The sequence below is a fragment of the Phaseolus vulgaris genome, chromosome 6, assembly GCF_051622355.1.
Source record: "Phaseolus vulgaris cultivar YP4 chromosome 6, ASM5162235v1, whole genome shotgun sequence".
Classification (NCBI taxonomy): Eukaryota; Viridiplantae; Streptophyta; class Magnoliopsida; order Fabales; family Fabaceae; genus Phaseolus; species Phaseolus vulgaris.
The window spans coordinates 4,690,701-4,834,879 of record NC_143503.1 but is presented as its reverse complement, the minus strand read 5'-3'; the positions used below and the strand labels follow the sequence as shown (position 1 = coordinate 4,834,879).

At 38.9% G+C, this 144,179-nt stretch overlaps 5 protein-coding genes and 1 pseudogene across 11 annotated transcripts; 5 read left to right on the top strand and 1 right to left on the bottom strand.

Moving 5' to 3' along the window:
• Window positions 1–64,291: 64,291 nt before the first annotated feature.
• Window positions 64,292–75,104, top strand: LOC137830937 (Endoplasmic reticulum vesicle transporter protein). 2 transcript variants are annotated; one of them, XM_090303200.1, is made up of 12 exons: window positions 64,292–64,439; window positions 64,528–64,649; window positions 64,762–64,844; window positions 64,935–65,010; window positions 65,126–65,193; window positions 66,224–66,308; window positions 69,605–69,726; window positions 69,824–69,907; window positions 71,142–71,288; window positions 74,004–74,112; window positions 74,196–74,315; window positions 74,731–75,104. In XM_090303200.1, exons 2-12 carry the CDS (start codon window positions 64,562–64,564, stop codon window positions 74,793–74,795), a joined length of 1,047 nt encoding a protein of 348 aa, XP_090159326.1. In that variant the 5' UTR covers window positions 64,292–64,439; window positions 64,528–64,561; the 3' UTR covers window positions 74,796–75,104. The 2 variants fall into 2 exon arrangements, with proteins under 2 accessions (XP_090159326.1, XP_068494451.1); XM_068638350.2 differs by having other exon boundaries at window positions 64,325–64,450.
• Window positions 75,105–76,847: 1,743 nt separating this feature from the next.
• On the bottom strand, window positions 76,848–84,244 carry LOC137830938 (uncharacterized). Of its 6 annotated transcripts, none has more exons than XR_016521536.1 (9): window positions 83,896–84,146; window positions 83,121–83,618; window positions 82,791–82,962; window positions 81,600–81,710; window positions 81,413–81,453; window positions 80,594–80,666; window positions 78,638–78,728; window positions 78,099–78,178; window positions 76,848–77,498 (listed from the first exon to the last, which is right to left on the bottom strand). XR_016521536.1 is itself a non-coding variant. In XM_068638354.2 (8 exons), the coding sequence occupies exons 1-8, from the start codon at window positions 83,962–83,964 to the stop codon at window positions 77,274–77,276; spliced, it is 1,506 nt and encodes a 501-aa protein (XP_068494455.2). In that variant the 5' UTR covers window positions 83,965–84,244; the 3' UTR covers window positions 76,848–77,273. The 6 variants fall into 6 exon arrangements, 4 of the variants coding, with proteins under 4 accessions (XP_068494455.2, XP_068494456.2, XP_068494454.2 ...); XR_016521535.1 differs by having other exon boundaries at window positions 83,741–84,127; XM_068638354.2 differs by having other exon boundaries at window positions 81,413–81,710; window positions 83,896–84,244.
• Window positions 84,245–87,475: 3,231 nt separating this feature from the next.
• Window positions 87,476–88,078, top strand: LOC150026278 (uncharacterized). Its single transcript, XM_090303789.1, has one exon. It carries the CDS (start codon window positions 87,476–87,478, stop codon window positions 88,076–88,078), a length of 603 nt encoding a protein of 200 aa, XP_090159915.1.
• Window positions 88,079–88,526: 448 nt separating this feature from the next.
• On the top strand, window positions 88,527–89,570 carry LOC150026277 (uncharacterized). Its single transcript, XM_090303788.1, has one exon. It carries the CDS (start codon window positions 88,527–88,529, stop codon window positions 89,568–89,570), a length of 1,044 nt encoding a protein of 347 aa, XP_090159914.1.
• Window positions 89,571–90,508: 938 nt separating this feature from the next.
• LOC137833217 (uncharacterized) lies at window positions 90,509–92,185 on the top strand (annotated as a pseudogene).
• Window positions 92,186–109,591: 17,406 nt separating this feature from the next.
• On the top strand, window positions 109,592–110,902 carry LOC137830939 (uncharacterized). The gene has a single exon (XM_068638356.2). The coding sequence runs from the start codon at window positions 109,610–109,612 to the stop codon at window positions 110,438–110,440; it is 831 nt and encodes a 276-aa protein (XP_068494457.1). The 5' UTR covers window positions 109,592–109,609; the 3' UTR covers window positions 110,441–110,902.
• The last annotated feature ends 33,277 nt before the right edge of the window (window positions 110,903–144,179 follow it).

The following is a 144,179-nucleotide window of genomic DNA, read 5'->3' as shown; positions in this document are numbered from 1 at the left end:
TCTTCTGCAAAATACAAGAATTATGGAAAGATGGAGACTTGGAAACTGTTTACAAAATCTAAACTGCAATATTTTCCCAAGATCCTTGGAGCAGAAAAGTCTATAAAAGGACACAAGCATCAAGGAGAGAAGAGAGAGCTTCATAGGGTTTTCTTAGTTTCTTTTCTTCTTTATAATTCTTTTGTTTTGCCTCCGCATGGAAGGCTAAACCTTTTTGGTTGATTCCTTTGTAATTTCCCATTGAGTTCTGAGGTTTTGTTCTATAAAAGTTTCGATTTTTAAGTCTCTATAGCAGTTGCTTTTATTGTCTAATCTCCTGGAAAACTAGTTTTTGTGAGAGGTTGTACTGGAACGCATGATTGAGAGTCTTCCTTGTCTTAAACTTTGGTTTCTTAGTTAGTTCGCATCGTTCTAATTAATTTCTTGGGCGCATGATTCAAGAGAGAGGAGGTAAGCATTCCCATGGAGTATACGCATGGAACAAAGTGGGTATTGATTAAACCAGTAGACGCATGTTTTACTGGTGAGTTTCAGTTGAATCAGATCGGCGCATGTTCAATCTGGTTTAGCTCTGTTGGAGGATTGAGAAAAGATTAATCTTTAGAGAACCTGTGAAGAATTCAATGGTGGAAGAACTTGGGGATCAACCACTTTTTATTTGTTATTTCAATCTCTTTTATATTTTCTGCACAACTATCTCAAACCCCCTTTTTATCTTTATTGTTATTGCTAACTTTTATTGCTTGCAGATAGATATTAAACCCTGATCAACTGATTTTACTATTGGATTCGTTGGGAGACGACTTGGGGTCATCTGGCCATAATTATACTATCATCTCTCTAGTGTTAGACAAGTCTACGCTAGAATCATATTAATTTGACTGCAAAACGACAACTATCAACGATGGCACAAGAAATCGGGGTCAATTCCCGGCATGTCAGAAGCAGACCATGCAAACGCATCCAGATGTCTACTTATAACCCTGGCGATTTGGTCTTGTGTCTCCCTGTCTAAGGTTTTCCCCAGTTTAAACGTCTTGCCGTTGATCTTCTTCTCAAGCCATTCCTCCACCGGCTGAGGCCTTCTCTCGCTGGCGATCAGTGCCCTTGCGATACCTGACTCCCTGGCGGTCTCGGGGCAGCTTCTCTCTTCCTCCACCCGAGCGGCGCTCTCGGACCTCGTCTCAATATCTTCCATTGGCACATCGGGCACATCGCCCTCGACGGCCACCTCCAACGCCACATCCACAACTCGCCGGTTCTTCGGCTCAGGCTCCACGCCCGGGGGCGGCGTTGTGGTTACGTGGCATACAGATCTCTTGTTCTTGAGGCTGTTTTCGTAGCACTTCTTCGCCTCCTTTTGGTCAAAACAGATGGTGATGATCATCCCTTCCATTGATGGTAGCTTGACTTTCTTGTGCCTTGTTGAAGGCACAGCTCCTGTCCTGTTGAGTGTTGGCCTCCCCAACAGGATGTTGTATGCCGACGGAGCATTCACAATGAGATACCTGATCTTCTCTGTGCGCGAGGCCAGGCCATCTGTGAACGTCGTCCTTAACTCAATATACCCCCTGACTTCCACCTGGTCGCCGGCGAAACCGTATAGGCAGCCCCCATAGGGCCTCTGCTGGTCAGGGGATAGTTGTAGCTTCTCAAAAGTCGGCCAGAACATCACATCTGCCGAACTTCCTTGATCGACCAGCACTCGGTGAACAGTCCTTCCTGCCGTGACGAGCGAGATCACGATAGGGTCATTGTCGTGAGGCACGACATCCCTAAGGTCGTCCCTCGTGAACGTGATGTCCACGTCGGGCGAGTGGTCTTCAAAAACTTCCACTGACATCACAGACCTTGCGTACTTCTTTCGCTGTGACGCGGTGCACCCGCCACCCGAGAATCCACCAGCTATGGTGTGGATCTCGCTGTGAACGGGTACCTCGTGCTGCTGTCCCTCGCCACCCGCCGTTTGGGAGCCTGATGACTGGCCCGCTTGCTTCTCCAACAAGTAATCCTTCAAGAACCCACATTTGACCAACTCGGCGAGCTGGTGCCCCAAAGCCAAACACGAGTTGAGAGAGTGGCCAAAGCTCTTGTGGAACTCACACCATGCGTCTGGTTTTGGTCCCAACACCTTGTCTATTGTTTTCTCAGGTACTTTGAGCCTGGCCGCGATATTTGGGATGGCGATCAGGTCCGCCAACCCCATCACGAATTCATACCTTGGCGGGCGATTAGCCTCTCTGGGCTTCCCTGGCCCCTTTCCCTTACCTTTCTTTGGGTCATAAGGATGGCGCGTCCTCTGATCCCTCTTTCCCGCCGCCGCTTCCATCACCCTCTGTGGCTGGATCCTTGTCTGAGCGCGTGGCTTAGCTGGGGCCATATTTCCTCTTTTGTCTGAGACTTCGCTCTCAGCGGCGATGTGAGCCACAACACGTCGCCGAATTTCAGCGAACGTGGCTGGGTGAGACCTAATAAGCGACTCACTAAAGGGCCCAAGCAAATCGCCCTTTTTGAAGGCATGTACACACATCTCTTCATCTTTACCTGGCATGCGGACTATTTGAGCTCTGAATCTGTTCAAGAAATCCTTCAGGGACTCCCCCTGGTACTGCCTTACGTCGAACAAATCATAAGACACCAACGACGGTGCCTTATTCACTATGTACTGCTCAACGAACATCATGGAAAACTGCTGAAACGTGGTAATGTGGCCAGTAGGCAAACTGAATAACCAGTCCAGCGCTGTTCCACTGAGTGTGCTCATGAACACCTTACAGTAGACTGCGTCCGACCCCCCCCCCCCCTCCGAGAGCATCATCTGGGTGTGGAACGCCGTGAGATGAGCCTCAGGGTCCTCCACTTCGGTGAAAGACGCCTTCACCTTCACCGTATTTGCCGGGACCACCGAGTCCATGATCTCTTGAGAAAATGGCATGGGAAAGCTATGCGGTGGAGATGAGGGTGCAAATCTATCCCCAACCGCGCGCTCCTCCCGTTCTTGAAGAGCTTTACGCAGCTCTTCCTTGATCCTGTTGAGCTCCTCATTCCTAGCTTGCGAGGCCACCAGCGCCTCGTGCATTCTTTCTTGTTCAGAACGTGATGCAGCTATGTTCTCCTGCAGCGTCTTCATCATATCCATCACCTGCGTCATAGACACAGTATCCTCATCTGTTGACGGCGCGACTGAACTAGACCGCGTTGTCCTCATCCTTTCCCAACAAGCTCAGCAACTCGAAGAAACTCCGAACGAACAGTAAAACTTCGAAATCCGACTGCGACAACAAGTAGTCGAACAGAAAACACCAACACTTCAACAAACTCGAACTGTGGTTGGGAATCACCTTTTATACGGCCCCACGGTGGGCGCCAGATGATCCTGCCGGTTGACCTAGCGCAAGAGCGTTGCCTCGTCACGATCTTCCTCACCAGCTTGACACCACGTGCCCTTCAAGTCCACACCACAGATAGTCTCTCTGAGAACCTGAAAACACAAGATGGCGCCTCTGCGGCCGGTGGCGCTCCGACGCTCAAGTCAGTAACAAGAACACCCAAAAACTGAGAGAAAACTATACTCTGTAGAACCGTACTAAAGTGCACACAACCCTAGCAATGAGCCGTAATGAAAAACATACCTCTGCAAATTCTGTTAAGTTTACCTTTATAGCTAGGTTTTTTCTCTCTCCAGGCAGTTACGCTTTGGACGCGTGGCTCGCATCCAACCCTGCACGTGTCGCCATCTGGGCCGGGGTAGCAGGTAGCACCCAACCCTACACGTGTCATCATCTGGGCTAAGGTAACTCGAGCGTCGTTTCTATACTGTATCCAACCCTACACGTGTCGTCATCTGGGTTGAGGTAACTTGAATATTATCTGTGCGTAGTGGCCAGTCGTGCGACCAAGTCCCCTATTCGAGGAGTAATCTAGCACGTACTACGCTGTGAAACACCACTTGACAAGGCGAGTATCGGATGCAACAAAGTGCATCATCTTTGTGATATCGCTTGTCGTGAGTGCCACCCTCCTTATTGCTACGCCGTACACGTTCTAGCTGGGGAAGCCTTGCCACCAACGAATGTCCACTCTGGGAGACCCGTCGCCGATGAGCAAGGTGTTCCCCCCAGCTTACTCGACCTTTGTTCCCCATGCTGGTGCAACAACCATCTTACTGGACTTACTCGCTGGAAACTACTCTTCTGAGCCTCCAACAGTTTTAACTAGGTTTCCTGGAAGATCCGGCGATGTGCCCCCATTGGCGATGTCTGACCACTCGATCTTCCATTGTCTAACACGTCGATGTCATACAAACCCGACGACAACCGGCTATGTTCATTGCAACACGCCACTTCCATGAGTTGGCGACTATGCTCACTCCCGAACCATTCATCTCTCTCTTGTCCACGTGTTCTGCTGAGCACGCCCCACACGGTCACGTGCCAGACACGTCATCACAGCCGATGACCTGGTCGGTACAATAACCTTGCATAGAGAGAAGATAAAAAGGTCCCCGAATATCCATATGTAACAATTCAAAAGCTTTTACAACACAAGAATTACTTAATGCAAAAGGAAGTTTCCTTTGTTTTGCACGACAACAAGTATCACAAACATGAGGTTTTTCAACATAAAATAAGGATATTGAGATCTCAAAACCCTTAATATTTCATAAGAAAGATGTCCCATTCTATGATGTCACAAATTTATGTTATCAATACAATTGAAAGAAGAAACAATAGTTTGTGCAACACTATTATGAAAAACAAAAAAAAAAACATACAAGCCAACATTGGTATTAACTATACCATTCTTCTTGTTGGTTTTGGTGTTCTGTACGACACAGTTAGTGGAAGAAAATATCAATTTGCAACCAAGATTGAAGGCAAGTTTTGAAATGGAAATAAAATTTAAAAAAAAAATGTGAAACATACAATACATCAATGAGATATAATTTATGATTAAAAAACAACAGTTCTGGAAAAATTGACATACACATGTTGTCCATTGGGTAGGTTTATGAGAATAGGTTTAATGAGATTATAATATATAAATTCAAATAAGGAAATGCAAACATGTTCAGTTGCTTATGAATCTAATATCCAACAATCTTCATCATGTTTTAAATTATTCAAAGTAGATTGATCTGTCACCTTGTGATAAGAATTATCAGAGAATAATTCTACCTGATTCACTTGTGGTTGACCCATGTCATTACTATTCACATTCTATTTTAAGAGATCCGAAATAATTTGATATTTTAATCGTGTGAGACAAATATCTCCATCTTCGTGCCCCTTTTGACATTTCTCAGAAAATATTTAATCAGAAGTAACAACATTATTTACTTGAGAGGGTTTACCAATATAGAATTTATGACCCGAGGGAAATCCATGCTTTTTGTAACAATAATCTATGGTATGGCAACTCAACTAATAGTGAGTGCAGATTTTTATATTATTGTTAGACTTTGTACCGACCAGTCCTCGGACGTTGTTGACTACTAGTAATGGTGGGCCACGTAAGTTGGGTCCAACAAGCGGCATGGGTCAGTGCCTCCCAAACGGCACGCCCAGGGTGCCGATGAATGGTCAGACGATGATCACAAGGATGTGTTGATGTGTCCTCGGCAACAGAGTGAGGGTGATGTGACATCGAACATCGGTGAGTCAAACAGCAGAGCTGGGACACGAGAAGTGGATCCCAGACAACAGACCAATTATCAATAGGGGGAAGCCTAGATCCCGAGGGGTCCATGCGTGTGGTGTGAATAGCGCATTCAGGCATAGCACAAGTAAAGAACCACTGGAAGCGTTAAGGCCCATGAGGGTTACGTTCCAGGGGTAGGCTGCATGCATGGCACGTGAACAGCTAGGGCACTCCCAGGACGGATGGCCCCAGAGATTAGGTGTACAAGTTGGTACCCATGTGGTCATCCCGTCAGAGGTTGCACTCCAGTAAGGGAGTCTTACGCGCTAGATTGCTCTAAGATTGGGTAATAGCGACACTAAGGCTGATGTGAATGCAATAACAAGAATACATGATTCTTTGACATTCTTAGGAGCAACTTGAGTTGGTCATGAAATGGCACTTTACTTAGAATTGGATCAATGTTCTAATTCAAGAACTCACCAAGACTTTGCACCAAACCAAAGCTCATATGGAAGTCCATATATTGTCAAATGGAATCAAACAACAAGGAATGAAGAACAAGAATTGAAAGCTGGACAGAATTGAAATATTAAGCTACTGTACCGAACAGAAACTGAAAACAAAGCTGGAAAACACAATTTTAAACGGTGAAAACGATGAAGAACCTAAAACAAACAAAATTACCGATTGAAATTGAAGAACAAGATGAAGGAAAATGACTTATGTGATTGAAGCAAGGATTGGGAATGGACACGCCACTTGGATGATGAATGTTCCAAGATAAGTGCAGATTTGCCGCCACTTGAATGCTCCCAATGCATCACAAGATAAGACAAGGAAAAGGAGAACTAGTCTCACAATCACTCACAAATGGAGCATAGTAACTTTACTCTATTTTTCCAATCTGAATTGTGAAGGACCTAAGCCCTCCTTTTATAGGAGCAAGGGCTGGTCATTTACATAGCTTATTCCCTAAGCTACCTAAAAAGCTCCTAAGATCACACCCCCCTTACTAAGCTCACTCCCCAAGCTTCTAGAATTTTCTAAACTAAAGCCTAAAGATGCTTTTACAAAAAAGGTGTCTAATGTTTCCCTCTAAGCACCTTTCTAAACACTATTCTATATTATTTACAATTTAAGAGAAACTATAAAGAGAGATATTTAATTGAAGCCCATTCTTGAAAGCTTGTAGACTTCTTTGGCGTTAAGCTTGATCCTCTCTTTATTTTATGTCTTCTTTTAATTTTGAGAAGACTAGAAGGAAGAACTTCAAATGTGAAGGTGAATGACCTCTTCCTTCATTAATAAAAGCCTCCTTTATTTGATTCTCATCAAAGGCATACCCTCAGAAACCCTAAATGCGGGTAGCGGAAATAGCGGAAACCCTAGACTATATAAAGGGTAGTAAGAAACCTAACAAGGTAAGCAACATTTTACGCGAAACACAATTTTACACAGAGCTTTACGGCTAAGAGTTTTGGTGTTTCCTAGCCCCAATATTGACTTGAGCGTCGGAGTGCAAACGACTTCTAGGGCGCTCTTTTGTCTTTGCAGGTTCAGGTGTTTGATTGAAGGAAATCACGAACGAAGGTAGAGAAAATTGGGCGTGTGATCGTCGTTAGAAGTATGAAGGCAATCGAGTCAATTGGTAGCAACATTTGGCGCCCACCGTGGGGCACGATTAAAAACTTTGTCCCATTCACAAGCATAGAGCGAAGATCCATCAAGATGAGAAAACACGAGGCAAGGATCTGTTGCACCAAATGGAGGCGAGAGCATCACCATGCAACAGATCATGGAAACGATGCGTGCCCTTCGGGAAACGGTGGCAGCATCAAGACAGGATCAAGAATGCATCCAGGTTGATCTAGTTGCGTTGCAAGCGAGTAACGAAGAACTATGCAAGACCAATGAGAAATTGCACAGGAATTTGCAGACCCAGGCAAGGGAACATGAGGTGGAAGAGCAAGAACCGGCTAGACCACCTAGGGCTTTCCCAATTCCGTGATACCAGCCACGTTCGTGGGTCCTAAAGCCACCTTCACAGGTGCGGAGGACCCAAAGGCTCATCTCACGGCCTTCCACACACATATGATGCTGGTTGGGAGCTCTGGCGCGGTGCATTGTAAGTTGTTCATGAGCACGCTGGTGGGAACAACGTTCAATTGGTTCATCAACCTCCCTGATGGGCACATGACATCGTTCGCACAGTTTTCTACGTTGTTCAGGGAGCAGTACATCGCCAATCGGGCTCCCCCAACGGTCTCTTACGATCTTTTCGACGTAAGACAATATCAGGGAGAGTTCCTGAAGGATTTCCTCAACTGTTTTGGGGCACAAGTGGTGAGACTGAACACCAAGGATGAGAACATAATGGTGCACGCTTTCAGGAAGGAGATCGTGTGGGACCCTTCAGTGAGTCGCTCATCAAGAGTCGCCCTAAGACTTTCGGCGAGATCAAGTGTCGAGCGGTGGCTTATATTGTCGTGGAAGGAGAAGTCAACGAGAAACGCACATGCGTTGTCTCTACACGCCTGCGAGAGCCAAGTCGACCTCAGCCCATGAGGGTACATGAGGCAACGACAAAGAAGAGGGCCCCAGTGAAGCAGCAGCCCTACGAGCCCAGGAAGCCCCAAACTAGTGGGTGCACGAGGGAGAATGTGCCACCAAGGCACAACTTCCTAGTGGAATTCAAGGAGCTGATCGTTGTCCCCAACATAGCGGAGAGATTGAAGATGCTCGCAAAGACTGACAAGAGGTTGGGGCCTAACAAGAACGCCTGGTGCGAGTTCCACCAAGCGTTTAGCCACCCCATACGCAACTGTTTAGCGCTTGGACACCAGTTAGACGAGCTAGTGAAGAATGGTTTCTTGAAGGACTACTTGATGGAGTCACAGGGAGCCCAGACCTTGACAGCACCAGGAGGAGATCAGGGCCACAAGACGCCCGTTCTTTGCGAGATCAACACCCTTTCGAGGGGTTTCTCAGGTGGAGGATGCACCGCTTATTAGCGAAAGAAGTACGCACGAGCGGTGATGATGATAGAGGCGCAAGAGGAAGATCAGGCCCTTGACGTCGACCTTGTCTTTACCAAGGCCGACCTCCGAGATGTCGTCCCCCACGACAATGACCTAGTGGTGATCTCAGTAGTGACCGCGGGGAGAAATGTACACCGTGTCCTGGTGGACCAGGGAAGCTCGGCCGACGTGATGTTCTGGCAAACTTTCAACAAGCTGCAGTTGTCTCCTGATCAACTAAGGCCTTACACTGGCTGTTTGTATGGTTTTGCGGGAGGCCAGGTGGAGGTGCGTAGGCACCTAGAGCTGAGAACCACCTTCACATATGGTGTTGCCTCCCGCACCGAGAACATCAGGTACCTTGTCATGAACGCCCCCTCAGCTTACAAAATATTGTTGGGTAGACCTGCACTGAACAGGCTGAGGGCGGTAGCATCGACAAGGCACGTGAAGATGAAGCTGCTTGACTTGGGGGGAACGATGATCACCATCAAGTCAGACCAGAAGGAGGCTAAAAGATGCTACGAGAATAGCCTCAAGACGAAGAGAGGAATGTTCACAGTCACCACCCGGGCACCAAGTGAAGAAGAGGTCGCCCGTGCAGAGATCGCCCTGGAGTGGGAGATCGGAGGCAAGATGTTCAAACTTGGCAAATCATTAGGCCAAGGGACGCAGGACCAGATTGCCAAGGTCATAGCACGGCACCTGGATGCCTTCGTGTGGTCCGCTTCGCACATGCCTGGCATAGACCCCGACTTCCTATGCCATCGCCTTACAATTGACCCCTAGGTCAGGCCTGCCCGCCAGAGAAGGAGAAAGTTTAACGAAGAGAGGCGGCAAGTCATCAAGGAAGAGACACAGAAGTTGCTAAACGCCGACCACATTAGGGAAATTCAGTACCCCAAGTGGCTGGCAAACGTGGTCCTGGTGAAGAAGGCCAACGGGAAGTGGAGGATGTGTGTGCACTTCACGGACCTCAATAAGGCCTGCCCAACGGACTCCTATCCCCTACCAAGCATAGACGCTTTGGTGGATAACGCCTCGAGTTGCAGATTGCTCAACTTCCTGGATGCTTTTTCTGGGTATAACCAGATTAAGATGCATCCCAGGGACGAATGCAAGACGGCGTTCATGACAGAGCTGTCTTACTATTGTTACACAGCGATGCCCTTTGGGCTAAAGAATGCAGGTGCCACCTACCAGAGGCTAATGGACAGAGTGCTCGCGCCCATGATAAGGCGAAATGTGCAGGCCTATGTGGATGACATGGTGGTGACCTCACAGGTGAAGGATCAGCATGTCGCCGATTTAGAAGAGCTATTTACAACAATCGCTAAGTATAGATTGAAGCTGAACCCAGATAAGTGTGTGTTCAGGGTGGAAGCGGGTAATTTCTTGAGTTTCCTACTCACGGAGCGTGGGATAGAGGTGACCCCCGAGAAGTGCGCTGCAATCCTCGCGATGAGGAGCACGATCTCAGTGAAGGAGGTACAGCAGTTGACAGGGCAGGTGGCCGCTCTGTCTAGATTTGTATCGGCTAGAGGAGACAAAGGTCACCCTTACTTCCAGTGTCTAAGGAGGATCAACAGGTTCATCTGGACCAGGGAGTGCGAGGAGGCGTTCCTCAAGTTGAAGGAGTACCTGGCTAGTCCCCCAGTGTTGTGCAAGCCACAGCTGGGTGCTTCGCTTCGTTTGTATTTCATAGTAACAGAACGGGCGATCAGTTCGGTCCTTGTGCAGGAACAGGACTAAGTGCAGAAGTCAATATACTTTGTGAGCAAAGTATTGCAGGGGCCTGAGGTAAGGTACCAGGCCCTAGAGAATGCAGCCCTGGCAGTGGTGTTCTCAGCAAGGAGACTTCGCCACTACTTCCAGAGCTTTACTGTAGTGGTGATGACAGATATGCCTATTCGCAAAGTCTTGCAGAAGCCGGACGTCGCAGAAAGAATGGTACGTTGGGCAGTAGAACTATCAGAGTTCGATATCCAGTACGAGCCCAGAGGCCCTATCAAAGGCCAAGTCTATGCAGATTTCATGGTAGAGCTCTCCTCAGGAGATGCACACCAAGAGGAAGCCAACTTCCGATGGGTGCTCTCTGTAGATGGGTCCTCTAACCTGCAAGGCAGCGGAGCTGGCGTCATCTTAGAGGAACCGAATGGGCTATTGATCGAGCAGGCCTACGATTCGCATTCAATGCCAACAACAATCAAGCGAAGTATGAAGCCCTGATCGCTGACATGCTACTAGCCAAGGAGATGGGTGCGCAGAGTTTGTTGGCGAAGAGTGACTCCCTACTGGTCACGGGTCAGGTAACAGGAGAATACCAGGCCAAAGATCCTCAGATGGACGCATACCTAGGGTACGTCCAAGTTCTGAAGGGGTCGTTCGCGGTGTTTGAGCTTGTACATGTCCCTAGAGAGCAGAATGCCCGAGTTGACTTGCTAGCTAAGCTCGCCAGTTCAGGCAAGGGGGGCAGACAAAGGACCTTCATACAGGAAACCTTGAAGACAGCTCGAACCTTCACCGTAGATAATCTGGTGGGGGTCCATCAGGTTAGCACGTCGAGAGGAGGGAAGAGGAGTCATCGATCACTATCCCAGAAGACATTGAGAACGTCTAGGATAAGAACATATCTAGTTCTTGGGGAGGAATCATTGCAGGTCTGCCTGGTCAAAGGAGGAGAAACCTGGATGACACCCTACAAGCGTTACCTGGCTGATGGGATACTCCCATTGGAACCCACAGAGGCCAGAAAAATAAAGAAAAATTTGGCCAAGTACACTCTCTGATGGAGGAGGGCCCAAGCTCACCACACGATGAAAGCCAAGCCTCCAAGACTAGACGGTCTAGCCTATGATGAGGAGCGTCTAGTCTCAAAAAGGAGCGTCTAGCCCATGAAGAGGAGCGTCTAGGCCATGATGAGGAGCGGCTACATAAGGAGCGTCTAGGCCATGATGAGGATTCCTTCTAGACCGTCTAGCTTCACATACACATGGGTCAAAGCTACGGTTTTGGGAAGAGAAGACCTTTGTAATTGTTAGATAAAGGCCCATTAGGGGTGCTTAGTAATTAGAGTAGTGTAGAAAGCATATTTGTGTGAACATTCTAGAAAGACCATGGAGGGGGTGAGCATAAAAACTAGACACACCCCTCCCCATGTGCGCATTTGTGCACCCATGTGCCATGTGCACCCATGTGCTTCACATTTACATTTCATTTGGCTAGCATTAGGGTTGCATTATGGTCCTCCTTAGCCTATAAAAGGAGGAGCCTACACCTTGTATTTTCAAGTTTATTGTGAGTAAAGTTATGCTGCCAATTTGTGCTCAACTTTGCTTCTCCCTAGAATCCTAGGCTCTAAACTTCAATTCCTTCATCTTTTCCCTTGGGCTGGCCGAACCACCCAATACCCACACTTATCATGCACCTACAAGATCAACACCACTCTTAGGAGGATCTTGCTCACTCTCATTCATTGCTTCCGCCCCATACTCTACATTGATTCAAGAAGAACTTCATGAAAATGCCATCACTCTCATCGGCGGAGAGTTATTCAGACACGGTTTCACCCACCCAATGCGCATGAATAATGGCAGAGCTCCACGAAGGGATATGCGGAAGTCATATCGGTGGTCGATCTCTAACATTGAAGGCCATTCGTGCAGCATACTATTGGCCAACCATAAGGGAAGACTGCATGAGGTATGCACAGCAGTGCAAGCAATGTCAGCAACACGCTGACTGGCACAAGGCGCCACCAGAAGAGCTCAGGTCGAATTACAGCCCCTGGTCGTTTCATACCTGGGGAATCGATATATTGGGACCTTTCCCTTTGGTGATATGACATATGAAGTACCTCGTGGTCGCCATAGAGTACTTCACGAAGTGGATAGAGGCTGAGCCAATGGCGCAGATCACGGCCCACAAGATCTAGCACTTTGTGTGGAAGAACATAGTTTGTCGCTTCGGGGTAATCGAAACGGTTGGTGTCCGACAATGGCACCCAATTCGCAAGCCAACAGTTGGGCAAGTTCTGCACAGAAGTTGGAATAAAGCAGGTGTTCGCATCAGTCGAGCACCCCCCGACAAATTGGCAGTTCGAGTCTGCCAATCGAGTCCTGCTCAGAGGTCTGAAGAGAAGGCTCGAGAAGGTCCCTAGAATCGTGTGGGCTTACCACACCACTCCCTAGTCCACCACCAGAGAAACACCTTTCAACTTGGTGTACAGGTCGGACGCGATGATTCCCGTAGAGATCCAGGAGAGCTCGCCACGCTTCCAGAACTTCGTGGCTGAAGAGTCCAACGAAGAGAGAAAGGTGAACCTGGATCTACTAGATGAAGTGAGGGATGAAGCAAGAATTAAAGCTGAAGCCTTGAAGAGAAGGGTGGAGTACAAGTACAGCTCCAAGCTGAGACCTCGCTAGTTCCAGGTCGCCGACCTGGTGATGCGAAAGGCCCACCCGTATCAGCTAGAGGACAAGTTGTCCCCCAAGTGGACTGGTCCTTTCAGAGTGACAGATGCCCTTGGGAATGGAGCATACAGGCTTGAGACGTTAGAGGGACGCACGATTCCTCGTACATGGAATGCGACCAACCTCATGTTTTACTTTAGTTAAACTTTAGCGTTGTACATAGTTTTTAGGGGACACTCTTTTTCCCTTCCAAGGGTTTTTCAACGAGGTCACCCAATAAATTTCGATTGAAGTATATTTTCGAATATTTTGTACAATGCAGTTACGAACCGTTCACTTGGGTTAGAAGTCTCAAGAGCGGGAAAGGTAGGTTCGCAGAGAACACCTCCCCCTCGAGTGAGAACTCCAAGGCTGAACGATATGGTTCGCCAGTAAAATCCTCTTTCGCCTTTGAGCGAAGATGAGGTCAGATACGAACCGTTCACTTGGGTTAGAAGTCTCAAGAGCGGGAAAGGTAGGTTCACAGAGAACACCCCCCCTCGAGTGAGAACGCCAAGGATGAACAAGTATGGTTCACCAGTGAAATCCTCCTTCGCCTTTGAGCGAAGACGAGGTCAGTTACGAGTTGTTTGCTTGAGTTAGAGGTCTTGAGAGCGGGAAAGGAAGGTTCGCAGAGAACACCTCCCCTCGAGTGAAAACGCTAAGGCTGAACAGTGCAATTTCCAAGTAAAACCTCCCTTGGACTTTATACAGCAAGGACGAGGTCAGTCCAAAACCTTCCCCGTGGGTTAGAAGCCTCAAGGGAAGGCAGAACGTTTGCAGAGAACACCTCCACCTTTGAGTGAGAATGCCAGGGCGGGGAAACACGGTTCACCAGTTAAACCCTCCTTTGAATTCATACAGCAAGGACGAGGTCAGTCATGAGTTTCTCCTTGGGCTAGAAGTCTTAAGACTGGGCAGAACGATTCGCATAGAACACCTCCCTCTCTTGAGTGAGAGCGTCGTAATGGAGACAGTGTGGTCCGGCAGGTGAACTCTCCCAAACCCATTGTGGTCAGACTGTGGACAGATATAAATTTCTCCTTGGGTTAGAAGACTCGAAGCGGGATAGCGCGGAGTGCACCTCCCTCTTGAGTGAGAACGCCAAGGCGAGGACAACATGGTTCACCAGCGGCATTAGCAAAGCATCACCTTATTCAGTGAAGTAGGAGCAAAGTCGGCTAGTGGGTCTCTCTCTTCCTTGTCTTATGAAGCAGGTTCAAAGAGTGACTGTAAAGATTTCTCTCTCCTTTGTGTTACGGAGGTGAGGTCAGTTAAAGGTTCATGTGCACCACATTGCTCCCTTAAGAAAAGGTGAGGTAGAGCGGGTGGTGGACAAGCACGCTACCTAGAGTATGGGTGATCGTTAGAAGCGTTGTTAGCAGAGGTTAGTGCGAGGCACAACAGTTAACGATAAAGACGAAGAAAGAAAACTAAAGCAAGATAAAAGCATGACAGTTAAGAAACCAAGACTAGGAAGGCATTAAAAGCAAAGAAGTTAAGATATGAATACATATTGTTCATCAACAGGCCAAAGTTTACGAATACAACAAGTTAAATCCTAGGCGCGAGCTGCCCATCTACAACACATTTTGATGTCGAGAAGGGTGAGGTGTCCATCTCAGGGTGCACACAGGCAACCTGAGCAAGGGCATCCTCGAACCCTGCTCCATAGGCGTCAGCGACGTCTTCGATGAGCTCCGCTTCGATTTTCTTGAAGGTTTCGGCTTGTTGGGCAAGTTCACCCTCCACTCAGCCTAGTTGTACTTCCTGGTTGGTGGCCCTCTCCTCCAGTTTGGCCATCTTGGCCTTAGCATCTTCCGCCTGCACCTCCAGCTCGATCACCCTGGTGCACAGAGGCAGGATCTTTGCCTCCAGTTGGACAACCTCCTGACCCTTGTCGAAGAGCTGCTTTTTGGTGTCTTTGTCCAACTGGCAGAGGTTGCTCAGTTCTTGGGTCAGGGCAGTTTCGCGAATGGCAAAGACCCGAGCCTGTTGGGCAAGCTCCTCTTTCATCCTTGCCTCCACCAGGGCAACCTCCTCCCTCATCCTCACCTTTCTTGGCTCACAAGGGCATTGGAGTGGATAAGAAACTCCCCGAGTCCATGGCCCGTGCGTTCCCTTATCATATCTTCATCCAAAGCCTCCGTTGCTCCTTTCGCTTGGAAGCTCTTGAGGGCATGCTGGAAAGCAGTGGGTAACTTAGGAGTGGGCGACACTTGGTCATTTCCGGGGGCACTCTCCCCACCACCTTCGAGCGCGAGGAGCACGCGGGGGAGGAGGCGCTGTGGGAATGATCCCTGAATGATGCAGGGCGGCTATCAGTGGCAGAATGTGAGGTCGCCACCACGACCACCCTTTGCCTTTTAAAAACGAGGCCCTCCCCGGTGTCCTCGTCATCAGATTCAATAGCCACAACCTCCTTGTCCTTTTTAGCGGGGGCTGGAATGGGCGAGGCTGGGGTAGTGGCAAGAGGGACCGTAGCAAGAAGAGCAGAGGGGGTTGAGCCACCCGCATCATCAAGTGCCCCTGCACGGCGGGCAATCACCTCAGCCAATCTTTTACTCTTCTCCTCATTGAGCACCATACCTGCACCAAGACAAACATGAGAAATGATCCTACAAGAGTCATAGTATGCAAGGAGAAGGCACAAGCATAAAAAACTAATAACACTTATTCCTAGTAAGGAGAAAGAAGGGAAACAGGTACCAATGTAGCCCTTGAGGTCGGAGGAGTTGATCTCGTGCTTAATCAGTTGGGCAGTGTTTAACACCGCTCCTAGGCTTGCAAAGACCTGACATAGTTCATGATCAAGAGGAGTCAGTTCCTCGAGGGTCTTGGGCTTCTTGAGCTTCAGCTGCCCCACCTAGTAAAGGGGAAACCCATCCAGTAGGGTGGGGTCGTGGTTGGTTCAGCACACCCTAAAGAACTTCCCTTTGAAGCCCTTATAGGATTACTGGAAGAGTGTGAGGAGGACTCTCCCCGCCACTCCACTGAAACTCACCCAGAGGTTCTTCCCGGGACTCTTAGCCTCGAAGAAGTGGAGGAAGACATCGACGGAAGGAGGGTACCCAAAGTGATTACACAAGATGGTGAATGCCCTCATGAAGGGCCAGCTGTTGGGATGCAACTGGGCAGGGGCCACGTTAACCTCTGTCAAGAGGGCCCTCTCGAAGCCTGTGAGTGGCAGGTGGAGCTTAATCCGTTTGAAAACGGTGGAGTAGAGGAAGAAGAAGGGCTCTCCGTCGTTGACATGATCGTCAGCACGTACGAGTTTGCCCTTTGCACAGGGACGAACCGAGACAAACGCGTCGCTCTCTCTCCCAAAGACACGCCCTACGCAGTCAGGCTCTTCGTCCTAATGCTTCCTTACATCCTCGTTGGAGGTCTCGGCGAGGAGTTCAACGGAGGCTTTGTAATCTACGTTGGGAGGAGGGTTGGAAGTGTTTTTTGTTAAAGCCATTTCAAGGAGAAAGCTAAAAAAGAGAAAAAAAAAAAAAAGGAAGAAACGAGGATTTAGTGGAAGACGATGGCGGGACTCGAGAAACCCAGTAAAAAAAGAGACTCGGAAGAAAAATAGAGAAAACCTAAAATGCAGAAATTTATACAGTCCCAGAGCAGTTTATCACATGTATGAGCAGCGAAATCGTAAGAGAAGGGCAATCAATGCATAAAGATCATACCTTTTGATCGAAGTGGGTTGGAAGTTATGAGCTTTGAAAAAGGAAAGGTGAGAGCTTTCAAAGAGAAGATGAAATGATCAAAATAAGTTTCAGAGAAGTGATGGAACAGTGACGAAGCGCACGTTTTTGAAAACTTAACGTAAACGAGGGAGCGCAAGTAACAAGGGCATAATTACGATTTAAACTAACAATGTTGACATTAGTGAACAACACATTACTATTCAATTGACGTTCTTGTTGAGTCACAAGGGAAAAATTCTTTGTTATAGGCGGTATGGGTTCCATAAGAAGCACATGAGATTTATATTGTGATACTAATCATTTAACCCCCAAAGAAACTACATAGCCTAATCCTCACATTTTCTCTAACTAATAGTAGACACAATAGAACAAGAGTTGAGCAGTCTCTGCCAATCGGAGAAAGATACCTAAAAGCAATTCTTCGACAAGAGTCAGGAGGCTGTTCAACTGGAGGTAAAGATCATGCCTCTGCGCACCAGGGTGGTTGAGCTGGAGGAACAGGCTGAGGAGACCAAAGCAAAGATGGCTAAGCTTGAAGAGAGGGCCACCAACCAAGAAGTGTAGCTTGGCCGGGTGGAGGGTGAACTTGCCCAACAAGCTGAAGCCTTCAAAAAGACCGAGGCGGAGCTCATCGAAGATGCCGCTAATGCCTATGCAACAGGGTTCGAGGATGCCCTTGCTCAGGTTGCCTGCGTGCATCCTGAGATGGACACCTCACCCTTCGCGACGTCAAACTGGGTCGTAGATGGGCAGCTTGTGCCTAGGGCCCCTTCTTCTTAACTTGTATTTGAGCTGTTGATGAACAATTTATTTTCATATTTATGAATGCCTGCCTCGAACTGATGTCTTCATCCTGGCCTATTAACTGCTATGTCTTTATCTTACTTTCGTTTGCCTCTTCGTCTTGACCGCTAACTGTCGTGCCTTGCATTAACCTCTACTAACAACACTTCTGACGACCTTCCATTCTCTAGGTAGCGCGCTTGTCCACCACCCTCTCCACCTTACCCTCTTCATTGTGGCTTAAGGTAGTGGTGGTGTGCACACAAACCTTTAACTGACCTCACCTTCGTAACGCAAAGGAGAGGGGACTCTTTTTAGTCACTCTTCAAAACTGCTTCATAAGATAAGGGAGAGGGAGACCCACTGACTTACTTTGCTCCTACTTCACTGAGCAAGGAGATGTTTCACTGATGATGCTGGTGAACCGTGTTGTCCTCGCCTTGGCGTTCTCGCCCGAAAGGGAGGAGCGCTCCGCGCTATCCCGCTTCGAGTCTTCTAGTACAAGGAGAAGTATGTGTTTGTCCCCTATCTGTCCACAATGGGTTTAGGGAGAGTTCACCCTCTAGATCACACTACCTCCATTACAGCGCTCTCACTCGAGAGAGGGAGGCGTTCTCTGCGAACTGTCCTGCTCGGTCTCGAGACTTCTAGCCCAAGGAGAAACTCATAATTGACGTCATCCTTGCTGTATAAAGTCGAGGGAGGATTTAACTGGCGTACTTTACTTCTTTCCCCTGGCGTTCTCACTCAAAGGGGGAGGCGTTCTTTATGAACCGTTCTGCCCACCCTTGAGACCTCTAACCCATGGGGAAGGTTTTGAACTGACCTCACCTTTGTTGTATAAAGTCAAGGGAGGATTCAACTGTGGACAGCACTGTTCAGCCTTGGCATTCTCACTCGAGAGGGAGGTGTTCTCTGCGACCCTTCCTTTCCCACTCTCGAAACCTTTAACCCAAGCGGACAACTCATAACTAACCTCGTCCTCGCTCAAAGGCGAAGGAGGATTTCACTGGTGAACCATACTTGTTCAGTCTCGATGTTCTCACTCGAGGGGGAGGTGTTCTCTACGAACCTACCTCTCCCACTCTCGAGACTTCTAACCCAAGTGAACGGTTCGTATCTGACCTCATCTCCGCTCAAAGGCAGAGAGGATTTTACTGGTGAACCATACTTGTTCATTCTTGGCGTTCTCACTCGAGGAGGAGGTGTTCTCTACGAACCTACCTCTCCCGCTCTCGAGACTTCTAACCCAAGTGAACAGTTCGTATCTGACCTCATCTCCGCTCAAAGGCGGAGAGGATTTTACTGGTGAACCATACTTGTTCATTCTTGGAGTTCTAACTCGAGGGGGAGGTGTTCTCTGCGAACCTACCCTACCCACTCTCAATACCTCTAACGCGAGTGAACGGTTCGTAACTGCACTATAAAAAATATTCGAGAATATACTTCAATCGAAATTTATTTGGTGACCTCGTTAAAAAACCCTTGGAAGGGAAAAAGAGTGTCCCTTAAAAACTATGTAAATGCTAAAGTTCAACTGAAGTAAAACTTGAGGTTGGTCGCATTCCATGTACGAGGAATCGCGCCTCCCTCCAACGTCTCAAGCCTGTATGCTCCATTCCCAAGGGCCTTTGTCACTCTGAAAGGACCAGTCCACTTGGGGGACAGCTTGTTTTCTAGTTGGTACGGGTGGGCCTTTCGCATCACCAGGTCAGCGACCCGGAACTGGCGAGGTCTCAGCTTAGAGTTGTACTTGTACTCCACCCTTCTCTTCAAGGCTTCAGCTTTGGTTCTTGCTTCCTCCCTTACTTCATCTAGTAGATCCAGGTTCACCTTTCTCTCTTCATTGGATTCTTCAGCCACGAAGTTCTGGAAGCATGGCGAGTTCTCCTGGATCTCTATGGGAATCATCGCATCCGACCCATACACCAAGCTAAAGGGTGTTTCTCTGGTGGTGGACTGGGGAGTGATATGGTAATCCCACACGATTCTAGGGACCTCCTCTGCCCAATTCCCTTTGGCCTTCTCGAGCCTTCTCTTCAAACCTCCTCTGAGCAGAACTCGATTGGCAGACTCGACCTACCCATTCGTCTGGGGGTGCTCAACTGATGCGAACACCTGCTTTATTCCAACTTCTGTGCACAACTTGCCCAGTTGTTGGCTTGCAAACTTTGTGCCATTATCAGACACCAAACACTTTGGTACTCCGAAGCGGCAGACTATGTTCTTCAACACGAAGTGCTGAATTTTGTGGGTCGTGATTTGTGCCACTGGCTCAGCCTCTATCCACTTCGTGAAGTACTCTATGGCGACCACGAGGTACTTCATTTGTCGTATCACCAAAGGGAAAGGTCCCAATATATCGATTGCCCAGGTATGAAATGGCCAGGGGCTGCAAATCGACATGAGCTCTTCTAGTGGCGCCTTGTGCCAGTCAGCATGTTGTTGACATTGCTTGCACTGTTGTGCGTACCTCGTGCAGTCTTCCCTTATGGTTTGCCAATAGTATCCCGCACGAATGGCCTTCGATGCTAGAGATTGCCCACTAATATGACTCCCGCATATCCCTTTGTGGAGCTCTGCCATTATTCGTGCGCATTGGTCACCACTTACACATACCAAGATTGGGTGGGTGAACCCGTGTCTGAACAACTCCCCGTCAATGAGAATGTACTTGGCTGAATTTTTCTTTATTTTTCTGGCCTCTGTGGGCTCCAGTGGGAGCATACCGTCAGCCAGATAGCGCTTGTAGGGTGTCATCCAGGTTTCTCCTCCTTTGACAAGGCAGATCTGCAATGATTCCTCCCCAAGAATTGGATATGTACTTATCCTATGCGTCCTTAGTGTCTCCTGGGACAGTGACCGATGACTCCTCTTTCCCCCTCTCGACGTGCTAACCTGATGGACCCCCACCAGATTATCTACGATGAAGGTTCGAGGCGTCTTCAGGGTTTCTTGTATGACGGTCCTCTGTCTGCCCCCTTGCCTGAACTGGCGAGCTTAGCTAGCAAGTCAGCTTGGGCATTCTACTCTCTAGGGACATGTACCAACTCGAACGCCGGAAATGACTCCTTCAAGACCTGGACATATTCCAGATAAGTCGCCATCTACGACTAGTAGGAAGTCACTCTTTGCCAACAAACTCTACGCACCCATCTCCTTGGATCGCAGTATGCCAGCGATCATGGCTTCAAACTCTGCTTGGTTGTTGCTGGCCTTGAACGCGAACCGTAGGGCCTGTTTTTTAGAATATATGGCCTTAAACGAGAGGGGGGTGAATTGTTTAAAGAGGGTTTTTGAAAACTTTTTCAGCTAGAACAAAATCCTTTGTATGAAACTCAATCAGAAATTCAGTTAGCCAAGATATAAAGCACAAAACAGCAAAGCACTAGAAAAACAATCGGTTGTTTATACCAGCAAAGCAATAACAACTAAATTTAAATGAGTTTAAGGGAAGAAAGAGATACACAAACAGTTTGTATTGGTTCACTCTTAAACCAAGAGCTACATCCAGTCCCCAGAAGCCACTAGGCAATCCACTAAGTAATCAAAACATATTACACACAAACCACCAAAGAAGTGACCTTGAACCCTTCAAGAAACACACTTCCTTTGGCACAACACACACCAAGAATGTTGATCCTCACAACCTCAAGAGCACACAACACTCCTTGGCAACAACACTAGAATATACAAAAATGTTCAGAACGAATTACACTTGTTTACAGAATAATCTGAAATCAATACAGATGTAATCCTATTCCACTCTCTCTTGAGAAAACCCAAAGCTTGATGTGAATGTTCAAAACTTGAAAGCAATCTTTTTCAACTGAAAAACTCAAATCTGTTTTTCTTGTTTGTTATAAAACATAAACAAACTATTTATAGTTTTTCAAAGATTGGTCAAAGCATTTAATAGAGAAGCGTATTCAGTTGAAAATCATTTAAAGCACACTCAACTAACAAAACAGAATTATGTTAGGATTTTCAAAGAAACAATCGATTGAAACCATGAAACAATCGATTGTTTTGGTTTGACAGCAAGTCAACAAACCAAAACAGTTTTGAACCTTTTCAAAAACACCTAAGAGCAAAACAATCGGTTGTTTTGGCAAAACAAAAGGTTGTTTTTCACTTAGTTTGAAAAACACTTTAAACACAAAAAGGTTTTAAAACACATTAGCTTTAGATTCAACAAAGAGTGGATTACACAAATAAACTACCCAGATCTTATCCTAAACACAGCAGCAACTCCAGCCTTGCATCAAACACTTGGATTTGGATTCTTCAAAGCCTTTGATCACTCTTGATCAACACTGTTCGATCAATAGCCCATTCAGTCCCTTCAAGATGACGTCAGCACCGCTGCCTTGCTGGTTAGAGGACCCATATACAGAGAGCACCCGTCGGAAGTTGGCTTCCTCTTGGTGTGCATCTGTCGAGGAGAGCTCTACCACAAAATCTGTGTAGACTTGGCCTTTGATAGGGCCTCTGGGCTCGTACTGGACATCGAACTCTGATAGTTCCATTGTCCAACGTACCATTCTTCAGTCGTCACCACTACGGTAAAACTATGGAAGTAGTGGCGAAGTCTCCTTGCTGAGAACACCACGGCTAGGGCTACCTTCTCTAGGGCCTAGTACCTTATCTCAGGCCCCTGCAATACTTTGCTCACAAAGTATATTGGCTTCTGTACTTGGTCTTGTTCTTGCTCAAGGACTGAACTGATCGTCCGTTCTGTTACTGCGAAGTACAGGCGAAACGGCATACCCAACTGGGGTTTGCATAACACTGGGGGACTGGTCAGGTATTTCTTCGATCTGAGGAACGCTTCTTCACACTCCTTGGTCCAGATGAACCTATTGTTCCTCCTCAAACACTGGAAGTAGGGGTGACCCTTGTCCCCCCTACTGATACAAATTTGGACAGAGCGGCCATCCGCCCTGTCAACTGTTGCACTTCCTTTACTGAGATCAGGCTCCTCATTGCGAGAATTGTAGCACACTTCTCAGGGTTCGCCTTTATCCCACGCTCAGTGAGTAGGAAGCCCAAGAACTTGCCCGCTTCCACCCCAAACACGCACTTCTCAGGGTTCAGCTTCAGCCTGTACTTAGCTATTGTGGTGAATAGCTCTTCTAGATCAGCAACATGCTAATCCTTCACTTGTGAGGTCACCACCATATCATCCACGTAGGCCTGTACATTTCGCCCTATCATGGGTGCGAGTACCTTATCCATCAGCCTCTGGTAGGTGGCGCGTGCATTCTTCAGCCCAAAGGGCATCACCGTGTAACAATAGCAAGACAGCTCTGTCATGAACATTGTCTTGCATTCGTCCCTGGGATGCATCTTAATCTGGTTATACCCCGAAAAAGCATCAAAGAAATTGAGCAACCTGCAACCCGAGGCACTGTCCACCAAGGTGTCTATGCTTGGTAGGGGATAGGAGTCCTTCGAGCAAGCCTTGTTGAGGTCCATGAAGTCCACGCACATTCTCCACTTTTCGTTGGCCTTCTTCATCAAGACCACGTTCGCTAGCCACTCCGGGTACTGGATCTCCCGTATGTGGTCGACGCTCAGTAGCTTCTTCGTCTCTTCCTTGATGACCTGTTGCCTCTCTTCGTTAAACTTTCTCCTTCTCTGGCGGACAGGCCTGACCTGGGGGTCCATTGTGAGGTGGTGGCATAGGAAGTCAGGGTCTATGTCAGGCATGTCCGAGGCGGACCATGCAAAGGCATCCAGGTGTTGTGCTATGACCTCGGCAATCTGGTCCTGGGCCGCTTGGCCCAAAGACTTGCCAAGCTTGAAAAATTTGCCACTGATCTCCCTCTCTAGGACGTCGCTAGCCGATTCAGGTCACCGCTCCTGAGCGATCTCTGCACAGGCGACCCCTTCTTTACTTGTTGCCCGGGTGGTGACTATGAACACCCCTCTCTTTGTCTTGAGGCTATTCTGATAACATCTTTTAGCCTCCTTCTGGTCTGACTTGATGGTGATCACCGTTCCCCCCAAGTAAGGAAACTTTATCTTCATATGCCTCGTCGACGCTACCGCCCTCAGCCTGTTCAGTGCGGGCCTGCCCAACAGTATGTTGTAAGCTGATGGGGCGTTCATGACGAGGTACCTGATGTTCTTTGTGCAGGAGGCAACACCGTCTGTGAAGGTAGTTCTCAGCTCTAGGTGCCCACACACCTCCACCTGGTCTCCCGCAAAACCATACAAACAGCCAGTGTAAGGCCTCAATTGATCAGGAGACAATTGTAGCTTGTTGAAAGTCAACCAGAACATCACGTCGGCCGAGCTTCCCTGGTCCACCAGGACACGGGGTACCTTTCTCCCTACGGTCACTACTGAGATCACCACTGGGTCATTGTTGTGGGGGACAACATCTCGGAGATCGACCTTGGTGAAGACAAGGTCGACGTCAAGGGTCTGATCTGCCTCCTACGCCTCTACCGTCATCATCGCTCGCGCGTACTTCTTCCACTGAGAAGCACCTGAGATGCGTTGTGAACGGGCATCTCGTGCCCCTGATCTCCTCCTGGCACTGTCAAGGTCTGGGCTCCCTGTGACTCCATCAAGTAGTCCTTCAGGAAACCATTCTTCACCAACTCGTCTAGCTGATGTCCAAGCGCCAAGCAATTACGTATGGGGTGGCCAAACGCCTGGTGGAACTCGCACCAGACGTTCTTGTTAGGCCCCAACCTCTTATCAGTCTTTGTGGGCATCTTCAATCTCTCCGCTATGTTGGGGACAGCAATCAGCTCCTTCAGTTCCACTAGGAAGTTGTGCCTTTGTGGCACATTCTCCCTCGTGCGCCCCCTAGTTTGGGGTTTCCTGGGCTCATAGGGTTGCTGCTTCGCTGGGGCCCTCTTCTCCGTCGTTGCCTCATGCACCCTCATGGGTTGAGGTCGACTTGGCCCTCGTGGGCGTGTGGGGACAACATAGGTGCATTTCTCGTTGACTTCTCCTTCCGTGACAATAAGAGTCACTGCTCGACGCCTGATGAGCGCCACTAAAGGGTCCTGACATGATCCCCTTCCTGAACGCGTGCACTATCATGTTCTCATCCTTGGTGTTGAGCCTATGGGTCCTCTACACCTGTGAAGGTGGCTTTAGGACCCACGAACGTGGCTGGTATCACGGCGTCCATGATCGGTTGTGAAAATGGCATTGGGAAAGCCCTGGTGGCCTGGCAAGTTCTTGCTCTTCCACCTCTCGTGCCCCTGCCTGATTCTGCAGATTCCTACGCAATTCCTTATTGGTTTTGCGCAGTTCTTAGTTTCTTGCTTGCGACGCAGCCAGATCAATTTGGATGCGTTCTTGATCCAGTCTTGATGTCGCCACCATTTCTTGGAGGGCGCGCATCGTTTCCATGATCTGTTGCAGGGTGAGGCTCTCGCCTCCATTTGGTGCAACGAATCCTTGCCTCGTGTTTCTCATCTTGATGGATCTTCATTTTGTTCTTGTGAATGGGACAAAGTTTTAGATCGTGCCCCACGGTGGGCGCCAAATGTTCTTGCTGGTTGACTCGATTGCCTCCGTACTTCTAACAACGATCACATGCCCAATTCTCTCTGCCTTCGTTCGTGCTTTCCTTGGATCAAACACCTGAACCTGCAAAGACAAAGGGGCGCCCTCAAGGTCGTTTGCACTCTGACGCTCAAGTCAATATTGGGGCTAGGAAACACCAAAACTCTTAGCCGTAAAAGCTCTATGGAAAATTGTGTGTGTATCGCGTAAATCTTACGTACCTTGTTAGGTTTATTACTTCCCTTTATATAGTCTAGGGTTTATGCCACCTGCATTTAGGGTTTCTGAGGGCATGCCTTAGCGCCGCTATCACCCACTCTTAGGGCAATCTAGCACGTAAGGCTCCCTTATTGGAGTGCAACCTCTGACGGGATGACCACCTAGGTATCAACTTGTGCACCTAATCTTTGGGGTCATCCGTCCTGGGAGTGCCCTAGTTGTTCACATGCCATGCATGCAGCCTACCCCTAGAATGTAACCCTCATGGGCCTTAGCGTTTCCAATGGTTCTTTACTTGTGTTGCGCCCGAATGCGCTATTCACCTCACACGCATGGACCCCTCGTGATATAAGCTTCTCCCTACTGATAACTGGTGTGTTGTCTGGGATCCACCTCTCGCAACCCAACTCTGCTATTTGAGTCACCAATGTCCGACGTCACATCGCCCTCACTCTATGGTCGAGGACACATCAACACATCCTGGTGATCAACGTCTGACCACTCTTTGGCACCCTGGGCGTGCCGTCTGCGAGGCACTGGCCCACACCACTTGTGGGACCCAACTTACGTGGCCCACCTCTACTAGCAGTCAACGACGTCCGAGGACTGGTCGGTACAACAATGTTGTCCAATAGTGTTTTAAGCAAAACTAGGTTCCCCCTGGAATGAATAGTAATGTGGTATCTCTTATTCCTAAGTTTCAGGGTGCTGAATCCATCAAAGATTACAGGCCAATAGTCATTGCTAATTTTAAGTTTAAGATTATTGCCAAGATTTGGGCAGATCGGCTTGCCCTTGTGGCTGCCAAAATAATTTCTACTAATCAGTATGGGTTTGTGCAGGGGAGACAGATTCAGGATTGTATTGGTATTACTTCAGAGGCTATTAACATGTTCTCTAAAAAAGGTTCGAGGAGGTAATGTGACATACAAAGTTGATATTCATAAAGCCTTTGATACTCTTAGTTGGAAGTTTTTATTATTAGTTTTGACATGCTTTGGTTTTCACCCCTCGTTTTTCGGTTGGATTAGTACTATTCTCCGATCTGCTATCCTTTCTATCAGAATAAATGACGGTCTGGTGGGTTTTTTTCCTTGTAGTAGAGGGGTTAGACAAGGTGATCCTTTGTCTCCTCTACTTTTCTGTCTTGCAGAGGAAGTTCTCGGTAGAGGTCTTTTTAAGCTTGTGAATGATAAGAAGATTCTACATATGGCTGGTCTGCACAGTTTTCTCACTCCCTCCCATGTTTTGTATGTTGATGACATTTTTGTTTTCTGTAGGGCGGATAAAAGTCTCTTAGAAATTTGAGTACTTTTCTTAAAACATATGGTGATTTATCGGGTCAATATGTTAACAATTCTAAGAGTAGTTTTTTCACCATGGATAATTCTGCGAGATTTGTCACCAAAATTCAACGTTTTCATTCTTGTAGCCATGGTTGTTTGCATTTCAAATATTTAGGAGTGCTTATCTTTGTTGGTGCTCCAAAGAGTCGTTTTCTGCAACCTTTGGCAATTAAATTCAAATTAAAGCTAGCATCTTGGAAAGGTAAATATCTTAGCATGATGGGTCGGATTCAGTTGGTTAATACGGTGATTACGGGAATTCTAGCATATAGCTTTAATTTGTATAAATGGCATGTTTCTATTCTTAAGCAAGTTTAGCAGTGGTGTCGAAATTTTATATGGACTGGAGATATTCTGAAGAAAGGCATAACTACTGCTAACTGGGCTACGATTTGTTCTCCCCTTGAGAATGGAGATTTGAAGATTATTAACCTTCACCATGAAAATAATGCATATCTTCTTAAGCTTGCTTGGAACTTTGCTTATAGCAACGGGTCTTAGTCTTTAATCTTGAAAGCCAAGGTTCTTAAATCAAAATACGAGTTTAAAATGGTTTATAGATCCTCATCTCTTTGGCCTGGAATTAAGCAGATTTATTCTACTATACTTGATTATACTTCTTGGACTGTTGATATCTTTTATTAATTTCTGGAATGATAAATGGTGTTCTACTACCCCTTTAGCATATATTCCAGGGTTATCTGATGGTATTAGCATTCCAGATATAGTTTCTCAGTTTTGGACAGGTCGTGATTGGAATATTCTATTGTCTTTATAGCAGATGCCTCATCTTTTTTGTCATATAATGGTTAGGGCAGATCAGGATGTTCCTAATTGGATTCTAGATGAGTCTGGTCGATTCACACTTAAATCGGCTAGGACTTTTTTCTTAGAACCAGAAGTTCCCTGTGGTTGGGGAATTTATTTAGTCTTCATATATCCCACCTTCCAAAACTCTTGTCCTTTGGAAAGTTTTTCATGGGCGGTTTCCTACAGACCATCATATTCAAAATAAAGGTCTCCATATTTGTTCTATGTGTACGCTTTGTGAAAAGCATGAGGAATCTATTCATCATTTATTTTTTGAATGCCCTAATGCTTTGTATATTTGGAGTTGGGTTCGACAGATTTTTCCTACTTCTAATTTCTCTAATAAGGATGATCTTCTTTCTTTTATTAAGAATGATGGTAGTTCTTTGGTTGAATTGATTAAGCTTGTTGTGATAACTTTTTCTATTTGGATGATATGGCGTGTGAGGAATTATGCTCGTTTTCAGGATAAGATTGAGGTTTCTAGGGCTATTTCAGTTATTAAAGATTTAACTTGTCTAGTGGGAAAGTATTCTAAAGCTTCAATGAAGAATGATATGATGGATTTCAGTGTGATTAAGTTTTTTGGTATTAATACTCGTACTGGTAAAGCTCTTCGTCCTCTTCCTGTTAGATGGGAGTTTCCTTCACCAGGTTGGGTTAAAATTAACATTGATGGGGCTGCTAGGGGTTATACAGGTCTTGCAACTTGTGGAGGTATTTTCCGTGGGAGTATGGGGGAGTTTATTGGAACTTTCTCTGCGTTTTTTGACGTTCAGACTACTTTGGTTGCTGAATTTTATGGAGTTATATATGCTTTGGAGGAAGCTCAAAAGTTGGAACTTACTAATGTCTGGCTGGAATGTGACTCTACCTTGGTTTGTGTTGCTTTTACTGTTAGGACAAATGTTCCTTTGATGTTTCATAATCAATGGAATACTTGTCTTAATTACGGTGGAAAAATCAGGTTTAGGGTTACTCATATTTTTCGTGAAGGGAATGTGTGTGCTGATAAGTTGGCTAATTTAGGATTTATTCATAGAGAATCATTTCATTGGTATAATAGGCTTCCATCTAATTTGTTCTTAGAATTATTTATTAATAGGTATAGTCTACCTATGTATCGTTTTTGTTAACATATGAGTTTTTGTCTAGTCCCCTCATATTTTTGTATTTTATTTTTTTTTCTTTTTTTAATAATATTTTTTTCATGTGATGGCAAATGAGTGTTGTTACTTGAGGTGTCAGCCTAGTTGAGATGTCAAGTAGCATAGTGATGCCTAACATGAAAACTTTTATAAAAAAAATACTTTTTATTATTAATAAAAAATTTTAAAATAGTTTCTAAATTTGTATCTAACCATTAATTACTTACTACTTTATATTCTAAGTTAGTCTATATTATTTTTTTACAGACTAATTTATACTCTAAAATACTAGTAGCTAAAATCTTGATAGCTAATTTAGATACCAATTTAGAAACCATTTTATAAATTTTTATTAATAATAGAAACCACTTTAGATACTAATAATTATTTAATTTCAAAAATAACATTTAATTTAATCAATATAGTGATTAATTATTTTTATTTATAAAATTTGATTTCTATTTAATAATTTTATTGTAGAATATACTCTAAAAATATCTCGTTGAAGTAGTGTAACATTGTTCAATACTAAAGGAAGCATATTCTCATTTAAGGGCAATAAGGTGACTCAAGTGAGAATAATACTTAAATTAAGATAATAGTGTGTGTAGGTATATCGATGAATGAATGTGTGTGGGTGTGTGGGATATTATTAGAAACATGAGTTAAATTCTTATATTAATGTCGAATCTTTGTAGATATGTGTAATCTACACTTTTTGAAATTTATAATTAAATTATATATATTTAATTCATTTAATATGTATTACATTTATTATTATTTTTAAAATATATATTATAATAAAAATTATGTAATTAAATATCTAAAATCATACCGTTTTGTAAATTTATAATTGAATTAGCATATTTTTAATTCATTAAATATGTCTTACATTATTTATTATTATTATTATTGAAATATGCATTACAGTAAAAACTATGTAATTTAAAAATCAAATAATATGTTTTTTTATGTATGAATTTAAATTGTTATATGAAAATCATGTTAAAGTATTTTTTTAAATTAATTAATGATGAGTTTCTACTTTAGCGCAATAAATTCGTTGTAGTAAAGATCATTATTTTTTATGCATTTAATAAAGACATTTACGAAATCATATTAACGTATTTTTTAAAATAATTAATCTGGAAGAAAGCAACAGCGCCGTCTATGAAGTTGTGTATACCTTGTACGTTTTCACTTATCTGACTTCAGTCTTTACATGCACCTCAACTTACGCAATAAGGCCTTGTATATTTCTATTATAGTACATAATCATTTTTTATTACCATTTATTCATATTTTAATTAATTTTAAAAAAAATGGTGGTATTTGATGCATCCTTTTTAAAAAAAATCAATTTAATACTCTTACGAAAATACTTCCACTATATATTAAAACTAAATGAATTTTTTGTTTGTGGTGTCAAATAAATATATTTTATTTTTAGTGGTCCGCTATTTTTTTTAGGTTGGTCATAAAATATATTGTGACTTGTTGTGATATTTTAACATCTCTAAAAAGTAAAATACATTCATTTCACATGACTGAAAGACAAAATATTTATTTATTTTTAATATAAAATCTTTGTTATATTATTATTACAGTTAGTTTTGGATTATTTTTTCTGGTCAAAGTAATCTTTTTGCTTTATAAATAGGTGTTGGGTATTGGTGGTCACTGTACACAAAAATTAACCAAATTTGAGAGCAAATTGGAGAAGTTCTTGTGGTTTCCAATGGATCACTGTTCTATCTTTTTGTTGTCCCACCTTCAAGTCTTGTGGTCACCTTTCATCATTTTAGTAATTTTTGCCATAACCTTTCTTAGAGGCTTTGTGATACTTGACTTACAACTAGTATTCTCACAGTTTAATAAATATATTTATGTATATATTTAACTAATAATTTTATATCAGCATATGATTAACTAGTTATTTTTTCTATTTAAATTATTCGGATTTATTAACAAAGTTGATCAAATTCATGATCATTCTGCGTTCAAAAGTTGAACTGATCATATCCACATGCTTAGACTGAGGTTCAGAAAACTCCAACACTCTTATCCGATACAAATAATATAAATGATATTAAATAAAAAATTATAAAAATAATGAACTTAATTTAATTAACTAACTCATAAATGTGACCATGACAGTTGTCATTGAAAAAAAAATATTTATATTATGTAGTCACCAATATTATGCATAGTTAAAAAAATTGAAATATTTTTTTATATAATATTATTATGTATAATATATATTAAATCTAATTAATAGTATGATAAATAGCTTGTTGGTTATAACAAGTATTTACGTATTTCACTTTTAGTACAACAAAAAGAAATACAGTCTTAACAAAAAAAACTTTAATTCCATTCATTTTATGTGAACTCTGTTACTAGCTAAAAAAAAACATGGATTTGATCTTAGTAATGATAGCATGTGTTTAAAAAAATTTTGTTTAAAGATTAATCCCTTATTAACATTAATTTCTCCTTAATAAACATTGTGGAGAAGATAAAATGGACGACGTGTCTGTTCACTTCTTAGAACAAATAGGAGCCACTTAATCCAAAACGTGAAAGAAAACGTGAAAGGCATGACATCACATGTTTAAAACGATACAAGTACCTGACACCTTATATTTATTTTAATGATTGAAAATATTTTAATTCTTTTAAAATTATGTTATAAATTTTAAAATATTCTAATTTTTAAAAAGTTTAAATATGTTTTTCAATTTTAAAAAATTAGTGAGCTTAATTTAATTTTTACTTTTTAAATTTTTAAATAACTATTTCTAGACAATAACATTTATTTTTAGATAAATAAATAACATTTATTTTAGAAATATAATATTTTTGTTAATGTGTCCTATACGGAAATTATATCACTGTATCAGAGTACATGTTAATTAGAATGATGATTTAATATTTTATTTAACATAAATAATTTTAGTAGGACAAAAATTGAGAAAAGAAAATACAATATGATTTTGATTTTAAATAGGTTATATTAGGTAACTAATATCCCATCAAATAATGTAACATGTGTGTTTGGATTGGGGAGTGGATATGTGAGGATTTGAGAGAGTGGATGTGGGAGGATGTGAGAAGAAAGTGTGGTTGTTTAGATTGGGATATGTTAGAATGAATGTATGAGGAAAGTTTATGGGAGTTTGTGAGTGAGGTTTTTTTTTTTAAATTGTTAAATATTACTTTACAAATTTATCCTTGCCTATTAACTTTTTTTAATAATGAAATGAGTTATTTTTGTTTAAAAATAAACAACTTTCACATATTTCGTAGATTTAAAAATTAAAATTAAAAAATAAATATGTATTAAATATAAATAGATATAATTTAAAAATTATAATTAGGAAAAAAAATGTATTCAATAAATTAAATAAAAATAAAACTTTAAATAATTTCCTAAAATATTAAACATGGATTATAAAATTAAAAAATAAATCAGATCTTATATAAATAAAAGATAATATTTATTATTATTGAAAACCTATAGTAATAAAAAATAAAAAATATAAAAAAAATATAACGTAATTAATAATAGAAAATAATTTAATAAAAACTATTATCAAATAAATTACAAACTCGTAAACATAATAATTATAAAAAACATATATTAATATAAACGCAGCAACAAATTAAATAGAAAGAGAACTTCAAATAATTTCTTAAAATATTAAATATATACTATAAAAATAGAAAATAAATCACATCTTATATAAATAAAAAAATACTGTTTTTTAATATTAAAAATCCTTGCAGATGAATGAGGGTAAATTCGGAAATAATACATGTTGATGTGGTTTTCCCTCTACATCTCTTCATTCTGAGGAGTGAGGATATTTACTGCTCACATGTATATCCTCTCCTCCTCTCCCTGCAAAACCACCCTGGATTCAAACCATTGATATTCTCTCACTTCTTTCCTTGTGAACAGTACATCCATGAAAGCAAACAGAGCCTAAGGTCAAAATAGACAAAATTGTGAGGACTCATTCAGGTGACTATTAAATAATGTAATAGATTCTTAATTCAGGTGTAATATATATATATATATATATATATATATATATATATATTTTATTTTTTTTATTTTTTTATTTTTTTTAAAATTAACATGATTCATGGCTACTAAATATGACAAAGAAAATCGTTTTTAGAAATATTTGTGGATAATATTTTAATGGATATTCAATACATACTTTTAAGGGTGATAAAAAAATCTAAAACTACTCCCTTTTTACATATCCACACACTTGCACATTCATTAAAAGTTCATTTATTTAAATCTAATTTTTATTTTTATTCATATCTTATAATTTTTTTATTATATTTCCATTTTATTTATATAAATTTTAAAAATTAAAAATTCTAAATTTCCATTTCTAAAGAGAAACAAAATAGTTCAGTTAAACTTCCCCAAATTTTCCTCATAAAAATTCAATCAATGAGATATAGAAGTAAGTGGAAAAGTGGGCAATAACAAAAAAACTACTCAAATGTTCAACAAAGAACATATATACTTACAAATTCAACATCCTTATAATTTTATTATATTTTCTTAATATTTATATAATATTTAATTTTTTTATTATGTTAATTTTTTTTTATAAAATATGGATTTGAATGTAAAACTCAAACCAAATATTTTGGAATAAAAATCAAAATTATGTTTATAAAAAATATGAATTTGAATCTAAAACTTCATCCAAATATTTAGATTTGAATACCCTTATATTTTTATAATATATATATATATATATATATATATTAGTAAAAATAAGTAAAAGCTACGTACTTATTTCTTTGTTAATGGAACACTTAAGTTTTGTAGTGATTTTTATTTTAATATTCTTTTTAGAATAAAATTACTAGAATATAGTTATTGATGAAGAAAATTTAACAATTTAAAAATTACTTATAAATTGAATTTAAGTAGAGAAAATAAAAATAAAAACTTTTTTTAATATCTAAAATTTATTTGAAATAAATTCAATTTTAATTTTCTAGATTAAGAAAATTGATGAAACTGTTGAGTGCATATTAACCACACTTACGTATTCCTGCGGTGATAAGGTGGGCCAATAAATCAGCCTAATAATTTCAGTACGGGAAGTTACTTCCCGCGCCCCAAATTTGAAACTGCACCCTCCAATGTTCAAAATGACTATTTTAAAGTGACTTTAGGATTATTTGTTTTTTTTTTAAAAAAAATGGAAAACACTTTAAGAAGTCATGAAATACATTTTAGAATATATTTTTCGGAATAATATTTTCAAAATAAAATTTTCAAAATGGATGAAATATATTTTAAAATAGTTTTTTTAGATCAAGATTTTGAGAATAAACAACCATACATTTTGGATATATGATTGTTTTGTTTTTATGTTTACCAATTTTAGTCATTAAAATTGTCGTAAGAATTTCCAAAAATGTTTAAAATATCAGAAATGTAGTAACTGATAAAATATTGAATTAAAAATTAATTTTATATTCACGATTTTTAATAATTTAAAACTTTTATAACTAATTTATTGGACTTTTATACTTTTAAAGGTATTTAAAATAATTATTTTGAAAGTGATGGAGAATAATTGAAATTAAATGAGTTATTATAGATACTTATTATTAATAATCAATTTCTTGCAAAGAATCGTGAATAAAAGGAGAGTGTGTGCCTGAAGCCAATACTTTCTTAAAAATAGATATAAAAATTAACATAAATTATGGAGTATAGAGAGAGATAGAAAAAAAATGCTCCACTTTGGATCATAATTCGTAGTAATTAGATATTACATATTAATAAAGAATGTTTTTTCATTTATTAACATTTTTACTATTTTAAGATTAATCTCAGCCTTTTTTCTATTTTAAGATTATATGATAATCTGTTTTCCTCACTCTTATTAATTGCTTTAATGCTACAAAAGGCGACATTCATCTATAACTTCTTCGCATATCCACAATTTCAATGTCACTTTCCATCAATCATAATGTGAAAGTCATTATTATGAATAATAATATACGTGAATGGAAAATATTGCCACATATATGTAAACACGTTTCATAGAAATTGAGAATAATTATAATTTTTTGGCTTAGTGGTTGGTGGTCCATTCAATATAAAAGAATTGCTACAGGTTGTAATTGATTGTACAATTATTTTGTGACGTAGGGCATGTGAGTCACAATTAGTTTGATTCTCATATATAAGCAGAAGATTTCTTGAAGAAGACAAGTTGGCTATAACAATTTTTTTTTAAGCAATCCTTGTGAGAAGAGTGAACTTTAATTGTATTAATCTTATTTTGTTCTTTACTTGTTCTTGAATTATATTTTGATTTTAATTTTTATTTTGTATCTATCATTCTCTCCATATTCATTCCATTCTTTAATCTATTTAGATAGTCATATTCTTCTCTTGGATGCAAACTTTCACCCTTATATAATTTAATTGGATTAAATTTTTGTCTAATGACAATCCTAATTAAGTGCATCTTCAATTTAAATCTTAAAAATATAAAACAAGAATTCTATCAAATACCTTTCAAGCTAAACATAACTTGAAGCTTATCTTTGTTTCCATCTTTTTCACAACATTTAGCTTAAACTTCTTTTGTAACTATTTGACATACTTCAACTGTCATATGAATATGTTCTACTTAATTAATTAATTTGTAGATTGAAAAAGAATCTCAACTTTCCCATCCGCTCATTTGAAATCCATTATGCTTTAGCTTAAAAAATCTTTACATAGATATTAATACCAAATATAATACATTTTCATAAATTTTACGAAATTAGAGGAGTAATCTTTACATAACAATGCAGTGTTTACATAAATAATTTTATTTAGTTTAGAAATAAGATTTGAAAATGTATCACTCTTAAAATCAAGGAATTATTGTACATAAACTTCTTTTATTATAGTTGAGGAATACGCGTTTTACGTCCATTTAACATAGTTTCCTTTTACTAAAGGTAACAAATGAAAAATGTTGTCGCCGGTTGACTTAAGTGGAAAGCTCCGCTTCTAACCTGTCTCTTTTAGATTCAATTTTGCATCTTCTCGTTGCATTGGAACGTGACTTTGTTGGGATAGAGGGGCCTCTACCTGTTGATCACACTCAAAAGATCAAGTCAGTGAGAGTTTACGAAAAATAAAAGAAGTATTCAGAAACATCGTACATTTACCGAGGTCTCAAACCCCTCTTATAGTTTACTCGTTTAACAACTTTCACTCACTCTCTACTGAAAGCATAAAATAATAACAGAAAACCACTACTCACGGGCACCATCTATCTTTAGGTGCTAACTGGGAGAACATTTTGTTTAACATGTGCATCATTATTCTTGGGTGCTTCTCTTTTATTCTCAACAATTATTAATTAATATATAACTAACTTGCATATTATCACAAGAGATATCTTTATCTTCGTAATAATATGATAACATATTTAAACAATAACAATTATATCTTTCTTCTTCAAAATAATATTAGAACAGATCTATTTTGTTAAGTTACACATGCACAGGCTTACATGTACCCATAAAAATATATTAAAAATAATTTTAATATACTTTAAACACTTTTAAGTGTTCTTTAAATTTTGTGAACAACACTATATTGGTGGATAAAAAAAAGAAAATGAGAAGACCTCATTGTTAGTTTAAGGAGTGAGGTTATTAATAATAAATACTTATTATTAATAATAAATTTCTTGAAAATGAATAATAAATAAAAGGAGAGTGTGTGCTTGAAGCCAATACTTTCACAAAATTAGATATAAAAATTAACATAAATTGTGGAGTATAGAGAGAAATAGGAAAACAAAGGCTCCACTTCAAAACAGAATTAGTAGTAATTAAATATTGCATATTAATAAGGATGTTTTGATACCTAACATGATTATTTTTTTTTTAAAAGAAAGAAGATGTTTTTCATTTATTAAAATGATCATGTGTCTTGATAAGTTAATAGTCGATTTAGTAAGATAGATCAGTTTTCCTAACCCTAATAATTGTTTTAATGCTACAATGACATTCATCCATAACTGCACATATCTTTCACAATTCCAATCTCACTTTCCATCAATCTACTCTGGCGATGTACTTTTTGAACAATTTAATGCAAAGTCATTATTATGAGTAATATGGAATTGGAGGTGGATAAGAGTGCTTGAATGGAAAATCTTGTCACATATTTAAATTGAGAAAGTTAACAACAAATATATAAATTAGAACAATCTACAACTTTAAGGTTGCTTACTCCTAATATCAATTTCATATGTTAATATATATTTGATTAATATTTCTTTCTCTCGTATTTCTCAAAAGAAACAATATATTTTAAATGATAAAATTAATGTAAGAAATTTAATTAATTAAAATAAAGCATAGATGATGGATGAATACGAAAATTACATGAATCCGTTATTTTTATATAGAATATATAGAGTTAACCTTGGCGGCGGACATAAATAAATTTTATATATTATGTACCGGTATGCTCGACCGAGATGACGTGTCTCGGTCTTCCTGTCCGAGATGATCGAGATACACGCTAACGTGTCTTTGTCTATCTGGCCGATCGACCGACACAGGACGCATGGCTAGACCGACCAACACGTATAACCATTAACGCTCAAACTAAGATTAGTGAAGTTAAACCATCATTAAGGATTAGGTAATGCAACCCTAAGTGTGGTCTATTTCACTAATCAGACCCAATAAGGTAAGTCCATTAAAATAATATAAATAACACACATTCTAAGGAAAAAGGTACGTCATTTATTACTGTGCACATACCCGAATACCGATCACCCGCTTTACTGACTTGAGCGTCTGAGTGCCTTCCGCAGGTACCCCATTCGGTGTTTACAAATTTATCCTTGTTGTTAAAAAATATTTAAATAATGAATTATGATTTTTTTTATGTAGATTTGAATTAATTAAATTTTTCTAATATATAATATCCATAATTACTTATGTTTTTTTAATAAAAAACTAAAAAATAGAATAGAAAATATTTTTTGTTAAATTTAAATAAATTTATTAAATATATTAAAATTTATGAAAATAATATTTATTATTATATTCATTTGTTATTTTATTTTATATAACTATATATGTTTTTTTGATATTATAATTTTATTTTTCTATTTTATTATTTTCATTATTTATAATTATATGTTATTATAATTAAAAGTATAATTAAATATTTTTAAAATTATTAAATAAATTTATGTAATATTTAATTTTGTATATTGTAATAAAATGCATGCACAAGGGTATTTGGGTAAAATACCATAATCCTACATGAATCATCACAAATCTCTTTATTTGTGTGAAGAATGAAAAAAGGCATTCACCCTCTCCCCCATCCACTCTCCCACCCTCAAAATCATTGAAACAAACACCAAAAATCATCCCTCCCTCCTCATACTTGGAAACAAACACCATTAGTAATTGAATGCAATGAATAAATAAATTTATAACACTTATGTAATTTTAATTATAAAATCTGATAATAAATTTTCTAATTTCAAATTCAATCCAATTGCATCTCTTCCAAACAAAGAAAAGCAAGATACCCAACAACTAAGATGACTTATATTTACGGTTTCAGCTCAACCTATAAAGTTTTTGTTCCTCATATCACCAACCTTTGTACACCTCCATGTTGAGTGTGAAGCCAGAACCAATTGGGTTGGGCTGACTAGACACCATGTTTTAGTGAGTGGGCTTAATTATTGTGCCCCATTTATAATCTCTATTTAAGAGATCTTTGTGCTTGTAATAAAATTGTAACAAACAGAATGAAAACCTAATTAGTTGCCCGTGGACGTAGGTTGCAGATTGGCGACCGAACCACGTTAAATCCTGTGTTGTTTATTTTCTGCAATGGATTCGTGATTGTGTGTGTTGCTTCCGTGTGCGTTTTTTCCATCAAGTGGCATCAGAGCTTGGTTCGTTTACACACTAGAGATCCGATCAACAGAAATTAATCGACGAGACGTCAAAATTGCGGCTGCAACGGTGTCCCAGAGTTAGGGTTTCATAGGGGCGACAACGATAGCCCAAAGCTAGGGTTTTACAGGGGCGGCATCGACGTCCCAAAGCTAGGGTTTCCCAGGGGCGATAGCAACATCCTAAAGTTAGGGTTTCGTAGGGGCGGCAGCGGCGTTTCAAAGCTAGGGTTGCGTGTACGTTCTGCATATGTGTTGGTCTGAGACGACACAGACTGCAGTGCGACGGCAGTGACCAGCGACGGTGGTGGTGCGGAGCGCGCCAAAGGTAGTGTGGAGCACAAACAGCGGCGATGCGCATCCTGGCAGCTGCGGTCCAGTGCGGCGGAGCGCCAGTGCAGTGGGGACTGCGACTAAGTCTGTTGGTGAGTGATTTTGGGTGGTGCAATTTTTTTGTTCTTGATTTAAAAAAAAAGATTGCCAAGATCTGAAATTAGTTGTATTAAGTATCTCGACTAGTCGTTTGAGGGTGCAGAAGATGGGAAGTTTCGAATTAAAAAATTCAATGGTACAAATTTCAGTTGATGGAAAATGCAAATTGAGGATTTGCTAATTCAGTTACTGAGCACATCAATAAAATTTCGATCTTAGCCAAACTTACGTCAGTGGGCATTAAGTTCGATGATGAAGTTCAAGCTTTACTACTGATATCGTCATTACCTAACGGTTGGTCCAAAATGGTTACAGCAGTTACTAGTTCAACGGGACTCAATGGATTCACTTTTGAGAAGATTTGTGATCTCATTCTTGGCGAGGACGTTAGAAGAAGGAGTTCTGGGGAATTATCTAGTGAATCGCTAAATGTCATCAAAGGTAAGAGAAATATCAGAGGTAGTGGGAGCAAGATCAGAAGAAGGAGTCAGACAAAGACTCAGGATTGCTCAAGTGTAACATGTTGGAACTGCAGGGAGGTGGAGCACTTAAGGAATCAATGCCCAAATGATAAAAAAGTCAACATTGCAGAAGACTCCGCGGACGAGGACCTCTTAGTCTGTTGCGTGGATAGCAGTGTGGATTCCTGGGTCATGGATTCTGGTGCTTCATTTCATGCTACCCACAACAATGAAGCATTGCAGAATCTATTTATTTGGGACTTTGAAAAGGTAAGACTAGCGGACAACAAAACTCTTGATGTTATGGGCATGGGTGACATAGTGTTCAAGACGCCAGTCGATTTCTGGACTTTGAAGGATGTCAGAGTTGTTCCAAGCTTAAATTTTTTTTTTATTTTTGTTAGGCAGTTGGAAGAACAGGGACATGATGTGAAGTTCAGAAATCAGTAGTGGAAGGTTGTCAAGGGAAATCCTGTCATGGCTCGCGGAAGAAAGAAAGGTTCACTGTATATGGTCAGATTACCGTCTAAGGGAGTGACCGTCCCAGTTTGGAAGATAAACAAAGTCCGGTTCATAGAATCTCATGGGTTGTCTTTACAAGAGAGAAACCCATAGCCACAAGTTAGATTCAGGATGAACGAGTATGGAAAGGTTCAGGTAGACCAGTCAGAGGTACTTATGGCAGGGGGAGCACGGGTCGTGCTTTAGCTGAGGTTCCTAGACGAAAGTGGGTTAGGAGAACCAATATTCCAGCTGTTGAAACATCTCCATAAAATTTCTTGTTGAGTATGGAGTACGTTTGTTCTCAGGCTATTCCAGGATCCGGCAGTTTGTGATGGAAACCAAGTAGAGGATGCTCAAGCACATGAAGCCCAAGCCCAACAAGGGGCCCAAGCCCATCAAGGGGTCCAAGACCAACAAGGGGCCCAAGCCCAACGAATTACTAGGAGCATGGCAAGAGCTTTGGGACAAGAGTATAATAAGATGACTCTTCTTATTTCTTTTGTAGAATAGGGGTGTGGATGTAATAAAAAGGTGTAAGTAGTAAGGGAGTCTACGGGGGAGTGTAGATAGGAGATTAGGAGGTGCCAAACTAGGAAGGAAAGTCACAGTTCCTTCATTGTCTAGATTGGCGCCGAATTTCATTGCATTTGTGTGTCATTTAGCTTGCATTTTCAGCACCTCATAGGCTATAAATAAGGTGCTTCTCTTTGTATTTTTCAGATTGGAATTTTATAGTAGAGAGACTATAATCAAATTTGGAGAGAAATTGTGAGTCTTGAGTCTTCTTCTTCTTTTTGCCTTATCTTGTGAGCTATGATGAGCTTCAAGTGGCGGCACTCCATCACTTATCTTGGATCAAGGAACCAAGTGGCGTGAAGTGTTCTTCCAATTCTCAAAATCCAGCAAACTCCTTCTATAAGTGTTCTTCCTTCATGTTCTTTCAATTCCATTCGGTAGATTAGCTTTGTTTGTTGTTTCTTTTCATTTGTACCGATTAGATTTCTGTTTCCAGCATTGTTTTATTGTTTCTGTTCGGTGCAGTTTCATTCATTTCCCTTTTCTGTTCAGTTTATCATTTGTGTTCTTCCATTCCTTGTGTTTTGATTCCATTTGACAATATATGAACTTCCATATGAGTCTTGGTTGGTGCTAAGTCTTGGTGAGTTCTTGAATTAGAACATTGATCCAATTCTAAAGTAAAGTGCCATTTATGACCAGCTCAAGTTGCTCCTAAGAATGTCAAAGAATCATGTATTCTTGTAGTTACATTCACATCATGTGGTATCTAGAGTCTAGGCTTGTTTCTTGCTTAAATTTTGAGTTGTATTGCACTTTACATTTCAAGAGCTCTTAAATTCAAGTTGTTTAACATTCTGTTTTAGGATTTATTTTGAGTTTTCTTGCTGTTTTTTTTTTCTTTTGTTACACCATGTGTTTGTGAAAAGGTTTCTAGCACTCATTGTTCATATGAGTATGACTGCTCTTGTGGAATGACATTCTCCTTCCTAGAGCTGACCTTAAGCTTCCTTTCACTTGTGGTTATCTCTTGTTATATGTCTTTTAATTTTGTAATCATGTCAAGTTTTGTCTTAGTCATGTTATTCCATAATTGTCATTACTTCTAGTAGTACTTTTATTGCTTTGATTGTTTCTTGCTTTGGTTTACTTTCTGTTTTTTGAGTTTATTGCTTGATCCTTTGTGCATTTTCATTTTTAGATTTGAGTTCATGCTTGTATTCTCATTTTATACAAGTTCCTTTACATACTTTCCATTATGTTTTTGTTAGTTCATCATACTGTTTTTCATTCCTAAATAGGCTCCTCTATTTTCTTACAAACATGCTACTGTTTTCAATTTACTGCAATTAATTGGCTCATAGGAAATTTGTGAAAATTTGGATTTACATTCTTTAGAGTGTTACAAAAGCATAGAAAAAAGAATTACTAAAAAATTCCAAGTACACAAAAAATGATAAATAAAATACGAACAGTGTACAATTCTACCGAAAAAAATACGGTAATCTGGCAGCGATTTTGAAAAATTTATTTCTCTCAATTGGCTTACTGTTTTTACCTCATTCCAGTGCCATTTTTGAGTTAAGACATTGAAGTTTCTGTGGTTAATTTTTCACATTCCAGTTCGCTTTCAATCGTTACAGTTAAATCTGTAAACATAGCACAGTTTGCATTTTAAAAAAAAATAAAAATAAATTCCAGTAGCTGTTTTCTGTTTTCTTCAATCTACTCTAGCACTTTTCTTTAGGAATCTTTTTGTGTGCCTTCTTTATTCATTGAGTTCCTTATTTTCTTGATTGTCTTTCATTCATATTCTTTCTAGTTTGTCATACATTGCTCTCTGTTTTTTTTGGTTTAGCTTTTATTGTTTACACCTTTTCTTGCTTGTCTTTTTGTTCTTCTTAAAGTTGTGTGGAGACTTGTTCTTAAGTAAGTTGGTTTGCTGTGACATATTTCACTTGAAGCTACTCCATTCCACAAGCAAGGCTTGGTTGAGGACAGAATATTTTCTTGGAGTGGTTTGAGTGCTTTCTTGGGCATTTTCCAGCAACCTATATCTCACTGTTTTTTTTAATTGTCTAACAAGTTTCTTTCACTGTTTTGTTTTCTGTTTTTGTGTATTTTCTGCTCATGGCTCATTTCTCTAGTGGAGAGTCCTCCAAACCGTGCTCACCACAAAAGGCAGCCCTTTATGAGGACTTAAAGAATGCCAAGCAATCCAATGCTCACTATCTTGAGGTGATAAGGAAGATGGAAGCACGGCTCCAAAGTTTGGAGTTAAACCGAGAAGAAATGCATCAAAACCGTGAGAGAAGAACTCCTCCTCCTAGTCGGCATTCTTCAAGGCACTCCCATGGTTATTATGAAGATAATCCAAGGCCAAGACATCATCACCATGAAGAGAGGCGCCAACATGTGGCTGGCCCTTCTTCTCCTAATGTAAAACTTCCTAGTTTTAGTGGTGAAAGTGATCCCAATGTATACTTAGGATGGGAGGCTAAGGTGGACCAAATTTTTGATGTAAATGGGGTTAGGGATGAGCATAGGGTTAAGTTAGCTTCTTTAGAATTTTTGGACTATGCCATGCAATGGTGGCATCAATACCTCATGGACATTGACCTACACAAGAGGCCGCCCGTAGTCTCTTGGAACGATTTGAAAGCATGTTTACGCGCTAGATTCGTACCCCCACACTTTAGGAAAGACCTTATGTTGAAACTCCAACGGTTTCATCAAGGCGCGCTAAGTGTGGATGATTACTTTAAACAACTAGACACGCTTTTAATTCGAGTTAATATGGATGAGAGTGATGAAGCTAAGATAGCTAGGTTTGTGAGTGGCCTTCGAAGGGACATTCAAGACGTGGTAGAGTTACAAGAATATTCTTCTTTGGAAAATGTGGTACACCTATCTAGCAAAATTGAAAATCAACTTGCAAGGAAAAATGCTTTCAAAAATTCTTCTAAGGATAACTACTACCACTCTTCTTGGAAAAATAAAAATAACTCTTTTTCGAATATCCCTTCTAAGGACTCTACTTTCAAACCTAGAGAGTCTAAGCCTTCCACTTCCAATTCTAGGTCTAAATCACCACCTAAAACGTCTAGTAAGAAGTGTTTTAAATGTTTAAGCTATGGAATATTGCTTCTAATTGCCCTTCTAAACGAGCTATGTATATGCATGATGGGGTAGATAGTAGTGAGCATGGGTCCGAATCTTCTAGACATTCCTCACCTTCTAGATCCCCAAGTGAGAGTGAAAGTGAAAGCCCACATGAGGGTGACCTATTAGTAATAAGACGCATGCTTGGACAAGTGTTAAAACCTTTTGATGAAACTCAAAGAGAAAATATATTTCATTCAAGGTGTCTTATTAGTGATAGAGTATGCTCTTTGATTGTGGATGGGGGGAGTTGTGCAAATGTGGCAAGCACAAGAGTGGTAGACAAACTTGGATTGCCTACCATCTCTCATGCCAAGCCCTACAAGTTACAATGGTTGAGTGAGGTGGGTGAGATAGTAGTGAACAAACAAGTCCTCATTACATTTTCCATTGGCAAATATAAAGATGAGGTCTAGTGTGATGTTGTTCCAATGGAAGCTACTCATATACTTTTAGGTAGGCCATGGCAATTTGATAGAAAAAATTTTCATGATGGCTTTACCAACAAAATTTCTTTTAACTTCCATGGACACAAAGTCCTTCTTAAGTCTCTCTCTCCAAAGGAAATACATGAGGACCAAATCAAAATGAGAGAAAAGAGAGAGAAAGAAAAAGATATAAAAAATTCCAAGAGAAGCCTTCTCATATCTTCCCAACAAGTTAAAAAGGTAATAGTTACTCACAAGCCTATCTTTTTAGCTATTCCTAGACCTAGTGAATATGAGTCGGCTATGGATAGTCCCACATGTTTGGACCATTTGGTAAAGGAATATGAAGATGTGTTTCAAGATCCTCCTAAAGGCTTACCACCTCTAAGAGGGATTGAACACCAAATAGACTTCATGCCTGGGGTTTCTTTACCAAATCGCCCTGCATATAGGACCAATCCCCAAGAGACCAAAGAAATTCAAAGACAAGTTGAGGATTTATTAGCTAAGGGGTGGGTACAAGATAGCATGAGCCCATGTGCTATGCCTGTCATACTTGTCCCTAAAAAGGATGGGACATGGAGGATGTGTACGGATTGTCGCGCCATAAATAACATCACCATCAAATATAGGCATCCCATTCCTAGGTTAGATGACTTGTTGGATGAATTACATGGGTCTAAAATATTTTCCAAAATTGATCTTAAGAGTGGTTACAATCAAATTCGAATTAAACATGGTGATGAATGGAAAACCGCTTTTAAGACCAAATTTGGTTTATATGAGTGGTTGGTCATGCCTTTTGGCTTGACTAATGCTCCTAGTACCTTCATGCGACTCATGCATCATGTTTTAAGAGCATTCATTGGCAAGTTTGTGGTGGTTTACTTTGATGATATTCTTATATATAGTTTGTCCTTAGAAGATCATGAGTCACATGTTAGACAAGTTCTAGAAACCCTTAGGAAGGAGAAATTGTATGCTAACCATGCTAAATGTTTCTTTGCATTAGATCATATAGACTTCCTAGGGTTTGTGGTTAGTCATAAAGGGGTGCTTGTAGATCAAACAAAAGTTGCAGCAATTCAACATTGGCCTACACCCACCAATGTCAATGAAGTACGAAGTTTTCATGGACTTGCTAGTTTTTATAGGCGGTTTGTGAAAGACTTTAGTACAATTGCCGCACCTTTAAATGCCATAGTAAAGAAGGATGTGATTTTTAAGTGGGGACAAGAGCAAGAAAACGCTTTTCAAACTTTGAAAGATAAATTAACTAAAGCCCCCATTCTAGCCCTTCCTAACTTTGCTAAGACATTTGAAATAGAGTGTGATGCCTCTAATATAGGCATTGGGGCCGTCCTCCTTCAAGAAGGACACCCCATAGCTTATTTTAGTGAGAAACTCAAAGGGAGTCATCTCAATTACTCCACTTATGATAAAGAACTTTATGCTCTTGTTAGAGCTTTGCAAAATTGGCAACATTATCTTTTTCCAAAGGAATTTGTGATCCATAGTGATCATGAGTCCCTTAAATATTTGAAAAGCCAAAGCAAGCTTAATAAGAGACATGCTAAGTGGGTGGAGTTTATTGAGCAATTTCCTTATGTGATCAAACATAAACAAGGTAAAATTAATGTGGTTGCCGATGCTCTTTCAAGAAGATATACCTTGTTAAATGTTTTGAATGTTCAATATTTAGGCTTTGATCACATAAAGGAACTTTATCATGATGACTTAGATTTCTCTCTAATCTATCAAGAGTGTTCCAAGGGAGGTGTCACAAAGACTTTTTCTTACATAATGGTTTTCTTTTCAAAGGAAAAAGACTTTGTGTTCCCCAAGGATCCATAAGACAATCTCTTGTTAGAGAGGCTCATAAGGGTGGGCTTATGGGACATTTTGGGGTAGCTAAGACCTTAGAAACATTGCATGAACATTTCTTTTGGCCTCACATGCGCAAATCCGTACATACCTTCTGTGATAAATGTATAGCATGTAGGAAGGCTAAATCTAAGGTCCAACCCCATGGTTTATATACCCCTCTTCCTATCCCTACAATGCCTTGGGTTGATATTTCTATGGATTTTATCTTAGGACTACCCAAGACATCGAAGGGTAAGGATTCCATCTTTGTGGTAGTGGACCGTTTTTCTAAAATGGCTCATTTTATTCCATGCCACAAAGTGGATGATGCATGCCATATTGCAAATCTCTTCTTCAAGGAAGTTGTTCGTTTGCATGGACTTCCTAGAAGTATAGTATCTGATAGGGATTCTAAGTTCTTAAGTCACTTTTGGAGGACCTTATGGGGGAAACTTGGCACCAAACTTCTATTTTCTACTACTTGCCACCCCCAAACTGATGGTCAAACCGAAGTGGTTAATAGAACTTTGGGTCAATTATTGAGATGCTTTATTTCCGGGAATCCAAGGGCTTGGGAGGATTTACTACCTCATGTTGAATTTGCCTATAATAGAGTAGTAAATTCCACCACTAACCATTCTCCTTTTGAGGTTGTTTATGGGTTTAATCCCCTCACACCTCTAGATCTTCTTCCCATTCCTGTACTTGATGAGGTTCTATGCAAAGACGGTTTTGAAAAGGCATCTTTTATTAAAGATTTGCATAACCGCATCAAGTTACAAATTGAGAAGAAAGTTGGTAAGTATGCTGACACTGCCAACCAAAGGAGAAAGGCATTAATTTTTGAGCCCGGTGATTGGGTTTGGCTTCATTTGAGAAAGGATAGATTTCCTTCTCTAAGGAAGTCCAAACTTATGCCTCGTGGTGATGGCCCTTTCCAAGTCATCAAGAGGATTAATGATAATGCCTATGAGTTAGATATGCCCTCTACTTATCTTGGTAGTAATTCTTTCAATGTTACTGATCTCACTCCTTTTGCTGCAGGTTTCCCAAATTCGTGGACGAATTCTCTCCAACCCGGGGAGTATGATGGAAACCAAGTAGAGGATGCTCAAGCCCATGAATCCCAAGCCCAACAAGGGGCCCAAGCCCATCAAGGGGTCCAAGACCAACAAGGAGCCCAAGCCCAACGAATTACTAGGAGCATGGCAAGAGCTTTGGGACAAGAGTATAATAAGATGGCTCTTCTTATTTCTTTTGTAGAATAGGGGTGTGGATGTAATAAAAAGGTGTAAGTAGTAAGGGAGTCTAGGGGGGAGTGTAGATAGGAGATTAGGAGGTGCCAAACTAGGAAGGAAAGTCACAGTTCCTTCATTGTCTAGATTGGCGCCGAATTTCATTGCATTTGTGTGTCATTTAGCTTGCATTTTCAGCACCTCATAGGCTATAAATAAGGTGCTTCTCTTTGTATTTTTCAGATTGGAATTTTATAGTAGAGACTCAAATTTGGAGAGAAATTGTGAGTCTTGAGTCTTCTTCTTCTTTTTGCCTTATCTTGTGAGCTATGGTGAGCTTCAAGTGGCGGCACTCCATCACTTATCTTGGATCAAGGAACCAAGTGGCGTGAAGTGTTCTTCCAATTCTCAAAATCCAGCAAACTCCTTCTATAAGTGTTCTTCTTTCATGTTCTTTCAATTCCATTCGGTAGATTAGCTTTGTTTGTTGTTTCTTTTCATTTGTACCGATTAGATTTCTGTTTCCAGCATTGTTTTATTGTTTCTGTTCGGTGCAGTTTCATTCATTTCCATTTTCTGTTCAGTTTATCATTTGTGTTCTTCCATTCCTTGTGTTTTGATTCCATTTGACAATATATGGACTTCCATATGAGTCTTGGTTGGTGCTAAGTCTTGGTGAGTTCTTGAATTAGAACATTGATCCAATTCTAAAGTAAAGTGCCATTTATGACCAGCTCAAGTTGCTCCTAAGAATGTCAAAGAATCATGTATTCTTGTAGTTACATTCACATCAGTTTGTGTAAGCGGGAGCCGGTAGGAACAGAGGACGGTTCAGTGACAGTTTCAGTCATGACGAACGTGTTGAAACTCAGGGGAGTTTCAACGAAGTCTTCAAGATGATTAAGAAGGTTGGTGACAACTAGAGGTGGAACATTGAGTTCCGTTGACAAATTATAGAAGTACATGTACACAATTGAAGTGCAGGTGAACATTATTTCGTGGCTTCAAGTGGGAGATTGTTGAGTGTGAAGCCAAGACCAATTGGGTTGGGCTGACTAGACACCATGTGCTTAGTGAGTGAGCTTAATTATTGTGTCCCCTCTATAATCTCTATTTAAGAGATCTTTGTGTTTGTAATAAATTTGTAACAAACAGAATGAAAACCTAATTAGTTGCCCGTGGACGTAGGTTTCAGATTGGCGACCGAACCACGTTAAATCTTGTGTTGTTTATTTTTTGCAGTTGATTCGTGATTGTGTGTATTGCTTTCACATGTGTTTTTCCCATCACTCTGCCTTAAGCTTTTGTCTTTGAACTACCACCAGATTGTAAATTCATCACCTACATGTTAGGGCTTGTCAATCTCTAGTAGAAATGGAGGTTTTGGGATTTTACTTACGAAGTAGGGTTTCTCAACTCGCCCCAGGGACATTGGCAATTTCGAGACCAAATTTAAGGATTTTGGGAGGAGCAACGCTTTGGGAAGGGGGTTTGGAAAGGGAATTTAGGATGCAAGAAATTTGGGGAGAAGGAAAGCACAAGCATGCTAGACCAATTTTAGGTATTAAATGAATTTCTTTAACTTATTAGACATATGGTAATTTTCTATTTTTTATTTCAATTAATACATCAAGCGTTGACTCAACCAAAATCGACGCTAAGACCAATAAAAGAAGTTATTTATCGACTAAGCTGACACATGCAAAATATTTTTTAATGATTATTTCTTTTGTGTCTGCTACACCATGTCAAACTTATTTTTTTAATCATTCCATATTTATAGTGTCCCTTCTTCGACACTACATATTTTTTTTCTTATAATTTTTGTGTGGGTTTAACGTGTGTTTGTCCAACACTAAATTCTATGTATTTCTTCTTATCCAAGTAGTGACTACTGGTCTGACGCTAATAACATTGTTTTTAGACCCACACTTATTTATAACATTTAATATAACCCATTCTTAGAGTGTACATCCTAGTGCAACTAAAATGTACTAAGATGTAATGTAAAGTAAATGTTTCGGTGCCCAAATATAAAGAAAGAATTAGTTGAGTTTGTAAGGAAACTCCTTGCATGTCAACAAGTTAAGATAGAACACCAAAAGTTATAAGGATTGTTCCATCCTCTTAAGATCCCTCCGTGGAAGTGATAGAACATTACAATGAATTTTGTTAGTTAACTTCACTATTAAAAAATTATTAAATAGAAATAAATTTTAGAAGAAAAAAGAATAGTTATAATATTGACTATATTAGATATTATTTTAGAGACTAAAAAATTATTATATCTATATTAGTTTCTATTATTGATAAATAGTTTTTAAATTAGTATCTAATTAGATACGAAGAATTTAACTATCAATTAATTATATTCTAAAGTTGAGAGTTAAAACCTTAGTAACTAACTAAATACTAAATTAAAAACTATTTATCAATAATAAAGCTAATTATTTTTATTTCTAATATTAGTTTTTATTTAATAATTTGTTTTAGTATCAATGCACCCAAACTGGTTTTGTGTATTGGATAGGAATGCTCGGGATATCAGTCTAGATATTTGGGAGAGATCAGCTTAGTGTTTAGGCCCAAAAGGTGGGTCGTGAGCTCGACCCAGATGTTGTTCAACCCAAAAAAGGTAATTAAGATAAAAGATAAAGAGATATTTTATTTGTTATCATATTATTTTGAAGATGAAAGATATAATTGTTATTGTTTAAATCTATTATCATATTATTCTGAAGATGAAAGATATAATTATTATTGTTGTTTAAATCTGTTATCATATTATTCTGAAGATGAAAGAGATATTTTATCTTTTGTGATAATATACAAGTTAGATATATATTAATTAATACATGTTAGTTACATATTAATTAATTAATAGTTGTTGAGAATAAAATAGGAGCACTCGAGATGAATGGTGCATAGGTTAAACAAAATGTTTTCCTGCTATTAGCACCTGAAGATAAGTGGTGCCCGTTAGCAGGTGGTTTTCTTTCAATAGAAATTATATTCTCGTGAGTGAAAGTTGTTAAACGAGTAAACTATAAAAGGGGCTTGAGATCTCAGGTAAATGTGCGTTGTTTTTTAATATTATACTGAACTAAATACTTATCTTATTTTAGTAAGCCCTCACTGACTTGATCGTTGGAGTGTGATCAACAGGTAGAGCTCCCTCTATCCCAACGAAGCCACGTTCTAGACCAACGAGAAGACGCAGAACAAAATTTAGAGGAAACATGTTAGAAGTGGATCTTTTCACTCAAGTCAACTGGTGAGTAAGTGAACCGGCGAGAACCAATTATAATGAATTGACTCACAAAATATATCCACATTTTATCCATTAAAATTAGCTACCGTGTAAAGGAGATCGTTTGTTTACACATGACCATGATGCCAATTAGCATAATAACATATAGAGAACCTATTCACTTCTAGATTTTTTTGTTATCAAATTGGATTTAGATGAGTGAATCCATATTTGTAAACATTATAAACACATTTTTTTTTGTCTAAACGTTCACTGGGAAAAGTTGGATAGCAGTGTTTTATTTGGGTACAACATATGAGTCAATTGTTTAACTATTGCTTAGTGTTTAGATGAAATCCAAGTGTTTTGCATATGTTTAGCATTTCACTTGTGTTGATTAATTAATTACTTTGATGTGTTTTTAGATTTGTTGAAAATTACCTGAAGACATTGAAATTTCTCATTTCGGAAAGTCTATATTTTAAAACGGATTCTAGACTGTTTCGCAAAACTTATGTAATAATAACTTTCATTACTGTTTCAGAATATCTTTTCATAAAACTAAAAAAAAATCCTAATAAAGTCTCCATAATTAGTTTTTAGATATTATCTATATGAAAGAGATAAATTGTTTGTGTAGAGACAATTGTCTTTTCACTTAGAAATAAAAAAGTGTACTGTGAAATGAATGTAAAGTAGTTGAAGATTCAGTAATCTGGAATATAAATTTGATGTAGAAATAAAAGTAGCTTTTAATTTTTAAAAAAATTGTAGACTGCACAATCTAAGTACAATATATATATATATATATATATATATATATATATATATATATATATATATATATATATATATATTCAAGAGAAAAAATAGGGGGTACACAAAGTAAAGAGAAAGTTAAAGTGTTTTTTCTTCCTATTTGCTGGGCTCAATTGAGTCCAATTTAGCTTTAACCATTTTTTTTTCTTTTTTGTGACTTATACTTTTTTTATTTAAAACGTAATATTACAAACGAATAAACATTAAACTAAAGAATAGTAGTGATAAATAGTGTAATAAACTATATAATCATAATAAGCATACAATATAATAAATTAAAAAATCTAATAATTTATTTTCCTCTTTATTTCCCTTAATCAAACATCATTTCGAAAAGTTACTCATCATTTTAATTACTTACATTTTTAATAAAAATCTAATAATTAAAATTAATTGTTCTTTAGAATCGTTAGATTTCAAAATAACACAAACTGCTCGTAAACAATATTAACGATAAAAAAATCAATGCAGTCTATTTCCATATTCGGTTTCTTCAATTCTTAAAATGATATTTTCAAGTTATATTATCACACATTTTCTATAGTATCTCTCAACAATTTTCATTAAAAAAAATTAGCGAAACAAAGTTCTCTTTTTAAAAACGCGACGATCTCAATCTTATTTGTCCACATTTTAAAAATATTTTTTATCTAATATTATTACATTATAAAACTTGTTTGTCCACATTTTTTAAATAATATTATTACATTATAAATGTTTAATAATTGTAATTTTTCAATTAGTGTATGATAAATTTAAAAATGTCATTATAAATTGTTCTATATATACTTAAAAAAGATTGCACAAATTTATAATGTCATAATTTTTAATAATAAATTTGATCAAGATTGATATTCGGAATGTGTTTCAGCTTCTCTCTTATTCATAAAAAGTGAAAGTGAAATATTTGTTAATGAATATATTGACTAAATTATAATAAAAATTAAATAAATTTATATTATTTAAGTAGGAAATATAATTTACCTTTGAGCGAGTCTTTCTTAATTCTTTGTAAAACACGTCCATGCTTTATTGAGTTTTAAAAAATTACAATAAAAAAATTAATGTAATGTATTTAGGATACATTAATAATATATAATTTATAATAAAAAATGAATAAATAATGTACTAGTATTGGACGACTCAGTGAGTCGGCCAACACTCAGACCAAGTAACTACCCAAACCATGGTGAGAAGGTTACGTGACGACACGTGACCGACCGACCCTTGGCGTTGAGTCAAGGGTTGACCAAGTTAGCAGGGTTAACCCATAATTAAGGGTTGTTTAGTGCAACGCTAAACACAAACCAACTCCCTAATCTGGCCCACCAATGAAGGTACATTAAGGTAATATAAATAGCACACATTTCAAGGAGAAAGGTACGTCATTATCTACAGTACTCTGACACTCGAGTGCTGACACCCCGACTGACTTGAGCGTTGGAGTGCCTTATGCAGGCACCATCCCCGCCTGTGGAGCCAGACAACCGAGAGGAGGAAGGCGTAGTAAAGAGATTGGAGAATCGTAGACCAATAGAAGGTGAAAGCAGGAGCAATCTTTCTCTACGTCCCAAACTCGTTAGAGATTAGAGCCTTTCATTGTATATAAGTGGGTGCAAACCTCAACTCTATGAGCCGGTTTTATGGGGTTGAGTTAGGCTTAAAGTCCACTTCGTAATATGGTATCAGAGCCATTTCGAGCCTATCCTAGCGAGTGTTTGTGTTGGGCCTATCGTGCCACCCGCTATCGGGCCGCTATCGGACCACCCAAAATATATAGTCCCACGCACGAGTTTGCAGTCTCGGCGTGAGGGGGGTGTGTTGGAGATCCCACATCGACTAGAGATTAGAGCCTTTCATTGTATATAAGTGGGTGCAAACCTCAACTCTATGAGCCGGTTTTATGGGGTTGAGTTAGGCTTAAAGTCCACTTCGTAATAAGAGAGAGAGAGAGAGAGATCCTTGCTCAGGCAAATATATGAATGTTTTCTATTTATATCTTAATTGAACGATAAAACTTCCTTCTATTTTACTTTATCCTTAACATAAATACTTAATGTCTTGTAAAATGATGTCTACTAAAGTTGAATATAAGATATACATATATTTACGTGTCACACATAAATAAAAAAGACAATAACTAATTTTGAGATTACTAAATTTCTTTATAAACAATATTTTTGGTAAAATTTTATCTTCTCTTTCAAGATGTCCTTCTTTAATAAGAATTTTTGTTCAAGTTTGAGAAACACCTCTTGAAAATGCAAAAATATAATTGACCATGACTAAAAACTTGTCGTGAAAGGTAAATTTCAATATTAGTATAGTTTGTCCCTATGATTTATTTATAGTAATGACAAAACTTAGTTTCACAAGAAATTGTTTCATAAGAAACCCAAATGAGCGACTTGCACTTTTTGTTGTTTTATGTTTAATTCTTAGTAAGAAAAATCTCTTTCCTGCATGATGACCTGTCAAGATTTCAACATCTAACATGTTCATGTAGAATCCACAACATAGTAATATTGTCCCGTTACATAACCCATATTTATGGTCTATGTTTCGCAACAACATTAATGATGCACCTTTTTTAAGCTTTAAAATATGGGGTGGCAAGCCACCTGGAGCAATGGAGTGCATGTACTTTTGTTGGTATCCTCCTGAGGAAATACAAAAGTCTGAATCATGAGAAACATTAGACAAGCGGACCACATTAGGGAGATCCAGTATCTGAAGTGGTTGTCAAACATGGTAATGGTAAAAAAGGTGAATGGGAAGTGGGGGATGTGTGTTGATTTCACCGTCATCAACATCGCATGCCCAAATGACTCCTATCCTTTACCCAACATCGACATCTTAGTAGACAAGACTTCGAGTCATGATTTCCTCAGCTTCATGGACGCTTTCTCCAGTTACAACCAAATCCGAATGAAGCCATCAAACAAGGACAAGTCTGCCTTCATGGTCGAAACAACCAAATATTGCTACAAGGTAATGTCTTTTGGTCTAAAAAACGCAGGTGCAACGTATTAGCGCTTGATGGAAAGAATCCTACAACTTATGATCGGTAGGAACGTTCATACCTACATAGATGACATAATGGTAACATCGGCGCAGGAAAAAGCTCATTTGACCGACCTAGAAGAGCTTTTTTGCACCATCGCCAAATACCAAATGAAGCTCAGTACATAAAAATGTGTATTCTGGGTACGAGGAGGGAAATTTCTAGGATTCTTGCTCACCAAAAGAGGGATAGAAGAAAATCTTGACAAATGCATAACCATCATCAATATGAAAAGCCCAAGCAACGTCAAGGAAGTTCAACACCTCACATAGCAGCACCATCCGCTAAAATTTGTCCCTTTTTGATGAATTTACCTCGGTGAACCTGGGGTTTTTGATGCATGCAAGTATTTTTGTTGGAACGTTGATATATTGTTAATGGAATACTTAGAGTATCTCCATTAACAAATAAAAAGATCCTGTCAGTATCAGTATAAACGATGTTTCCCTCGTAGTCGGCTATAGCGGAAACTTAATGGAGAAAAGGGTTACCCATATTTTGCATGTTTGTAGAAGAACGAACATTTTCAGTGGTCGGCGGAATGAGAATAAGATTTTCAACGTCTGAAATAATACCTTTCCAACCCCTAGTTCTCTTCAAACCTGTACCAGGCCGACTGATCTAACTTTACTTGTGCGTCATTGATCGAGCGATCAACTCGATTATTGTTCAAGATCACAAAATTGAGCAAAGGCCTATTTATTACGTCAACAAGGTATTACAAGGTGTCAAAACACGATACTAATCAATGAGAAAGAAGCCTTAATCGTCGTCTTCATTGCCTAAATGTCATGACACTATTTTCAGAACTACATGATCATGGTCATGACGGATCTTCCGCTTTGACAGGTTTTGAGCAAACCCGATATGGCTGGGAGGATGGTCAAATGGGTGATAGAATTATCTGAATTCGACATCTAATTCAAATCCCGAGGTCCGCTAAAAGGTCAGATACTAGCCGAGTTGATCCCCCAACAAGCAACACCAAAGGAAGACTTCACTTGGGACCTTTCAGTGGATGGAGCCTCTAACATGAAGCACAGTGGGGCAGGTATCATCTTAGAGGGATCAGGTGGGGTGTTACTAGAACAAGCCCTTTGATTCTCTTTCAAAGCAAGCAACAATTAGGGGAAGTTTGAAGTCGTGATTGTTGGAATGTTACTGGCCAAAGAAATGGGAGTCCAATGACTAATGGTGAAGAGTGATTCACAACTAATTATCGAACAAATAAAAGGAGGCTTTCGAGCTAAGGACCCTCACCTATCTCTTTATCTCAAGTACGTTAAAACTCTGGCCGAGAACTTTTCACTATTCGACCTCATACATGTACCTAGAGACCAAAACTACAAGGTCGACCTCTTATCTAAACTGGAAACATCAGGAAGAGGGGGAGCCCATCGAATAGTCATACATGAAACTTTGAGAGCACCCAAGGTGATAATGGGGATCAGGCGCAGGCCATTCAACGCGAGATGGTACACCCTAGTTGACGTGCATCTGTTCAGGTATGCCTATCTAACCCGCTATTGACTTGTGTTGATAACGAACAAGCTAATCGGATCTTGGTCGAACTACACGAGGGCGTCTGTGGAAATCACATAGGGGGTAGAGTCCTTTCCCTTAAAGTGACTCGAGTGGGATTTTTCTGGCCTACAGTAAAGGAGGACAACCACCTGTACACAAAGAAGTGCGACCAATGACAGAAACATGCTAATTGGCACCATGCACTAGCAGAAGAGTTACATTCCATATCTAGCCCCTAACCTTTCCATACCTGGGGCATAAACATACTGGGACCTTCCCTCAAGCGATTCGGCAACTTAAATATATGATTGTAGCTATAGAATACTTCACAAAATGGATAGAGGCAAAGCCTGTTGCGGTAATAAAAACAAAAAAGATACAAACTTTCCTTAGGAAGAATGTAGTGTGCCATTTCAGGATACCAAGACAACTAATCTCTGACAACGGAACGCAGTTAGCCAATTGAAAGTTAGGAGAGACGTGCAGAGAGCTCGACATTTATCAAATCTTTTCTTCGCTTGAGAATCCTTAGATGAATAGCCAGGCAAAAGCAACCAACAAGATGTTGTTACGAGGACAAATAAGAAGGTTGGAAAAAGCAAAAAGGGGGTTGGCCTGACAAAATACCAAGGGTACTATGGTCCTATCATACCGTAGAAATAGTGGCGGCCTCCCACCGAGCTCGGAACGTCACTGAACAGGGCTCGGACGAAGGACGTTGGGCCAACTTGGATACAATCGACGAGCTTCGAGAGAATGCCTGAATACACTCTGAGGCCTTCAAAAGAAGAATCAAAAGACAACACAAGACCAAAGTAATTCCCCGACAGGTCAAGGTCTCCGACCAAGTACTCTATAAGGCTCATCCCTACCAGGTGAAAAAAAAATTATCACCAAGGTGGTCGGGACCTTACATAATATGTAAAATAGTGGGAAATGGAGCCTATCAGCTGGAGACCCTTGACAGCGGTATTATCTCAAGAACGTGGAACGCTTCAAATCTTAAGTTTTATTTCAGTTAAGTATGTAATGTTTTCTTTTTCATACAGAACAATTAATTTAATATGGCAGAGAGACACTTCTTTCCCTTGAGTTTTTTAATTTTTTCTCAAGGGTTTTTAAAACTACTGATTTCATATATATTTTGACTAATGGTTACCAATCAATACTTGGACCCGAGCAGTCCGATCAAAACAACTCAAACTGAATCTGGTTGAATCCATACTCGAAACCGAGCAGTCCGATCAAAACAACCCAGATTGAATCTGGTTGAATGCAGACCCAAGCAGTCCGATCAAAACAACTTAGACTGAATTTGGTTGAATCTATACTCGGACCTAAGCAGTCTGAGCAAAATAACATAGAATTTACTCTGGTTGGAACGCCGCTCGAACCGATTTGTAAACAGGTTTCATTTTCGACTCTACTAAAATGTCATTGCCTTCGAAGAATGGACCCCACAAACAAGCAGGTCAGGCCACAAGGAAATCTCGATAAAAGCCATACCCTCGTCAAAGGTTAGATTTATTTCTTGGTTAAAAATAATCACGCACGATATATTTTTTCCTTACACAAAGGTCACATACAAAACACGCTTAAAAAAGTCACCTATTCGTTTGAGTTAAAATAAATCTCACACTCAACTACGTTTTTCTTTTTATCCCTTTAAAGTTTCAAAAAAATCCGCCAAGTTATAACATACCCAGGTCACCACAAGACATTAAATAAAGGATCAAACAACTGTACTTACAAAGCATAAAGAGAGATAATTTAAGTCTTAAACATTATAGAAATAATGAAACATTAAGAAGTCCAAAGGTAAGTCACCAAACGATTATAATTCCTTGACGAGTTTGCCATCCACCATGGCATTGTAAGGATTCACCTCAGAGAAATCTATTCCGGGGTGAATGATGCATGCCTGTTCAAGGGCCAACTCAATGCTGACCGCATACAAACCAACTATGTCATTCTTCATGACCTCGACACTATTCGCCGGCTCCGCCTCCTTCTGAGCAATTTACCCCTTCATCTGACAAATCTCTTCCTCCTGCCGTTCATATCTTTCTCTAGCTGATGAATTTGAAGGAAGAGGTCCGGCTTTTCTTGGGTTCATCAGCCTTGTTATAAACAAAGTCGGTCTATCTCGACCACTTTGGCCTGGAGGCGTTCGATTTCACTTTTTCAGTCTAAACTTCCTACTGTTTTTTGGTCTTATGTTGTGATTCATGCTACATATTTGATAAACATAATTCCTTCAAAAATTATAAATAGAAATACCCCTTATCAATTAGTCTATAAGCAACAATCAGACTTACAAAACTTAAGAGTTTTTGGTTCCTTATGTTGTACTCTAGTATACAAAGAGATAGGTCTAAACTTGATCCAAGAGTTAGGAAATGTGTGCTTCTTGGTTATAAGGCTGGAATTAAAGGTTTTGTGATGCTTGACATAAATAATAGAGAAATATTTGTGTATAGAAATGTGAAATTCTATGAGAATGTTTTTCCTTATTTTAGTAATTACAAGCATAATCTTGATACTAATAACAATCAACAGTTTTATTTTTGACTATTCTTTTGAATCGGTTAAATATAGTTCTTACACTAGAGAAATTTATAATCAACATAATCATGCTAAAGATGAAAGGGAAAATATAAGACAATCGGTTAGGCATAGGAAAGCTCCAAGTTACTTACATGATTATCACTATTAACTGTCTAACCATATTGAGATTGAAAATCTTAAGAACACAAATAAAATGGCTTATCCCATATCTGAAAAAGTTACATGATCTATTGCTCCTGTATCCAAAATCCAAGAAAGTTCATTTTTTTTACCTTTTGTAACATTATCATCAGAAGATTCACCAACAAAATTGTTCACCTTATGCTGTGCATAATCACTTTTCACTTCTTGAATGATCTTCATAATCTGATGCACCTGTTTTTGAGTAAAATGGCTTCCTTATTTAATAAAATCTTTATAATATTCTTTGATGAATAATGAATGTACTTGCATAATATTGAGTTTTAGTAACTTGTATAATGGATGTACTTGCATAACTATATTGAGATTGAAAATCTTAAGAACACAAATAAAATGGCTTGTCCCATATCAGAAAAAGTTACATGATCTATTGCTCCTGTATCCAAAATACAAGAAAGTTCATTCTTTTTACCTTTTGTAACATTATCATCAGAAGATTCACCAACAAAATTGTTCACCTTATGCTGTGCATAATCACTTTTCACTTCTTGAATGATCTTCATAATCTGATGCACCTGTTCTTGAGTAAAATGGCTTCCTTATTTAATAAAATCTTTATAATATTCTTTGATGAATAATGAATGTACTTGCATAATATTGAGTTTTAGTAACTAGCACAAGGATGACAAATTTTATAAAAAGTACTTTGATTATATGATTGAAAAGGAAAGAGTAAAAGAACTACACGAAAACGGAGTATTAGCTCCGTAACATTTGCATCGACTAAGAGAAGGACGCATTTATAATAGTTCACTCCATGACACTGTTATTGATAACCTTATCTATTCTTTCGTCTTTCCTTTTGTACCACAGAGGGAGTCTATGTTAGGAGTAACACTCATCAACTGTATGATACAATTTATGTCATAAAGTACATTGCTTACCATTATTTTGGTATCGGTTTCTTCCTCTACCTTGCGATTTCCATCCTCCATTATGATGCATTTTCCAGCTCCCTTGACTACCTGAAGTATTTAATAATATTTTGCTATTTACCATTGCATTCCCAGTCAATTGACGTTTCTATTGAATAACAAGAGCGAAAAGTGGCTCCATGATAATATATGTGTCTTAACAATAGCATAACTATCATTCAAACCCTTCAAAAAACATAACATGTATTCTGATTCTCTATGCTTCACAACATTTTCTTATCAACGCACAACTATATTTAATCTTGCAGACATAATCCGAAGTTGGTCTTAAGGATTCTAGCTCCTCCCATAAGGTTTTTAATTTTGTAAAAACTCAGTAACGTTGCGTTCCCATTACCTTATAGAATGTATCTCCTACAAAAGATTTGAAATCCTAAAATGATAACCTTTTGAGAACCTTTCCCATAAATCTTCCCACAATTCTCTTGCGTTTTCAATGTAGGCAATACTTTGGGCTATTTGAGTATTCACTGTCTTCGTTATCCAAGATATCACCATCATGTTGCTTCTTTCCTAGACTTCATCTAAAGATGAACCAGATTGAGGTACGAGAATGCTTCCATCAACAAATTTGTGCTTATTCTTTGAAAGAAGCGCTCTTTTCATTCCCCGACTCCAAGCATGGTAATTTCCACCATCAAGTTGTATATTGATTAACACCATTCCTGAGTTTTCTCCAAGATGAAAAGAGTAAGGATTTGATGGGTTATGGGAATCATATAAACTGATTATGTTTTCTGATTTTGTATTGTTTTTTGTAGCCATGATAAACTAGCAAAAGAAAAAATAACAAAAACAAGAACAATCAATAATGCAAAATGAAAAGAAGAAAGGAATAGCAGAAGCAGGATTAACCTGTTCTAATACCATATTGAATTTTGGTATACGTGATGACACGAAACATTGGCAAAGGATTAGATCATCACAAGCTTAAACGGTGTGTATGCTAGACACTTTCGTGAGAAAGGAACGAGAAAGAGAAAAAATAAAAACAAAAGAATAGAATACTTGTTATTATTCACTAGGTGCTTTATATACATCATGAAAAAAAAAAAAAATTGCATATATTATTTTTTATGCAGAAGTACTCTATATTAAACTTTAATATTTACCGGATGCAGATTGAAAGATTATTAGGATTTCAACAATATTTTTTTTTATAGATTTATGATAAATGTGTTTTCATTCTCCTTTTTCATCCTTTATATTAAAAAAAATCATGTTTTATAGTGTTTTTTCAAATTCAAATTTCCAAAATTAAATCTGTCATATTTTAAAACCATAAAGAATAAAATTGAAAAAAAATATATACACAAAAGAGAGAAATGCTCCTTATATATTGTTAGTTTTTTTTTTTTAATTCAAATTTTCAGTTTAAAATTCAAAACTTATGTCTTTAAGTTTTTTTCAAATTTAAAATTTCAGTTCAAAATTTAAAAATTGTGTTTTTTTAATTCAAATTCAAATTTATTATATTTTAAAATGCAAAGAATAAAATTGTAAAAAGAAACGTGAACAAAAAATAGAAAAATCTATATATTATTATAAACAATAAATAACAATGTTGTGATAAAAGAGAATAAATATAAGAATAATATTTATTATATTAAGAGATTTGTATGTTACTCGTATTGTTTATTGATAAACCAACCAAGTAAAAGTATAAAATAGATATAATGTTATTGTTGAAATAATATTTATCATATGAATAATATTTATTTTTGTACCGATCAGGTCATCGGGTGTGATGACGTGGACAAGAGAAAGGTGAATGGTCAAGAAGTCAACATAGTCGCCGTTTGTGGAAATGGCGTTCTGCGGTGTACATAGTGACCGTTTATGGAAGTGGCGTTCTGCGGTGTACATAGTCGTCGTTTATGGAAGTGGCGTTCTGCGGTGTACATAGTCGCCGTTTATGGAAGTGGCGTTCTGCGGCATACATAATCGGTTGTCGCCGCTTTGTGTGTCACCGACGTGTTAGATAATGGAAGATCAGGTGGTCTGACATCGCCGCAAGGAGCACATCGCCGGATCTCCCAGTAAACTTAGTTAAAGCTATTGGAGACTCAGAACAGTAAGTGCAAGCGTGTAAGTTCAATAAGATGATTGTTACGTCAGCATGAGGCGCGAAGGTTAAATGAGTTGGAGTAAACAGCTTGCCCCTTGACGACAGGATTCCCAGAGTGGACATTCGTCGATGGCGAGTTCCTCTCAGTTAGAACGTGCATGGCGTGGCAAAGAGGAAGGTGGCACCTACGACAAGCGATATCACAGAGATGGTGTACTTTGTTGCATCCGCTACTCGCCTTTGTCAGGTGGTGTACCGTCCCGTCCCCGAGCGTTGACCAGAAGTCAAAGTCAACGCATGGTGGGACCCCTTAAGGGACCCAAGGAAGAAAGTCAACAGATTGACCGCTCGAGTCATCGCCTCGCTAAGTCATCGCCTTGCTGAGGCATCGCCCAAGAGAGGCATCGCCCAATAGAGGCATCGCCCAAAAGAAGGCATCGCCCAAGAGAGGCATCGTCCAAGAGAGGTATCGCCCAAGAGAGGCATCGCCTAAAGAGAGGCATCGCCAAGCAAAGACATCGCCCAAGAGAGGCATCGCCTAAAGAGGGGCGTCGCCAAGTTAAGACGTCGCAAGGAGGCTTCAGGCCTCGACAGTCCAGAATAGTAGCAAGGAGAAGAGAAATGTGGCTTCAAGGCCATAAGTTCTAGCACCAGTAGGGGATATCCTGACTCGTGAAGTATCCACGCCACTGCCAGGAGACCCTGGTACAGATACGACCCATGAGAGGGCCATGATCAGGGGAGAACCACGTGCATGATACGAGAGAAAGGTAGATACACCCCCAGGGCGAGTGACTAGCGATTGGGGCGCATGAGTTGGCACCCAGAAAGTCACCCCACGCGCCAGAAGCACTTCGAAGGAAGGAGGGCCCACACAATGGAATAACCCTAAGTTGGGTTGCGGCGCTATGGGACCCTCTGCGCAGAATAACGATCAAGTCAGAAGGGCACGTGGCAATGCACACGTGCTCATTAAAGGTTTTAGTGAAAGTTTGCCAAGGTACACGTTAATTTAGTTTACGTATCAAATGTTTCAAGGCACATTTTTATACGCCTTCAATGCGCTTCAACGCACTTTAAATGCAGAAGGTATATAAAAAGGGGCCTTGGGTCGTTTGAAAAGGGGTCCGAGTTTTGACCTAATTCTCGTAGTTTACACAAAACACAAACCCTAGTTGCTTTTGCTGCGCACCCACTGTGAGCATAAGACAATTAGGGCAACACAGTTTTAATCACTCAGTTATTTCTGACCACCTTCAGAGCATTCGTTTATGGTGTTCCGATACGGAGGTGCGTCACCTTTGATGTTTCTCGCTAGCTGACTTGATCGTCGGAGTGCATACGGCCGCGAGGGCGCCCCTTTGTTCACTTCTTTTCAGGTATCAAAGACGGAGCATAACGAAGGTGCCCTAACTCGCAAGGACAAACCACGCACAAAGACGACCTTGGTCAACCAGCGGGAACAATTTTCTTTTCTTTATATGTTCCTTTATATAGTTATTTTTGTCTTTATTCAATGATAATTTTAATCATTATATTTAATCTCTATTTTCTTATTATTGTTATATCATTTATTTTTTTATAATAATTATTCAAATTTAATTTTTTAATTTAAAATAATTGTTTAACTGATAAAAAGTAACTTTCAAAAGTTTGTTATTTTTAATGCAAGATCAAGCATCAATTCGACCACAAACATAAATTAAAATAGATATTTAAAATAATTTTAAAAAATTATAACAAAATGACATCTTCATCAAATTAAGCCATACTTTAACTATGTTATTTTAAAAAACAAAAATATATATCCAGTATACTCTCAAAATTTAAAAATAAATAAAAATTTAAAATTAATAAATGACCTTGTTCAACTTTATTCTATATTAATTTTAGACCTATATAAAAATTATACACTATAAATAACAATTATCTTGATTGAAAACTATAAATACTTATATTATTATATTTGAGTTTGAACAATAAAAATATAAAAGAAAAAATTCCGCAAAAATTAGTTAAGGTTTATAATTATTGAATTATTACTATTTGAGTGATAAAAATCAATGAAATAAATTTAAAAATATTTAACACTTAAAATGTTTGAATTGAAAAGAGAATTTATAAAAAATTTGAGAGAATGAAGATGTAAGAATTTAAGAGATCGACTCATCAATCCGTGTATAAAGGGGATCAGTAGAAACAAAACTAATCTTAAGCATTTGCCTTTGCTTTTCCTCTCTCGAACAGGAGTCAACACAAATTCAAATTTCTTTACATTTTTTTAAATTTAAACTTTTGTCTAAACAAATTTATCATATTTTAATATTATAAACAATAAATTTAATTTTTTTTATATTATTATAAATAAATTCACCAAGTCATTTTAATAATTAAAAAAAATAAATAACTATCCATTCTGTTTGATTTTCTCTTTTTATCAATAACGAAAATCTTATGAATAAAATATTGTATCTAATATTAGTTTGTTTTGTATTACATTTTTACTTATATGGAAAGATTACTAATGTTGTTTCAACGGTCTAGATTTTGAAGTGAGAAGAGGATCTAAGTTGGTATATTAAGAACTTATTTAGATAGTCAATAATGCACGCGCAAGACAATTAGTATAAAACCATGTTTTAAAGGAAAAAAAAATGCCATAAAAAGCAAACAGATTCCTAAACTGTGTAGAGCACATTTTGATTATTGGAAGACCACATCGAGGAATTGGAAAAGGGAGCGTCGTTGGTTCTTCCCGTTCCGTTTCGGTTCCTTTTTTCTCTTCTTTTCGATTGAAATTCTTTTACCTTTCCAATTCCCTCACAATTCTTTTCCCTCTGATCAGAAGAGGTTGTTGGGTCGAACTCCGAACGCAGAAGATGGGAATGAAACAAGTCATTAAAAACCTCGACGCCTTTCCACGCGCCGAGGATCACTTGTTGCAGAAAACCCAATCTGGGGCTCTTGGTATTCATTCCCCTTTTCGTTCCCAATTTCTTTTTTCTTTCAGTTACTTATTTGTTTGTGACTTTTTTTCTTCAATTTAATGTTCATTTCTGCGTCGTCGTTTTTGTTGCAGTATCCGTAATTGGTTTGATTATAATGGCCACATTGTTTGTGCACGAGCTCCGTTATTATCTTACAACTTACACCGTTCACCAGGTTTTTTTTTTCACTCATGAGTTGAAATTGAATTAGTAAACAAATATGATGATGGAATAGATAATTAAAAAATGGTTTTGACCTGTGCAGATGTCAGTGGACTTGAAGCGAGGGGAGACTCTTCCAATTCATATTAACATGACGTTCCCTTCTTTGCCTTGTGATGGTTAGTTAGTGAGGTCTTTTTGTCTGTTTTGATTTTTTTTTTTCTTTTGGGTTCTGATGCGGGGTTGTGTGTGTGTATGGAATTCTGAATGTTTGTTCTCTGTCTTGGTGGGCAGTTTTGAGTGTAGACGCCATTGATATGTCGGGCAAGCACGAGGTGGATCTTGATACTAACATATGGAAAGTAAGTTGGTTTTGTAGTTCGTAATAGTGTACCACGTTTTGAAGTGTTTAGAATGTTGTGTCGTGTGTTTGTTGAGATGTACTGATATGTCGGAGTATATCTTTGGGATGTAGTGATACGTAAGTATGTCATTGAGATGAAGAGATATGTTTCTCATTTGAGTGTCTAAAATGTCTAGGAGTTGCTGTTGGGATGTGGTGTGATAGTACCTTGTAATGCAGTAGGCCAAAGGAGCTTCATGAATATGCCTTAATATTTTAGATGAGAGTTACTCATGTATTGTTGGATGTTCTATGCTAATTGGCCGACTCCCCTCCTATTAGTAGAGACGACACAGATGCATGTGTTTAATATAAGTCAGTAGTTCAAGAGAACAATGCTTTTGCACTGTGTTGTGGTAACTTTTTATTGTAGCTGTCACATTGTTGCTGAGATTGTTGCAGTTTATCAATTTGAAGTTCTAGCGATAAGCTCTAGCTGGAGAGTGAACATTGAAATAAAAACATAAATACATATAGATTCATTGTTTTAGGCTAGAGGCTAACCATTATATGTGCATGGTGTAATTGAGACACATGGTTCACTATATATTATATGTGCATCTTAGAAAGTGGATTTTAAGCCTAATTCAAATTCACAAAACCGACTTGTAAGACGAGTTTTGTAGCTACTTATATGTTATAATTTGGTCATATCTCCCTTGTAAGATTCATGCTTAGGACTAATTTCAAGTGAGACTAAATATTTGTGGATGGTCTAGTGGGAGGTAACATGATAAAACCAATAAACCTTGCTAGGAGATACTCTAATACCATCTTAGAAAGTGAATTTTAAGTTACAAAACTGACTTGTAAGGTGAGGTTTGCATTGTTTTACATACTATAATTTGAGCATATCTCTAGTCGATATGAGATCTTCAATGGTGAACAGTCATCATTATCTCGTGTCAAGTAAATTTATCTAATTTTTGTTTCTTTTTAAATTATTTTATGATTAATAATTATTTACCCTTTGTTTGAACTTGTTGCAGCTTCGCCTGAACAGTGATGGCCATATAATTGGCACTGAATACATATCCGATCTTGTTGAAAAGGGGCATACCCATCATAAGCATGGTAATGTCTTGTTGCATTATGTGTATATATGATTTAAGGAGTCTAGTTTAAAACTTCAAAAATTGTATATGCCTGGATTCAATTCATTTATTTAGTATTGGGTTTATGTCTATTATTTTTCTTTTGGATGATAAAGGGATGCTCTTCTCCTACTAATTTTTCATATTGTTTCCAAACAATTAGTCATAAATGTTTGACTGAAGATACCTGTTTTAGTTTAATTGACATACACGAGTATCTGTTCGTATAAAAATCATTCATGTACTTCATCCAATCCAATTGCTTAAGCTCTTAGGAGAGTTGGTTTTTGACATGGTATCAAAACATCTGTAAGATTATGATCGTGTGAGCTATTGTTAAGTCTTTTTTACCTCCATTCTTTAAATGAAAAGTTAAATTCAGTACAAAGTTGAAGAGCATATGCATTATCCACACATCATGCCTAGAAAAAGGTTATTATGTTGTGGGTGTGTTACATATGAAAACCATTTATACACCTTCACCAAATATCTTTAACTTTAGGGTGTTTGATTTTTGAACAAAACTATTTCTTGTTAAACCTCCTGCGTGCTGGTTCTTTCTGCTTCATAAATTTCTGTTGACAGAATAAAATGCTTAGAGTTATGGAAGTTGAGGAGTATAGGATGGTGAGAAGGCTGTTCTTATTAAGAGATAAGGATCCTCTAGATATCAAGTAGACCCTTAAAAGTTAGAATATTTGGTATTGCTCTAGAGAATTTCCATTCGCCTCTGAATTTGTAGTATGAGTAAAAAATCATTATAACTTGAGTACTAGGTTTCAGTGATAAGAATATTATCTACAAATATGAGGGCATTATCTAAAATTACCAACAAAGACTACGAGAATTCTTCTTAATTCTCTCAACCCTTATGAATTAATATTTAATATTTATATCTAAGTACAATATAAATCCTATATAAGTTTTAAATCCTAATCAATAGAGATAAAAGTAAGGATATTGTTTATAGTAATTAATGTTCCCCCCACAAGTTGGTGCATATATGTCATATGCATCAAGCTTGTTGTGTGCTTGCAAAAAAAAAAAAGATTTGGGGAAGATGTGGTAGTTGATCACTGGAGTTCGCTAATGATGTATGATTTCCAGGGTTGTCGAAATCAAAATCTTACCTTGGATCAGAGGGAGGAAAAAAAACACAGATTGTGTGTTCATGACACAGTTCATAAAATCTTATTTAAAATATTATGTCTGTATATAAACATATAAAATAACATAAATTGAAAATAATACTTTAAAAAAGTTAATTTAATTTGAATTTATATAAGGGATCATACATACATAATAAAAAACATGTAGTATTTTACATATTATCAATGACATTAAAGGTCAAATGTAATATGAAATGGTTATACTTAGTACAAAATAGATCAAATTATTTTGTTGGTCCTTGGATTATTTGACAATTTTTACTTATGTTCCTAAGCTTCTTTTTTTAATTGGGTCCTTGAATTTGTATTTGTTTTTAAATTAGGTTCTTTTATCTAATTGTCATTATGGAAAATGAACTATCTAGCTCAGTTGTGTGAGTTTGCAATAATGTTGTTGTAGGGTGAAGCTTGAAGAGACTTGTTATAGAATACTTGGGTTGAGTGGACCTGATGAGGTGAGAATACTTGCTGAAGAACCCACTAGAAAATATTAGGTTCATGATCTGTAGAAGCCAAAATACTGGCATGGATCGATGGAAATACTCAGACGCAGATCTATAGAGGTGACAATACTAAAATTTAGGGATTAATTAGGTCACGTAGTTAATGTTCCATATCAACAATTAGATGGAAGGATCCAATTATAAAACAAATACTAATTCAAGGACCTAATTAAAAGTTGACAAATACTTCAACCATTATGCAGTAATTTAACCTATAAAATACAATTTTTAGAATATGTAAAGTAAAACTGCCACCTGGCAAACAATGCCAATATATGTGGTTGATTAACAGAACATTATCTGAACACTTACACTGACTTGAATATGCCTAAAGGCTTTGAGTTATGCTCAAACATCATAATGTAGAGGTGAGATTAAATCAGAGAATGCTTGAGGACAGAGAACAGAGGGAAACATGAATACAACTTACAAGGGATTAGTTCAGAACAGAAAACATAGCTGATGAGGGGAAACTGAACTTCAGAATGTAGTGAAAAAATTAGTTGGGAGTGTATCATGAGTAGGCAGTCAAGAGAGAGTATGAACCATGCTAGATAAAGGTAAACAGGGCACAATTTTTCTTCTGGGTTACACAAATAGAACTAAAAAATAAACTTGCCAGTCTCAAGTTTTCAAGTAATCCTAACCAGGTTGTGAATGGGATTAGAAATTCCTAGAAACATGCTGGATTGTATGATCCTATGGGTATAATTGTGATTTGACAACATTGACGATTTCCACAGAAAAATTCTTCTCTTAATGGCAATCAACCTGTGTCGGATTTGCTGATGAAACACTGGAATAGCTTGCTTATGTCAGATAAATTTCATAGATTTTGTCTTACCAAACCTCTAGTATTGAAGAAATTGTTTCAAATGTATAATATCACTGGTTGCAAGACTGATTTGTTTTTCAGTGCTGTTATTAGACACTCCCTGTTCTGTTTTTATCTTTGGATCTCTCTTGAGAAGGACCCTCTTTCTTGGATGATGCACCAGTTTATGTTTTCATAGGGTTTGCTGATGAAACACTGGAATAACTTGGTTATAACATAAATTTCGTTGGTTTTGTCTTGCCAAACGTCAAATATTGAAGAAATTGTTTCAAATGTATAATTTCACTAGTTGCAAGAGTGATTTGCTGTTCAGTGCTGATATTAGGCTTTCCCTGTTCTGTTTTGATCTTTGAAGCTCTCTTCTAAAGGACCCTCTTGTTTGGATGCTGCACCAGTTTATGCTTTCACAGGGTTTGGTGATGAAAAATAGTTTGGTTACACAAATATAATTTCAATCTTTGGTCCTTGATCTCTCTTTTGAGGGACCCTCTTCTTTGGATGCTGCCTCAGTTTATGTTTTCTGTGCCCTTCCTGCTGTTTGGTGATTGCACTTTGCTGCACCTTTCTTGTTGTTTAGTGCTTCTGCCTTTTCTGGATTGTTCTTACCCTAACCTTTGTTTTGTTCACATATTCTATTAGTCTTGTTCTTCTAAATTCAAACTGTAGTTTAAGTAGCGTGGTTTTAAGGGCTAAACATTTGATTGTGTATATCATATTCTTGTTAAGTTGTTTTCTTCACCACTTACAGCCTTGTAAAAACTGTGAACAGATGATCATAAAGATCATGATGAGCATTCAGAACAGAAGATTCATTTGCAAAATCTTGATGAATCTACTGAAAATATTATCAAGAAAGTGAAGGAAGCTATAAAAAATCAGGAAGGATGCCGGGTATAAATAAATTACCATATATGAATTATTTTTGGTAAAATTGTGTTCAAGCTTCAAAATTCTTAACATTTTCTTTAATGGTATTAATTCATTGCAGGTTTATGGTGTTTTAGATGTTCAAAGGGTTGCTGGAAATTTCCATATTTCAGTACATGGACTTAATATATATGTTGCACAAATGGTAAAATATCAATTTTTTCATTAATCTTATATACATGTAGGATATGTTTAGGATAGCTGTGAAAAATAAATTATTTCAATAATCAAGTCTTAATATAATGAAATCATAATCAGTTTTTGTTTGGGTAAGTTTGAAGTGGTTTAAGTTTAAGATAACAGTAAGAAATATGAGAAATATTGGATGATATCATCTATAGAATATTTTAGAGTATCTTAGATGATATTTTAAATATCGTTTTAAAATTTATGACTTATTTTCTTATTTAATTAGGATCTTATTATTATAGGAATATCTTATTATAATTAGATTTATTAGAATTTGATTTATAGGCATATCAAATCGTGTGATCGACTGCACTATTCAAAAGAAAAAACTGTACACATGACAGTTTCCATCAACCTGCGAACTTGTGTGGATCCAACATCTCCACGAATTGAAGTTTTGTGCGATTCATAAGATGAAATTGTATTGTGATAATCAAGCAACATTTCACATTGTCTCTAATCCCAGAGTTCCATAAAAGAATCGAACACAGAAATTGATTGTCATTTTTTGGGATAAGTTGCTGTCCAAGAAAATTAATACTGAAGTAATCTGTTCCAGTGATCAGGTTGCCTATGTTCTGACCAGATCTTCAAGGGGACCTCAAATTGAGTTCATATGTTACAACCTTGGTGATACAACCTATATACTCCAGCTTGAGGGGGAGTGTTAGAAAAAGCTCTCTTATGTCTTCTAGATTATTTTGTGAAAGTTGTTTTGGTTGTGCCTGTCTATCCTATAGGATCCTAGGTGTAGGTTTTTTGTTAGCCTTTTTTGTATTTCTGTTCAGACTCAAAACTAAGTCTAGCAAACTAACATACTTTGTACTGTATACGTAAAGTACTCTAATAAAGAGTCATGTGACTCAAGAGTATACAATACTTTAATAAGGAGTCACGTGATTCCTTTAATTTTTTCTTTCTTACTTATAAGTCAAATAGTTTTAGCCATTAGATTAGTTTGTTTTAACTATATATATACATATATACAGTGAGAGAGGGAGGGAGAGAGAAGCTCAGTTCTATAAAGACTTAATTAAGAATATGCAGATAAATTTATTCCAATATGACTTTTTTGTACCTTGTATGAGGCCTTCTTGTCTAAAATTTGCTTAGAAAGACGCTCATCATATTCATGATTCATGACTTCTACTATATTTGATAGTTCACTCAGTTGTGATGGTTTTCTGCAGATCTTTGATGGAGCAAAGAATGTAAATGTTAGTCATGTCATCCATGATTTATCATTTGGCCCCAAATATCCAGGAATTCACAATCCACTTGATGACACAAACAGGATTCTGCATGATACCAGTGGAACATTTAAATATTATATAAAGGTTTGTGATTTGAGCTCTTTCTTAGTAATCTTTGTACTTAGCCTAAGTAACAGTGCAGTTTGCCCTGATTACTCCTCCGTGCTCCTCTGATAGTTTGGAGAATGCCAATTTATCTATTTTTCTCATCCTTTTCATTTATCTAGACTGATTCTTGCCTGCCTGCTGATGAAATGGGTTGTCAAATATTTGTTGTGTCCTCTTAGTATATGACATATGCTAAGATTCAATCTAAATCCAGATAATTGAATTGTAATTAAATCCAAATATATTTTTTCTAAAAAGGTCAGTTTGGATTTTTGTAAATCTAAATCCATGTTTTCTAAAAGAAAGTAGTTTGGATGTTTATTCATCAGTTTGATACCAATTTTAAAATTGGTTTGTTTTCAAAATTGGTTTGAAATCTAAAATAATTTTAAAGTGATATATATTTTTAATAATATTTTTTTAGAATGAATATTTGTTGAAATCTTTCATATTTCGTAAAATATGCAATTAATTAATAATCTAAAAAACAAACCAGTTTTTTTTATATTTGGTACACGTACATGCTTTCTTTAGAACTAGGTGTACACTGTTTACATGTCTTGAATGGAAGTGCATGTCAGTGTCACTTTCTAATAAGACCTAATAGTGTATTACTTAAGAATTTAGTTTTGAAATGGAAGGATAAAGAGATATCAATTACTATATTTTAGTTAAAAAATGCATAGATGAATATAAAGTAACGTGTGTTTGCTAAACATCAAGATATTTTTAGTTGAGTTGGCCCCCTTGTGTTGGTTTACGTTTTAAGAAAAATGTTATACTTATTAAGACTTGGAAAAAGAAAACTTAAAATTTTATTTTATTCTCACACTAAACCAAAGACATGCAACACGTGATATTATGTAATACGTGAGTACAATACTTGAATGACATATATACACACACACTTTTATTGCTATTTTTTTTTTATATCTTCATAGGGTTAATAATTATGAAATTGAATTACATGAAATTTACAAAGTAAATCCTGCAAAACATATTTTGTATATTTTTAGTTAATATTTATCTAAACAAATTATATTTATTCACCTTTATATGTGAGTTTCGTTTCTCACTAAATATCATCAATTATTTTTTTTTATCATTCATATTGCCTATTATTATTCTGAATTGAGTTTTGAGTCCACTAAACTTTTTCTGTGTTTTCACATATATCCTCAATATTTGTTTGTTATCTTTTGATTTTAAATTATTTTGAAAATTTTAAAATCAAATTTGAAAAAAAATACTAGTTTTAAAGTCCGTATCAAACTGATTTATAAACATCAAAACTATTTGTATTCCAATCAATTATATGGATTTGGATCTATAAAACTCTAAACTGTTATTTTTATAGAAAATATGGATTTGAATTTAATTCTAGTTCAATTATTTAGATCTATAATTGATTGGACCAATCCAGAAGTGGAGCATATTGGATCTAATTTAATATTTTCCTACTCCTAGTATATGGTCATTCAATGGCAATCAAAATTAAGATCATGCAGAAGGCCAAGACTTGTTTAACAACAATCACATAATAATCAAACCATCTTTTCCTTTCTCCCTCCCTATATATTTATTCTGCTCTCAAAAATCTTCTCAGTCTTGGGTGGTTCTCCTTTTCTCTTGAATGTAGTTAAATCCACTTAATCAAACACTTGTAAACTGTTAGGTAGCCAACTGAAGCCAGAATTTGCAAGCAGAAGAAGTTAAGATTGTCTATTATTAATTTGTGGAAATAAAATAACATCTATCCATCAATTGCCAATTTTCCCCACATATTCCTGTTGAAAAGCCAGAGAGTTTGAGTGCAAAGAAAAGGAGAACACTTGTAATGATCTGGATGAAGTGCAAGTGTCCAATATACACTACCAAGTACCAACACAATTGAACTTTAAGCTTACCATTCCATACCAATAGAAAACCCATAAATAAAAAAGCAAAGAAAATACCAAGATCTGAAAGAATTCAGCCCAAGTGGAATAGCAAGGTTGGATGCATTTTATAGAACCTGGTTTTGTTGTGCTTCTAGTCTGTGAATGTACAAACATCGTGGAATTTTTACTGGAAAGATATTGATTTCTAGTTTTCTAACTTTGGGTCGTGTCTTCTAGATTTAGAGTCAAATAAAATTTTAACTTGTATAAAAAACAACTTATTCTTTATTTTGTGAAAGAAAATAACGAGATACGTGGGGAGAATTCCATGTTTAAATTGCATCGAAGAGCAAATATTTATATTAAGAATCATAAATACAAGGGTTAGTTACAAATAATTACAAGAATATAAAGGTACTCTAATCAACATAATTACATTAGGTAATCTGCCTGTAAGTAAATTTTTTACATTGAAATCAAGCATCAGTTTATGATTTTGATTTTTAGCAGAGTTGCTCTTTGTAGAATGCTCAATACAATCACTCCCTTGGATTTAAAGCCTGGTTTATATATCCTCAATTTATAGTACTGGTCAGATTTCTTTCTTGATCAGCCACAATTACGTAAAGTTTACTTTGAATGCCCAACTTCTCTTCCTTTAATCTGCTGGAAAAACTAGCAACTCCTAAAGTGAGAATTGAGAGTGTTAATAATCGTATAGTCCTTAATCTTAAATACAATTTAGTGATTGTAATTCATAATTCCAGCACCTATTTTTGGTAAAATTCTGAAATTTCCTAAACTGATGCAGGTTGTTCCAACCGAATATAGATATATATCAAAGGAAGTTCTACCAACTAATCAGTTCTCAGTATCAGAATATTATTCACCAATTAATCAGTTTGATCGGACCTGGCCAGGTTGGTTTTATATTTGACATTGGCTTTGTTCATATTTTGGTCTTGATTTTCATTATTGTTTCCCATTTCTACGTTGTATGCAGCTGTCTACTTTTTGTATGATCTATCACCCATTACTGTCACTATCAAGGAAGAGCGCCGTAGTTTTCTTCATTTTATTACTCGGCTATGTGCTGTGCTCGGTGGAACCTTTGCTGTGACAGGTTTTGTTCTTAATTACTGACTCTACTATTCTTCTTCGATTGATCCTTGTATCCACAAGGTTGACCTATATTTTTCTGCAAAAAGTGATTGTCGTTTTAGGTACACGTACACTAGAGGCAATAAAATAGAAAAGTTTCCAAGATATGATAATTTCTGCTGGTTTTAGCACAGTACTTAAGTCAGACCACATAATTTATGGAATTCAACTGCTGTTTAATGCAAGCAAGAATTCAAGCCAAATTAGTTGATATAATTTCATCTCAAGGATTACAAAGTTATGATAAGATTTTCAGAAATTAGTCCTCATCATATGTTGGTTTTCTGGTGTCTTCATCCACTAAAATTCTTCCTGCTGCAGTCTATTCTGTTTCATTCACTCACATTTCTTGTCTAAAAGCTCGTTTATAACGACAGGAATGCTGGACCGTTGGATGTACAGACTTATTGAAGCTTTGACTAAATCAAAGTCAAAACGGTAGATCATGAAAGCCATTATACGTCTCCAACCAAGGGATTTCAGGCACTGCATGGAATTTACTGCCACCAACGAGTTAGAATATAGTGGTGCACAGTTTAATCAGGCATGAGCTTTTAAACACGTGTTCATACAGTTGCATGTATTGTCTGACATCAATGACTGGCTGATCCGATCCTTTTCTTTTGGATGAATGTTTTGGGGTTCGATTTGACTGTAGACAGCATTGTCTTATCAATCACACCTGTGCAATTTACTTAGTAGAACTCAAATTTTGAATACAGTGATTATGATAGGTTGTCTGTTTCTCGTAGTTGTGCAAGTCCATATGTGGATTTCCCTGATTATATTATTCTAAAGTGTCATAGATGAGATTTCTGTTGGGGCCCTTTGTCTAGTGTTACCAAGGAAATTTTAGGGCACTGCACTCAAAAGAGATTGGATTAATTAAGTCACAGTTTATGTGTACGATTTAAAACTTTATTTATTTGACAATCTATACGGATTTGGGAAACACAATTCCAAAATACTTGACGTTTTTTAAGAAATAATTCAATGTGAGAAATCTGTAACAAACTGGATTTAGATGACTGAATTCATATTTGTGGACACTAAACAATTTTTTTTTGTCTAATTGTTCACAGGGAAAAGTTGGATGGATACCAGTGTTTTCTTTCAGTACAACATATGAGTCAGTGTTTGCCTATTAGTTTTTAGATGAAATCCAAGTGTTTTCATAAATTGTTTCTTATTTCACTACTTGTGTTGATTAATTAATTACTTCGATGTGTCTTAAAATTGGTTGACAGATACAATTGTTTAAAAGTGGTATTTATGGATACTGATAGGTACCCCACATATATTGATCAAATTGGTGGGTTTTACTGTGTGGGGTTTTTTATCTAACAGATCCCTGCCAGAGTTAGTTAGGGTTCCACCTTTACAATAATAATTGAGAATAGCACCTAATGGCTCCTATTTAGCATTTCAGAGACACACTTAGGATTGAAAATTAACATTGAAATTTCTCATTTCGGACTATTTCGAAAAACTTATATTTCATTAGTGTTTCAGAATATCTTTTCATAAAAGTTTTAATTTTTTTTTCCGAGTAATCTGTCCATAAAAGGTGTTGAATTTGTGTTTAGAAATTATCTATCCAAAAGAGAAAAATTGGTTGTCTAGATATAACTGTCAGACAAAAATAATCAATTTCAAAAAGGTGTGCTGTGAAAGTGTAACTCAGAATATAAATTTGATGTAGAAATTTGAGCAGCAGTTGTATTAATAAAAGTAATTTCCAATTTAAAAAAAATGTAGACTGCACAATCTAAAAATAACTGAGACTGTATAATCTAGAAATAAATTGAAAACCAATGAAAGTTCCAATGTTGTTCGAATTGGTTGAAAATAAAAAATCCAAATGTTAACCTCAATTTCTAGAATCCTTGATCTCCAAAGTGTAGGAGAAAAATTTAGGGAATGCAGAAAGTAATGCTAGAGAAGGATAAATATATATATATATATATATATAGTGATAAATAGTGTAATAAACTAAATAATCATAATTATTTAAAACATACAATATAATAAATTCAAAAAAATCTAATAATTTCTTTTCCTTTTTATTTCCCTTCACCAAACATCATTAGAAAAGTTAGTCACCATCTTTAATAATATAAATTTTTAAGAAAAATCTAAAAATTAAAATTAATTGTTCCTTAGATTCATTAGATTTCAAAATAACACAAACTGCTGGTAAACAATATTATCAGTGCAGTGTATTTCACCAATAAGGAAACTTCAATTGAATCATGGTTATAAGGAGGCAGCAAATATGGAGGTTCTTGTTAAGAACTCCATTACTGATAACTTTTATTTCAGATGTATTCCCGGAAATGTGTTGAAAAATCAATGCTACTGTTAAAAAAAGATTAAAAAAAAACAAGATATTCGAGCATGCATGAAGTAAAAAAAAATGAGAATTTAAGAATTTTCAGTGTCTTGCAAATCTCAGCATTGACAATTCAAGAAACACTTCAATTTACACTTTCAATTGGCATGAGAAAAAATGTCCGATCCAAGAAATAGCCATATCTTCAAATTATTTCAGTACAAATCTTGATGCAAGAATTTAATGATAAAAAAACATGATAAGATATACTGTAAGCATAGAAAGCCCCCACCACCACCCTTTCATGTTATATGCAAAAAAAAAAAATGTTCTATCCTGTATTCGCAGTTCACAAAATACTGCTCATGATGGATTCATTCATATATTTTGCTTCACAACAAAATGGAAAGCCAAATCTTAGTAACTTCTAAACTATAACCAAGCAATTCTCCGTATTTGCAAAGGACTGGTCTCAACCTGTGATATGCAACTTTTGCAGATGGAAGCACCCTCTGAGACAGAGGTAGACTTAGAAAATTTCTGATTTTGAGACTGGATGGTTTCCATCATTTGCATTAGGAGATACTGTCATAGGTGCTGCTCTTGCTGCGGCCTTTGCAGTTGAGTATGCAGTCTTTGATGTTCTTGCTGCTGGTGTGCATGATCACGACGCAGTTGTTGTGTCGTAGAAGATTGAATCAGTCTTCTCATTCTCCATCTGACATATTCCGTTACCAGAGTATTCAAGCTGATTGAAATCCCAAATCCAGTGAATGAGGAGAGAAGAACTGAGAGAATGGCATTAACATTAAGCTACAAAAGTAAAAAGGGTGTTAGATATTCTAAATTTTGTTTACCTGCACCCAAATGACACAAGTCCTATTTGGATAACTTTTCAATAAGGAAAAGAAAAGAAAAAGTAAGGTGAAATAATTTCTCTTTCCCAAGTTAAAATTAGTTCATAGGGTTTGTTTGGAGAAGCTTTTGCAGAAATACTTCTTGAAGGAAAAAATAAGAAAATAATGAAATTTAACATATGCACAACACAAGTTAAAATAAGGATTTAGACAAATTATATTAAAGAACATTTACAAATTATTTCATGCATAAGCTAATTTTAACTTTGGAGAAGTTCATTTCATTATTTCTTCTCTCCTAAAAATGCTAATGGAAAATTTGTCCACACAAACCCTAAGTTGAATTGTAAAAACTTTCCATGTACTTCTTTGAATTATTGTTTTTAACTTACAAAATTAATTTTAGTTTATGGAAAAAGCTTAATTTGTGTTATCATCTTGTTTTCTTCTCCTGCAAGTGTTTATTGAAAAGTTTATTCAAACAAGACTTTATATTTAACAAAGGTGCAGAAACATTGCAAGTACTTAAGACAGGTCAGAAACTAAACAGTCTTACTATGGTATAAAACACATGAGCAAACAGGATGACAATTGCAAACTGGAAGCAAGCATAGGCCCACATGTAACTCCCGCTCACTGCAACCGAAACATTCAAGAGAGTTTAAAATTTGTTAAGCATGTTAATCACGATTAGCAAACAAGCTTATATTAAGGAGAAATTAAAAAGTCAGTACAACTCTCTAGGGTACTGGTCTGTTCCAATTACTTATCATGGTAGAAATTTAAAGAACAGTGTCAGCGTTGATTGATGCAACATAACATGATCTTTTTCAAAAAACATATTAATTCCAATGAACATAGATACAAAATGCAGTGTTCCAAAATTTCAAGGATATCCAAATGTTTAAAGATACAGTTATGATTTCATTTCTAAAGAGACTCAAACACTGACTCAATGCTTTTAGGGGCTAGACACACCCATCCTCTCAAGCACTCTATTTCAATAGTATGCACTCCAAAGAAATAAAAAGCAGAACATGAAGAGAACCAAAATTACTTTGATATGCTAAGGAAAATAAAAGGAAGCAAGTTTACCCATGGTTGAAGCAATCATAGATGAAAGGAGTCCTAAAACACAGGAGAAAGGCAATGAAATAGCAAGAGCATGAGTTCCCAAATCTGAAACCTTGTACAGTAGAAATTATTGAGTCAGACATATTTCAGTGTAACAAAACATGTTTGGAGAAAACAAGAAAATAAAGGGGATGGGGCAAGATTATAAAAAATTATACTTTAGAGAATTTAAATAAGCACAGTTCAATAAAGCTTTACATTTTATTTCTTACTTTCTTAGTTTTTACATTTTTTTCTAATATTTTATGATTTGTCTCCTTAATTGGTTAGGATCGCTAGCGTAAATAAAGGTCAACCGTTTAATCATCACATTACATCTTATTGTAATACATCACAGCACAAAAGTAATATACAAAAAATCTCTAACTCTACTAAAAATTATCATATTTCTAACATGGTATCTGAATAGTACCATCCTTTGTGATCCGTCCTACCATTATTATGCTACGCAGAGTTCCTTAAGACATGTATTTTCTTTTCTGTTAGTTTTATTCTTTTTGTCCTCTTTTCTCTTAGTCAGATGCAACTGAAAGCTTTAGTCAGTTTACAGACCACCCTGGTAATTCACTGATCTTTATATAGGGCTTCAGTAACAGAGAACTACTTCACCTATCAATGTGTGCTTCTCACTCAGAATCAATATTACTTGTTTCCTCTCTATCTGAATATCCTATAAAGTTAGGGATTGGAATCAATCTATGTTAGGAACCAAGAATTATAAAGAGAAGAAAAGAAAGGTTTTTATTGAATAAACAGAAAAAAACAAGAAATAGGAGAGCACTCTCTCCTTCAAGGGCTTCCCCTTCACAAAGAGCTAAAGCTCAATCTACAAAAGTATTACACACTCCCCCTCCCCCTCTCCTTTTTTATTATTTATATCTAACTAGCAAATCAAATAACAAACTCATGACTATTCTAATTCTAACTAACTCCTCCTCTATGTGTAACCTAACAATCTACCTATAATAAAATAGGAGAGCAAAATTTCTCTAGTTACATAAATGGACAATATTTCTCAAACTATATCATTACTACTACATCTTCATTGCAGCCGCCTTCTTTTGTGATTACTATCTCATCTCCAGTTAAACAGGAAACAGCACCAGAAAATTTGCGTAGTCATTTTAAGCTCATACCTGGAAGTGTTGCTACTTCTCTCAGCCTTCATTACTAACAGGTTGCAAGTGTGTACCACCCTATCAACCCAGTGATTATGTCAATATGAGCTAACAATAGTTGACTTCAGACACATGGCGAGCCCTTTACTTGTAGCAAGCTGAAAGCTTGCTCAACTTTGGTTTGAGGGGAGTGTTGGAATATTTCATAACATCAATATTGTATCTTTAAATAGATAGTAACTGCTATGATATATAGACTACACTTTAGGACAAATTTCAGGCGTTTGTAAAGGATCTGATTTTTGTATAATTAATGAGAAAAGGCCAGAGCCATACAGTTTTCCCTAAAATAGCCTGCAACTTTCTCCTTCATCCTTACCGTCTCAATTGAGGATTACCCCCACTTCTATATAGTACTTTGGTATTATCTCTAATCAATGTGAGACTTAGGTTTTCCCCAATACACCCTGTCATGTGTCCAAGACAATTGGGTTTGGTACAAGTATAACATGGTGAGTGACCCCTTTAGTGAATCTAGAATAGAATCTAATACCATATTACAAAGTGGTTTAGGCCAAACTCAACACTACAAAACGAGCTTGTAAAGTGAAAATTGCCTACATTTATATATGGTACTTGACATTATCTCCAGTTGATGTGAGACTTTCGTTTTTCACAATAAATCTTATAACATCAAAGAGTGTCAAGACAAGGCAACTTCAGTTAGCTTCATTTGCAAATATATCAACAAAAGATTATCCAAAAAAATTTGTCAGTGTTACCAAGATCAGTAGCATACCAGTAGCTCCTCAAGAAAACAAAAGTATGCAAGCATGCTGACCAAGATAAGTACTGATAAATCCTGCCATATCCTGCACGGTACATTATGATTAGAGTAGAAAGTAAGAAATTGTCTAGTGAATTTTCACAATTTTGTAGAACTGGCAAAGCATTGTTTCCTGATATCTGTGTGACATTGTTCAAATTCAGACATAACTTGCATGTATTCTATTAGACAACTCAGCAGCCAAATAAAAAGTAAGTTTTTTGGTTGATTTGGTTAGTTTTAGGATTTTCTCCATAGTCTGGAACATTTTCCTTCTTTAAAAATAACTATAGTGCAGCAACTGAAACCTATTGGGAGGTCGTCACTATTTTAATTATGTTCTAATAATACCTTACTACTAGTGTAACATATCCCATTATTGTCTGATTGCGACATACAATTCAGCTTGCCCCATAATTTCAAGAGTTTGTAACACACGCCAGAAGCCAATTACATATGGATTAGTCTTTCTGACTTGTTTCGGTGAAGCTTGGATTTTTCACCATAGTTTGGAGCAGTTTTTCATGATTAACTACAATAGTTTTTCAAGGATTGAATATGTAAATTGACTTGCAGCTAATGAAACCTAAAATCCCCTACAACTGGTCTTAATGTAAAAAGAAAAATTAAAATAATGAAAACTGTTGTTAGAACTTATTGTTCTAGGCGATTTTTAAGTGTAGATCACAAGATCCAATAAATGAGTACAATACTTTTACGTCTCTCCTATGTTAACTTGTTGGTTTGATATTGAACACAAAATTGCTGTGTCATTGAAGAAATTGAATTTACCTGTAAGAAGTTACTTCTCTATGCTGTGGTGCTGGTAATGGCTGCGGAATAACAGTTTGAGGATTAGAAATTTTCAAGAGTGTTACGGGGAGGTTAAGGACTTCCTGCTTGCAGACATCACAGGTTTTGTTTCCTTTGATACTAAACCACTTTACTGCACAGTCTTGGTGAGCAAGTGCAAGCTCACCTTTACAACTGCATTCCATCCTCAGAGTATTACCTCCTTCCGCAAGCTCCACCAAGCAAATCCTACAAACTGCATCTTCCTCTGGAATATCCTCAGAAGTATCTTCAACAACTGAAAATGAAACAGTGAGAAAATACTAGGTTAGAAAATAGTATATGGTTTCAATTCTCCTTTCAAGCATAAGCAATGTTCAGATAGTCCAAAGAAATAAAACCTCTAGGGAATGCGCATACAGCATCTTTCAACATATCAAAACTAAAAATAATCAAGTATGGTTTGTTGCCATCTTTTATTAGAACATAACGAGGACAAGATGAATCAACATCCATGCCATATGTGAACAATGAGGCACATGACTACAGAAGCAGAAAACACAAGACAAAAGTAAAACAATAGGGAAATGGAACAAGATAAATTCAAAGTTACTAAAAGTTTCATTACACAAAACGCCAAGTTTCACCCAAACAAGAGTTAGAAAAAGAATATAAAAAGATTCAATAAGTTCAATGGTGAAAATAGAACAAACTTTACAACAAACCATTAAAACACCTTGCTTCAGAAAAGGAGAATTCTAAAATTAGGTTTTGTTGCTGTTGTTGTCATAGAGTGTTCTAGAATAAAAAAGATTTTGTATTTTGTATTATCCTGTGGTTATACTATAAACAGTGAATAGAACTACTATTTACTACTTATCTTTCTTCTACCATTACATCTAGCAATTAAAACCTTCAACAAATTCTTTGCAATTCTATTTCTCATTAGGGAATACGATGAATATGGATTATTTGCAAACAGAAGACACAGCACATTTATGATTTGAAATGATAATCCCATATCTGTATAATCAAATATTAAATAAAACTCGAAGGAACAACTATCAGTTGCTTGGATCACTTGATACATTTTGCATGGTCACCTTATTGAGAATCTCACTCACACGTTCACTTCAAAAGCAGAGAGTACTCAATGTTCTACCCCAAACTCTAAAATTAAATTATTACTCCTATCTTTTCCTTCCTCTACGGAGTCTTTTAAACAATGCATTCGCATTGCTGATCTTTTATGGTTCAGTGTCTCATAGTAAAAAATGTTGCTTGCCAAACACCTAACTGTTACTTTTGAAAAAAAGCTTAAAAAGAGATACCCAGAAAAAAATATAATATAAATTCCATATATTATGAAGAAGATTACCAATCTCAGATCCGGAAGCATTCTGAGTTGAGATGCCTTCACCAGTTGTTAGAAGTGATCTTGCTGAAATTACACGAACCAACCTTCTAGAATCTGTACGTCTTAAATTAGCGGCTTTGATATTAACAGGAACCGAAACCGATCGAGTAATGTGCTGATTTACTTCCATTTTCTGTACAAAATGAAAATTCATCAATGCAGCATACCTGAAGCATCAAATACTATTTCATACAAAAAAAATTGTAGAAAAGCTTCGCCTATAAATAAACTGTGGTATAAAAGTAGTTGTTTTGACACCGTGAAACAATAATGAGAACAGAAGAACCATACACTTGAATCAGAATCACACCCTAGATGTCTTCCTTGTACAATCTCTGCACCTGAATTTGCAGTTGGAGTAACAGGCAATGAATGTGTGGCTTTGGTTGATGAAGAGAACAAAATCTTGTTAAGAGAAAGGGACCTTGAAGTTGAAGGCTTAGAGGTTGAAGGCTTAGAAGTTGAAGGCTTATCCACAGGACAATCTGATGGTAAGTTATCAGGAACAATAAGAACTGTCCTTTCACTATCTTGTGAACCATTCTTAGCCTTAAAGCTCCTCTCAGAGAGCAAACTTTTCATAGTGGACTTGACTCTGGCTGAATTTGGCCTAGGGGGAAGTCCTCTACCGGAACCTGGACTTGATATCAATGTAGGACCATCTGTCTTTGTGAAAGAGGATAATGCATTTTCCACTGACCTTGCTGGTATTTGCAGAGAGGAGAGGTGTGGTCTTCTGGATTCTGGAATCAAGGAGGTACTGTCACCTATCCCATTTCCAGCAGAACACTAAAAAAACAGGGCATCAAAACTATTTCACTGTAACTAACACACGCACACACAAAATGAAGTTAAAGTTTTCCTTTTTTTTTCCAAAGAAGGAGAAAAGAAAAGGCAAAATTCTGCTTTACCCATATGGTAAAAATTGAACTTTGCTTTATCTTGGTCCCTATATAGCTCAAACCAAATGGAACCCAGATGGTATGAAGAGAAATCATGGCATAGGCAAAAAGGGTTTCAGTTTTGACCATTGAGGATTTGAACACAGGGGGTTTGGCAAAATCACCTGATGGCGGTGAAGAAGAATAGCAGGATCTGCTGCCTCACGTTGAAGTTCAGCAGCTGCCTTGTCCATGAAAGACAGATTGAGAGGAAAGGAAAATGGTAGTTCTGAGAAGAAGGGGCAAAAGTGAAGTCATCAACAATGATACCATCACCCCCTCAGATACAACAAAATAGAATAATGGTGTTAGCAGAGAAGGAAGAGGAAAGAGAAAGGAATGATGGGTAGCATGAACATTGTGCTAAGTAAAGTTTGGAGAATATTATAATAATTCAAAGTTTATGATTTTGGGAGAATTAGCTCTTTAGAATTGCCACTGCCATTATTATCATCCGCCAACTTGTCATTTGTCGCTTCTATCACACTTTCACTTCTGCTATCACCATTCTCACTCTCTCAACTATTCATAAAACTATTTTTGTGATAATAAAACAAATACTAAAACATACCTTTATAAATTCTTAATATTAAAAGTACATAATAAAATATTATAATATGCTTTAATATCATTGATAAAGTAAGTTTATATGTAAAATAAAAAATTAAATAACTAATATTTTAGTTTGATTTTTATTTCAAGAAAAAAGTTAAAATCATGATTTTTTTTTTATTGATTGAACATTGATTTTGTATTTTATCAGTTTTGCATCGCAGCTAAACTGAATAGAAACATCTCTATAATGATAATATTGACCTATTATAATAATAATAATATTTTTCTTATCTTTTGATAGGCGAAGCAATAAAAAAATTAAAGAAAATTGATACAATGAAAATAGAGATAAATTGGTTTAGATGAGTGGGAAATAAAGCGATAAAAAATGTACAAGTTTGTCTGCCTTAGGTTAAATAAAATTAAAAAGAGAAAGGACAAAAAGGATTTGGATAATTTTGAACTCAAAGAAAGGAAACCACCGTGTATTATCACTATTGACTAATATATTATTAATATTAATATTTGATTTTTTTTTTCTTAAGAATACTGTGTGTTACTTTATTTATTTATACTAGTGCAAACACATGTATATACGATTGTGTCTGTATATCTAAATTTTTTTTTATTTAATTTTTACGATGATAGAAATGTAATAATATATATAAATAATAATTTTGAATAAGTTAAAATTGAAAAAAAAAATTGAGTGCGAGGTGTTAACATTCCAATAAAATTGTTACCTTCACATTCATCCATGTGTCCGGCCATGTTCTGAATAAAGAAAAAGAAAATATAAATGAAGGAGAATCTTATTGAAGACGTGGCATAGAAATAGTAAGAGGGATTATCAGGATCGTTCGAGGAGGACTTAAAATAAGTTACCAAGAAAAAATTGGAGAGTCATATAAAAACTAAAAATCTATACTAATATCAATTTAAAATATTAAAAAATAATTTTATTTTTAAATAATTCATATGAAATGATAAAATATTCAATTATTTTATTAAATAAAATGAAATATTAAATAAAGGTAGAAATCGGAAAAAAATTATATACATTCAAAAATCTTCTTTATATAAATATTTACTGTTCACGTCCTAGTTTGGTTATAAGAGATAATACAATTGACATTAGATAATTCTCGTAGTTTTTAGTTTTTTCTTAAAAATAATAATTAATTAATTAGTAATAAATTTTTATTATTATTCTTTATTTAAGTTTAAAATAATGAATTAAATTAAGAATACTTTATTATTTATTTTAAATAGCTTTATTTTTTTATTAGTTATTGCTTAAGTAATTATTAAATAAATAAATCTTGGAAATTATTATTTTAGTTATAAAATAAATTTTATAGTTGGAAAATTCAAATTTAAATATAAAAATATAGTTATAATTAATAAATATTTAATTTTCAGAAAAAGTTATTTTGCATAGAATTGTTTTATATTTATTGAAGTACAATAACTTTAACTAATAATGTTTTAAAACTGTTATTTAAAATATATTCAAGTAATATTTAATTATAGAGCCAACTGAAGTGATTTAAATGTTTATAAGAAAAATTAAAATTTCATTTATTTTAAAGTTAAAGATAGTGGAAGGAAAGTAAATGGAGTTAAAACAATATAAACATAATTCAAATGAAATATATATATATATATATATATATATATATATATATATATATATATATATAAAATTCAAGTGGATTTTCATAAATTATGTTTGTTAGTGTAACTATTATTCTGTAAGTTAGGAATCATAAATTTTTTGGTTTAGATAAATAATTTAATTTTAAGTTTTTTTAATATTTGATTATTTTGGTTACGTTAATGTTATTTTGACTTATACGAATTCATAAATGATCTTTTTATTAACAATCAATAAGTTCATTTCTATTAATTGTTAATGGTATTTGTAGGTTAATACTTACTGTACTAGTACGGTCGGACGATTCAGTGCGTCGGTCAATACTTAGGTCACGCCGACTGACCTATAACGCTTAAGTCAAAGGTTAACCAGATTAGCAAGGCTAATCCATGGTTAAGGGTAGCTTAACGAAATCCTAAACGCAAACCAACACTCTTAACCTGGCCCAACAGTGAAGGCACATTAAGGTAATATAAATAGTACGCACTTCAAGGAGAAATGTACGTCATTATATACAGTACTCTGACAACCGAGTGCCGATACCCTGCTGACTTGAGCGTTGGAGTGCCTTCTGCAGGTACCACCTCCGCCTAGGGTCGGACGATTCAGTGCGTTTGCCAACACTCGGGCCACGCCGACCGACCTATAACGCTCAAGTCAAAGGTTGACCAGATTAGCAAGGCTAATCCATGGTTAAGGGTAGCTCAACGAAACCCTAAACGCAAACCAACCCTCTTAACCTGGCCCTACAGTGAAGGCCCATTAAGGTAATATAAATAACACGCACTTCAAGGAGAAAGGTACGTCATTATATACAATACTCTGACAACCGACTGTCGATACCTCGCTGACTTGAGCGTTGGAGTGCCTTCTGCAGGTGCCACCTCCGCCTGAGGAGCAGGATGACTGAAAGAAGAGAAGCACGACAGGGAGCGCGAACGTGCTAAGGAAGTATCAAGAGTGTTAGACCGACCGGACGCTGGAGTAGGAGCAATCGTTCTCTAGGTCCCCAAACCCGTTCGAGAACAATTGGCGCCCACCGTGGGGCTCGAGAGAACAGCGTGAAGAAACAACAGTAGATGGTATCAACCCATAGTATGCCCGAAGCAGATCAAGCGACAATGATGTTAACACTCCAGAAGGAGCTGACGGAGATGAAGAAAGCCCATGAGGAGGCTACCAGGAAGAACGAGGAGGAAATAAAAAACCTTTGAGAGGAAAACAAACATATGAAGAAGCTGGTAGATGGAGGACCATCTCTCGTCCCGACCAACCAGGTCGGCAAGTCCTTCGCCACAACTGTCAGCCTACAGGTCGAGAGAGAACCGAAGAACAACCTCATTGTGGAAATGGATAGCGAATCCCACCCTAACAAAACGGTGAACACTACAGGCACCGTTGGCCCCGACCGACGTCACCCCTTCACCGATTTTATCATGGACACCCTTTTGCCAGACAGGTGGAAGGGATTCAACAGGGATTAGTACGACGAAATGACCGACCCTGACAAGCACATGGATGCGTATACGACCCACATGAGTCTGTATACAACGGACGACGTGGTCTTGTGCCAAATCTTCCCAACCTCGCTTAAGGGAGGAGCCCTAAGCTGGTTCACCAAGCTCCCCCCAAATTCAGTGGATTGCTTTGAAACCCTGATGGCCAAGTTCGACATTCAGTTCGCAACAAGCCGCCCCCACCACCTGACGTCCATAGCATTGGTCAGCATCCGACAAGAAAAGGGAGAGTCTCTTAGAACTTTCATTGATCGGTTTGGGAAAACCGCTATGAGCATTCGAAACCTCAGCCCTGAGGTGGCAATGCACCACATGTTGACCGCCCTCCAACCGGGGCCCTTCGTTGACAGTCTGTGCATGCAGCCTGCGACAAGCTTGGACGAGCTTAGGCGTCGAGCGACCAAGTTCATGCAATTGGAAGAGCTGCGTGAGTTCAGGAACCAAGCTCAAACCGAAGCGAGCGGGGAAAAGAAGGACGAGAAAGAACGACAAGGAAGATCTAGGTCCGGGCGAGGCGACCCCAAGCGGGATAACCGTGGGCCTCGGTTCTCACGATACACACCCCTCAACGTTGACTGAGAAAAAATATTGCAAGAGAAGGGTTGATCCCGCCACCGAGAAGGGCTCTAAGCCCCAAGAACGCCGATTGTAGCAAGAAGGGTCGGTACCACAAAAATACCAGTCATTCGACCGAGGAATGTCAAGCCTTAAAGGATAAGATAGAAGAACTTATCCAAGCAGGGAACCTACACCGCTTTGTGCAAAGCAGTCGCACGGCCAGCGTTCCCCATGCAAAGAAGAAACCCCAAGGAAGAGAGACCGCACACCCTCGGGACCCCGAGAAGGCGACCATCGTCGAGAGCGGCACGGGAGGAGAAATGATCCCCCTAAAGACGATACTAGAAGAGGTCGTGAGGTCATAAACACCATTGCCGGCGGGTTTGCCAGAGGTAAAAGTTTTAACAACACACAAAAGAAACATCTACGCGTTGTCCACCAACTAAACTTGGTGTCCATCCGACCGAGGATGCCACCCATAACATTTACAGACAAAGACTTCAAAGGGATAGACCCTTCCCAGGACGACCCAATGGTGATATCGGTCGACATTGACGATTTCACCATTAAGAAAACCCTCATGGACCAAGGGAGCTCGATCGACATCCTCTACTGGAAGACCTTTAAAGCCATGGGGATCCCAGTAGAGGAAATGATGCCCTACGACGACCATGTAGTCAGCTTTTCTGGGGAGCGGGTGGGCACAAAGGGGTACATTGAGTTGTATACAACCTTCGACCTAGATGACACTAGCAAAACCTTGAAGATCAGGTATTTAGTTATTGACGCAAATACCTCCTACAACATCCTCCTAGGGCGGTCGTCCCTAAACAAGCTTGGGGTGATCGTCTCCACCCCTCATCTCATGATGAAGTTCCCCTCTCTATCGGGCGATATACTGACCATTCACGTGGATAAAAAAATAGCAAGGGAGTGTTACACAGAAAGCTTGCGAGTGGAGCCCACCTGGCAGAAGGTTACCAACAGCCACCCGCCCAAACACAAGATACCCGGCCGAGGGAGATCCCCACAAAGACACGCATCACCGGTCGAACACGCAGTCGCCATGGTAGACCTTGATCTAAGAGAGGTTGAACCAAGACTAGAAGCGAAGGACGAGCTACGTCATGCCGCCCTCATTGATGAGGAGCGGTACACAAGTATTGGCACGACCATGGCAGCCGCTGACGGCGAACTCATCCATCGAACCTTAAAGAAAAATGTGGATCTCTTTGCCTGGACGGCCGCCGACGTCCCAAGCGTCAATCCTGAAATAATCAGTCACCGTCTCTCGGTGTACAAAGAAGCACGCCCGGTTGCACAGAAAAAGAGAAACCACGGAGAAGACAAGAGGCTCGCGGCCAGAGCCGAGGCTGAAAAACTTCTCAAAGTCGGGTTCATCTGCGAAGCCCGGTACTCAACCTGGTTAGCTAATGTAGTGATGGTCACGAAGCCGAACGACAAATGGCGGATGTGCATCGACTATAAAGATTTGAACAAAGCGTGCCCCTAAGGACTCATATCCCCTCCCCAACATCGATCGACTCGTTGACAGAGCGGCCAGTCACAAAATGTTGAGCTTCCTGGATGCCTACTCTGGCTACAACCAGATAAGCATGCATCCCAAGGACAAGGAAAAAACCACCTTCACAATCGACGACGCAAACTACTTCTATGAGGTAATGTCGTTCGGCCTAAAGAATGCAGGGGCCACTTACCAAAGGCTGATGGACAAGATTTTCAAGGGGATGATAGGTAGGAGCGTAGAGGTCTACGTAGACGACATTGTGGTGAAATCTGACTCGTGCGGTCAGCACGTCAACGACTTGCAAGAAGTCTTTGACGCCCTAAGGAAGGTCAACATGCGCCTCAATCCCGAGAAATGCGTGTTCGGCGTCGAGCAAGGTTATCAAACTCTAGGGTTAACTCGTAAACCCTTACGAGTTTAAGAGTCAAGTGAAGGGTGGCGAGTCAACTCGGGAGCAAACTCGTTTTTGAGTAAACCCGCAGTTGACTCGGTCAAACTCGGCCAAACTCGCGAGTTTAGGGCCGAGTTACCGAGTTGCAAAAATTGGCCCAAAACGGAGCGTTTTGGTTAGTTTTTTAGGGTTTTACTTACCTGGTTCACGTTCTCCTCACGTGTTCATCTTCTTCACGATCTCATCTCCTTCATTGTCGTCATCGCTGCAGCTTCTCCTCGCGTCATTCGTCATCGTCGTCGTCGTCGCTGCTCGTCGTCACCGCTCGTCATCGCCGCACAGCGTCGCGTCGCACCGCGCCGCACAACACTGCGTCGCACCGCACAACATCGCGTCGCACTGTGATAGGTAAGTAGTCTCGGTCTCTTGCTGCTATTGTGAGAACAGATTGGGAAATTAGGGTTTTAAAATTAGGGTTTCTAAAATTAGGGGTTTTAAAATAGGATTTTAAAATTAGGGTTGGGACAGATTGGATTTTTGTTTAATTTTAGGGCAGATTGACTAATTGATGGTTTTTTTTTAATTTTTGGCATAGTAAGATCATAAGATGTCTGGAACTAGTTCAAATTCAGCATTACTGCCACCTAGAAGTAAGAATGCGGTAGGAAATAGAATAGATATTGGATGGAAGCATGGAACTGATGTTTCGGGGAATGGAAAAAAAATGAAATGTAATTACTGCAGCAAAATATTTAATGGAGGAATTTTCAGATTCAAAAGTCATCTTGCCGGAACAAGATATGATTCTGAACCTTGTGTATCAGTACCAGAAGAAATCAAAGATTTAATGTTGAAAGTTGTCTCGGAAGCTAAAGATGCCTCATTGAAGAAAAGAAAGTTGAAGTTTAATAGTTTTGGACAAACTGATGGTGAGGAAGATAGTGAAAGTATCTCTAGCAAGATGTTTAAAAGTAAATCTTCATCTTCTGATGGTGTTCAAGCTACTCTGAATCAAATGTACAAGAGGGGTGATAAAGAAAAAGTTGATGCTCAAGTTGCTGAATTTTTCTACACAAGTGCCATCCCATTCAATGTTATTAGAAATCCAGCTTTTGCAAAGATGTGTGACATGATTGGTAGATATGGTGTTGGCTATAAACCTCCAACATATCATGATATTAGAGAGAAGCTTTTGAAACAAGTCGTAGACAAAACTGATATAGAACTTGAAAAGTATAAGGATGAATAGAAGAGAACAGGTTGTACCATTATGTCTGATGGATGGACAGACAAAAAAAGACGGTCAATTTGTAATTTTTTGGTGAACAGTCCTAAAGGAATTGTGTTTCTATATTCATTAGATACCTCTGACATCTCAAAAACTGCAGATAAAGTATTTAAAATGTTGGATGATGCAGTAGAATTTGTTGGTGAGGAAAATGTACTGTAGGTAGTTACTGATAATGCTGCAAATTTCAAGGCAGGTGGAAAGCTTTTGATGCAAAAAAGGGAGCACCTATATTGGACTCCATGTGCTGCCCATTGTATTGATTTAATCTTTGAAGATTTTGAGAATCAATTAAAGGTCCATGAAACTACTATCCAAAAGGGAAGAAGGATCACTACCTACATTTATGGTAGAGCAATGCTAATTACCATTTTGAAAAAGTTTACGAATGGAAGGGACTTGATAAGGCCTGGAATGACTAGATTTGCCACAGCATATTTGACTCTAGCTTGTTTGTATGAAATGAAAACATCATTGATGACCATGTTTAACTCTGAAGAATGGAAAACAAGCAAGTTTGGAACTTCTCAAGAAGGGAGAAAAGTTCAAAATGTGGTATTAGATAGTCGATTTTGGAAGAATGTAAGTATATGCTTAAAAGTTGTTGCCCTTCTTATGGTGGTCCTTCGATTGGTAGATTCGGATGTAAAACCCACAATGGGATTTATATATGAGGGGATGGATTGCGCCAAAGAGAAGATTAAAAGCAACTTTAATAATATCAAGAAAAGGTAACATTTCTAGGTTTCTTCCATTTTAAATTTTAATACTTATTTATTGTGTAATTATTTCTAAGTTCTAACATAACATAATTGGTACGTAGTTATGAACCTGTTTGGAAAATCATTGATCAGAGGTGGAATAATCAGCTTCATAGGCCTTTGCATGCAGCTGCCTATTACCTAAACCCCCAATTACACTATCAACCAAACTTTAAAAATGATGATGTTGAGGTGAGGGAGGGGTTGTACATGTGCATGAGAAGATTGGTTAATGACGTTGCAGAAAGAACAAAAATCAATTTGCAACTTACTGATTTTCACCATGCAAGAGGAATATTTTCTTTGGAAGATGCAAAGTTGGGTAGGAAAGGTATGTTACCTGCAGATTGGTGGGAGATGTTTGGGGATAGAACTCCAGAACTAAATAGGTTTGTTGTTCGAGTTTTGAGTTTAACTTGTAGTTATTCAGGGTGTGAGCGTAATTGGAGCTCATTTGAAATGGTAATTAAAGTTCTTCAAGTTATTTAAGGTTTTTTCTTGATTTGATTTATATATTGACAAAAATTTCATATTTAATTATAGGTTCATACAAAAAGAAGAAATCGTTTGGCTCAAAAGAAAATGAATGGCTTAGTTTATGTAATGTATAATTCGAAGTTGAGAAACAGACAAATTAGAAGATCTATTGCTCTTCCATTTGAAGACATTCAGTCCGATAATGAATGGATAACTGAAGAAGGAGATAATGTTGTTGAGGTTGAGCAAACTTTACTTGAAAATGATGGTGTGAATGTTGACTTAGGTGGAGGAACAAGTTTAAATGATTCAATTCCAGATGCAACTGATTTTGATGATGATGTTGTTGATGAAGATGATGATGATGAAGATGGAGATGATCATGAAGATCTTGGAGATAATTTCCTTAGAGCATTAGATGAATGAATGAGACTTTTAAAACTATAACATTTGTGTTGTTTTAGTTATTTTATTGGTGTATGAACTTGTTTATTTCAATATTATGGATTTGATATCATGAATTATTTTTTTTTTGTTAAATTTTTATGTGAAGTAGACTCTTACGAGTCTACGAGTCGGGTTTACGAGTCGAGTTTACTGGGCTCCCACGAGTAACAGTAGACTCTCGAGTCTGATAACCTTGGCGTCGAGGGCGGTAAATTTCTCGGTTTCATGTTGACCCACAGAGGAATTGAAGCTAATCCCGACAAGTGTAAGGCCATAACTGAAATGAGAAGCCAGAAAAACCTGAAGGAAATCCAACAACTACTCGATCGTTTGACAACACTCTCTAGGTTTGTCCCTCGGCTTGCCGAACGAATCAGACCAATGGCACAAATGCTACGAAAAACGTCAAAGTTTAGCTGGAATGAAGCGTGTGAAGGCATTTTCGGCCAACTCAAAGAATTCCTGTCATCACCGACCGTCATTCAAAAGCCGAGACTCGATCTCCCGATCGTGGTATACTTGGTTGTCTCCGAGGAAGCGGTCAGCTCCGCCCTAGTCGAAGAAGTCAACAACGAAGAGCACCTAGTGTATTTTGTTAGCCGGATGCTCCACGCGACCGAAACAAGGTATCAGATGATCGAAAAAGTCGCACTGGCATTGGTGTTGACCGCGAGGAGGATGCGACTATACTTCCAAAACCACGCCATCACGGTAAGAACCAACTATCCCATATATAAAATACTGTCTAAACCCAACCTCGGAGGACGAATGATAGGATGGTCGGTCGAGCTATCCGAATTCGACATTCGGTATGAGTCAAGAGGTGCCATAAATTCTCAATGCCTGGCGGATTTCTCAGCGGAGCTAGCACCGCATCCCGACACCCCGTCCGAGTGGGTACTCTTTGTGGATGGTTCGTCCAACAAAACTGCTTGCGTCGCAGGGGTCGTTCTGGAGGGCCCAGGAGATCTCCTAGTTGAACAAGCCTCCAGTTCGCCTTCAAAGCAACCAAAAACCAGGCCGAATACGAAGCCATATTGGTCGGCTTAAACCTCGCACACGACTTGAGAGCATGCGAAGTCATATGCAAAAGCGACTCACAGCTGATTGTCAGTCAGATAAAAGGCAAATTCGAAGTCAAAGAACCCCTCCTCCAACGCTATTATCACACGGTCAGCAACTCCATCGCCAAGTTCGATAAAGTCACCATCAAGCATATACCACGGCAGGAGAACGAACGAGCAGACGCACTCTCTCATCTCGCCTCCTCTAAAAAACAAAGCCACCATCGCTCGGTTGTCCAGATGCGTTTGCAACAACCAAGCGTAGGCGGCGCCGAATGCCTGGCAATCACCGAGTCCAATACTTGGATGAACCCAATCATCCAGTACTTGGAGCATGGAACGTGTCAGCCGAGTGAAGAAAAGAATATCAGACGACAGTGTGTCCGATACACCATGATCGACCAAGATCTATATAGGAGGGGATATTCGACACCGCTCCTAAAATGCCTTACTAAAGAACAATCCAAGTACGTCCTACAAGAGATTCACAACGAGGCATGCGGTAACCACTACGGGGCTCGAACTATGGCAGCCAAAGTCATCCGAGCAGGATACTACTGACCGACCGTTAACGGAGATTGCATGGAATATGTTAAAAGGTGCCAGAAGTGCCAAGAGTTCGGCCCACTCCACCACCTGAAACCAGAAGAACTCCACAGCATGACATCACCATGGTCGTTCGCCACATGGGGAATGGACATTATCGACCCATTCTCACCCGGCAAGGGCCAAAGAAAACACCTGTTAGTCGTTGTGGACTACTTCAACAAGAGCTAGTGGTCGGACTCGACCTCCTCAACGAACTTCGCGACAAGAGCAAAATCCGCGAAACAGCGTGCAAGCTTCGGGTGGCAAGAAGATACAACACGAAGGTTCGGCCTAGAAGCTTCCACAAAGGTGACCTCGTCTGGAGGATGCACAACAATGCCAGGAAGGCTGACGACAAGTTCTCGTCGAACTGGGAAGGACCGTTCAAATTTGAGAAGTAGGAGGAGGGGGAGCATACCACCTAGAACAACTATTAGGGAAAATTGTACCGAGGACGTGGAATGCCACGCACCTCAAGTTTTATTTCAGCTAAACATGAATAAAATTCACGCACTCTTTCCTCGCCCGGCAGCACCATCAGTCAGAGAGGTTTTAACGAGGCATTTTCTTCAAGCAATGCGCAAACTAAAAACCATACACACGGCTCGGCCAGGATGTAGCCTTAACCGACATACCCTCCCGAGACCCAAACGTGGGTGTTGGCCAAGACGAAACCTCACACGGCATACCCTCCCAACACCTCATCTACGGTTCGACCAGGATGAAGCCTCAACCAGCATACCCTCCCGAAACCCAAAACACACTAGTGTTGCCAGGGTAAAACCCAAAATGGTATACCCTCCCAACACTTCACCCATGGTTCAGCCAAGGATTGGCCCTAATCGGCATACCCTCAATGAGTCACCAGCTGAGCGAGAGGTTTAACTTGTGCAAACAAACGTTCTCAACCCAGTTATACTCAAGAGGCCGACCGCCATCTCGAATCAGTTCGTTATTAACACACGCCAACTGGGTTCGTTAATGTTAATCTAGTTACACTACAAAGGTCGACCGCCATTTCAATTCAGTTCATTAGAAACGCATGCCAACTGGGTTCGTCAAACCAATCATCTTAACCTACATTCACACTCACATCGACCGAAAGAAACAACTTGCGTAAATTGTTAAAAGCAAAAGCGATCGATTCTATTAATACAACAAAAGGTGGAGGCCACACCCCGACCCCAAGGGAATGAACAGAACGAGTCTAAAAACCTAAAACCTACGCCCTAGTCTTCAACAACCTCGATCGAGGCAGGTTTGTCAACGCCCTGAGCATTTTGGTCGTCGCCCACAGGTACCAACTGGTCGTTGACCACATCCATATCTTGGTCAAACTAATTAGAAGGTGGAGGCCACCCGTACAGCACCTCGGCCTGTCGAACGGCCAGGTCGAAGCTTTGATTTATTAAGACCATGGTATCCTCCATGGTCTTCAGCACTTCAGCCTCGACCGCCTCCTTCCCTCGGCGCTCAGCAACAGCCTTCTCCTCCAAAAGTGCTCCCCTGAGCTTGACCGTCCCCAACGCCTTTCGTAATAGCACAATTTCTGCCATTTTGTCGGCGTCAGCCTTCTCCACCCCGGCCAGCCGAGCCGTGCCCAGCTCGAGCTCCGCGGCTTGCGAACACAACTTCATTTTGTACTTTGCGTTCGCATCCACGACCTGCTGGAGGTTGTTGGACGCCTCCTGGAGTTGATGCTCGAGGTGCAATAACTCCTCGACCCACCGCCTGCGAGCCTCGGCCCCTTAGCGAGTCAGCATAAGCCCACGACAGATCATCTCGATGCCACCGTCGAGAAAATCCTCCTCGGGGACCGACCCGACCAGCTCCTCAACACTGGGGGCAAGTTGAAGTTCATTACGTTGGTGAAGCACTTGTCACCCATCAGCAATGCCAAGGCCGACCCTTGGACAACTGCCACAGGCACGGTGACTACTGATGGAATGGGACGGTTGAACTCATCCGTCGACAACGAGGCGGGACGAGTGACCGTTCTGCTAGCGAGAGGGGTTGGCCTCTCCCCGGGAGCCCTGAAGGTTCGGGGTGTGTTGCCTCCCTCCCTCCCCCTCTTCTTGGGGTTCTTCGACGACCTTGCTCGGGCGGTATCGACAGGGGGGGACCGGTACCCACACCGCCCCTCTTCTCATTTAACTTTGTCTTAAACGATCTCAACATGCTGATCGCTCGGGGAATTACTCTCTCGGCGATTGCTGCAACAAGAAACAACATGTTAATCACAAATATAGAAGAATGCCCGAAATACAGAACGAGATAAACGTACCCTCGAAGGCCGCTTCGCGGTCGATCTCTGTGTACAAAGACATCAGCGGTCGAGCGGGAAGCTTCTTCGGAAGGCTATCAAACAGAGTAAAAACCTCTCGCTCGCCCTCGCTTGGATTGGCCGGACGTGGCCAATCCTTTATCTTCGTCGGAATCCTTGTCCAGAACAAGGGAAACCTCGGCTGGCCAACCTCGTCAAAAAAATAACGAGTGCCCACCAGCTCCACGTACACCTTAAAGAATTTCTCCTTAAAATTCTTATAGGAGGTCATGAAGGCTTTGAACAACACGCTGCTTGGCCGACTGACCAAGGAATGCCAGCCAACCAACTCGGAAGGGTGAGAAGCATAGAAATGCAGGAAACAAGATAACAGAGGGTGCACCCCGAACGTCCAGCATACCACGCGGAAAGCCTGCATGGACGCCCACGTATTAGGGTGCAGCTAACTTGGCACCACGTTAAGCGCCCGAAGAACGCTCATCGTGAACGCGTCGAAGGGAAGAGACACGTGCAAATCAGAAAAAAGACAACTATAAATAAAAAAGAAAGGGGGCTCGGTTGACGACCGTTCCCTATACACACGATCCTCCAAGGAACAAAGACTGAACGCTAACAAGGAGTTCTCAGTCGAGGCCTTTAAAATTGGAACCTTGTCCAAGAATTCGGCCACTGAGGCGTCCGTGTGAAACAAAGACGCAATCTCGCACACCTTGGGGTCAACCCAAGCAAGACCCCGGTGAAGGTGCGGTCGCTTAGAAGAGCTAGACCGATCTGACGCATTGTTAGCGTCATCACCCCTTACCCCCTCCACCCCTGGGGCGACAACTTGAATCACCCCGACCGAGATAGGTTTGTCAGAAAATGGTGTAGAAGAGGACGAAGAAGACGAAGACGAACAGGAGGGGGGTTCGGGGAGAGGAGACCGAGCAGGAGAAGAGGAAGAAGTTGGACGCAAATGAGTAGACATGACTAACCTTTGACGGACGAAGGAAGTAGCTAGGGTCGCTCGAACTCGTTCGGGTGTTGGAGCTCAATCAGTATTAAAACGCGTAAGAGGCAACTACTCTCAACCCCTATTTATAGCCTGAAGACGTCTCAGAAACCCAAACGTCACAAGATCTCAACCGTTGGATTTGCCTGATCCAACGACCCACATCGCTTGGTGCCTAAAAAACCCCTCATAAATGCACGTCGCATCACTCACTCAGCCGCCGTTTTCTAGTCATTTCATCCATCATCACACCACCGCCCGAGGCCCATTTTCAGACTCTTCGGTTGTCTCAGCTCTTGAGCCTGGGGGGCTACTGTACTAGTACGGGCGAACGATTCAGTGCGTCGGCCAACACTCGGGCCACGCCGACCGACCTATAATGCTCAAGTCAAAGGTTGACCAGATTAGCAAGGCTAATCCATGGTTAAGGGTAGCTTAACGAAACCCTAAACGCAAGCCAACCCTCTTAACCTGGTCCAACAATGAAGGCCCATTAAGGTAATATAAATAGCATGCACTTCAAGGAGAAATATACATCATTATATACAGTACTCTGACAACCGAGTGTCGATACCCCGCTGACTTGAGCGTTGAAGTGCCTTCTGCAGGTACCACCTCCGCCTGAGGAGCAGGACGACTGAAAGAAGAGAAGCACGACAAAGAGCACGAACGTGCTAAGGAAGTATCAAGAGTGTTAGACTGACCGGACGCTGGAGTAGGAGCAATCGTTCTCTAGGTCTCCAAACCCGTTCGAGAACACTTACATTATAAGAAAAAAGTTTAAAAGAAAAAAGGTTTTAATGAAAGTTATTTAGTAGAGGTTAATATAATCTTAAGAAATTATTTAATTAACAAAGATTTTTTTAATTTTCATTAAGTTCTAACGGTTTATTTTAGAATTTCAATATGAAGATTTTTTAACAAAAGTTTATTAAAAACTTAAAATATGGAGGTTCTTTTAACTTTTAAAACTTTAGTAAAATAACTGAGATTGTTTTAACATTGGTTAAGTTTCAAAAGTGTATTCCAAAATCTCAGCAAAATAATAAAGGTTTTTTAACTTTCGTTAAATTTTAAAGATTTATTTTAAAGCCTAAAAAAAATAACAGAGGTTTTAGAATTATGGAGATTTTTTTTTAACCTTGTTAAGTTCCAAAGATTTATTCTAAATCTTAACAAATTAAGTTATTTTGATCTTATAATCATACATGTTTTGTCTAGAGTCATGCCCTTCATAAACTCCATTAATTGAATTTTTTGATTTTATTTTCAAATTCTTCATAGATTAGAGCTCTTGAGTGCTTTTAATTTTCGTTTTTAAGTTCTTAAATTGCTACTAGATCCTTAGCCATTTTTTTAAAATTAGGTTTCCATTATCATCATCTTCTAAAAATTTCATTTTCAAAAATTTTCAGAAAATTTTTCGTGGTGCAAAAAAAAGAATTCTTACATGAGAATATCAAACGAAACTTTTTTTTTTCATTGGATCTGTGGTGCGAACAGTAATATCTACTGCACACACCGATTCCTTCTCTGTCGCGGTGGTTGTATGCAAATGCAATTTAGTTGAAGAGGTAAATTTTGCATTATTTGTTCGAAGCTGTTTGGTGCGATTTTTTTTTTCTGTTCTGCTGGTTTCAACTATGATAGAATTTGTTGGTGTGATGACTAATTTGATCTGAATGTTGAGACAGTTTATGAATAGAGTGAAGAAAAGTATAAAAATAGATAAAATATTTGGTAGGAATATTTGAAGTGAAGAGGTGGTGTAATGTAGAATGAAAGTGGCAATGAATTTGAATTTGCGTTTAATGATGCAAGGTGTTAGATTGTGTGATAGTTGGGGCATTGTTTGAAGGCAAAATTAAGTAATGTGGATGATAGCTCTAACGCAGGGATGTAGAGAGTGCAGGGTGAAAATTAAGGAACTAACTGCTAAAGAACAATAGGTTGTCCAGGAATTTGTTACTCAAGTTTGGTTGGGCAGGCTTGGACTAATCATTGTGGGCGTGAATAGAAGTAGAGATTCGTTGTTTGAAACAAGAGTACAAGCTTCTTTTGTGTTTGTAGCATTAACCGTTTGCACTCACTGCACCACATTTTGTTTCTCCATCAGTATGATTTCTGATTCTTCATGTCAAGATCTGAATGGTGCCAATTCTTTTCAACTCACATTTCTAATCAAGATCCAAAAGATTAATTCCTTTTATTGTTTATATAGTTACATTTTTTTTTTTAAGTTTTTGTACTTAAAAAAACATCATTATAGATTTTACATGTAACTTTTTTAGGCTTTACATACATTATTTAAATTTCTTTTTAGGGCGTATAACTATAATAAAAATATATAAATATTAAAATCATATGTATTTAAGTATTAGCACCAAAAGAGAAAAAATGTTTTGAAGTTATGAAGATTTGAAAGGAAATGAATGTTAGTTCATCCTAAGATTAGGTATTCAGAACTACACACTACTTATATATATATATATATATATATATATATATATATATATATATATTACCATATTCCTATTAGAATTCGTAAGTTCATTTTAAAATATGACCTTTTCCTTTGGCAGATTTGTTATTACTATAATCGACATATATTTATAATTGTTCTTACAAGGTTGGATTCCACTTAGAGTGACTTCTTTTGTCTTTTACTTTCGGTCTTCACGACCTCTAGGTGTGGTGGTCTCCAATTAGTTCTTTCTTTTCATCAAATGATTGGGGAACCTGCAAAGGCACTTCGACTATCAAGTTAGTCTGAGTACAATATGCAGGTGAGTTGAGAGAAAAAAAAAATTACCTCAAACACTTGACTACCTCTGGTATTTATACCTTTTGGATGAGCCTCAACTGTCATGGATCTGCCCGTGGGTCCAACAGAGGGCCCAATTGTGCCTTAATCACGCTTTACAGATAAACTGGCTTAATTACGATTTAAATGAGGTTTTACGGGTTCTGTTTGGATTAGGTGAGTCATTCTACCATTTCGATTATCTAGTAGTACAATAACATTATAATAATTTGGAGTTTTGAAAGTGCACAATTAACCATCTAAATCATCACGTTTCTATTATAAAAGTCACTTTATAATTATACTTCTATTGTGTTTAACTTTGTTGCATGACATTTTTGTACTCTTAACTACTCTTACACATTTACTCAATGTTATACTTTCCTGAGTTTTAATTGGATCAATATGTTATATTTCTTTTATTTAAAATTTATCATATGCTCAATTTCTATCATTTAGTTTTGATTTGGTGTTTATGCTTGCAAGGTGCAACTTTCTCTATTGACAATAACTATTTTTTTCAGAAGCAGATGTTGATGCATCTTTATCCAAAATTCAAGATAGAATACAAATATTCTTTGTTATTGTTTTCTGGTTTCCTTTATTCTTTTGAGCTTCTTAGTGGGATACATATTTTAGTTGGACAAAATTATACAACAAAAGAAAAAAAAATTACGCAACTGTGTTGAATAAGTTTTATTCTTCTTGTGCTAAGATTACTCTTGTTAGAAGTAGTTTGAGTAACACTCTGTCCTCCTTTTCCTTCCAAATGCTTTATCAGGTAACTAGAATTGAAATCTTCAGCACTGAAGTTTTGAGTTTATTTTAGACAAAGGTAGTAGGTGAAATTTTATAGTCTTTATAGTGTTAACTTTGTTTGATAGTGAAAACAAATGTAGATTTGCAGTTATTTTAGGTCACTTGTGTTAGAATATATGGCCTTAAACGAGAGGGGGGGGGTGAATTGTTTAAGAAAGATTTTTGAAAACTTTTAAGCTTAGAATGAAAATTCTTCAAAAGAACCTTGATTAAGGATTCAGTTTTTCCAAAACAAACAGCAAAAACACAAAGCTGGAAAAACAATCGGTTGTTTTAGCAAAACAATCGGTTGTTTATACCAGTTCCAAAATATCAAAACTGAATTAAAGAGATAGGGATAGAGAAATTGTACACAGTTGTTTATACTGGTTCACTCCAAACAAGAGCTACGTCCAGTCTTCTCAGAAACCCTGAGGATATCCACTAAGCAATCACCACTTGATCACTTACACCACAACCAAGAGAATGACCTTGAAAACCTCAAGACACACACTCTCCTTGGCCAACACTAAGATTGCTGATCTTGAACACCTCAAGAACACACAGCCAATCTCAGCAACACACAAACGAATTGTTCAGCAGTTTACACAGATTACATTTGTTACAGATGAATATCTGAAATCAATACAAGTAGAATCCCCTATTCAGCACCTTGATCAATCTCTCAACTCTTTAGCAATCTCAGAATACTTTGAAAAACTCTTAGATGAAAAACTTTGTTTAAAGATTCTTTAATATATCAAAATTGTTTTCCAGAATATATCTAAGAATATAGTTTGTTATCAAATCTTAACAAACTCTTAATTGCATTTAAAATTGATTGGTCAAAGCATTTAATGACTGGAGCGTATTCAGTTAAAGCATTTAAAGCTTAGTCAAAGAAAACAGTTTTTCTGTTATGGTTTTAAAACAAACAATCGATTGTTTCCTCGAATCAATCGGTTGTTTTGTTACTTAATAAAATACACCATTCAAAAGCAGTTTTCAAACTTTCTCAAAACACCTAAGTGTAAACAATCGGTTGTTTCGACAAAACAATCGATTGTTTCAACTTAGTTTGAAAATCATTTTGCTTTGATAAAATTGAGATGCTAATTGCTTTGAGATTTAATCTAAGTGTTGATTACAACATTGAACTACCCCAGAACAAGGCTAAAACCAGCACAGCAGCATCAAGCAAAGCAGAGGCTTCATCATCCTTCAAAGGATTTGGATTCTTCAAAACATTGAACACCACTTGGTTCAACAACTTGGACTTTTACATATTTGACCCATTCACAAAGGTAGATGCTTCATCCGGATAATTTACTCTAAGAACATAAAATTAACAATAATAATAGTTAAGGACCAAATAAACTCAATTATATGAATCTGAATTAAAATAATGGATTTATTTATTATTATAGTCAAATAATCCATTATTAAAGCTATTGAGTGTGAATAAATATATGTTCATCAACGACCAAAAAGAAGAGTCACCACAGGTCTGTCGTGCAGATTTGGCTAAGACAATCCAACGTGATTGAGGCCGAATGCCTAGCTGTTACTGAAGCTGAAACCTGGATGACCATCTAGTACCTTAAACACGACACATGTAAGCTAGAGGAAGAAAAGGAAATAAGGCAACAATGTTAAAGGTATACCATGATCAACCAAGACCTCTACTGGAGAGGCTACTAAAGACCATTACTAAAGTGTGCCACCAAAGAGTAGGCAAAGTGCATCCTCAAAGAGATCCATGAAGGGATATATGGCAACCATTCAGGGGCACAAACGATGACTGCCAAAGTTCTCAGAGCCGGCTATTACTGGCCGACCGTCTAGGGTGATTGCCCAAAATATGTGAAGAAATGCGCCAAATGCCATGAGTTTGGTCCCCTGCACCACCTCAAGCCAAAAACGCTACACAATATGATGTCCCCATGGTCGTTCACCATCTGGGGAATGAACTGTTGAATCAAGAGTGATCAAAGGCTTTGATGAATCCAAATTCATATGTTTGATGCAAGGCTGAAGTTGCTGCTGTGTTTAGGATAGGATCTGGGTAGTTTATCTGTGTAATCCACTCTTTGTTGAATCTAAAGCTAAAGTGTTTTTAAACCTTTTAAGATTAAAGTTTTTTTCAAACTAAGTGAAAAACAACATGTTGTTTTGTCGAAACAACCGATTGTTTTACTCTTAGGTGTTTTTGAAAAGGTTGAAAACTGTTTTGGTTGGTTGACTTGTTGTCAAACCAAAACAATCGATTGTTTCGTGCTTTCAATCGATTGTTTGTTTGAAAATCCTAACAGAATCTGTTTTGTTAGTTGAGTGTGCTTTAAATGATTTTCAATTGAATACGCTCCTGTATTAAATGCTTTGACCAATCTTTGAATGCTTTAAATAGTTTGTTTATGTTTTATAACAAACAAGAAAAACAGATTTGAGTTTTTCAGTTGTGAGAAATTGCTTTCAAGTTTTGAACATTCACTTTTCAGCTTTGGTTTTCTCAAGAGAGAGTGGAATAGGATTACATCTGTATTGATTTCAGTTCATTTTGTAAACAAGTGTAATTCGTTCCGAATACTTTGGATTTTCTGGTGTTGTAAGCCAAGGAGTGTTGTGTGGTCTTGAGGTTGTCAAGATCAACATTCTTGGTGTGTGTTGTGCCAAAGGAAGTGTGTTTCTTGAGGGGTTCAAGGTCACTTCTTTGGTGGTTTTGTGTGTAATATGTATTTGATTGCTTAGTGGATTGCCTAGTGGATTCTGGGGACTGGATGTAGCTCTTGGTTTAAGAGTGAACCAGTATAAATTGTTTGTGTATCTGTTTCTTTCCTTAAACTCATTCAAATTCAGTTGTTATTGCTTTGCTGGTATAAACAACCGATTGTTTTTCTGGTGCTTTGCTGTTTTGTGCCTTATTTCTTGGCTAACTGAATTTTTGATTGAGTTTCATTTAAAGGATTTTGTTCTAGCTTAAAAAGTTTTCGAAAACCCCCTTGAAACAATTCACCCCCCTCTCGTTTAAGGTCATATATTCTAACATGAACATCATTGGCCCATTCTCTCCGGGAAAAGGGCAAGCAAAGTTCCTCTTAGTCAGGGTAGACTAATTTACCAAATGGATTGAGGTCAAACCACTAGCCTCCATCTTGGCCAAGAATGTGCAAAATTTTGTCTAGAAAAGCATCGTGTGTCGGTTCGGAGTGCCGCACACCATAATAACTGATAACGGGCGACAGTTTATCGACTGAGGACTCCAATCCTTCTATGAGGACCTCGGTATCAAAGCAATAACAACTTGGTCGAAAACCCCCGAATCATTGGGCAGGCCGAAACCGCAAATAAGGTCATCCTAAACGAATTGAAGAAGCAAATTGGCACAACAAAGGGACGATGGACCGAGGAGCTGCTCGAAGTCCAATGGGCATACTGCTGCACACCCTAGACGTCCACCTAAGAAACACCCTACAACCTGACGTACGACACCGAGGCTATGATTCCGGTCGAGGCAGACGAGTCTACCATCAGAAGGTAACTCTTTGATTTATCTCTAAATCAAGAGATCCTATCGATCGAACTCGATCTATTACACGATCTCCGAGACAAAAGCAAAATTCGCGAGGTCGCGTACAAGCTCTGAGTAGCTAGGCGGTACAATACAAAGGTTCGACCAAGGAGTTTTCAAAAGGGAGACCTCTTATGGAGAATGAGAAGTGATGCAAGAAAGAAGTTTTCGTCCAATTGGGAAGGCCCCTTCCGGGTCCGGGAGGTCGCAGTTGGGAGGGCATACCACTTAGAATGACTCTTAGGAAAAGTTGTACCGAGGATGTGGAATGCCATGCACCTCACATTTTGTTATAGTTAACGAAGAAATAAAATTTACGCACTCTTTCCTCACCCGACTGTTTTCTCCCTAAGGAGGGTTTTCGGTTGGGCAGGTTTTAACGATTCAAATTTTGTGTATTTAAATAATTGAGTTATGCATCTCACAACACTCGACTTGGTCAAGGACGAAGCCTTAACCGACATACCTTATCGAAACCTTGAAGACTCGGTTCGGTCAAGGACGTAGCCTTAACCGGTATATCCTACCGAAGCATTAAAGATCTGGTTTGGTGAAGGATGTAACCTTAACCAACACCCCCTGTCGACACCCGAAGGTGAGTTCGATCAAGGATGTAGTCCTAACCGGCATACCCTACCGACACCTAAAACACTTCATTTAAGTAAGTACAATAGTGTCAGATAACATCAGGCACTTGTGAAGAACTTATTCAATTAGTTTATCCTGACAGGTTGAGTTGCACTCTGCAAAGCCTGCACCTCATCACAAGGCACCATCTAACCTTCGAACACATCCATATTGGGATCGAAGACACCGTTTGGTGGTGCCCCGTTGTAGAGAACATGGGCCTGGCGGACGACCTGGTAGAAACTTTGGCTCAACATGGCCAAAGTGTTGTCGATATTCTTGTTCAGGTCGGCCTCGACGGCCTCCTTTTCAGCCCACAGTTTAGAGCTCTTGACCTCTAGTACCAAGATTTTGTTGCTAGCCTTCTTCAAGGCTTTCTTCAACTTGGCGTTCTCAGCCACCCCCCCCCCCCCTCTCTCTCTCTCTCCATTCCATCTCGACTGCTCGAGCCTAAAGAATCTCTCGCTTGGCCGCCTCCTGAGCAAGCTTTCCCTGGTAAGCTGAGTTTGCCTCAAGGGATTGCTTTAGGCTGGCCGAGGCCTCCGCCAACTCATGTTCGAGCCAAGAGACCTCCTCGACTCGTCGATCCTAGACATTAGCACCCAGGCGGGTCAGGACGAGACCCCGACATAACAGCTCGATACCGCCTTGGAACTAGTCTTCTTTGGGAACGACTCGAACCAAATCCTTGACGGCGACGTTCAGGTCGACCTTCACCCCCCTGGAAAATTGTAAGTCACCCCTAGTATAGATAAGGGTGACCTTGAAGCCTCAGTAGTAGGCTCGATGGAGGCAACAACGAGTGGAGGGTTGAAGTCGTTGGTCGGGGGAGTCGACGACGATGAGAAAAGCATATGAAGGAAGGGGTGTCGGCATGGCGCCTAGGGAGCGGGTCGTTGTAGCTATATTCCTCCCCTCCCTTGGCCTTTTACTACTCTTGCCAGAGGGGGCCGAAGAACCGGCACCGGCAGCCGACTGCTTGCCGGTAGCCACAGTCTCCATGTTGGGGCGACCTTTGCCCCACTGAGCAGCCCTCTCGAGGAAGGCCTTGATCAGGTTGTTAGCTTAAGGGACCTCTTTCTGCATGGTTTCTACATCAATAAAAGAATGTCAATTAAAGACTAAATGACCGAAGCTAAAGAAAACTAACATACCCTAAAAGGTCGTCCAACGCTGAGTCGACGTGTACACGACCAACAACTTCCGTGTAGGGAGTTTTCTCGGGAGCTTATAAAAAAAAGAGTAAATCTCTCGCTCCTCGACACTCGGGGTCAGACGAGGCTACTCCTTAAACTTGGAAGGATTCCTAGTCGAAAACATAAGAAACCTTGACCGACCGACTTCATCAAAAAATAACTTTGTGCCTTCGGGTTGGATGAAAACTTTGAAAAATTTACCTTTGAAGTTCTTATAGGAGGTGGTGAAGGAATTGAAAAGAACATTACCCGACTGATTGATAAGCGAATGCCAGATAACAGGCTCGCCCAGGTGGGAGGTATAGTAGCTTAGAAAACGAAATACGTCACATATGACACGAAAGGCTTGGATAGACACCCAGGTGTTCAGGTGAAGTTGGGAAGGAGCCACGTTGAGCTCCTGAAGGACGCCCATCGTGAAGTTGTCAAAGGGAAGGGAGACATGTGAATTAGAAAACAAGCAAGAATACATAAAGAAAAAGGGGCGTTCGAAAAGAGACCGACCCAAACATAGGGTATTGGTCAATTCACAGGGTTCAACGGTTAAAATATCAAAATGAGCATCTCCCTTCAAAACCGGGACCCTACCTAAATACTCAAAGATGGAGGCCTCGATCGAAAAGACGGAGGTGATCCTGGTCACCTTAGGGTCCACCCAGTCAAGCCCTAGGAGGAGGGACGACTGCTCAGGGAGCCTGACCGGTCGGTAGCACCTTCCGGGTCGTCCCCCTGGCTCCACTCTCCACTGGGTGCAATACTTGAATTGCCTCGACCGATAAAGGCTTGGTCATGGAGGAAGAAGACGAAGATGAGGAAGAAGACGAAGAAGACGATGAAGACAAAGACGAAGAAGATGAAGGATGCGAAGGAATAAGAGAAGGGGGAACCGAGGAAGAAGATGTAGGACGAGACAGGGAAGACATGACTAACCTTTTGGAGGACGAGGAAAGTAGCTCAGTAGGACGAAAAGTGTTCGGGTGTCGGAGCAGGAAATCAGAGCAGTAGAGTAGTGCTTCGACACTGTTGGGACCACTATTTATAGTTCGTGGGGGTCTCGGGAGACGAAACGTCACATCCATCTCAACCGTTAGATCTCCCAAGATCCAACGACACTCATCAAATGGCGCCAAAAAACCCCTCATCAATGCATGTCAGATCACACGTACAGGCGTCGCCAAACGTTACGTCAGACCTTAGGAAACCCAATCGTCACTTCAGCTCTCGAGAAGCCCAACCGACACATCAGTCTTAGACAAAGACTCTTTGGATTAACCATTCTTGAGCCTGGGGTGCAAGTGTACGGGTGAGACCCGTACGACTGACCATACGTCTCCCCATCAATGGGCTAACCGATACCATGTCTCGGTCCCCATGAATGAGCCGACCAACACTCTAAACCCAATTACGCTCAAACAGAGTTAATCAAGCTAATTAATGGTTAAGAGCTAGGTAATCTATTCCTTAACATGATCCAAACTCTCTAATCTGACCTAATAAGAAAGACATACTAAAATAATATAAATAGCACAAATTACAAAAACCAGGTACGTCATCATACAGTGCTTTGAATATCAAGTATCGAATATTAAAATTGACTTGAGCGTCAGAGTACCTTGTGTAAATACCATCCGAGTCTAGACTACAAGAACATAGGGAGATAGAACGAGTAGAGGGAAGGAAAAGACTTACTTAAAGAGGAAGTAAAGTGTCGTCGAAGAGGGACAATAAAAAAAAAAATATGTTAGATTTGTTTTTAATATAGTTTAGAATTTTGTAGAAAATGATTTTGACAGTCAAAGAGCATCTTTTTTGTGTGAAGAATGAGTCTAGGATCTGGCGTGGTCACCTAACCCCAGTCAGTCCCCACAATAAAAAAAACAAGTGTGTGACAATCGAATGATGACGTCACCGTGACGGAGAGGAATGTGCGACGCTGCTTCCGCGAAGGATGATAAAAACGTACAACCCAATGACTATGGGTGCCTTTCAAATGACGCCGTTAACTTCAATTATGCATGACTTCCAGAAGCCCTCACATCACGGTCAAACACTCGACCTTTCTTCCTTCTCTCCTATTTTTCTCCCTCAATAATTCTAACTATAATCCCTCTTAATCTTTCAAGATTTTTTTTTTAGAAAAATATAACCTTTTCATAAACTAAATTAATTTATATATAAGTTTCCTCATACATAAATCTCAAATGGGCTAGAGATAGAGATGAAAAATTATTTTATGATATATAAATTTTAATTAATAAACTAATTTTATAAAATTAAATTAGACTAGATCATAACTATTTAAAGATTATCATCAGGAAAGTTTATATTGGATTTATTATATTATCCGCGAATCAGACTTAAAAAATTCATTTTCGAATAGGTTTTCAAAAACATTTAACTCTTAACTTTCATAAACTAAGTTGATGTAGATAATGATTTCAATGTGCAAAATTCTATAATTAAAATCAATTTTAGTTAAATACATGTAAGTTTTATTGTTGTGTTAATAAAACTTGTTTGAAGTATGATTAGTAGTGATCGGTAGCATCTCCGTAATAAAATTATAATACTTTGATATTATATTGAACACGAATTACAAGCCTAACATAAGAAGAAAAAAAAGATTTAATATATATTTCTGAGTCTAAGCCAGTGTGTTTTCAAAATCCAGAGTGAGGATTTTCCATTACGTTCACACGTTTGACTAATATACCAAACGACAGAAAGCCCACAAAAAGAAGATGAAAAACCACCATAAATACCAACCTCAGTGCACAACTTTCTTTCCCTCTTACTCTAACCAAACCTTAAAAAGCAAAAACCAGAAGAAGAGAGTTTTTTTGCCTTCTTCTTTCCTCCTTCCATCACTGGCCATGACCCAAACCATGTCTGGCCCAAATGATTGGCTCCAATTCTACAACCAAAATCTCACATCATCAATCCCTGACTTCGCCGTCACACCTACCACCACTACCACGGCTACCGTCACCGCACCTTCTGACTTGCCTAATACCAGTCCCTCAGCTTCAACCCATTTAGGCGCAGAAGGCCGCGTGGGAAAACCCACGCGCCGCCGCTCTCGAGCCTCACGCCGAACTCCGACCACCTTACTCAATACAGACACCACAAATTTTCGAGCCATGGTCCAACAGTTCACCGGTGGCCCGAATGCACCCTTTGCACCAAGCCCATCACCAGGACCTCAGGCCTTGCCAAACCTCTTGGGCTTTGGGTTCCCCTCTCGCCCTATCCCTTCTCTAAGCCCATCACCCCTTCTTATGTCATCATCACCCCCTCTAGGCTACCACCACCTTCAACAACGAGGCCAACCTCATCAACCACAACAACAACAACACATGTTTCAGCAGCAAAACCAACACTACAATCTGTACAGCGATGGTGGCTCACAAGGTGAACACCACCAGCACCACAACAACAACAACATGTTTTTCCAGAGACTAAGCAGCAACCCAATGAGTCCTCCAACAAGCAATGTTGTTGTTAGCAATAACAATCGTGACGGGGTGGTGGATTTGGATCAAGGTCCCTTCTTCCCAAACACTTCTTCTTGATTGATTGATTGATTCGAGTGCGTATTTGGTTCACTCGTTAGATGCAGATCCTTGGTTTGGAGTGAAATCGAAATTACACATCAAAAGTTTGGAAACGTAACATGCAGTTCATCATCATCATCATAATCAGAAGAAGAAGAAGAAGAAGGAAATTGAGCACAGCCTTCTGAGTTGTGAGGTCAAGTTGTTGTCCCGTGGGAACACGGGTAGCAGTTTTTCTCTTTGATCCGCATGCTAAGGTTGGAAAGTGACACAAAGCAGACAGTTAGGTGCTAACTTGGCCAGAATTGTTGACCCACCAATGTAGAATATTATCATCTACTACTCTCTTCCTTAGGGTTTTTTTTTTAATTATTTATTGTTAATTTCTTATGATGATATTGCTATAGTATTACTACTATATTATTACTGTTATTTATTAATTTCATACTTTTTGGTGGGATTGGACTCTCTTCTAGATAACCTTTGGATGGTGCAACCACTTTCTTTACTTTATCTTTATACTTGATTCATTTGTTACATTGTTTCTTTTATTTCCTTACTTGGTATCTGTGTAAAAATTATCAAAATAAAATTAAATAAATGTATTGAATGATAAAAGTTAAACAAAATTAATAACTTCCGTTCCATTAACTATCCACAAGTAAACACAGGACGCGCTGCAGTGAAAATAACCATTCACTAACATATATATATATATAATATATATCCTAAAGCCACTAAGATAATATAATATATAAATAAGTTGAAATTTCCACATTGATTAGGATAAAAATATTTCTATATAAGTGGTGCAAATCTCCTCCATAAATCTATAAATCGATTTTATGATATTGAGACACTTAAAATCCACCTTATGATAATTTCAAAATTTACTTTTTAAATAGTAAAAATACATCGTTAAACATATTTTTAATATAAAAAAAATCATTCTTTAAAAATTGAAGAGTGGGTAAGTGGGTCGCCGTAGTTGGCATGGCAAGGAGTGCTAAACTTTTGACAAAATTGTGTGTTGACTTGGTTATTTGTGTTTGTGATACGAGCGTATCTTGGTGCTGAGTGTGTTTTACGTGGATTCGTACACAGCTGCCAAATGGGGTTTTTCATCAAAATGCTTCAATTTCATTTCGTAGTTACAAAAAATGCAAAAATATAATTATTATAAAATTAGATACACGGACTTAAGTTATTAACATCTTGTCACCACGGGACAATTTTAATGTAAACTACATTATTAAGGATAGGTGAATTGGTATATTAGAAATTTAAATCTGTAAATTTTGTTTTTTCTTAAATCACTAAATAATATTGAGCAACAAGTAAAAACATGTCAATCAAGGAAAAAATACTGAATAAAAGAGAAAAAACAAAAACTTTTATACTAGTTTAATTTTAGTCAAACATCCAATTTCAATCCAAAAAATTTAATAAATTTTAAAAAATAAAATTATAAATGCTTCACACTAAAAAAATCATTACAAGAAAATTATTAAATAGAAATCAAATTTAAAAAAATAAAATAATTAATTGTTATATTGACTAATTTACTTACTAGTTTAGAGATTAAAAAAATATTAGTATCGAATTTAATTTATATTATTAATAAATAGTTTTTAAATTAGTATTTAATTAGCTATCAAAGTTTTAACTACCAACTTTAGAATCTAAGTAATTGGTAATTAAACCCTCGGTAGATAGTTAAATATTACTGTAAAAACTAATTTAGATACCAATAATTTTTATAGTCTCTAAAATAATATCTAATTTAATGAATATAACTAACTAATTTTTTCTATAAAATTAGTTTTTATTTAATTATTTTTTATTAGTGTACGATTCTTCAAAATTTATTTAGAAGAATCACAAAATGTATGGGTTAAAACCTATTACACCACAACACCAAGACTAGGTGTTACAAGAAATAAAAAATAAAATAAAATGAAATTCAACCATACATTAATTCCAAATCTTAAAAAATTAAACATTGGAAGATAATTAACCAATATGCCATTCTATATGATTTTCTCTAGGAAGCATGCTTCAATTGAAAGTAACTTAAAATATCTTTTCTACTAAAACACTATTTCTTTTGAGATCTCTTGGATTGATGCAATATACATGTTTGGTACAATAAGAATTAAATCTCTTAATGCCAAAAGGTATGACGTTTTTATAATATTTTTATAGTATACTACTCTATATGGAATCGAGTTAAGTTTCTTATAAGAAAAAATACGAAGTTTATAAAGTTACATAAACTTTGTCATTTATGTAATTACCCACAAGAAAGAAGTTTAAAATTCTATTAAACGTTGTAATACATTGTCTCATTTTTTTAAAATTCTATTATACGTTGTAATACATTGTCTCATTTTTTTTCATATTTGTTATATGAGCTTTCACTTTTATTGTGCATTTGTTATGATCTCATGACTTGCTTAACATATTTATCCGTTTATAACTTTGATTATCGGTTTAACTTAACTATTTGCATCATAAAAGAATTGGAGATTGTTGATACCCAGATGGTGTAACCAATTTAGAACCACTAAATCATCCTAATAAGATGTGATGGAGGACCATCTTCACTACCAAGCCATCATACACTCAACTAAGAGCAGAAGAACAAGCTCAGAAATATACATAAGAAATTTCTGCCTTAGCTTGTATAAATTTGTAAATAGTAGAATAGTCTTTCTTTTGACTTTGTATTTCTGAGCCAATTTTTAGAATAGGTTAAAAATAAATCAAAGGCACTATAGAAACATTCATTTAACATTTAAGCAAAGGTTTCTAGAGCACCTAAGGAGCATGGATGGTCATGAGCATGAATTTACCTTCACCATAGTTATGTTTAACTTAACTAAGGCGAAGGCATTCAAGAGGCATGATTTAGAGACTCTTAAGCTTATAAATAAGAGACTCCTCTCCTGTAAATCTTAGACTTGGAATAATGAATTGTGTTTCTAAATTTTCAACACATTTCTTTCCAATTCTCTTTTTGCTAGATGCTCTCAAGCCTAGTCCAACCTCAAGGAAGTTGGCCTAACATCTTCCTTGAACCTTGCACCTAAACACACACCTATTCATCAACTCCTCCATTTCCATTCGGTGCAACTATCCCTCAAGTCTTTCTTGCCCTCAACATCCTTCCAAACACAAGAACACAATTGTATCAAGATGTTTTGATGATAATAAATATAGATTGTGACTCATACATGTTCTTTATTATTATTAAAATATGAAAAGAAGAATAGGATAAATCCCTTATATATATTGAACACATATGATTATGTTTATAGAAAAAAAAGAACATATGGGCTAAGCCCATTATATAAATAGAAATATCTAACAATATTTATAATATCTCATAATATCTAACAATATCTAACACTCCCCCTCAAGCTGGAGCACATAAATCATATTTACTCAACTTGTTACAAATGTAATAATTCCTAGGCCCTCGTAAGGGTTTAATAAAATATTTGATAATTGATCGTTTGAATTAACAAACTCAGTTTGATATCTCCCGATATAATCTTTTCTTGAATGAAATGACAATCAATCTCAATATGTTTGGTCCTTTCATAAAAAACTGGATTTGAGCTAATATGAAGAGCAACCTGATTATCAAATACGAGTGTCACTTGAGTGACCTCTCGAAATTGCAATTCTTTAAGTAATTGTTTAAGTCAAATAAGTTCACAAGTAGCCGAGACCATAGCTCTATTATTTGCTTTTGCACGAGATCTTGCCACAACACTTTGGTTCTTGCTTTTCCAAGAGATCAAGTTATCACCAATGGAGACACAATAACCGGAAGTTGATCTTCTATCAGATGGAGATCTTGCCCATTCAAGATTTGAATAACAAACGACTTTAGTATGATTATTGCGACCATATAACAAACCTTTTCCAGGAGAGCCTTTAATATACTTTAGTATACGAATGACTGCATTCTAATGGTCTTCACATGGAGAATTAAGAAATTGACTCGCCACACTAACTACAAAGGAAATATCAGGACGGGTAACAATGATAGTTCAATTTTTCAACTAATTTTCTATACTTCTCAGGATTTTAAAAAGGTTCCCCCTGATTGGCTAGATGTTTGACTTTGGGATCCATGGGAGTATCAACAGATTTCAAATTCATCAACCCAATTTCCTCCAAATATCCAATGCATATTTTCTTTCAGAGATTACAATAACAGTATTGGATTGTGCTACCTTAATCCCCAAGAAATATTTGAGTTTGCCAAGATCTTTGGTCTGAAAGTGTTTTCAAAGGTGTTGTTTTACTTGTGAGATGCCATGGAGATTAGTGCTTGTAAGAACAATGTCATCAACATATACTACAAGATAGATACACTCAACACCCGAGCGACGATAAAATATTGAATGATCTGCTTCACTACGAGTCATACCAAACTGTTGAACAATATTGTTGAATTTTCCTAACCAAGCCCTAGGAGACTGTTTGAGGCCATATAAGGATTTGCGAAGACGACATACTAATCCAGAAGACTCCCCCTGAGCAACAAAACCGAGAGATTGCTCCATATAAATTTCTTCTTGCAAATCCCAATTAAGAAAGACATTTTTGACATCCAGTTGATAAAGAGAGCATTGTTGAAAAACATCCATGGCTATGAATAAGCAAACAAAAGCCATCTTTGCCAATGGAGAAAAAGTATCACCATAGTTTAAACCAAAAGTTTGGATATAACCCTTAGCCACAAAACGAGCTTTGAGACGATCAATAGTATCATCAGGACCAACTTTGATAACAAAAATCCACATGCAACCAACAAAAAATTTCCTAGATGGTAAAGGAACAAGTTCCCAAGTTCCATTATTCTGAAGCACATTCATTTCATCAAGCATGTCTGACGCCAACCAGGATGAGTTAAGGAATAACCTATATACACTACAACATTTTTGGCTTTAGACCACACAGGCCATAGACATAAAAGTGTTGCCTAAACATAGTAAAGACCATGATTTTAGCAGAGTGACTTAAAATATACAAGAAAACACGGTCCTAAAAGTGTTGATACTTTAGGCCATGGTTATAAAAGTGATGTGAATGCAACTACAAGAATACATGATTCTTTGACATTCTTAGGAGCAACTTGAGTTGGTCATGAAATGACACTTTACTTAGAATTGGATCAATGTTCTAATTCAAGAACTCACCAAGACTTTGCACCAAACCAAAGCTCATATGGAAGTCCATATATTGTCAAATGGAATCAAACACAAGGAATGAAGAACAAGAATTGAAAGCTGGACAGAATTGAAATGCTAAGCTACTGAACCGAACAGAATCAAAGAAACAAAGCTGGAAACACAAATTTAAACGGTGCAAATGAAAGGAAAGACTAAGAAATTAAAAAGCTGCCGAATGAAATTTGAAGAAGAAGGAAGAAGAACACTTATAGAAGAAGCTTGCTGGATTTTGAGAATTGGAGAAGCCATTCATGCCACTTGGTTCCTTGTTCCAAGATAAGTGATGGAGTGCCGCCACTTGAAGCTCACCATTGCTCACAAGATAAGGCAAAGGAAGAAGAAGACTCAAGACTCACAATTTCTCTCTAAATTTGAGTATAGTCTCTCTACTTCAAAATTCCAATCTGAATTGTACAAGCTAAGCACCTTTATTTATAGCCTAGAGGTGCTGAAAAATAGGTGGGAAATTTCAAATAAAACTCATTTGAAATTCCCACCAAAAACAAGTCACATGGGAGGTGTGACCTTTTTCTACTATGACACCTCCTAAAAACTACACCTACACCCCCCTACTAAGTCACATGGACAAAGTGACTCTCTCTAATACATTCACACCTATTTATTTAATATCCACACCTCCTACAAGAGTCATTCAAATGATGCTCTTTTATTTAATGCTTGGCCTTGCCCCTCATGGTTTGGACTTGGGCTTCTTGGGCTTGGGCCCTCTTGGGCTTGGGCTTGGGCTTTGGGCTTGGGCCTCATCTTTTGCAAAGACTAATAAGAAGAACTTTAAATGCTTTGGCCCTTGTCCATTTCTTCTATTGATAACATCTTTTTGATTCTCATAAAAAAACGTTAACACTTTAAGCCACGATTATTTACGTGTGGCCTTTTAGATTAAAAAAAATACAAAATAAAATCCAATTTTTGCGGAATTTTTCTTCTTCTTCCCTCTCTCAGTGACTAAAAAGCGCACCTCTCACTACTCACCTACGTTCTTTCTTACGAACTTCTCCTAAACATCTCCGCCGTTCTCCCTCAATTCTCACGTTCTCATTGCATTCTCCCTCACTTCTCACATTCTCGTTGTGTTCTCCCTCACTTCTCACCTTCTGACCGAGTGTTTCCTCACTTTCGAGACCTTCTCACTACACGTTCTTCACCATTGACAACCTAGACTGGACGTTCTCACTGTCGTTAGTTGGGCTATCTCACTCACTTCAGGTACATTGTATCTCACTCGCTCTTAGGGTTTTGATTTTTTGGTTTTGTTTGGTTTGATTGAATTTTGTTTTTGTTAGGTTTGTTTGAATTTTGTCTGTTTCATTACTTTCATTTAATCTTTCACGTTTTGTTAAGTTTAATTTGGGGGTGTATGTTTCTTTTCATAGACTGTAATTTGGGGCACAAGTTCCCTTTTTCGTGAATTGTAATTTGGAGGACGAAGAGGGTTCTTTGAGAAATTTTTTATAAAATAATTTATGTCATGGAAAATGATTAACATGCATGCTTACTGCAATTTATGTCTTCTTAGACCATGTATTGGTTGGGATTTTCTATTTGATTGGATTCGACATGTTTTCCTTGTGAGGTTCATTGTGATTGAAGCATATATCCAGGATTCCTGTTCTTTGCTTTGGTGTGCTAACATACCTCATCTTTGCTTTGTTGGATTCAGTAACAACCATGTATGTAGGGAAAACTAGAGAATTTGACAAGGAACTCTCATCCCTATTTAAACTTCTTTTTACATGAGAAAATGATTTCATTGGGATTAAAATGTGTGGACTCAAACCTTCTTGCCATTCTTGTTTTTGTTGAAGATGGATGAAGCTTCTTCTCTACCTATTCTTAATGTGTTTGATGTAGAAAATAGCTAGTTTGCTTTGAAGATTGTAATGTGTTTTAGATGATATTGTATTTAGGCTAGTGTGTGTTTAAGGTTGCCTTTTGCTACATGACCTATCCTAGATACCTAATCAAGGTAGTAAGATCAAACACATAAACTGATCAAATGGTTTTCAAAAAGCTTTTTAGAGTTTTCTCCAAAATTAGGATACTGCACAAAAATAAATTTGTTTCTCTCTAAAAAAATAGGTTTATTTTTGGTTTGCTGAAAGGTTTTTCGAAAGTTGGTTAGGGCACCCAAAATGCAGTTCAGTTAGTTATTTCAGTTAAGTTGAGTTGGCGGTTTTCCTGAAAAACAATATGTTTGTTTTTAAATCAACCTGTTGTTTTTATAACAACTTTTTAACTGGTTTTTGAAAAGTGGTTAGAAACTGTTTTCTATAAATTGAAAAGTCTTTCTCACATGAAAAGTAGTTGAGCAATCACGATTTTGAAAGAGTTTAAACACCTTCTGTGTGAGAAGAAGAATTGAATTGAGTTTTTGAAAGGTTTTCCAAAGGGATCTTCAAGTGTGCTTGTTCTAGGAAAACCTTGATCTTGGTGAAGGTGCTGATGCGGTTCTGCAGCAATTGAACTACTGGTTTTGAGTTCTTGCATCTTCTTTTCAGGTGTTATCTTTCCTTTATTCTTGTTTGTAAAGGTGTAAGTGTTAGTCACTCTTTGATAGGGTTTCTTGGAGTGCAAGGTGTGCTGAAATAGGGTTTTTCAACTTTGTTTGTATTGTTCTTGTAGGTTTCAAGAACTGTTGTGTTGTAATTGTTTGGAATTGGTTTTTAGTGGATTTCACCTTCGAGTGAGGTGAAGCTGGATGTAGCTCTTTATGAGTGAACCAGTATAAACCTTGCTTGCATAAATCTTCTCAACCCTGCACTCGTTTCTGGTTTTTGTTTAATCCGTCAAGAACGAAATCTGTTTACTTGAAAATAAACCTGTTAATTCTGGTCTTAATAAAAACTATTCTTAGTGATATGGAAAAGTGGTTCAATCATAAACAAAGCCTTTAACATAAGCTTGTAATTGATTAAAGGAAGAATAGTTTTCTTCATTAAATCCTTGATAAAGATTCATTGTCTTTAAAAGCCTTGTGTTGAATACTCTTGATTGTTCTTTTGGCATATTTTGTGTTCTTCAAAACTGTTAAAAGTGAACCAATATGCTTTTTCCATATTTCACTGTTTGATCTCAATTCTGATTTGAATATGTTTTGCTTGTGTTAAAGGGTTGTGCATAATCAATCTGTTCATTCTAAAAACAATCTGTTCTTTTTCCTCTAATAAACTGTAAAATAGTTTGTGGTTGCGAAAATTTTATAACTTCAATTCACCCCTCCCCTCTTGAACTTAGACACTAATATACGCAACAATTGGTATCAAGAGCTAGAGCTTGTATTTTGCTCAAGTGTATGCATTATGTCTGAGTTTAAAATGCCTTTTGCTGAAGGTGCGTCTATTAATAGACCTCCTATGTTTGGTGGTGTGAATTATGCTTTTTGGAAAATTAGGATGAAGATCTTCATGGAATCTATTGACATGGGTATTTGGGATGCAGTGGTCAGTGGACCTTTTATACCTACGCAGGTTGTTAAAGATGAAACAGTGAAGAATCCTTGGTTTGATTGGAGTGAAAGTGCAAGGAAAAAGGCTCAATATGACTCTCTAGCCAAGAACATCATTACCTCTGTATTGAATATGGATGAATTCTTTAGAGTGTCCCAATGCAACTCAGCTAAGGAGATGTGGGAAGTGCTGGAAGTAACCCATGAGGGCACAGATGATGTGAAACGTTCAAGGAAGCATTCACTCATTCAAGAATATGAGCTGTTTAGGATGCAACTAGAAGAGAGCATTGCAGATATGCATAAATGGTTTACACATATTTTGAATCATCTCACTGGTCTTGGTAAGGTCTTTGACAAGGAAGAGCTCAACATAAAAGTGCTGAAAAGCCTTGATAGGAGCTGGCAACCTAAGGTAACTACAATCTCTGAATCCAAAGATTTATCCAAGATGTCTACTGCTGCACTCTTTGGAAAATTGATAGAACATGAGTTAGAACTCAAAAGATTGAAAGAACAAGAAACAACAGAGAAAAGAACCAAAGGAATTGCCTTAAAGACTACCATGGAACATGATACAAGTGAGGAAGAGAAGAATTTTGAACATGATGAGACCTTGAGTCTGCTCACCAGAAAATTCAGCAGATTCCTTAAAAGGAAGAATTGAGACAGAACTCAACAAAGAAAAAGGTACTCAAAATCCAATGACTTAAATTCTTCTAGTTATACTTGCTTTGGTTGTGGCAAACCAGGTCACATAAAGGTTGATTGTCCAAACAATCAAAACAAAGAAAAATCAGCAAGCAAGAAGAGTGAAAGAGGCAAAGAAAGAAGAGCTTATATCTCGTGGGAAGAGAATGATGTATCCTCAACAAGTGATTCTTCAATTGGAAGTGAAGAAGCAAATATGTGCTTCATGGTGAATGATGAAGGATCAGTATCTGATTCGGTAAGTGATTTTTCATCTGATTCTGAAAGTTATGATCAGCTATTAATTGCTCTTAAGGAAACACATGATGAAGCAAATAGATTGGCTGTTATATGTAACAAACTGAACAAAGTAAATAGGGTACTTGATGGAGATCAAGATCAAGACGAAATAGAGGCCAAAGATCAAAGACAAGAAGAGGTAGAGGCCGAAGTTGAAGAAGCTCAAGGAGACACTACCTTACCTCAAAGGCTTACAAGGAGCAAGTTTAGGAAATTAGGAAGTAGTGGTAGATTGTTTTCTCTTTTTATAGTGTCTTTTGTAAAATATTTAGATACATAGTCTTTAGGAAGGTGCTTAGAGGGAAACATTAGACACCTCTTTTGTAAAGCATCTTTAGGCTATAGTTTAGAAAATTCTAGAAGCTTAGGAGTGAGCTTAGGAGGGGGGGCGTGAGGTTAGTAGGGGCGTGAGCTTAGGAGGCTTTTGGGTAGCTTATGGAATAAGCTTTGCAAGCTAATGACCGACCCTTACTCCTATAAAAGGAGGGCTTAAGTCCTTCATAATTTATATTTGATGTTTGATGATGGAGATCAAGCTCAAGTGGACATGGAGGCCAATCATCAAGAGCAAGAAGAGGTTGAAGCTCAAATGGAGGACGTTCATGGAGTTCAAAGTCCACCTCAAAGGCTTACAAGGAGCATGTTCAAAGCTTTAGGAGCAAATGGACGTTTATTTTCTCTTTTTGTAATTTCCTTGTTTGAAGGTGCTTGGAGGGAAACATAAGAAACCTCTTTTGTCAAAGCATCTTTAGGTCTTTAGTTAGGAGTCTTAGGCGGGTGTGCGTTTAGTAGAGAGGTGTAGGAGTAATAGGGAGGTGCCAAAGTGAGAGAGGAAGTCACACCTTCCTCATGCTTGGCGCCACTTTCATAAATTTGGGGGGAATTTTGAATTTAATTTGCCTTGCATTTCAACACCTCTAGGCTATAAATAAAGGTGCTTAGCTTGTACAATTCAGATTTGAATTTTGAATTAGAGAAACTCTACTCAATTTGAGAGAGAATTGGAGAGCTTTGTGCCTTCCTCACTTAGTCTTATCTTGAGAGTTCATGGTTACCTCAAGTGGCGGCATAGCACACTCATCTTGGAGTCTCCATCCTCTAAGTGGCGTGTTCATCCAAGCATTCCTCCATCTTCATGAGCTTTCTCTTCTCCTTCCTTCCTTCTCTTTTTATGTTCATGTCTTAGCTTCCTTCCTTTGCTTTTTCAATTCGGTTCTCTAGCTTCTTTTGGCTTTTGCTTCGGTCATTTTATTTATGCTGTGCATCTTTGCTTCTTCTTCATTTTTCTAGCTTAATTGTTCGATACATTTCTGTTCTTAAGCTTTTTGTTCGGTGCTTTTGCCTTTTCTTTCATTTTGTTCGGTTCAATTTGACAATACATGGAACTTCCACATGAGTTTGGGTTTTGGTACTAGTCTTGGTGAGTTCTTGATCATAGAACCTTGATCCAATTCTATCATAAAGTGCCTATCTCATATCCAACTCAAGATGATTCCTAAGAATGTCAAGAATCATTCATATTGTGCTATTGGAATCACATCATGTGGTATCATGAGTTTAGGTGTGTTCTTGTTTGATTTTTGAGTTGTGTTGCACTTTAATTTCAAGAGCTCTTTAATTCTTGCAATTTACTTTTCTGTTTTTAGGCTTATTTGAGTTTTATTGCTGTTTTCTTTATTTTGCCTATCATATGTTTGAGTATTTTCCTTTTTGAATCCATAGTCTTAGTCTTGTTTTTCCATAATTGTCATCACTTCTTGTAGTACTTTTATTGAATTTTTTTGTTTCTTGCTTTGGTGTCATATAATTTTTCTGAGTTTGATATTTGATCCTCTGTGCTTTTTCTGTTTTAGAATTGAGTTCATACTTGTATTCTAGACCTATACAAGTTCATATACATCATTTTCCATTATGTCTTTGCTAGTTCATAATTCTGTTTTTCATTCCTATTAGGATTCCTCTGTTTTTCTGAAAACATGCTTACTGTTTTTCCTTATTGCAATTGATTTACTCACTGGAAAATTCTGAAATTCTGGATTTGTGATCTTCAAAGTGTTAGAAGAGAATAGAAAAAAGTACTCAAAAATTCAAAGTACACAAAAAATGATAAATAAAATACAAAAAGTGTACAATTCTGCCGAAAAAAATACGGTAATCTGGCAGCGATTTTGAAAAATTTATCTCAATTAATTGGCTTACTTTTTTTGCGTAATTCCAGTGCCATTTTTGAGCTAAGATCTTGAAGTTTCTGTGGTTAAAATTTCATAATCCAGTTCGCTTTATATCGTTCCAGTTAAATCAGTGAACATCAAGCACAGTTTGCATAAAAAATATTTTCCAGTAGCTTGTTTTTGTTTTCTTCATCTACTCTAGTGCTTTTCTTTAGGTATTCTTTTGTGTGCCTACTTTTTCATTGAGTTCCTTATTTTCTTGCTTGTCTTTTGTTCATTAATCTTTGAGTTTGTCATACATCTATTATTCCTTTTGTTATAGCCTTTTATTGCTTAGACCTTTTCTTGTTTGTCTTCATTGCTTCATTGGTTTTGTTGTGGTTGGCTTTGAGATTAGTGTGCCTTGCTTTGACATCTTTCATTTGAGGATTCCTAGACCTCAAGATCAGCTTGGTGCAGGGACATTATTTCTTTGAGAGTGACTTCTTTTTCTGGCCAAATTCACTTCGGCAATTTGGTTGCCAAATTAATTTTTTTGTGCTAACTTTGTTTCTTAACTTGTTTGCTGTTTTGTGTTTGCTGTTTTCATTTGCAAATGGCTGGCTATTCAAGTGGTGAATCTTACAAACAACACTCTCCTTCCAAAGCTTCAGTCCTTGGTGAATTACATGAAGCTCAACGCACCATTCGGCGTTTGGAAGAAAAATTGCAAAAGATGGAGGTGCAACAAGCTAGGCCATGTCACTCTATCAATGATGGGCATCATTCACATAGACCTTCATCAAGAGGTTCTTCAAATGACTTTGGCCGTGCAGAAGACCATAGGAGAAGGCGAACTCCACCACAATTCAATGGACATAGACATCACAACCAAAGGGAGAGACATCACCGTGGAGATGGATACCACCAAGATGCAAAGACTAGACTACCTTCGGTCAAGCTTCCTTGTTTTAATGGTTCTAGTGATCCTAATGTGTATTTAGATTGGGAGGCTAAGTGTGAACAAATATTTGAGATCCATGAGATCCAAGATGAGCACAAGCTTAAGCTAGCCACCTTAGAGTTTAGTGATTATGCCATGAAATGGTGGCATGGTGTTATAAAGGACATTATCTATCACAAGGGTCCTCCCGTGGACTCTTGGAACTCTTTAAAGGATCAAATGCGCGCTAGGTTTGTGCCCCCACATTTTAGGAAAGACCTCATGTTGAGACTCCAACGGTTTCAACAAGGCACGCTAAATGTGGATGAATATTATAAGGAGTTAGAAACGCTTTTGCTTAAAGTTGAAATAGAAGAAAGTGAGGAAACTATGATTGCTAGGTTTGTGAGTGGTCTAAGGAAGGATATTCAAGATGTTGCTGAGTTACAAGAGTATTCATCATTGGGTTCTTTAGTTCATCTTGCAATGAAGGTGGAAGCCCAACTTGCTAAGAAAAATTTTCAAAAATACTCCCAATGATGGTTACTACAACAATTCTTGGAGGAACAAAAAGTCTTTTTCTAAATTTCCTTCAAAAGATTCATCTTTCAAACTAAAGGAATCTAAGCCATCTACTTCTACGCCTAAATCCCCAATCAAATCGTCTAGTAAGAAATGCTTTAAGTGTATGGGTTATGGTCACATTGCGGCTAATTGTCCTTCTAAAAGGAATATGTTTGTGCATAATGGCATTGTTATGAGTGAGCATGATTCGGATTCACCTAGGCATTCTTCACCTTCTAGGGCATCTAGTGAGAATGAGAGTGAGAGTCCACTTGAAGGAGATTTGTTAGTTGTGAGAAGACTTCTTGGACAAGTTTCACAACCTTTTGATGAAAGTCAAAGGGAAAATATTTTCCATACAAGATGTCTTATTCAAAACAACATTTGTTCTTTGATAGTGGATGGGGGTAGTTGTGCTAATGTGGCTAGTACAAGAGTAGTAGATAAACTTGGATTGCCTACTATCTCTCATACAAAGCCCTACAAATTGCAATGGCTTAGTGAAGTAGGAGAAATTGTTGTGAATAAACAAGTCCTCATCCATTTCTCTATTGGAAAATACAAAGATGAGGTATTATGTGATGTTGTGCCCATGGAAGCTACACATGTTCTTTTGGGAAGGCCTTGGCAATTTGATAGAAAGGTTTTTCATGATGGCTTTACCAACAAACTTTCTTTTGATTTCCATGGTCACAAGGTTACTTTAAAATCTCTCTCTCCTAGAGAAGTCCATGAGGACCAAATCATCATGAAAAAAAAGAGGGAGAGTGAAAAAGATAAAAAAGATAAAAAAGATAAGAGTTCTAAGCCTACACTCCTTGTGTCTAGGCATGAGATTCAAAGGGAAATAGTGGCTCATCATCCTCTTTTCTTAGCCATCCCTAGAACTCTTAAGTTAGAACCACTTGTTGATAGTCCTCATTATTTGGAAAATTTGGTAGAAGAGTTTCAAGATCCTCCAAAAGGACTTCCACCTTTGAGAGGGATTGAGCACCAAATTGATTTGATACCGGGCTCTTCCTTACCAAATCGTCCAGCCTATAGGACCAATCCAAGTGAAACCAAGGAAATTCGCCAACAAGTTGAGGCTTTGATTGAAAAAGGGTGGGTTCAAGATAGCATGAGTCCTTGTGCTATGCCTATCATCTTAGTGCCTAAAAAGGATGGCACATGGCGAATGTGTTCGGATTGTAGGGCCATCAATAACATTACAATTAAGTATAGGCATCCCATACCCAGGCTTGATGATTTTTTGGATGAATTGCATGGTTCAAAAATCTTTTCAAAGATTGATCTTAAAAGCGGCTACAATCAAATCTGTATCAAACCGGGTGATGAATGGAAGACGGCTTTTAAGACCAACTTTGGTTTGTATGAGTGGTTAGTTATGCCCTTTGGTTTAACTAATGCACCAAGTACCTTCATGCGCCTCATGCATCATGTTCTAAGACCTTTCATTGGTAAGTTTGTTGTTGTTTACTTTGATGATATTCTCATTTATAGCTTATCTTTGAATGACCATAGGATGCATGTTAGGCAAGTTTTAGAAACCCTTAGGAAGGAACATTTGTATGCTTATCTTGCTAAATGTATGTTTGCACTTGATCATATAGAATTCCTAGGGTTTGTTGTGAGTAGCAAAGGGGTCCATGTGGACAAAACAAAGGTGATGACCATTCAAAATTGGCCTACACCAAAATCTTTGAATGAAGTCCGAAGTTTCCATGGACTTGCTTCTTTCTATAGAAGATTTGTACCAAACTTTGGTACCATTGCTGCACCTCTCAATGATATAGTGAAAAAGGATGTGGTTTTTCAATGGGGAGAAGCACAACAAAAAGCTTTTGAGACTTTAAAGGAAAAATTGACTAATGCTCCCATCTTAGCCCTTCCTAATTTCACTAAAACATTTGAGATTGAGTGTGATGCTTCAAGCATAGGTATTGGGGCTGTTCTCCTTCAAGAGGGCCACCCCATAGCTTATTTTAGTGAGAAATTGAAGGGAAGTCATCTCAACTATTCCACTTATGATAAAGATTTATATGCACTTGTTAGGGCTTTGTTTACTTGGCAACACTATCTTTTTCCTAAAGAGTTTGTGATACATAGTGATCATGAATCTCTTAAGTATTTGAAAAGCCAAAACAAGCTTAACAAGAGGCATGCCAAGTGGGTGGAATTTATTGAGCAATTTCCTTATGTGATCAAACATAAGCAAGGCAAAGTAAACATTGTGGCGGATGCACTTTCTAGAAGATATACTTTGCTAAATCTTTTAAGTTCTCAATATCTTGGCTTTGATCACATTAAGGAAATTTATCATGATAACCTTGATTTTTCTGTCATCTATCAAGAGTGTCTTAAGGGAGGACACAAAGATTTTTTTATACAAGATGGCTTTCTTTTTAAAGGAAAACGTCTTTGTGTGCCTCAAAGCTCTATTAGATTATCTCTTGTTAAAGAAGCTCATGAGGGGGGGTTTAATGGGTCACTTTGGGGTTGCTAAAACTTTGGATGTGTTGCATGAACATTTTTATTGGCCTCATATGCATAAACATGTTCATAGTTTGTGTGATAAATGCATAGCTTGTCGCAAAGCTAAATCTAAGATGCATCCCCATGGTTTATATACTCCTCTTCCTATCCCTTCAATGCCTTGGGTTGACATATCTATGGATTTCATCTTAGGATTACCCAAGACATCAAAGGGAAAGGACTCCATTTTTGTGGTAGTGGATCGTTTTTCAAAGATGGCTCACTTTATTCCTTGCCACAAAGTGGATGATGCATGTCATATTGCAAACCTCTTCTTTCAAGAAGTGGTTCGCTTGCATGGGATCCCTAGATCTATAGTGTCCGATAGAGATCCCAAGTTCTTAAGTCACTTTTGGAAGACCTTGTGGGGCAAGCTTGGAACTAAACTTTTATTTTCTACCACTTGCCACCCACAAACTGATGGTCAAACCGAGGTGGTGAATAGAACTTTGGGACAACTATTGAGATGTTTCATTTCGGGGGATCCTAGAGTGTGGGAGAATTTACTACCCGATGTTGAGTTTGCATATAACCGTGTAGTAAATTCTACCACCTCACATTCTCCTTTTGAGGTTGTCTATGGGTTTAACCCCTTAACACCTCTTGATCTTCTTCCTATTCCCATTCTTGGAGATGTCTTGTGCAAAGATGGGGATGAAAAGGCTTCTTTTGTGAAAACTTTGCATAAAGAAATCAAGAAGAGAATTGAGAAGAAGGTTGGCAAGTATGCTGAACTTGCCAATAAAAGGAGAAAAGCATTGTTGTTTGAGGAAGGTGATTTGGGTTTGGCTTCATTTGAGGAAGGATCGTTTTCCTACTCAAAGGAAGTCCAAACTAATGCCTCGTGGGGATGGACCTTTCCAAGTCCTAAAGAGGATTAATGACAATGCTTGAGTTAGATATGCCTGATACATTCTTAGGTAGTCATACTTTTAATATTAGTGATCTAACTCCTTTTTCTGTGGATCTCCAGAATTCGTGGTCGAATTCTCTCCAACTCGGGGAGTATGATGGAGATCAAGCTCAAGTGGACATGGAGGCCAATCATCAAGAGCAAGAAGAGGTTGAAGCTCAAATGGAGGACGTTCATGGAGTTCAAAGTCCACCTCAAAGGCTTACAAGGAGCATGTTCAAAGCTTTAGGAGCAAATGGACGTTTATTTTCTCTTTTTGTAATTTCCTTGTTTGAAGGTGCTTGGAGGGAAACATAAGAAACCTCTTTTGTCAAAGCATCTTTAGGTCTTTAGTTAGGAGTCTTAGGGGGGTGTGCGTTTAGTAGAGAGGTGTAGGAGTAATAGGGAGGTGCCAAAGTGAGAGAGGAAGTCACACCTTCCTCATGCTTGGCGCCACTTTCATGAATTTGGGGGGAATTTTGAATTTAATTTGCCTTGCATTTCAGCACCTCTAGGCTATAAATAAAGGTGCTTAGCTTGTACAATTCAGATTTGAATTTTGAATTAGAGAAACTCTACTCAATTTGAGAGAGAATTGGAGAGCTTTGTGCCTTCCTCACTTAGTCTTATCTTGAGAGTTCATGGTTACCTCAAGTGGCGGCATAGCACACTCATCTTGGAGTCTCCATCCTCTAAGTGGCGTGTTCATCCAACCATTCCTCCATCTTCATGAGCTTTCTCTTCTCCTTCCTTCCTTCTCTTTTTATGTTCATGTATTAGCTTGCTTCCTTTGCTTTTTCAATTCGGTTCTCTAGCTTCTTTTGGCTTTTGCTTCGGTCATTTTATTTATGCTGTGCATCTTTGCTTCTTCTTCATTTTTCTAGCTTAATTGTTCGATACATTTCTGTTCTTAAGCTTTTTGTTCGGTGCTTTTGCCTTTTCTTTCATTTTGTTCGGTTCAATTTGACAATACATGGAACTTCCACATGAGTTTGGGTTTTGGTACTAGTCTTGGTGAGTTCTTGATCATAGAACCTTGATCCAATTCTATCATAAAGTGCCTATCTCATATCCAACTCAAGATGATTCCTAAGAATGTCAAGAATCATTCATATTGTGCTATTGGAATCACATCATTTGATGTAGCAAAACTCTCCCAAATTGGTGATTGAGTGTGTGAGAACTTGTCTTCTCCTCTTCCTTGTCTCATCTTGAGTGCCTTGGTTCTCTCAAGTGGCGGCATTGCACACTTATCTTGGAGCTCTCACACTTCAAGTGGCGTGTCCATCAACCAAGCTCTTCATTCTCATAAGTTCCTCTCTTCTCCATTTTTTCATTTCATCTCCATGTTCATACGAAGCTAAAACATGTCTTAAGTTCCTATTCTTGCAATTTCATTCGGTACTTTAGCTTAATTCTTGTTATGTTTCGGTTCAACTTTTCTTTGGCTGGTTTCTTTTGGTTCTTCTTCATTTCTTATTGTTTTGTTCGGTTCAATTCAGTTTTTAAGAAATCTATTCGGTTCATTTACATTTGTACACCTTTTAATCGGTTCAATTGGCAAGAAATGGGTCTTCCATGTGAGTTTGGTGTTTGGTACAAGTTTTGGTGAGTTCTTGAAACATAGAACATTGATCCATTTCTATTAAAAGTGCCTATTCATTCTCCAACTCAAATTGATTCCATAAAATGTCAAAAAATCATCTATATCTAGCTATTGGAATCATATCATGTGGTATCATGAGTCTTAGGTTTGTTCTTGTTTGATTTTGAGTTGTTTTGCACTTTTAATTCAAGAACTCTACATTCTTGTGTTTATCTTTCTGTTTTTAGGCTTAATTTTGGGTTTTATTGCTGTTTTCTTATTTGTGCCTATCATGTGTTTGTGTCTTTTCCTTTTTGAATCCTTATAAGTTTTGTCATAGTCATGTTTTTCCAAGAATGTTATCAATTCCTTGTGTTCCTTTTATTGTAATTTTTGTTTCTTGCTTTTGTGTAATACAGTTTTTTTGAACTTGTTTCTTGATCCTTTGTGCATTTTCTGTTTTAGTATTGAGTTCATACTTGTATTTTATATCTATACAAGTTCTTATACATCACTTCTATTATGTCTTTGCTAGTTCTTAATTCTATTTTTCATTCCTGTTAGGATTCCTCTGTTTTCTGCAAATGTGCTGACTGTTTTTCCTTATTGCAATTGATTTACTCACTGGAAATTTCTGAAATTCTGGATTTGTGTTCTTCAAAGTGTTATAAAAAAGTAGAAAAAAGAAGTACTTAAAAATTCAAAGTACAAAAAAAAATGATAAATAAAATACAAAAAGTGTGCAATTCTGCTGAAAAAAATACGGTAATCTGGCAGTGATTTTAGAAAATTTATCATAATTAATTGGCTTACTGTTTTTGAGTAATTCCAGTGCCATTGTTGAGCTAAGATCTTGAACTTTCTGTGGTTACAATTTCATAATCCAGTTCGCTTTATATCATTCCAGATAAATCTGTAAACATCACGCACAGTTTGCACAAAAAATATTTTCCAGTAGTTCTGTTTTTTTGTTTTCTTCATCTAATCTAGTGCTTTTCTTTAGGTCTCTTTTGTGTGCCTTCTTTTTCATTGAGTACCTTATTTTCTTGCTTGTCTTTTCTTCACTAATCTTTGAGTTTGTCCTACATCTAGTATTCCTTTTGTTATCTCCTTTTATTGTTTACACCTTTTCTTGTTTGTCTTTCATTGATTCATTGGTTTTGTTGTGATTTGCTTTGAGATTGGAACCTAAAGTTAAGGCTCTTGAGGAAGAATGACACAAAGCTAAAACTGATTTGGTCAGTCTTGAATTAACATGTCTGCATGCATCCATAAAAACCTGTGAAAACTGTAAGAAACTGGAAAAACAGGTTGAATATCTGCTAAAAACATTGTCAAATTTCACCAAAGGGAGAGAAAATATTGAAACACTGTTGGGTTCAAAAAATGCTGTTTTTAATAAGAATGGCCTAGGATACAATTCTGAAATGAAGAAAAATGTGAAAAAGCTGTCCAGTTTTTTTGTTCCTTCCAAAACAGGTTTCTCTTGTCTTAACAACTCAAATATCATGCATATTGCATCCTGCTTTTATTGTATGAAAAATGGACATATCTCTAGAACATGTAAAGCTAGAAGGTACCTTGTTCCCAAAGGATTGGCCAAATGGCTTCCTAAGGAAGGGTATTAATCATGTTGCACCCTAAACTAGAAAGGGGTACCATATGTGTTAAATATGTTTTGTTTTGCAGAAAAACAACAGGAAAAATCAGTGGTACTTGGATAGCGGGTGTTCAAAGCACATGACTGGTGATGTTGCTCAATTCACAAGTCTGAAACTTAAAGCTGAGGAACACGTCACATATGGAGATAATAATAGAGGAAGAATTCTTGGAAAAGGAAATGTTGGTACTGTAGAGTCAACCACAATTGAGAATGTCCTATATCTGGAGGGACTAAAGCATAGTCTCCTAAGCATTAGCCAACTGTGTGACAAGGGCTACAAGGTCAATTTTGAAACCAACACATGTACAATCTCAAGTGAAACTTCTGGTAAGGTGTTGTTCACAGGTAGAAGGGTAAATAACATCTATCTCTTAGATATCATGAATAGCTGCTCTGAAAATGAATGCTTGCTATAAAAAAGTGATGAATCTTGGCTGTGGCATAGGAGATTAACTCATATCCATACTAATCACTTGAATAAGTTGAAGTCTAAAGATCTTGTTTCTGGTTTACCAAATATAAAGTTTCAAAATAACAGATTGTGTGATGCATGTATAAAGGGTAAGCAAATAAGAACTTCTTTTAAAACAAAGGATGTGATTTCTACAAATAAAGTTTTGGATGTTCTGCATATGGACTTGTTTGGACCCTCTAGGACTGCTAGTTTAGCTAGAAACTTTTATGCTTTGGTAATTGTTGATGACTTCTCAAGATATACATGGACTTTATTTCTTGCTTCTAAAAATGATGCATATAAAGCTTTTAAGAAACTGGCTAAGGTTTTGCATAATGAAAATGAAAATAGCATAAAACAGATTCGTAGTGATCATGGGGGAGAGTTTCAAAATGCAAAGTTTGATAGGTTTTGTGAAAAACATGGGATCACACATAGCTATTATGCTCCTAGGACACCCCAACAAAATGGTGTAGTTGAAAGGAAGAATAGATCATTAGAGGAATTAGCTAGGACCATGTTAAATGAATCTGATTTACCTAAATATTTTTGGGCAGATGCAGTATACACGGCCTCTTATGTGCTTATCAGAACCTTGATTAGACCTATTCTTAAGAACACTCCCTATGAATTGTATAAAGGTAGGAAGCCTAGCATTAGTCATCTTAGGGTATTTGGTTGCAAATGTTTAATTCTGAATAATGGAAAAGATAATCTGGGCAAATTTGATCCTAAATCTGATGAAGGAATACATATTGGATATGCTATAAATGGACATGCTTATAGAGTGTATAACAAAAGATTGTTTGCTGTGGAAGAGTCTATGCATGTTGTGTTTGATGAAACATATTGTACTGTGCCTAAATCTGCTCTGGATGAACCTGGTGTGGATGATTTAAGAACCATTCTGTAAAAGAATAAATTTAGTGATCTTAATGCAACTAATTCAAATGTTGTCAAAGAATCTATTGTGAATGCAGGATTGCCAAAAGAATGGAAGACTCTCAAGAATCTCACACTTGACAATGTGATTGGGAAAATTGAGAAAGGGGTCTCAACCAGAAATTCTCTTAACAATTTCTGCAAGACAATGGCATTTGTCTCACAAGTATAGCCTAAAAATCTGGAGGAAGCTCTACAAGACAACAACTAGATAGCAGCAATGCAGGAAGAACTAAACCAGTTTGAATACAATGAAGTATGGTCCTTAGTTCCAAGAACACATGAGATGAATATCATAGGAACCAAATGGGTGTACAGGAACAAGATGGATGAACATGGGGCTATCACCAGAAATAAAGCAAGCCTGGTTGCCAAAGGCTACAACCAAGAAGAGGGAATAGATTTTGGTGAAACCTATGCACCAATAACACGTCTTGAAGTTGTCAGATTACTCTTAGCTTTTTCCAGCATACAAGGATTTAGGTTATTTCAAATGGATGTAAAAAGTGCATTCTTGAATGGTTACATTAATGAAGAGGTGTTTGTATCTCAGCCTCTAGGGTTTGAAGACTACAAAAATCCAGAACATGTGTACAAGCTCAAGAAGGCATTGTATGGTTGGAAACAAGCACCTAGACAATGGTATGAGAGGCTAAGTGAGTTTTTGCTTTCTCAAGGTTATGACCGCGACAATTTTGATAAAACCTTGTTCATAAAGAAGAAAAGAGAAGACATTATACTTGTGCAAGTTTATGTAGATGATATCATATTTGGATCCACAAATGAAGAAATGTGTGAAGCTTTTGTTACTGCAATGAAAAGTGAATTTGAGATGTCAATGTTAGGAGAAATGAATGTCTTCCTTGGACTGCAAGTGAAACAACTCAAGGATGGAATCTTCATAAATCAAGCAAAGTAATGTAAGGAGCTGCTTAGGAAGTTTGATATGGATCAATGCAAAGCTATCAACACTCCTATTTCAACAAGCTGTCAGCTGGACTAGGACTGTGGAGGAAAATCAGTGGATCAATCAAAATATAGGGGTTTAATCGGTTCTTTATTATACTTAATTGCTAGCAGGCCTGGCATTATGTTTGTTGTATGCTTATGTGCTAGATATCAATCTGATCCAAAGGAATCACATTACAAAGCATCTAAGAGGATTCTAAAATACTTGCAAGGGACTAAAGATGTTGGACTATGGTATCCAAACAATGTTTCCTTAAACATGACTGGTTTTTCAGATTCTGACTTTGCAAGTTGCAATGTTGATAGGAAGATCACAAGTGGGACTTGTCACATGCTTGGGTCAAGTCTAATCTCATGGCATTGCAAGAAACAAGCCTGTGTTGCACTTTCTACTGCAGCAGCAGAATACATAGCAGCTGGAAGCTATTGTGCTCAAACATTATGGCTAAGGAAACAACTAAGTGACTTTGGGATTCTCTTAAACAAGATACCTATCAATTGTGATAACACTAGTGCTATAAATCTGTCTAAGAATCCTGTCATGCATTCAACAACTAAACATATTGAAAGTAGACATCATTTCCTAAGAGAGCATATAGCTAATGGAACTTGTGATATTAAATTCATTGGCACTGAATTTCAATTGGCCGATCTCGTTACTAAATCTCTTGCTAAAGATAGGGTTTACTTTCTTCTAAACGAATTGGGTATCATTAGCTTAAATTGTCCCTGCAGTAACAATTTCAATATGTTATTGTATGCTTTAACGTGTTCTTTTTCTGTTTCAGAATCACAATTGTGACTAGGAAAGAGAAATAAATATCTTTTTCTCTTTCCTTGACCATTGACTGCTTTTATGGTTATTGACCAGCAGGTTTATGACATTCATGTGTGGATATCCTAACTAATTTGATATCTTGATTGTTCAACAAATTTGATTTGTTAAGCTGAAATATGTTTCCAATATATTCTTACATCATTCAAAATTGCACTTGCTGTACTAAATAAAGAATCAAATCTGCATTGCATCTGTTTTCATTGTTTTTGTTTTCAAAACTCGTGATCCTTGGAATTTGAATTGAGCTCTATATAAATCTGGTTTATATCAATTACATTTCACAGTCTCTCATCTTTGCTATAAGCTGTCCAGGTTCAAATCTGATCCTCTATGAGTTTTGGTTATGTTATTATTGCTCATATAAACTACATACTAACTCTCTTTCTAGTTGGAACTGCCTATTGGTGATTAGGTGCTGATCTTGCCTGTTGACCGGAGCGCTGGAGAATGCCTCGTCAAAGGATCGACGTGCGCACCGCTTCTCACCTCCGTTCCTCCTCGGGATCTATCTCAAGAACCTGCAAAGAAACGATACGGCGCCGCTGCGGCCGATCGCACTCCGACGCTCAAGTCAGTGACGGTATCACCAAATACTAAGAACGAGAACCGTGCAAATCCTCTCTCTCTCGCAAGCGTAAAGTGTATGAACTGAACGTGCGTACCTCAGAAAGTTTGTTAAGAGCTCTTATATACCTGGTGACTTTCTCTCTCCTGGCAGTTGCAGACTTGGACACGTGGCCCGCATCCAACCGTACACGTGCCATCATCTAGAGGCTCCCTGACTTGGCGCTGCTTCTACTCTTATTTTGGCTAAGTTACGTATGCATGGTACTGCCCAGTGCATAGCAAACTTAGGAGTGCGATCTCTACTGAAACTGGCGAGTTAGGGCCTTCATACACCTTTCCTGTGGTCTCGCCGGCCGCCTTCATAATCTGCTTCTCTTTCATCTTTGGCGATGTGCTTGTTCTGGCGATCTCCGACTGCTTGGTCGCCTGAGTCTACATCTGGCGACTTCATCTTCAACCTGGCGATCGCCTATTCTGGTAAACTGGAAATCGGAACACGCCAACTTAACAATCGGCGACTACACGTGCCTCCCGACTTCCTTCCTATCTGCCAACTTGGCGCCTTGTTAACACGCCTACACTGTAGCAGGGTGCCACGTCATCACACCCGATCACCAGGGCGGTACACAAGCCCCCCAGTCTTAAGCGAAGACTTGTCTGGCGAAAAGACTGAAAGAGCCTTCGTTAACACCGATCTACGTGGCACTGACGCAGAATTCCAAGCGATTGTACTTTCTGCTGCTCTGACGCTCCACCAAACCCTTCACCCATCGTCCGACACGTGGCTTCATCAACGGCTCTCATCATCTGCCGTTAGCGCTTCCCAACTTATTTCGAAAACCCTTAAACCCATTACGCTCCACTGTTCCATCACCTTCTTCGTGCTTGCAAACGCTCTCACTTCCCTCTGCGAAAACTCTTGACGCTCTTCAACGCTCTAGACCACCACCTTCCTTCACCGTCTTCCTGATCATCGAAAGGTAACTACTTTCCTTCATCTGCTGGGTTTCCTTGCATTTTCACCGATTTGCATCATCCTGTAACTGCCTGGTGCATACGCTGTGGGTTGTTTTTCCATTTCTCCTTCTGCGTAACTTAGGGCTTTGTCGATCGTCGCAACGAACATACATTCGTTCGTTTTCCACCTTCCTTCTATGATCGAGTCAGCCTTTGTAACCCTCCTGATTATTTTTTTCTTTCTTCTTGCTTTGCAGTTGCTATCATGAATCGCACCAAGATTACCCCGAACCCCCCTCCATCAACGCGAAACCCTCCTTCACAAGCACACGACTCAACACAAGTTCGTGGTGCTTCCTCTTCGCAGGCTGAGAGGCCTGCATCTTCCCAAACTGCCCTGGCTCAGGCGACTCCATCTAACGCTGGAGGAGCCCCCGTCCCTCTGCCAGACTTCAAAACGCTATACCCCTGGGCTAACCCAACCCTTCTGAAGGAGACCTCGTCGGTGAACACTGCGGGAGCAGTTCTGCGGTTGACAAAGAGGGACGAGGCCTATCAGTCGTTTCACAAGGAGCACGACGAGAGGATGATGGTGCTGCCTTGCCCCGCCGCTCTGCCAGTGTGTGCCGATGACAAAGTAAGCGCCGACGGGCCCTTCTGCTTTGTCTACACCACTTTCTTCAAGAAGGTCAAACTCAGGTTCCCTCTCACCCGATTCGAGAGGGAACTCTTGACCGAGCTCAACATCGTTGCCGCCCAGCTTCACCCCAACAGCTGGGCGTTTGTTCGAGCCTTTCAAATCACGTGCGACCACCTGGGGTTGCCCGCGTCGGTGGACGTGTTTTTGTTTCTTTTTGAGGCCAAACACCCAGGAGACCGCCTGTGGGTCAGCCTGAATGCCATTGCTGGGAGATCCATTTTTACCATCTTCCAGCAATCGTACAAGGACTGGAAGGGGAAGTTCATCCAAGTACGCGCAAACGATAAAGACACTTCCCTTCTCGACGGCTTCCCCTTGTACTGGGTGGACAAGGGGAAAAAGGAGTCCAAGAGCTGCTTCAGGAGGCCCAGAAGTCCTGATAGCATGGGAGCTTTGGACCGAGACCTCTGTCTATTCTGGAAGAGGGTGGCAGATGCCAACATAACATTCCTGACCCCCACCCTGATCTCCTTCGAGTTCTTTGAGGACCAGTTGGAATTCCAAATAGGTTAGGACGCTACACTCTTGTTTTGATATTGCTTCTGATACTGCTTCTGGGCGTCTTGTGCGATACGCACAAGACTTTGGTTTTACCTTTTCTGCGTATACCTGTTTTGCTGTTTCATTACCTCATACACTTATCTTTTTCTTCTCTGAGCTAACTCATGTATTTTCGTTTCATGCAGACACCATGTTGGGAAAGAACATGCTCGCCGACTTAAAGGCGCTCGCCCGAAACCACGGGTTGGCGACCGGTTCTCAGACGGTACCCAACTCGGCGGTCGAGAAGGCTATCGTTCATGGGCGATCACCGCCCAAGGAACCCACCCAGCGCAAGAAACTGGTCCTTAAGAGGCCAAAACGGAAAGCCCCCCAAATCGTCCAAGAGGAGGAAGAAGAGGACGACGAGGTCACAGAGGATGGCCTTGTCACGAAAAGGAAGAGGGTGGCACCACCTTCTCCACCTGCTCAACCCCCTCTTCCAACCTCACCACCACCATCAACACCTGCTCCTCCTCCCTCATCGCCAACACCACAAGCCCCTTCATCACCAGTCCAAGCAGTTCCGTTGGCCACTGCGCCACCTGCAGCTGAGGCCCAAGAGCCAAATTTCTTGGAGGATCCCCCAAGCGCCTCTACGCCACATATGTCAGCAGGAGGGGGCCCCCCTTCAAACACTTCAGCTGCAGGAAACGTTCCGATCGGGGATGAGGTTGCTCATACCTCTCCAATCTTAATTACCGAATCCCCGATCGCGTCGCCACGCCAGGAAGCAACCACTGAAAATATTGCTAAGGAAGGTGGCGGCGAGAACCCTCAACAAGCCCCCCTGGCGCCTCTCCAAGCCGCAAACCTTTCCCTCGAGGTCACAAGGATGTGGGAACCTCTGACTGCTAAACTGAAAACCATCGCAGAGGATATCCCATCGATCATAACGAGGGCTGTGGAGAGCTCCACCAGGAGGCTTCAAGATGATCTCTTCAACCTCAGGACTGACAATAGCACCATGAGGCTCGAGGTGGAGAAATTGTCTGCCAATCTGACGCTCGCGGAGATGGAACACTCCCGAGTAGAAGACGCGATGAGCACCGAGCTCAGATTGGCGCGCCAGGAGGCCACTGACCTCCGCCGCAGAATTCATGATCTTGCCCAAGAGAAAGTCGAGCTAGAAAGCAAGATCGTGCCTCTTCGCACCAAGGCGAGCGACCTGGAGGCTCATATTCAAGCTAGTGCCGATAAGGTACAAAAACTGGAGCAAAGGTCAATCGATCGCGAGAAGCTACTTGGGCAAGTAGAGAAAGCGAGGGACGACGCCATGGCTGATCTCGCCGAGGCAAACAAGGAAAAAGGGAAGATGGCTGCCGAGTTGACCCAAGCTCAAACGGAATCCAAGAAGGTTGCTGACGACCTTCTCCATGCTCAAAAGACCAACGAACAACTCCGAAAACAGGTCGAAGAGCTGGAGCAGCAGAACAAGGAGCTCAAGAAACAGGTTGAAGAACTTCAAGGGCAAATTGAAGAACTTAAGCTAAGCTCCGCTCAGATTCTGGTTGCTGGATTCGAAGCCGCTCGGGAGCAATTCGCATGCCTATTCCCTGATCTCGACCTCAGCATGGTGTCGTTAAACAACGAAGTAGTAGATGGAAAGGTCGTTCCCGCCGAAGACTCAACCAATTCCACCTCATCTGCTACTTTATAATTTTGCTTGTATATACCTTGTAACAAAAACTCGTGCACATGTGTTTTGAACAGTTACTTATTTCAATCACAAAACTAGGATACTCTTTCTTCTGACTTCTTTTGAGCGCCTTAGCCTTCTTTGTATGTTTAACTTTGTCGATTTTAACTTAGCGATTTTGCAAACGCGACCTTTGACGTAACTGCCTCGATCACTAGCTTTAAACAACTTGTACTCTTGAGGCACTAACCTGATCATAAGAATAGCTTCCAAGCAACAAACTGTAACTCAATCATTGGCTCAAACAACGTCCCACTCGACCTGCTTCGTAAAACAAGTCTTTCAATCTTCTCGCCGTGTTTGAACTTTTCCCGATCGCCAAGACCTCTTGGCAACACCAGCTTTTCCTAGCCTCATGCTTTGGCAATCGTTTCTTTATCTGGGGTAGGAACGCCCTTTGGGATCTTCCTTTGCCCCCCTGAACTTCAGAACAAAAGACCGGCTGACTAGGCGTTCTCTTCGAACCTACCTTAGCCACCTTTCAAGCTTCTTCCACCCGCTTCGCCATACCTGAACTCGTTCGAGACGAGAAGGATTTTATCTTGCCTACGCTCGCACATAAGCGAGAAGGTCTTTAACTCGCCTGAACTCGCTCAACGGCGAGAAGGTCTTTTGACTCGCCTGAACTCGCTCAACGGCGAGAAGGACTTTATATGGCCTTAACTCGCTCAACGGCGAGAAGGACTTTATCTGGTGCCTCAACTTGCCCAGGGTGTACATCTCCTCCCCCCCTGGATGCACTGAGGACCTTTCTTTCTCTCGCCCGCACTCGCTCGACGGCGAGGAGGTCTTTAACTGGCCTTAGCTCGCACAACGGCGATAAGGACTTTATCCGGTGCCTCAACTTGCCCAGGGTGTACATCTCCTCCCCCCTGGATGCACTGAGGACCTTTCTCGCCTGCACCCGCTCGACGGCGAGGAGGTCTTTAACTTGCCTCTACGTTGCCCCAGGAGTTACATCTTCTCGCTCCCAGGAACACGGAGGGCTTTTTTTCTTTCTCGCCTGCACTCGCTCGACGGCGAGGAGGTCTTTTACTTGCCTCGGGACGCGCGAGAGCGTTGAGGTCTTTCATCTGGTGCCTCCGATCGCCGAAAGACGATGAGGACTTTGAAAACTTAACTGGTGCCTCCAATCGCCGAAAAACGATGAGGACTTAAACTTAACTGGTGCCTCCAATCGCCGAAAAACGATGAGAACTTAAAACTTAACTGGTGCCTCTAATCGCCGGAAAACGATGAGGACTTAAACTCTTTTAGAAAGCACGCGATATATCTTTTCTTGCCTTAAATCATGTACAAATGACAAGGTCTTTCTTCAAAACTTTTGAAAATAGCGCACATGCAATCTGAAAACACCTTATACTTCGAAAACTCTTCTTTTATTGGGTAGCCTCATTAAAAACCCTCCTTAGGGAAAAAAGAGTGCCCCCTTCAAACTGTTTTAACAGAGACATTGTAATATAACATTGTGTTTGTCTTTACTTACAAAGCTCTTAACTATAGTACAACTTCAGGTGTGTGGCGTTCCAGGTGCGAGGAATCGCCCCTCCTTCCAGCGTCTCTAAGCGGTAGGCCTCGTTCCCGAGCGCCTCGGTTATTCTGAACGGTCCAGTCCACTTGGGTGATAGTTTATTCTCCATCTCGTACTGGTGGGCCTTCCTCATCACCAGATCGCCTTCTCTAAACTGCCTTGGCATCACCTTTGAGTTGTATCTTCGCTCGATCCTCCTCTTCACCGCCTCAGCCTTCAGCCTCGCCTCTTCCCTGACTTCATCCAGCAGATCCAGGTTCAGCCTTCTCTCTTCATTCGAGTCTTCCTCTACAAAGTTTTGGAATCTCGGCGAGCTCTCCTGGATCTCCACCGGAATCATGGCGTCACACCCATAGACCAAGCTAAACGGGGTCTCATGGGTTCCTGACTGCTCGGTGGTGTGGTACGCCCAAACTATACGGGGCACCTCCTCAGCCCAACTTCCCTTGGCTTTCTCAAGCCTTCTCTTCAAACCTCTCAACAACACCCGATTAGCTGATTCCACCTGGCCATTTGTTTGGGGGTGCTCGACGGATGCAAACACTTGTTGAATTCCCACCCCTTCGCAAAGCTTCTTCAACAGGTGGCTTGCAAACTGCGTCCCATTATCTGACACCAGGCGCTTAGGCACTCCAAACCGGCACACGATGTTCTTCCATACAAAACCTTTGATCTTTTGTGCGGTGATCTGGGCCACTGGTTCTGCTTCAATCCACTTGGTGAAGTACTCAATCGCCAGCGGGAAAGGTCCCAGGATGTCGATTCCCCAAGTATGAAACGGCCAAGGGCTATGGATCGACTTCAACTCCTCGGGAGGTGCCTTATGCCAATCGGCGTGCTGCTGGCATTGTTTACAACATTGGGCATATTTCTTGCAATCTTCTCTCATGGATGGCCAGTAGTAGCCTGCACGGAGAGTCCTCGCGGCCAGAGCTCGACCCCCGACGTGGCTTCCACATATACCTTCGTGGAGCTCTGCCATAATTCTCGTGCACTTCTCGCCGTGTATACATTCCAGGAGTGGGTGAGTGAACCCAAACCTGTACAGATCGCCATCAATCAATGTATACTTGCTGGAATTTTTCTTTACCTTCCTAGCTTCTGTTGGATCCAGCGGGAGGAGGCCATCTGCCAAGCACCGCTTGTACTGTGTTATCCAAGTGTCTGGCTCATGGGCGGCGCAGACCTGCATCACGTCCACCTTCTCTCCTCGACATGCTCTAACTCTCGGCGATCTCAGGGTTTCTTGCGTCAAAGACTTATGGCTTCTCGCTGCTCTCTCCGTCGACTTGCTTATCTGAAGGACCAGGTGATCTGCTACAAATGCCCTCGGCGTCTTCAGAGTTTCTTGAATCACCGTCCTCTGCCTACCCCCCTTGCCTGAGCTGGCGAGCTTAGCAAGCAAGTCAGCTCGGGCATTCTGCTCTCGGGGCACACGCACTACTTCAAAAGAGGCAAAGGAACTCTTCAATTCCTGCACATACGCCAAGTAAGCCGCCATTTGTGGATCTTTAGCCTGGAACTCGCCTGTTACTTGCCCTGTGACTAGCAGCGAGTCACTCTTAGCCATCAGCACCCTAGCTCCCATCTCCTTGGCCAGCAAAATCCCGGCGATCAGCGCCTCATATTCTGCTTGATTATTGCTGGCTTTGAAGGCAAATCTCAACGATTGTTCGATCAGCACGCCGTTGGGTCCTTCCAATATGACTCCAGCACCGCTGCCCTGCTGGTTCGACGATCCATCCACCGAGAGTACCCAACGGAAATCGTCTCCTTCAACCCGCGTCGCCTCTGATGAGAGCTCGACCACAAAATCTGCAAAGATTTGCCCCTTGATCGGGCCTCGGGGCTCATATTTAATGTCAAACTCTGACAACTCCACTGCCCACTTCACCATTCTTCCCGCAACGTCAGGTTTCTTCAAGACCTTCTGGATGGGCAGGTCAGTCATCACCAGTATTGTGAAACTGTGGAAGTAGTGGCGCAACCTCCTCGCCGAAAACACCACAGCCAGCGCAGCCTTCTCCAGGGCCTGATATCTCGTTTCTGGGCCCTGCAACACTTTGCTCACAAAATAAATAGGCTTCTGAGCCTGATCTTGATCCTGGGCGAGCACCACACTCACCGCCCTCTCAGTCACAGCGAAATACAACCTGAGAGGGATACCCGTCAGCGGTTTGCACAGAACCGGCGGGCTCGCCAGATACTCCTTCAGCTTGACGAAAGCTTCCTCGCATTCTTTCGTCCAAGCGAACTTGTTATTGCGCCGCAGACATTGGAAATAGGGATGCCCCTTTTCTCCGCTAGCTGACACGAAGCGAGATAGGGCTGCCATCCGACCTGTCAGCTGCTGGACTTCTTTCACCGTAGCCGGGCTTCTCATCGCCAAGATGGCGGCACACTTGTCCGGGTTAGCTTCTATTCCTCTTTCAGTCAAGAGAAAACCCAAAAACTTTCCAGCCTCCACGCCGAAAATGCATTTCTCCGGGTTTAGCTTCAACTTGAACTTGGCGATCGTCGTGAACAATTCTTCCAAGTCTGCAACGTGCTTGCTTTTCTCCTGCGAGGTCACGACCATGTCATCGACGTAGGCTTGCACGTTCCTTCCCAGCATTGGTGCAAGTACTCGATCCATCAACCTCTGGTACGTGGCCCCCGCGTTCTTCAGCCCAAACGGCATCACCTTATAGCAGTAGCACGACCTCTCCGTCATGAAGGCTGTCTTTTCTTCATCCATGGGATGCATCTTGATCTGATTATAGCCCGAGAAGGCATCCAGGAAACTCAGCAGCTTGCACCCTGCAGCACTATCAACCAGGGCATCAATGCTTGGTAAAGGATACGAATCCTTCGGGCAAGCTTTGTTCAGATCGGTGAAATCGACGCACATGCGCCATTTCCCGTTACTCTTCTTCACCAGTACGACATTTGCCAACCATTCAGGGTACTGGACTTCCCTGATGTGGCCTGCAGCGAGGAGTTTCTGGGTTTCGTCCCTGATCGCCTGCCTCCTCTCCTCGTTGAATTTTCTTCTCCTTTGTCGCACCGGTCTCACCATGTTGTCCATCGCCAGATGATGGCACAAGAAGTCGGGATCGATCCCGGGCATGTCCGAAGCGGACCAAGCAAATGCGTCCAGATGCCGCTCAATCACCCTGGCGATCTGGTCCTGGAGATCGACCTCCAGGGATCTTCCGAGCTTGAAAACTTTCCCCCCGATCTCCTTCTCGAGCCACTGCTCGACAGGTTTGGGCCGGGATTCCCTGGCGATCACCGCCTTGGCGATTCCCAGTTCTCTCGCTTCCTCGGGGCGATTCCGCGCCTCTTCCTCCTCCAGGCCAGCATTCCTCTCCCCTAGCTCAGCGTCTATCATCTCTACATCCCTTCCAGCGGCCTCCTCTGATACCGGCGGTCTGGGCTTCACGCCGGGAGGTGGGGTGGTTGTTACATAGCTCACTGATCTTTTGTTTTTCAGGCTATTCTCATAGCACCTTTTCGCTTCTTTCTGATCAGACTTGATCGTGATCACCACCCCTTCCATGGACGGCAACTTCACCTTCATGTGCCGAGTCGATGGAATGGCGCCTATCCTGTTAAGAGTGGGCCTACCCAACAGGATGTTATATGCTGAAGGGGCGTTTACGATGAGGTACTTGATTTTCTCCGTCCTCGACCCAGCCTCATCTGTAAACGTGGTTCTCAGCTCAATGTACCCCCTGACCTCCACCTGGTCACCAGCGAACCCATATAAGCACCCTCCATAGGGCCTTAGCTGGTCAAGGGGCAATTCCAGCTGCGTGAAGGTCGGCCAGAACATCACGTCTGCCGAGCTTCCTTGGTCCACCAGGACTCGGTGGACCCTTCTCCCTGCTGTTATCAACGAAATAACTATGGGATCGTTGTCATGGGGCACAACGTCCCGAAGATCCTGCTTTGTGAACGTAATGTCCACTTCCGGCGAGTGATCTTCAAACATGTCTACTGCCATCACCGATCGCGCATACTTTTTCCTCTGCGATGCGGTGCATCCACCACCTGAGAAACCCCCTGCAATGGTGTGGATTTCCCCGTGGATAGGCATCTCGTGTTGCTGGGCTTCTCCACCTGCTGGCTGGGAACTCGACGCTCCCCCCGTCCTTCTATCCAGCAGATAGTCGTTTAGGAACCCGCTCTTAACCAGATCGTCGAGCTGGTATCCTAGAGACAAACACGAGTCCAGGTTGTGGCCAGAACACTGGTGGAACTCGCACCAGGCGTCCGACTTTGACCCCAGCACCTTGTCTCCCACCTTCTCGGGCGCCTTCAACCTAGCAGATATGTTAGGGATAGCGATCAGGTCCGCTAGTCCCATGACAAATTTGTGCTTAGGCGGGCGATTGTATTCCCGGCGTGCTGGTTGTTGGCGTGCTGGTTGTTGGCGTGCTGGTTGTTGGCGCGCTTGGCTTCTTCCCTTATTTCTCCTATCGTAAGGATAGCGAGTCCTTTGGTCTTTCCTGGCCGCCGCCGCCGTTTCCAGCACCCTC

What these genes read in the sequence shown, in the direction of transcription:
- LOC137830937 (XM_090303200.1), top strand. Translation starts at nt 64,562, where the DNA reads ATGGGAATGAAACAAGTCATTAAAAACCTCGACGCCTTTCCACGCGCC. An exon ending in CAACTTACACCGTTCACCAG is followed by an intron (nt 64,845 to 64,934) that starts GTTTTTTTTTTC and finishes TGACCTGTGCAG; the next exon opens with ATGTCAGTGGACTTGAAGCG. An exon ending in GCATACCCATCATAAGCATG is followed by an intron (nt 66,309 to 69,604) that starts GTAATGTCTTGT and finishes AACTGTGAACAG; the next exon opens with ATGATCATAAAGATCATGAT.
- LOC137830938 (XM_068638353.2), bottom strand. Translation starts at nt 83,860, where the DNA reads ATGGTCAAAACTGAAACCCTTTTTGCCTATGCCATGATTTCTCTTCAT. An exon ending in AGAGAAGTAACTTCTTACAG is followed by an intron (nt 80,667 to 81,412) that starts GTAAATTCAATT and finishes TGTACCGTGCAG; the next exon opens with GATATGGCAGGATTTATCAG. An exon ending in GTTTTCTTGAGGAGCTACTG is followed by an intron (nt 78,729 to 80,593) that starts GTATGCTACTGA and finishes CTACTGTACAAG; the next exon opens with GTTTCAGATTTGGGAACTCA.
- LOC150026278 (XM_090303789.1), top strand. Translation starts at nt 87,476, where the DNA reads ATGACCGACCCTGACAAGCACATGGATGCGTATACGACCCACATGAGT.
- LOC150026277 (XM_090303788.1), top strand. Translation starts at nt 88,527, where the DNA reads ATGCCACCCATAACATTTACAGACAAAGACTTCAAAGGGATAGACCCT.
- LOC137830939 (XM_068638356.2), top strand. Translation starts at nt 109,610, where the DNA reads ATGAAAAACCACCATAAATACCAACCTCAGTGCACAACTTTCTTTCCC.